This window comes from Syngnathus typhle, linkage group LG1 (genome assembly GCF_033458585.1).
Source record: "Syngnathus typhle isolate RoL2023-S1 ecotype Sweden linkage group LG1, RoL_Styp_1.0, whole genome shotgun sequence".
NCBI lineage: Eukaryota > Metazoa > Chordata > Actinopteri > Syngnathiformes > Syngnathidae > Syngnathus > Syngnathus typhle.
In genome coordinates, this window is record NC_083738.1 from 8,627,501 (window position 1) to 8,734,116 (window position 106,616).

Below are 106,616 nucleotides of genomic sequence, written 5' to 3' on the forward strand. Positions count from 1 at the left end.
CGTCTTTGCAGGTTAGATGCATGTATTCATTTATGAGCCTTCTGTCCATTGTATGGTTCCTGCTCCACTTACCTTAGCTGTACAAAAGCAGGTAACATCAGGTACAATGAGGTACTGTTTCTACCTGGTCAGCCGGGTTTCAAGTATGCAGGGCTAATACCAGATTGAGCATGTAAATAACCTCTGGTTGCTCACTGGTCAAGCTGATTCTTCACCGGCATGTCATATTTCAAGGTATGCAGCTTAAAAACACCCCCAAAAAAATAAACACACATGCTGTAGTTAATTATGGTTCCAACATTCGGCTTTCTTGTCGCCTGTAGTACTAAATCCCCACCCAATTGAAACCCATCACCTTCTCAAGTGTTGTTGCGTGTTTGCATATGTTCTAATTCATTCTTTCAATGTGCTGGTGTTTTCATAGCTTTGCACAGTAGTCCTGAGTGCATCCAAACCTAGGCAATATGGAGGGACCCTACTATTAAATCATCTATGACGACTTATATCGCAATTAAAGAAAAATAATAAGAAAAGACAGATTAACAACCATATTCTAGCGATCTGGCATATCACTCAATAGCAAGTGGTGGGCCCAGTATGTGGATTGTTACACCAGGGGAAATAAGACTATTGACCTGCTGTATGTGACCGTTGAAGATGCGTACAATGCCACCCCTCTCCCTGTACTTGGGAAGGGAGGTCACAACTTGCTTCTGCTTCGGCCGCTTTACAAGATAAAACTGTTCAGACTTCCAAAGACCACTCGCCTGTTAAGGAAGTGGTCGCCTGAGGCTGAGCAGGCTCTGAGGGATTGTTTTGGGACTACCGACTAGGATGTGTTGCTGGGGCCATGCATTGAGGACGTTGAGGAGGGAGTTGACCGGACCACTCAGTACATTAGGTTCTCCATGGGTGTTGTGGTTCTAGTAAGGACAGTGCACTGCTATGCCAACAACAATCCTTGGATTACGAATAGGATCAAGGGCTTCCTGAATCGCAAGAAGCGGGCCTTCAAAGACGATGATAAGCAGGAGCTCAAGCAAGTGCAGAGGGAGCTCAGGGCCCAGCTCAAGGTGGCGAGATTACTTTATAGGAAGAAGTTGGAGGAGAAGCTGCAGTGGAACAGCATGAAGGAGGTGTGGGACGGGATGAGGTTGATCACTGGCTGCAGCCCAAAGCAAGGTGTCACCGTTAGTGGCGGTGTGGAGAGAGCTCACCAGGTGAAGGACTTTTTTAACAGGTTTGACAACACCCGCTTGCTTTCACCCTTGCTCCCACCAGCCCCTTCTGCTCCCCGATCTGCCCATGCTCCATCTCTCAGCTGCAGGCTGGTGGATGATACCCTACCACCCAGGGTGACCACAGCTCAAGTGAATAGACAGCTGAGGAGACTCAGCCCCAGTAAGGCTCCGGGTCCAGATGGGGTCTCTCCTCGTCTGCTGAAGGCCTACGCTCTGGAGCTGGGTGACCTATTACAGCGTATCTTTAACCTCAGTATGTAAAAATGGGTGGTGCCTCAGCTGTGGAAGACGTCGCGCATCGCCCCTGTCCCAAAGAAACCGCGACCTGCGGCACTAAATTACTTCAGACCAGTCGCGCTGTCTTCACATGTGTGGAAGACTCTGGAGCAATTCCTGCTTCACTACTTCAGGCCTCTGGTTCGGCATGCTCTCTACCCTCTACAATTTGCGTATCAGGAGAAGGTGGGGTGGAGGAAGCTGTTGCCTACATGCTGTATTGCTCATTCTCTCACCTGGACAACGGAAAAGAAGCTGTGAGGATTACTTTCCTGGATTTCTCTAGCACCTTTAACACCATTCAGCCTATGCTCCTGAGAGACAAAGTGTTGCTGATGGACGTGAGCTCACACCTAAGGGCGTGGATCATGAACTACCTGACGGGCAGCATGGGAGGCTATAGGTCAGGCACGGTGAGGAGCAGCGTGGGCGGTCCACAAGGAACGGTTCCGCCATATGCAAAGGTTTTTGTGGACTTGGTGTGGCTCCAAGCACCTGCACCTAAACACCGCCAAGTCCAGGGAAATGGTGGTGGACTTCAGGAGACCCAGGCCTCGTCCTGAGCCGGTGACTATGAATGGAGACTGTGTGGAGATAGTGCAGACCTGTAAATATCTTGGAGTGTTGCTGGACGACAAACTTGACTAGTCTGCTCATGTTGATGCTTTGTGGTTGGCATCCTTCAATGTCTGCAATGTGATGCTACGGCTGTTTTATCGTTCTGTTGTGGCGAGCGCCCTCTTCTTTGCGGTTTCGTGCTGGGGGGGCAGCGTTAAGAAGAGGGATGCCTCCCGCCTGGACAATTTAGTGAGGAAGGCAGGTTCTGTTGTGGGCACAGAGCTGCCTGAACTGACGTCTGTGGCAGAACAGCGGGTGTTGGCCAGGCTGCTGCCCATCATGGACAACCCCGTCTACCCACTGTACAGCACCGTCACTGGGTGGAGTAGCTTCAGTGACAGGCTGTTGACACCATCTTGCTCACGGAAAGTTAAGTTAAAAGTTAAAGTCCCAATGATCGTCACACACACATCTGGGTGTGGTGAAATTTGTCCTCTGCATTTAACCCATCCCCATGTGATTTTAATCCATCCCCTGGGGGAGAGGGGAGCAGTGAGCAGCAGATCAGTTGGTGATCTAACCCCCCAATTCCAACCCTTGGAAATGGGTCCCATTTTTATAGTCTTTGGTATGACTCGGCCGGGGTTTGAACCCACATCCTTCCAGTCTCAGGGCGGACACTCTACCACTAGGCCACTGAGCTGGAAAGGCTGAGGAGTTCATTTCTCCCCCATGCCGTGAGACTTTTTAACTTGTCGCGGGGGTTAGGGGTGCATTCACGGTCTTGATCTTGGGTTGGCAAATGAATATTGTTTGTTTTTGTTTATTTATTTATTGACACTTCCATCTGCTGTTTATTGTTTATTTGATTAATCACAGATCATTCATTCTGGTGGTAACTGAATTTCCCCCCGGGAATCAATAAAGTATCTATCTATCTATCTATCTATCTATCTATCTATCTATCTATCTATCTATCTATCTATCTATCTATCTATCTATCTATCTATCTATCTATCTATCTATCTATCTATCTATCTATCTATCTATCTATCTATCTATCTATCTATCTATCTATCTATCTATCTATCTATCTATCTATCTATCTATCTATCTATCTATCTATCTATCTATCCATCTATCCATCTATCCATCTATCCATCTATCCATCCATCCATCCATCCATCCATCCATCCAACCAACCACCCACCCACCCATCCATCCATCCATCCATCCATCCATCTATCTATCACAAAAAGAGGAACACCAGATACTTTACAGAAACTTTACAATATTGCTCCCTTTCTCCATCAATACCTTGAAGTGGGAGCTCCGGAGGTAGACTTGAAGTAGTTATTTGTTAACAAAACTCGAGCTATTTGCCGTAAGATTAGTAACCGCACCGCAAGGTTCCCACTGCAGTGAGTCCAAGTGAGCACAGTCCAAACACACGCAGAGGTGTTTACATGACTACTGTACATCTTGACACCAACGTGACACTATGAGGTGGTAGACGCGAGACTTCCTCAGGTAGCCGCTCTCAACTCAACCTCTTGACCTCATTGCTGTCAGTTAAAATGGTCAGACAGGCTCCCCTTAGGCCAAACAAAGAACTACTGAGGCTACAAACTGCTCGGAGAAAAGAAACTAAACAGAAAAAGAGGGAGAAAACTGCCAGGGAGCAGGAACAAGGGAGCTCAATAGGCCAACACAAAGCCGGTGCAGCTGAGCAAACAAGGCCAAGGGAGTAGTCCTCCTGTTTGGGATGTTGTGGCAGAGATTTGAGTTTTCTGAGCAGGGAGCGAAAGTAAGACACAGAGGTTAACACAGGAATCCTGCAGGGCCATCACTTCCAGCATGCTTGACCGTGAGAGCCTCTTGCCCTCTTTTCTGGACTTTACTGTCTCACTTTCACTTTCATCATATACAAACTGTCTCTTATCTCTTTACAAGCGGCAGAAGGTGTGGGACATTAAAGCTCTTTGTATAAACAAAGTGACAATTAAAATTAAATTCCCTTTCTTTGTCTTCCATCTAATTGGTGAATCAGCAGAAAGGGTACATAATGATTATCGGGGAGAATTTGATCATCCCGTGATGTGAGATGTGTCAAGAGTGATTTTCTTTCCAATCTGCTCGGAAAAAGGTCAGCCGAGAATCAAAATGTTTATTGTTAAACCAATGTGCATTATTTATGTGTTAGGACAACAATTGGAAGAACTGTGAATTGGAAGAATAGCCAAATGAAGTAATCTGACCTTTGCGCTTTTGCCAAACCCAAGGAGAGACAACTGGTTGAGTCGAGACAAGAAGGGTTTGCAAACTGGACATAAGTTAACAGTTATTTTTGCTCCTTCTATTTCTATTACTACTGCTACTACTCTTTCTTCTTTATATTTTCCGTGAGTCTTGATGCGCCGTGGCACCATGCTGTCTCTCACAGGTCATTCTTAGTCTGACAGTAGACATCTGTTTTGAAGGAGGAGACTTGGGATTGTCGGTGGAAAAGTGGTTCTGTGTGCAGTTTTTGTAACCTCAAGTACACCAGACATAGATTTTAAAGCAGATTTAGATTTTGCTTTAATTCTGTGACTGTCCTCAGGCTGTTTAGACCCTTATACATGTAAGCCAGAAATGTTTGCAGACCTTGGAAAGTCATTGCTCATTGGCAGACAAACAGATAGCTGCTGATAGCCTGTAATGACCTAGCAACACGTTGACCTTGCATGGCCTCTCACCCTGTTTTGCTCAAATACGAGACTGGGGGATTGGGGTTCAAAGGTCAACCTACAGAGCATAAGGCCTAATGGGCTGGTTGTCTGAGCTGTGGAGCTCCTATATGGATGAGACAGATCTGCTTTCACAAAGGCAGAGGTGCAATGACGATACAATACATACAGACAAACACGCAAACGGTAAGGTGACAGAAGCCATAACAATAAGGTGCTGAAAGGTCCGACGCGGGGCAGAGATGCCCACACAGCTTGGTTGTCAACCTCCAAACACACAGAGGATGTTCCCAAATGTGTGTAATGATTGATCTGTCCTCACTGGCTCTCAACACAGATTCCATAACTGACTGATTACCTTTGCTACACACATGCACACGCACACAAACTGTTCCCCTCCTCACCAATCAGTCCTCTTGCCCAACATTCCCCAGAACATTGCAGGCCAGGAGAGCTATTCCAGGACAGGGACAACCCCCAGTCCCCACCCTGCCCCCCGTCCCGTCACTAACAACCAAGCACATTCGTCATTCCCTGTTGTGATTTGTGCTGCAGAACTGCTAAATCGTTTGAGGCCGTACACTTTTTGTTCCTCATGAGAGGCAGCACGGTGACATATAGGCTAGTACGTCCGCCTCACAGTCAGGAGTTGAGTCTCTGTTGGAACATCTCTGTGTGAAGTTGTGTGTTGCCACTCCGACTGACTTGAATTTCTCGGCTGAAGTCAGCTGTGATAGGGTCCAATTTCATTTCCCTTCAGAAGACGAGTGATATAGAAAATCAATAGATGGATCTTCTTGAGCATTTCTTCATTAGTCACTATAAATATCGTACACAAAATATTCTATCATAATAACATTTGGACTTGTATGCTTTCATTCTTTGTTTCTGTTTTATTTTTCAATGTGGCCCTTGTCCTCCTTGATATTGTTTAACCTTTCGTTGACCTCAGAAACCTGTGTATAAATACTTCAGAAAGCGTATTTGGAACTATTAATTAATATTATATGAAATATATGTATATTAGATGTACTTCATAAAACTGATTGTCTGGAAGCTGAGAAAACCAGAGCGCAAGTTGTTTTTCTGTATTTGTTGTTAGTTTTTTTTCTGCCTGGCAGGATATGTGTTGTAACGCAACGTTCTTGGCAGGAGCCGTGTGAAACGACCTCTTATAAGTAACATGCACCAAGACGCTTGGTCGCTTTAAGTACCCAAAAGGAAAGCGTTTTTTCTAGAACAGGGGTGTTAAACTCATTTTTTTCGCGGGCCGCATTGTAGTCATAGCTTCTTTCGGAGGGCCATTATGACTGTCAACCCAAATAAATGTATGAGCATCTCATATTTGGCATGAAGGAATTGACAATAAAGCTGACTCTGACTCTGACAAATAACGAGTAAAAACTGGTCACATATTAAAAAAAAAAAGATATTATTAAAAGTGAAGACAATTTGCAATTCTAGTAATGACACGAATTTGATGCACAATTTGTCTTCGCGGGCCACATAAAATGATGTGGTGGGCCGTATCTGGCCCCCCGGGCCTTGAGTTTGTCAGCAGTGTTCTAGAAGCTCTGGAGCATTTAATAAAAACTGCAGGTTAGCAAAACGTGATGTGCAAATATAAATATAAATATAAATCAATTCCTATGTCCTGTCTGTCTTTGTGTAAAAGATAGATGAAGGTGGTGAAAGAATGTAGGGAAGAATAGAATGAGTTGTAAAACACCTTTAATAACTGTAGGTTGATACACTGGGAAACCTAAACACTGTGTCCTCTGGATGTGGGTCAAATTAACACCCGTACATGCTGCCAGTGCGGGAATGTGGCATATGAATTAGCTACAGCTGTGACCTTTGACTCTCAGCACCTGATAGGTGAGTCACACGGCGCCGCTCTTTCACAGAAGTGTTTACCACATGTTCTTTAACGCAGCCATAATGCAGGCACGGATGGTAACGCTGGTGGCTCAGACTGTATCCACTATATTTGATGTGTATTGGAATTTCAAGTTCACTATGCAGATTATGTGAGCACATGAACCTGCTTCCAAGTACAAGGTTTTCTACATATAGTGACTGCACGTAGACCACGTACCAGGAGTTAACATGAGACATTATGGACATAATATGATATATAGGAAATATATCCATCCATTTTCTGGACCGCTTTTCCTAACGCGGGTCGCGGGGACGAAGGTGGCCAGGCACATAGAGAAAAACAACCATTCACACTTGCAATCACAATCACATCAGGCAGTAGGCGGTGCACACAGAGACGAACAACCATTCGCAATCGGCCTACCAGGCATGTTTTTGGGATGTGGGAGGAAAGGAAAGACTGTAGTCTGCCTCACAGTTCAGAGGTTACGAGTTCGATTCAACCTCGGGCCCTCTCTGTGTGGAGTTTGCATGTTCCACGGGGAGAACATGTTGTGTAGGATGTTTAAAAAAAACTGTGATTCTTGAAAATGTTTCAAGTTACAGGCAATTTCTTCAAGGTCACATTTTATGTGAAAAGAGCCTTTTCAATTGTTTATACACAAAAAATTGGATCCCTGGAATATCAACTCATCCATCAAGCATGAAATTAGAAAAAAAAGTAAATATTTTGTTAACTGCGTATTGTGAAGTGATTTATGCTCCATTGTGACACAATAGTGGGCCTGATTCACAAAATACTGTCAACGCACCATCCACACATAACTCAACAGCTGCAGTAGGCTGCGCGAAGAGCCGCCACTTTGAAATGACAGCCAGATTACACTATTTGAAACAATATGTCAAAGTCAAATCTAAAGAGAGCTGCATCGAGTTTTGTTGTTTTACATAGGATGCCGTTTGCTACCGTCCGTGTAAATAGCCTTGGCTTGTTGCAATGTGGCTCTCTTGTTCTTAGTGAATCAAGTGTGTACCCAGCTACAATATGTGGGAGTGAGTAGTGCTTTGAAAATGAGATGGGAGAAAAGTGAGGAAAACAGAGGGAGGAAGTCACCCTCTTATTGGACCCTTACTGGTCTTCTGCTATGCCGCCTTGTCAACTCATTCCAGGAATAAAATCCTTCAAGATTATTCAAAGACCGGAAGAGGAGCCCTGGTTTTAAATTCTGTTGAAACAAGCAGAAATCTAATTGGATTCTCATCATTTTTATGAAGGGGGCCCGGCCCACCAGCACTTGATTCATTTTCGAGGCTTTATGCATTTTTCTGTTTGTGTGTGCGCCTTTTGGAAAAGCGTTTGTTTGCTCAAGAGCTTTATTTACATTCACAGGCACTTTTGGACGCACTAAATTGATTCCAGGCCCGTTCCTGGGTTGTGTCCATCAGCTCCGCCACAGTCCACAAACACTCTGCACACAGTGGGTCCATTCTCGAGCCTCACTGCTCCCTTGCTTGCTGCCACATTTACACACTGCAGCCATTTTGTGGGAATCTCCGAAAGAACCTTTTGAAGGCTGGAGTGATTTACATGTCACATGTTAACCCTCAACTCTCACACGCGGCTCCCAAATTCTCCCTGTACGTATGTAGTCGTGTCTCCTTCCAAGCGGCCTTCGTTTATGATTATGCAGCTCATTCCTGAATGTAATTCAACAATGCAGTGAGCATTTCTGGAATCTTGCTGTCGATAGACTGTGAGCTGCTGCATGAAACCACAGGCTGACCACTGGAACCGGCTCCAAATATGTAGTCAGTGAAATGACTCAAACGGAGCTCAGTGTGTACTGCCAAATTGTCCCTCATCGTGGTAATTCTAGTCTGCCTTTCACCAGGCATGAATGCAAAGAGAGCCCAGCGTGTTTGTTGGCAGGCATAAAGCATATGTCCCAAAATGCCAGCTCCGGTTCTCTCTTTGGACGACTGTCAGTGGAAATATGTAAATACCTCTGTGGGATGATAGCCTTCCTCATTATTGGATGATAAAGATAGCAGAATATGTTCTTCAGAGGCTCTTTGGCCAGCAGTTCCTTCAGGCAAAAGCTGACAGACTCATCCTCATGACTGCTTATTGCACAGCCACTGCACTTTGTTTCTATTTGTCCGTATCACACTCAACCTGATTAAAAAATGAGTTGTCTCAGGCTTTAGGGGGAAAAAACATGTGTTCCAGTCAGCCTCGGACATATCTGACACTTCCAAACTGTGAGTTGTGTAAGGTTACTGGCCTTTTCTGTGAGTGGAGGAGCTCTCCACCCCGAATGAGCCCCTTCCCATGCCTTCAGCATAGAATCGAGTCTTTGTATGCTTGAGTTGTTATAGTTTTTACCTCACTCACTCACACACTTTCCCTCCTTACCGCTTGACACGGAAATTTTTGATATGTATGCCTCTGTTTCCAGTTTGTATTTCTCTTCCACCCCCTCACTTGCATTAACCCTGATATCCATCCATCCTACAATCCATCAATTTTCTGAACAGCTTCTACTCACAAGGGTCGTGGGCGTGCTGGAGCCTATACCAACAGTCTTTAGGCGGTAGGCGGGGGACACCCTGAACTGGTTGCCAGCCAATCGCAGGACACACATAAACAAACGACCAGTCATGCTCAAATTCACATCTACGGGCAATTTGGAGTGCTCAATCGGCCTACCATGCATGATTTTTGTTTTGGGAAGTAGGAGGAAACCCACGCTGGCACGGAGAGAACACGCAAACTCCACACAGGGAAGGGCCGGAGCCCGAATCGAACCCAGCACGTCTGAACTGTGAGGTGGACATGCTAACCAGTGCCACATCATCTCACCCTGATATATACAAAGTCTAAAAAATTCAGAGCTCAAAAAATTAAACAAGATATTGCAAAATGCTACGAGGGGCTAATTTTGTAACAAAATGGCTCAACTTCTCACCCCCAAACAAGAATTTTCTCTGGTACATTACTAAGCTCCATTGGTTATGTCATCAGCATTTACAGTACTTCTCTTATTCTTCTTATTCTGTCACATAACGCAGAGTATTTTGGAGGTCGCAAGGCCAGAGCCACTCAAAGAGTAGTGTTGTCCCATCGGCCCCAAGGCACTGCCTCCGCGGTTTGTCTCGTTTGTATTGGCCCAACATTCCCAGTCCCTCCGATCACCCCTGTGGTCAGCCTGTGGGTGTGGAGGCAGACGGTCACATTCCACGGACACAAGCATCCTGCACGGCTCCCTCAGTTGCTTCTCAGTCCAAAATGTCATGGGACAAATTACTCTGGTCAAGAGAAGCAATATAATTTGACGAGAGCGTTGCACAACAACACCGCTTTACACATAAACACAACCACTATCAGATGACACAAAAACAATCCCTTTAGTCGTCTTTCTGCGGGAGTATTGTGCTCTCGTTGTGTTTGCAATTACGTACACTGGCCAAGTATCCCACATACAGAGAGCGAGAGTCAGACAAGAGAGACTCCAAATTTGCTGAGTGTAACATTCACTTTGCTGTGTTTATATGAGGTAAATGAGCAAATATTTGCTTTACCTTAGACTCTTTAATATCTTCTAAGATGATAATTCTTGTTGAGAACCGAGATCAAATTTGACCCGCTTTGCCGTGTTATGTGCACACAGCGTCTGCCAATGTAACAGCAATCTAAACCATCTCTCCAATTTCATAAGAAGCACCTGTGTTTGGAGACTTAACATTCCACATACTTATCTAACCCAAAAAAGCCTTTGTGCATAGCGCACATGTACTGAATAAACTGTACTGGACCATGAAGGTACACATTCACTCGAAGGGTTATAACAATCATGTCATCTGGCAATGTTCACCTTCAGTGAAAAGAATTAAGCTCCATTTTAAAACAAGTATTTATAATATATATGATATCATCACCGTGAATCATGTGAAGATAAATAACCGAAATCCTAAAATTGGGAATTTCAGCAATATTTTCTAAAAAAATAAAAAATAAATCTAGAATGTTGCACACATTGGTCACATGACATACCAGCAGACATCAGAACACCTCATACCGTAAGAACTCAGTTTTAGTAATTGTCAAACGGTAAACTAATTGAGGCGTGTACAACTCCCCGGGCCTACTGTTCTGCCTGTTTTCCAACACCGTTGATTCACATCCTCAGCTCTTCAGTAAGCTCAGAAGAAGCGTGGTAATGATCCTGATCATTTTATTCACTTCAACGTATATCTCAAGGCACTACATAAATTCATGAAATTCCACCAGTGTGCTCTACCTTGAAATCGTTGATAACCTAAGTAGGATTTTGTATCAAATTTGGAGTATGCCAACATAAAATCCGGCCCGACGGTGGATCAGTTGGCCGACCAGGAACACCGCACAACATACTCCGCAGCACTCACCAAAGCCCGGTCAGTACACAACTCCACCAGAATAATTAACAAAACAGCCAAAATAAGTAAAAAAAAGCAATTCTCCACAATAAATAATAGCACAGCAGGAGGTCGAGAAGATCATCAATAAATCCCAACCATCCATTTGCCCATTCGACCCCCTCCCATCACCTCTGCTCAAAACTCATTGCTTCTCTATCAATCCCCTCATCACAAAAAATATCAATACCTCTCTAGAAACAGGTCATGTCCCCAACACCTGTAAAATTAAATCCCTCCTCGAGAAACCCACCCTCGACTCCAAACCTGTCAAACCACAGAGCAATATCAAACCTCTAATTTCTTGCAAACATACTACAAGAAGCTGTCTCGTCCCAGCTCAACCATCACCTCAAATCCAACAATCTTGATGAAAAATTCCAATGTGGTTTCCACCCCTCCCACAGTATACAAACAGCCCTCATCAGAGTCACCAATGACCTGATAAGGGTTTCTGATAAGGACTCTGGTTCAACATCCCTCCTCATTCTTCTAAACTGCTCACACCACACACCTCCACAAGGACCCGGTCAGGCCACCAGCACCGTCTAGTCGTGCCAGTGCGATTTAAGTCAAATTGAGGTTGATTAATCAATAATCTGGATATTCTTCAGCACTGTACAGCAGTCACCAACCTTTTCACATGAAGACATTGTCAACCAACACACCCAGAAATAAAATATAATAAATGAAAATAAATTTGAAAAATTGTTAAATTTATAACTTACCATTACGATAACTGTAGTTATTGTAATTAATCGGGGCCTGCGTATTTTTCGCAACAAACTGGCATGTCTCATTTTGTGTTCTATAGAAAATACTTTTGACTCACATATCTGCTGCTGTCGCCAGACAATAATGAAGTGAAAATGGCTGGCCAACAAGGCGACACAATCTTCATGTGTGCATATGCGGGAATCAGGGAGTTTAAAGATAAACTGGTTGAAGTGAGAATAGCGGTAAGCCTTGCTATCTTAAGTGATTCTTATCTAGTCTAGTCTTGCAAATTGTTTTAAAAGTATTCACACCAGCGGAGATGAGAAAGGAAGCAGTGGGATATGCTCCAGTACCCCCGCGCAACCCTGATAGATGGATGGAAACCACTAGCAAGTCTCTCCTTGAAAAAAATAATCGACCTATGATAAAAAAACGTGATTGTGTTTGACTCAATTGTCAGCAAAATGTGGATTCTCACTACATCTAGCCGTTTAGGATACATAGCTTGCTTGTCGCCACAAGAAAAACCCTCTAGCACAGTGGTCCCCAACCTTTTTTGCGCCACGGACCGGTTACATGTCAGAAATATTTTCGCGGACCGGCATTTATATAAATAAATAATACATTTATATATAGAAAATTCCCCTCTCACCCTCCGCGGGTGGTCTCCCACTCCAAGCTCGGGTCCTCTACCAGAGGCCTGGGAGCTTGAGGGTTCTGCGCAGTATTTTGGCTGTTCCTAGCACTGCACTCTTCTGGACTGAGATGTCTGATGTTGTTCCTGGAATCTGCTGTAGCCACTCCTCCAGTTTGGGGGTCACTGCCCCAAGTGCCCCAATGACCATGGGCACCACCGAGGCCTTCATATATATATATATATATATATATATATATATATATATATATATATATATATATATATAAATAAATAAATAACACATTTATAATAAATATATAAATACGATGAAATAAAATGATACGACTGACATAAAAACAAGTACAAATGACAAAAATAAAACTCACCAATACGTTGAATTAGTGGGAGCACTGAGTTTGTTTCTCAGAAACGAGCCGGTCCCATCTAGACGTAATCGGAGACAATGACACCCGGAGTGATTAAGGTTTGTCTTTTATTGCAGGATGCTTGGTCTCCATGTGTTGAAGCAGTTTTGAATGCTTCATTGCCTGGTTAGTTACCCTGTCGCTACATATTAGCTTTGCGGGCTCGACTGGGGAAACATGTCACGTGACCGGGACGAGTGTCTTGACCTGAATTAATTGATCGTCGATAAAACTTTTTTTTTCTGTGCGGCTTGGCGGCCCGGTACCAAGTGACCCACGGACCGGTACCAGTCCGCGGCCCGGTGGTTGGGGACCACTGCTCTAGCACTGTCAAGAAAAGTCCAGACTCCCACCCCCTTTAGCCCCATTTCCTTTTGCACAGACGGACCACCACATGAATCCACATGCATACATGCATGTATATACAGACACTCCGCCACTCTTTGACCCACTCTGGGGATCCAAACAAACTTCCGCTCACCCCTAAAGACCGCAATTCCCCGACCTGTCCTGCTCCTGGGGACTTGTGGCTAAAAACAACATAAAGTTGGAGCTTAAATCCATCAGCGGCTGTTGACTTGCATGTGAAGTGTCTGCCTCCTTCCCAGACGTGCACAACCAGAGCATTACCAATCAATGGGTACACTGCTGACCTCTTGACTGGCTTGTAACTTGAGCTCAAATGGCCACAATAAAACTAGCAGGGGTACACTAGCATGGCGGTGCCCTTGGTATGATCGTCTCAAAATGGAGGTTTTGGATGGTTGGGAATACGGCTCTGCTCAAGGGCCTCAAGGGCCCACATTGGTCACATTAATCACACACGGGATTATATGTATCCATCGGATTGTCACTGCATGTCCTCTGTTCCGGCTTCTGCCTTGAAGGATTCACCAGGTGAAAGACGCAAAACTCTTTTCAATGCATACAGAATCTGTCGTCCCCTCTGTCGCTCTCTCTCTCTGTCGCTCTCTCTCTCTGTCGCTCTCTCTCTCTCTCTCTCTCTCTCTCTCTCTCTCTCTCTCTCTCTCCCTCTCTCTCTCTCCTCTCTCTCTCTCTCTCTCTCTCTCTCTCTCTCTCTCTCTCTCTCTCTCTCGTGCTCTAATTTTTTACACACAGACACCGATGTTGATCATTAATTATACTAGGATATCATTAGGTCCAACCCTCCGATCGACTGTTAGGGAATTTAAGTTTGCATAATGATCTGTCCCTCTGGAGTTGTTTTTAAAGCTTGCAGAACAAGGACCCTCTATGTTCCTGCTCATGAAGTTAAACTAACAAAAAATGGGTCTTTTTTTTCACATTGCACACAACTGTTAGGCACACAAAATAATGCTTTCTCACTTACTGCTTTTTCCTAGAAGCACTCACAAATAGCCAAATGCCAACAAACACACTTGCTCCTGCCCTCCTTCTTATCCACATAGTATACAAGCCATATTGAATTGCACCTTCAGCTTAATTGGCTCGGCATTAGGGTGCCCTGCTGTTGGCAGTGACAAATTGTTCATTCAGAGCCTCACAAAATGTCTGCTCGCCCAATTCCATGACATGAGTCAGCGGGGAAAAGCACACCAGAAGAGAAAAAAAGTTAATTGTCGCTCTGGCTCAAGTTGAAATGTCGTAACTGCAAAGAAATTCAGACGAGGTGCCGTTTCAAACTTTTATTTATTTGGCCGCAAACGACCTAAGCACCAAGGGCTCCCGCAGGAACGTCCCACTCGTGTTTAAGGAGGGCATTTTGAATTTGTTGACTCTCGAACTGCTTCCTCCCATTGCACGGTGGTTAGGCGACACCCCTGTGTTACACACAGATCAGATTAGGCAGTCAAGTCAATTTGGAACTTATGAGCACAGATGTGCCGGTATGTGTGCACGTCCATCTGGAACTAGCTCATTCTTGGCATATCAAAGTACAAGCACGCCTTATTACTGATATCCTACCGCCGTCTCTCATAACTCAGCCTCGTTATTACAGTCTCCCTCACAGACAAAGCATAGCTGTCTCACTCCCACACTCTCACACACACACATGCGCACGAGAGGGGAGGCTTCTGCTCAGTGCAAGTAGGAGCACAGATGTAGATGCGAAGCGAAGAGGCAGCTGTGAGTAAGAGCTCAGCAGCAGGTGACTAAATCCTTTGCAGCATGCACAACAGATGGACAAGGAGAACCGTGGCGTAATGGCTGATTCGGGCAAATATCAATCATATTTTAAATACAGCTTTTCGTTACTCTAACACCTGGAAGTTTTAGCACTTGTTACATTGGCAGAATTATCTGAATGCTGAGTTGTGCCGGCCGGATCCTTTTCATATAAGAAGTTGGGATCGTTATTCAAAACAAAAACCAGTTACTAGTTCTTACACATACCTTGAAAATACGAAACATTTCAGATGTCCATTTTCTCTATTTGGGTCAAAAAGGGTTTCCCTTAAAAATATGAGGTGACTGGATTAGGTGTACCATTAAATGACATTTGAATAGAAATGCAAATGGCTTTCTTTCACATTTTTTTCTTGTACAAATGTTGTCAAAGTAGTTGCTGTCAACGTGGATGTGACAAAATGACTAAAAATACTGTCATAATCCTGGTAGGCCAAAACGTAAAGACTCCAAAGCACGATAAGAACACTGTTTGAAACAGACTGATGTAAACTTTTGTTAGAAGTGGTGTTTGCTTTCTCTCAATTATTTTATTTATTTCGCATACTGATATATGAAATTAATGAAGATTTGCAACTGTTGGCTCCGTTGCATTTTACCCAGAAAGTTCTGCAAATGATAAAGACAGTCCAATTTAATCGAAGCTTGGTACGTGGCAATCGTCGAAGGTTTGTGTCATCTTACCTCTTTATTTCACACTTTGGTGAAACAGGTTTTTGTGTCGACGATCACACATCTGGTTCTACAGTGTGCTTAGGATTTTGTCATCCTCCCAGTGTAACATTGTTGTTACAGCTGTGCAAGACATCATACAGAAGGAGGACAGACATACCACACATGTTTTTCAGCTTTGTGACAATGAGGGGTCTATATGTCTCCGTCCTTCCTGTCCTTTCCTGCTTCTCACATATTTTTCATTCTTTCATCCCCCACCCATCTCCTCTCTCTCTATTTTCATCTTTCTACCTTTCAGACCTTGCTGATAACCTGGCTATGGATGACTTCACCTTCCAGGAGCAGCTTTTGACCCCTCGGTTGGCCACAGCTGGAGTTGGAGATGTCTCTTCACCTGGGACTGCACTGCAGAGCGTCTACCTAGTCTTGATGGTGGTGGTCAGTCTGTGTTTCTTTCTTCTGTCTCAGCACTGAGCGTCTGCCCTGCGAGCTCACTTGCACGCATTGCAAACTCTATAGAACAAGAGAAACTTATTGTTCCAGAGGCACGGTTCCGATAAGATTTAAGCATCAGACAAGGCTCCATTCTCTTGAACTTTGGATTGTTTTTTTAAAGCACAACTGATGAACTCAGTATGGTATGTAAATAAGAAGTTCATTCTCTGCCTCTCCCACGATTACCAAATGAGAGTCCAGCAGCATCCCCACTCTAATTCTGATGTCTCCACTCTGATTCTGATGTTCAAGTCTTCTCTTTTTACTGAACATTGTCATTGACTGGCAAGTGAAGATAGGAGTTCTGTAGTTGGACTTTTCTTTTAATGCTCCCTGTCCTTGTCTGCACTGAATTACCTCCCGCCTTACCCCCCCACAAGATGTCACCCACAGAAGTTATGTCCTCGAGGGAGCCAAATAATTTTAGACTGGTTGCTCTTACCGGCTCGTCACAAAAGGAGTTGAGGCCTGAGAGTATATGTACAAACTGTAAATTTGTCTTTGTTGGTTCCATGTTTTCAAAATACGTTCATTTGCAATATTAACATGCTGTATTTCATAAGCCACGGAGTGGACATTAAAAAAATGCTGAAAAGTATTTCACATGCTGTTAAACTGGAATTGTGTGTAAATATTTAGACGTGTGAACATTACCTCCACCAAACACAAGCGCAAGGGAGGAGGCAATTTAAAAAAAAAAAGGGTTTTCATTCATCTACTTTGATGTTCGATGATGCGTAGATGTTCTTGATAGCATGTTGTGGAAGACACATTGACAACATTGTAAATAATTACGACCAGTTCAAATACTCCTATTGTTTATAAAAGACAAAACTTTCAAACCACATTCAAATTTGGTCACATTTGAAAAAGCCATGTATATGGCATGGCGCGTTGGCCCTTTAAGAGATTCATGTGTTTAACTATGACACTGGCATCCATAGATAGTGCCTTGAGCACTGAATCACACCAAACCAACATTTCTTACATTATTTTTCTATTGTTTGTACGAGTGTTTCCAGTTAAATATCTAAGTAACACACTGTTACTATGATGGTAAATATATACATTTAGTTTTCCTGGGTGTCTTTAGGTATAGATGTGATGTGTATGTTTTCTGAATAACTGACTTTGAGCTTTTTTTTTTTTTTCGGTGGTTTATCTCAATTTGTCATGAGCAATGAAAAGCGCAAATTTCTTATTCATGAGTCTACAAATTCAGTTCGCCAAATAAAATTGCAATGGGCCGGTTAGATAGAATCAAAGAAATTGTTCAGTCTTAGTTGTGGTGTAGACAGTAAAATGGTGAGTCCATCTCCAAGCTGCACAAGGATGAAGATTTTTTCATCCTCCACTTGCTCCGTTTTTCCGATTATTTCATCGTTGCCGTATGATTCAGCTATCAATGTGATGTCAATGGGTTCTATTTTCATAGACAACACACCTGCACCTGGGTATATAAACAAACTGTAATGCTGGCGCAAGCTTAGTTTAGCATGTTTGAAAATTTGTCTGACCATACTGGCCATACTGGGCTTTTCGGCAGATTGAGGGCATTTTTTTTTTTTTTTTACACGGCCTCGGCGCACCTGACAATTTGCTGGCTTAAAGTAGACTAAACTTTAGACCAGCTGGAAGCAGATCACATACAGACACGGATTGAAAGTCTGTCTCAAGTGCCCACTTAGCGGTGATCTGTGATCACCCTGGCCAGCTTTACATCATCCACCCGTGGAGGTCTGCTCGCAGTTTCTTGTAAACATTCTTTGCCTGCTTCAATCTTCTGTATGGACTCCAACGAGTCTATTTCTTCCGCAATGTCAAAGACTGCGTTTAAAGGGAGTAGTCACCGTGAAACCCAAGTCAGCTGTGTTCACGCCCACGATGGCGCTCACGCCCGCTTCTAACTGTGCTCATCTGCGAAAAGAAAAAAAGCAAACAATTAGATCGTGCTTTGCTGGGCATGAAAATAGAACCCTGTGTGTATAGTATGATTATGGGAAAGGGGGGTGAACATCAATGATGTCATAGTCATCAGGACTACTGTAGTGGAGTATCCTGTCAATGTCAAGTCACAAAATTATTCAATTAATTTCCATTTCCAGCAGCTGTTATATACACTTTCTGATCCTATGTTGCGTTTATTTATTTATTTATTTATTTATTTATTTATTTATTTATTTATTTATTTATTTATTTATTTATTTATTTATTTATTTATTTATTTATTTATTTATTTATTTATTTATTTATTTATTTATTTATGCTCATTGTAAGTTTGGCTTGAGGTTATCAATTATGAATGCAGCTGTCTCCAACTGATTTTCAAAAGTGTGAAGACTTGCACTATAAAGTTGCTGCCGCCAAAATGGCATTACTTGTTGATTTGAATGACAACACTTAAAGAAAGTGGCTCTGTGTTGCCACAGAATAGGTTAGTAGGATCTGATTGAATGTTGCATCAGTATTTTGTATTTGTCATGACAAAATGTGTCCAATCAAATGGTTTCCAAATTGCTGTGCTGAACCGTATTTTAAAATGCAGATTGGGAAAAGTGGCATTTAATTTCAATGAATGTATTTAAATTGAAATGAATTATTTAACATTTATATAAATGTACGTATGTGTAATGTGAGTAATTACCCATTGATCATTCTATTTATTTGAAATACATGTTCATGATATGCCATTTTACATCATCATTAAAAGGAAGACATGGCCAAAGTCAGTTTGTCTACTTTTAAGAAAGGTGCATGTTTCACATCTGCTAAACTGCATGTCATGTCAGGTGTTAAACATCCAAGTCAATCTTTTGTCATTTCTTAAAATGCCTTGGCATTATTTGGGTCACAAGTAAGCCAAAGATACTGGTTCCGGGCAACAGTTGATAACCAGCGGCATCCATTACAGACTAAGAAAAGGAGCTGCCAATCTCATATACGTAAGTGAGCAGTAATTCTTTGTGTATTTTGATCAAAGACTGTCCAATACCTTTTATTGAGACACTTTTACAATGTGGGGAAACAAATGTATAGAATGTGGCTCTGTTCACATCATATGAGTTAGTGTGTGTAATATGGAAAAACGTGTCTATATGCAGTCATAAATACATTTCTGCGAAGCAAAAGGGCAAGCATACTACTGAATACAATGCTGTCTCGTTTTCTTCTACTTATCTTGTTAAGGGTCATAGACTCGTGGAACTTATTCCATCTGACACGCGAGCCTTGGTCAGTCAGTAGAACACATAATACAAACAAGCATTCAGCCTTTCAATGTAATCACTTAAATCCAACAAAGACTGATTTTAAAACGATTTAGAATAGTATCAAGACCACTGGTGACTCATTTCTAAGAGAGGGGGCCTGAGCCATCATGTGAGTCAATGTGACTCATTTTCATATGATGACTAAGTGAATATTGCAAATGTGAGCATCAAGGGTGGTTGGCTTTTAATTAAAACAACAAAATGTTCTGAATAGATCACACATTGGTTTTAGGCTGTTATGTGCTTATGTATTTTGTCCGAGCCGCATGAGAATCACATTGTTTGCACAATTCTGTATTCTATTCCCAATCCTTGAAGAGACACTTTAATAGTGTCATTTGTCACTTATTTATTTCTATTTCTCAATCTCATCATATTATTTGTCCTCATTTCTCCTGTGAACAGGTGACAAATGCTGCCAACACCCAGCGATGATAAAGGTTCATTAGACTTGATTGTTTGTCTTTCACCTATAAACCTATTCACTTACCTAACAAGGCCATCACTGTAAACACATTTGAAGATCTCTTTTCTCTGTCTGGGTGCCTGACTGTAACTTTTCCCACCTTTGGGCCCTCCTCGCAGCAGCTTCAGATGAAAACTGCATTGCGCTCCAGCTGTGCTATTCTCTCATGAACTGTATTGCAGCTTTTTACATGGAAAACAGAGGCTGATTAGGAGGAGGTGAGTAAACTCTGGCTGCCTATCCGAGGTGCGCTGGAGGGGGTGGTATATTCTGAATGCTAATGCATAGCTGGGGAGAGGGCAAACTGGCCTATTGAAATGCAGAGTTCATGTGTTTTCTTAAGGTAATAACGAAGCAATGTCGAAACAGCACACAACACCAGATTGAAAGGTCAAATTGATGTAAACCACCAGGAACACAGAAGAGCTGACTGGCTGCATTGGTTGCATTTTCTTGCCTCTCCATGAATATGTATTTCACGCTTTGGCTACCTGACTGACCATCAAACCTTGCATAGAATTAAGGTAACATTATAATTCAGGTGTTTCCATGTGTATAAGAGCCCCAGTCCGTTCCAATTTGAACCAAGCTGGATGCTTAAATTCCTCTGTCAGATGGAATGCACAAGACATGTCAGGTCGCTCAAAGCTCATTCATGTCTAATTGCCATGGCACTGGAGCATTTTCGGACCTTTTGTTAGCCTATTAAGAAGAGCACCGGGCCCACGCTCTCCCAAGCACACAACTCCAGCATCCTCCTCCTGCTCCTCGGCAACCCCTGGCTTCTTCCCCTGCAGCCGCCACAGTCACACGGAATGAATGCAGCCGCCTGAGGAATGTGGACACAAAAGGAGGAATGCCATTTTGCTGAGTGCTACCCCCTATAACAAAGCATGTGCACACACACTCGCACACGCGCACACACACACACAACCCATACGTCAGGCTTGTTGAAACATGTTTAAAAGCAGTCATATAACTTTCTAATATGCATGTGTTCATTTAATGAAGGGACGTTTTTGGAAGATAAAAAACGCAAGCTGCAATTTATCCCCAAAGCCAACACTTAAGACCAAGATCATGGTCGGAGGGTATAAGTGAAGTGGCTGAAGAATGTGGGGAATTTTAATTTGAATAAAATGTCTTTCAGAGAGTTGCGTGAGTTTGAACCTTCTGAATCTGTTTGCTTACCAAAAGTAACAAGATGGAATGAGAGAGTTGAACCTGGAGGCATCACAGCAGAAGAATCAAATGTCTTCCACTGGAGCAAAATGGTAGAAATAAACATGTGAATATATGTCATCAATAAAAAGAAAATACTAATCAGCCCTTGAAAACTTGAGTTTCGCTGCTATTTCTGTATTATTACAAATAGTATTGCAGTCATTTGCTTTTTTCTACATCTTGTTTGAAGCCATCTGCCTGGTGGTTCCTTTCAGGCTGAGTCAGTATATTGAGTTATTTTGACCAATAAGCAACTAAATATCAAATGTATACCTTTTGTCAGCTTCATCTGTGTTTGTGTAAAGTAGAGTTGGACAGTTTTGTCTCCACGGTTACTGTAACTCTAGCCGGATTTTCAATAAACCGAGACGTACTGAATAATAAAAAGCTTAACTGAAACAACACCTCCAGACAAGCACGACCTTCAGTTTCATGTGATTAAATCTCCTCTAAGAAATGGATAAATGTATGCATGTTTTAAAGCGTTACAACGAAAGCACGTGTTTGTTTTCATGAGGTCTACCCACAATGGCTCCGATAGATGCCTCTGAAAGGTCCACTGAATAAGAAAAGTCTTGTTTTCATGTTTATTACATTTCTTAACTCGTTAATCGGGTTACGTTTATATGATATTTGTTCCCTGTAAGCGTCTTTGGGTTTTTGAAAAGCGCTATACAAATTTAATGAATTATTGTTATTATTATTATGACAAAACACTGAAAAATGGAATGCTCCCTTCTTAACCTTTTTCCACCAAACAATTCCCCCCCCTCCAAAAAAAATCATTGTAACCTAAAGAAATTACTACATTGCTGTTTCACCATTATTGTTTTAACTGAAAATTTTATTTGTATTCATGAAAAAAAACTTGTAAACAAAATACAATTCCCACCAATGACTTAATTTTAAAGGTTGTTATACAAAATAATCTGATTCTTATGATGAGGTCATAATACTGTCTAATTTTGACTGACATGGAATTTATGAGGAGAAGAAAGACTTTCCAACTACGATAGGAATCACGAATGTTTTAATCACAAAAGTATAGCCTTGAGAGTATACTAGGACTGTAACCAAAGTCAGTTTTAGGGTTTTCCTTTAGGTCAAGTCAGGTGGTTGCCACCTCTGCCTTCATTCTTGGGCCACCTTTAGCTCTAAAGTTTCTGACTCTGACATTATCAAAACTGTTGTTATCTGTGTTGCATTAGTTGTTGCATATTGGAAGTAGTAGTTGGATGTAGAGTTGACAATATCCAATAATTGGCCACAAATCGAGTCTGAAATAAATAGGTAATAATTGTAATAATTGAATAATTCTTGAGCGCCATTGTTTAATTTGAAATAGTCCAAATTGGCCGATATCAGCCCCTCAACAGTGCTTATTCTCTCATTTCTGTTGTCCTTCATGAAAACGGACTGATTTATCTTTTGTGTAAAATCAGAATAAGACATTTCAAACATTTGCTTTTGCTGAGGAAAACAATGACCAAACCAATAACTGAATCAGATTCAAAAGGGTTGAAAAATGCAATGTCAAACCCACCGGCATGAAGTTTTTTTTTAATGACTAAACAATTGTAAATAAATACCAATAATTGATTAATAAACAGTACTTGGAATAATGACTTTATCATACAGCACTCATAGATTTTTTTTATTTTTTATTTTATCTGACGAATCATTTAATGGATGGAATAATTGATTCTACAAATATTCAATAGTGACAGCCGGAATTGGAAGTCACTCCCAAAACCGTTGACAGATTTTTTTTCCCTGCCCGGACTGTATTGGAATATTTTGTTAATTTTCAAACAGTACCCTGCGATTTGCTGGCGACCAGTTCTGGGTGTACCCCCGCCGGCACACCTGTGACCCTCGTGAGGACAAGCGGCCCGGAAGACGAATGAATGAATGAATGAATGAATGAATGAATGAATGAATGAATGAATGAATGAATGAATTTTCAAACAAGTGTATCTTGTTTCTTTCATAATCAGGCACAACTGATTTTGCTGGGGAAAGGGACTTGTTTGAGGAAGGCATAGGCACCCTTGCGAATTATCATTAAGGCACCATCGCTTCCTCAATTTGACCCTGCTCCAATGGTTACAATGGTCATCTGTATTCCGGAGTATTATTCCCATCAATGTGGATGACCAGATAAGAAATAAGAAAGGTCCAGTCAAATGAGAGTTCTCAGTGATAAAAAAATGTGGTTCAGAATTTTTGGTTCTCTGATGTTTTTCCCTGTGTGAGGTTTTTGTTACATTTGTCGACAGGATGATTCTTTTTTGAATGTGTTGTGTCGACTGAAGTAAAGAAATCCAGGCACTCCTGCTCCTGACTCCACCCCTGGTGTTCCTGCTTTCCACCCTCTTTGTCCCCGGAACTTCTCTTCTCTCCTGGGTGTCTATCAGCGCCTTCAGCCTGCATCTGGATCGCAGTAGGACGACTTTATAGTCCAGTGTCCCGACCCGCAGAAATCAAGGCCTCCTTGCGTGTGGACACAAGGCGAGAAAAGAAACAAAACAAGACCCCTTTGTCGTCTTTCCCCCGCATGTGGTTATTACTGTCGTCGAAAGTGAGGAGCCAGCTTTTGGGATTTTTGTCTGGAGTCTAAAAAGTTTTTTATACTCTTCCAAGACATTTGTTTGGGCTCGTCTTTCTGTTTTTATGAGACTCTGAAAGTGGACATTTTCGTTTAACACTCTCTGTTTAAGGGAATAAGTTAGCGTGTGTGTTTTCCAGCAGTTTTCGGTGATTTGGATTTTTGCTCCCTTTCTGTTGAGTGAATGAAGCGTCTGTTGAGCTGAAGGAAACCAACGCGTCTAGATCCATGAGGAATATTAGCGTAGCTCAAACTTAGATAACCGCTGGACACCTTTTGCACTCACCGATCTGGTTACTTCTTTTATTTTATTTATTATTTTTTTGTCTCTCTGAAACGGACAAAACATGAAGACGCTGCTGGTGTTGTGTGTGCTTAGCACGCTGGTCGTGTTTTGCGTTTCGGCCACGGCGGAGCAAAAGTCGAAAAACTGCAACGATGTTCGAGTTGCTTACAGTTCCAAAGGTTTCAACGTCAACGATGTTCCCAACAAAGGCGTTAACGGTAAATTCAAAATGTTATTTCATTTTCTCTATGAATGGTTTAAAAACTGGTCTGAATGAATGGTGCTCAACATGGGGATCGGGGTCCGCTATAGGCCCCAGAAGTCTTCTGGTGGTCCAACGGTCTCATAGTAATTAGCAAAATCAATTTAACAATGTAACATCATCCTTGTTTGCTTTTGTCTATCATTTAAACTGGAGGAAAAAAAATCATCGTTAAACATTTTTTAATGATTGCTTGGTTCCAGAGCAGTTACAATAGTAGTTCGTTAGTTCATAGTATTTCAAAATACATAAGATGCTTTGCTGCCTTTTGTGAACTTTTTCCTCGTGAGTGTCTGGCAACACTTCACTGCTTCAGCCAGTAAATATAACATTCATTTAGGAAATACTTGAAGGCAATTCATAACAATGGAGAGGTATAATCAACACACACAGTGTGTTCCCCACTGAAAGAAGCCAGCTTGTGTTTACTTTCAAGCTTCCGCAGTAAAACCTCCATGCTGGCAGGGAATTTGTTGAGTGTTTGGAAGTAGTAAAAACATGTTTTCTGATTTGTTTTGTTTCCTCTCCAAAATGATCTCCTTTTCAGCAATGCATTGATAAAGTCAAAGCACGGGTTTAAGCAATGTTAGAAACCATGCAAATTAATCTTTGCTATTGCAATATGTCAAAATAAACAGTCTTCCAAATTACATGTCAAGTTTGACAAAAGTTATTTTTTTGTAAGGACATTCTGATGAATTGTGTTATAAGACATACTATTCTATCCCAACAAAAACACATCCCTTTTGTTAAACCCAAGTAATGGAAACAAATGGTGGTGACTTTTACATTGAGGGTTGGAGTGGGGGAGCAAAGTTGGGGTTTGAAATTCCACTGTGCCCGGCATACTTCAAATCCCTCCCTTCTCTCATTTCCTTTTTATGGTGGGTAAATGAATATGCTCACTTACCCGGACTGTTGCTTTAATTTCATTTCAGTTTGATTTCCACTTTTTCTTTGCTCTCTGCTTAACAATGCACATTTCAGATGTTGGTTTGCCAAGCATTCCTGTGTCGATTTGGTGTCAACAATTTATTTGCCAGTGGCTTTCATTAGCTGGACCACTTCTTCACATTAAACAAAGGGTGATGACATTTGCTTTAATTAAAAATAAAGTGTTGTCAACAGTATTAATAATGAAAGATGTGATCTGAGGATTTTGCGGAATTGTTGCCCATTAACATGATTTATTCGGGTGTACCTGTCAAAAGAGTAGAGCATGTCTTGCATTTCATACAAGTAGTCCTCTGTCCCACTAAGTGGTGAACAAGTGCAAGTGTTTTTCTATAGCGGCGAACAAGTGCGAGTGTTTTCGAATGTTGGGCTCTCGTCGGTGTACGTTAAAAGTCGCAAATGTTCGCCAAACGGTCGCCAGATGTTATCTTCTACTTTTATTGACGCCAGGGAATTTTTTTATCACATTCAAAATTTCCTGGCGACAAGAAAAAAGTCCCATTGTTTGTGGTGTTTGTTTGTTTGTTTGTCTGTTTGTTTGTCATTGTGATTCTAAAAAGCCATTGAGAATACCACAACATGTCCACATTGGTCACGTTTAATATTGTGCTGCATTTGGGGGGATTTGAAAGAAGGTCAAGCGAGATTTATTTATGTTAATGACCTCCACGCATAGTTTTTCCTCACAATAACCTTTTGGTGTATGTATGTCTGGGCGTTAAGCACAAAGTCTCAATGAGTTCCCTTTGTCATAAATGGAAACCAAGATAATGAATCCATAGAGCGCTACAAGTCTCAAGGTTCATTCTTGTTACTGTTGGTAAGGAGTGTCCGCAAACCGTTTCTGCTCTTGAACTGTTGTACTATGTACTGTAAGTGCATAGCAACAGCTCCAGGTTAACGGTACTGTAATGGCCATATGCCACTGAGGTTGACTGTTGGTGAAGGTATCAAAATTTGCGTTATTGTCAGAGTTTTGTTCAAGGTCGCAAATGATCGCAAAACATTCACCAGGCGTTCACCAGCAGTTTTAGTGATTTTCCTTGTCGCAAGGAAAGTACAGGCAAAACCTTTGCAACCTTGAACCAACCCCGATGAGAACGCAACATAGCTTGAGCCCTTATTCCGGAATAACCTTAGTTTTTTTTTTATTATTTGGAGAGAGAAAACGTGTACCAGGTGGTGAATAAGTACTTCTTGAAATATTTATTGGCACTCTTACATTGATAGTAAATCAGACTGGTGGAATATGACTCCTATAGGATACACAAGATTGAAAAACCTACTTTTTACAACCATGGACATCTTGTGTTATTGTTGGCACAGTGCAGCAGGAGGGATGTTTGTTACCGTTAATGTTACTATGGGGGGCTTTGTTGAAGCCGGACAAGAGTTACAATAAACATGTTGTAATGCAGTAAATGTGAAATGGAAACCCCAATTGCCTCAGCGTAGACTAAATTAAGTGATGGACAGTAACAGGAGGCTCAGATTGTGAATTCCTTGTTGCTCACATGGGATCAGTCTTATTCCACAATCTACATCCAAGGCTCAATTTCTTATCTATTACAGAATATGATGATTCCTTCAAGCTAGTTCTGTTCAGTGGAAATTTTGTAAGCCTCGTGTCATGATTTCTTTTTTAATCTTATCAGTAGGGCGGTGCATGAATGAAAAATGATCAGTGAATCCGAATTTTCAAAGTCGAATCAGAATGAATCACAATTGTTGGATTGTTGTGGCATATCAGGCCTTTTATCACCGAGAGATGCTCTTCAGGGGCAGTTTGAACTACAATTTGAACTCCAGTGTAAATTAACTATGAAACAACCAGTCAAATGTCTTGTCTGTTTCCTCAAGGTCAATCCCATAAAACTCAAAAGGCGCCCTTTGTTTTATGTGAAGCGCCCTGCATGTTTTTTTATTGACACAATTTCTATTTGGCAAGTTTCCTTTCCTTTCCAGGTGTGCCATTTCACTCCCACTCATTTTGAATTAGTTGCCAAGATTGAGCTTTCTCTCAAACCACTTTTTAAGGGTCTCGGTCTCGTCTCAGGGTCGAAGGCATATTTACTCTGTCTTGCCATAGCCTCGGGCAGGGCAGACATGGGATTTTTGCTGTGTATTTGTACATAGAGAACCATCTCAGACTGCCATCTTTTCAACAATCAGTTGCCTCAATCCAGTACTAAACTGATTCAGGTTCTGCAGTGGTTCATGGCTTCTTTAAAAGTGGTTTAGATCTTTGTTGCTGTCTAAAAGATGGTGTAAATGTAAAGGATTTCGATCTTACAGGTAACAGTGTCCTAGAGTTGCTGACAGGCATATTAGTAAATAGACTGTGATTTCTAGCTTGAAGAACCCCTCTGGATTGTTATCCCATTCAAAAGTAGTTGTCACTTCCTGACCCTGTATATGCAACATCTCCTCAGTAACTATTTGGTGAGTCCTCCGGATAATTGAGTTTAGATATCATGAGGCAGAGGTTTTGTGAACCCCAGGCGTGAGGGGAACCTGGCTTTGACTTGGGGTGGGAGTCCTGCTGCATGTACCTGTCAGCTCAGCGCTGCCTCTCCCCTCTTATCAGCTTCCTGTGAACACAGCAGGGCAGTGCAGACATCAGTGGCCCTCCGGATTCCAGCAACGACTTATCATCAGTCCAGAGCAATGCAGCCAATCAGTGTTCAGAAAAAGTCTTCCATGCAATTAATCTTTTTAAGTCTAAAAATGTCAGGCTTCCATGGCATTGGTTTTCCAAGTTTTGGAAAGCCCCATTTCTTAACCAGTTGAACTTGGAATGTTAAGTTTCCCCCTCTTAAACCTTTTTTATATGCTCTGTGCTGAGCATTAGTTGAAGAGCCGTGTATCCACTAAGAGCTAGCAATTCCATCTCTGCATCTTTTGCTTCGGCCAGAACGTCTACAAATGGCCAAGTGAGCGAGAGATCAGTGGGGGGTGGATGCTGTGTGAGGGAACAATTGAGTAGCTCCTTATATGCTCGCCTGCTTACACCCCCCTCACCACATTCCACACCGGACCACCAAGACCCACACACTGGGAACCCCAGAGCTGGGAGCACTCGGCAACAAAGTGCTCTGGAGGGATTGACCGAGGCATACAGAGAAAAAAGTGGAGTATGTGAGTGACAAGAAAGAGTTTGGACCAAGGCAAGTTGACCTGAATGCCCTGGAGGCAAGGGGGAATAGACGGGATCCAAAGAGCACAAATGCACAATGCACTGTATGTTTGTGTGGAGCACACTGCAACACATGAACTGTGTCTCACCCGACTTGGATCATACAGGCAGGTTCCTGCCTATTGCACCCACTTCGAATTTACTTAGAATTTGCTTATCAGTGGTTTACTTGATTGGCTGCAGTGTCATCCTGTATTACCTTTCGGATATGAGTTAGTTTCTAGCCTGGTTTACTCAGAGCCTTGTATTCCCATTAGAATGAAACCAAACACAATGAAGAAGCTCCATACAATCACCTCAATTGGAATAAACACACCAAATCAGAATGGAACTTGATTCAGATTCACAGCGGTGGTATACTCTTTCTGTCAAGCTGATGTCATATAAACACTTAAATCGGAATGCGTGGCAATGCTGCGTCTGGTCTACGCTCGGTCTGTCTTGACATAAATTCGTGGTGGCATCGTTTACACAATTGAAAATGGCAGCAGATCCAAAACTTCAATGATGGCCTTGATCATTAATTACGTATGTGTTTTTGTTGGAGTAAGGGAAGGAAGGAGTGGTACACCTCTTATGCTGTGACATAAACCATCTATCCACTATTTGTTTACTGTTGATGTTGAAGTCCTTTTCTACATAAACTGCTTGGAGTAGAAACGTTCCTCAGCTATTGATCCTCCTGAACATCTCCCCTGTGTCGATCCTTTTACGACTTGTGTTGAGAAAAGGAGAGAAGAGCCACATTCTTGTCGGGGTGTTTGGATTGAATATTGGTTCCAAGCCAAACGAGTTGTAATCCATGCTAATTGCTCCCAAATCCTACGACACATCACCCTCCGACAAGGCCCTCGCTCACACTTAGCTCACTTTCAAAACTAAATAGGTTTCCCAATATTCATCTATTCCCTCCATGACCTGCTTGTGCTCAGATTTATTTCACTCTACAGTTCTACTATTTGACAACGGAACAGGAGGTTTTCATTCGTTTTATTTAGTGAAAAAAAAACATCCCACAAAAAAACCTTAGGGCGGTGTCTTGGCTGCCAAACATTTTTGAGTCTGACTTATGAACCAATGCCATGTTTCAAGCAAAACCGAAATGTAAAACATGATGAAAACAATGGCAAGCTTCCTGCTGGCTAGAGGCAAAAGAATCTCACACATCAAAGAAGATTTTGTTTAATGATGGTTCTGAAGTTTCAAATCATTCGGTCGGTATGTTTTCAGGGTGGTGTGTTTGCAGACAAATGTGTTCAATAGGAACCCTAGTGGTCCCGCCAGGCCTTAAATTATGGGTGAACGAGCCAAATGGCAAGCGGACGAGATACACAGGGGCAACATTCTGAACATGCTGCACCATTCACCGCTAAGGTCCATCAAATCATTGTGCTGTTAGGTTTAGACTTTCTTGTGCCTTTGATTGTCTCCGATGAGTGGCTTTCTTCCCATCAACTCAACTGGTGTCCAGTGTCGTAAGGCCTAACAGGTATATCGGACTCTTTGTTGCTTCTTTGTAGCGCCGAGCCTCCAGAAACCTAATCTTGTACCTGACCTCATTCCGCCTGAGGCACTTTGCCTGGACATGTCCTGTTTTTTGATCTAGTGGTCTTACGCTGCTTTAAGATGTTACGTATTATCTTTAATGGGATTTTAAAAACATAACTCAATGTATTTTGTCTTAATTATTTTCAAACCTTTCTGGTGTTTCACCAAATCAGGACGAGGGCCCTCATTTCGACTTGGTGTAGATTACCAACGCACACATAGGGCTGTATATTTGTGCAAAGCATGGTTTGATTGTGCGCAGGTTAGTTTTGCTTCTAGTATTTTGCAGAGGAGCACAGTTTGAAACAGGCGTTTGCGCCATTGTGGGTGTGAACACAGCCGACTTGTTTCCTGGCCAATGAAAATGACTCCTCTCATTCTTTAGTCCAACATAGCATGAGCAAAGTGCGTTTATAACGACCTGCAAGCAGATGATGTCAAGTTGGACAGTGCAATCACAAACCACTGCTGTGATGTGGCCACTTTGAGACCATTCTAACCGCATCCATGTGTGTTTGCGTCCATGTGTGTGTCTAATTCTTTGTGCATTTTTTTTTAAATTCCAATTTCCACTCATTCTGTTTAGCATTAGGGTGTTTTTCCCGCTCCTCATCTCTCTGAAGCTGTATTATTGCTTGTTGTGTATGAAACCACAACCTGCTTCTGCAATTTTTTTTAACATAATCCTGCCTCACCCTTTCCCTATAATATTTTTTTATCTCTCACACACACGATTGGAGTGGGTAAAGCTGGCATACAGTGTAGCAGAAGCACGAGATCAAATGTGCAAAATGCTTTCTGCTCTTCAAAAGGCACATGCAACATGAGGAAAATCTGGACTATAAAGCCAGTTGATACAATGAATTATTGCCGATACCTCCCTGAAGCATGTGTTGATTCCCAGTAGTGAGGCTAAATTGCGTGATTTACTCGCATTATTTTTTTTGCATTTAATATAACCGACATAATTGCTAGACAGAATAACTTTTGTTGAATGTTAGTGTGCACTGTCAATTGCATTTATAATTGTACTTGCAGTTCCTTTGTATACAAGTCTAGCATGTTCTCAATAGGTCAGACATGTTGAGTATTAGTGAATGTGCCATGCTTTGTTTTTTTCTGAGGGGAGTATTTGTCAAGTCACTGGCTGAGAGGATGACCTCAAAGTCATTGCCTTCTTCTAATCATTAACGCATTTGCCACAGTTTAGAACTGCCACTTTTCAGCCTAGATACAGAACAAATGCATGTTTAATTTGGAAACCTATCTGTACTGTCACGTCGTCCATTCAAATCTAGTTTTAAGAGTTATGTTAATTCATTCACGCAAAATACACATTAGCACTGTGGTGCTACATTTGTTTCATGCTGCTTTGCACGTAAAGGTCAGACATTGTCTGAAGATCATTTCAATGCTTAACTGTGGGACATTTTGAGAGGGGCAACAAAACAGTGGTGGTTCCTGTTTTTTGATTTGTAAATGCTCTCAGGGAAATGTAGGAGCAAGTTGAAACCCTGACACAGGGGTGACCTGGGAAGTGGTGTAGGCAGGGGAGCTTTTGTGCCTGAACACAAAGCTGGAGATGCCGGCTCAGGACGCGAGAGGGAAACGGAGTGAGAGGCTGCTGCGATATTGTGGAATCTCCCCAGGCGCTTCTGGGTAAATGTTCATGGATGACAGCCTTTTGGAACACTCACAAGTGGAGAATTTTAATTGGCCAGAGAACTCAACTGATTTAGTAATTGGTAACGGAACTCTGGTAATGACGAATGAGAGATCGTTTATCTATCCGTACACTTACAGACAGTCTCGGGGAAAAAAAATTGCAATGAATAAACTATTTTGATTAAATGCACACACATTGAATCACACATTGCGTTAAAAGTAGAAAGTTACACATACCAGTCATTTCTGTCCAGCTTATTCCTGAGGGCAGTCCTGTCAGAACAAATATGGGAGGTACTGAGTGGCGAGGAAAACGTTTTGCTCATAAAAATCAAAATGTCAAAGCTGATCATTCTAATATTTGCCGCGGGTGTTTGAAGTTGACGTAAGTAGTGATGTTCACGTGAACTTTGAAGAATGATTGCAGTTTGATGACATCGTGCAACATGGACCTTGTTTACATGAAGCGTCCCGGTCATGTGGTTAGCATGCAGTGGGAACTGTCGTAGAAAATGGTGTTATAAATGCTGTTATACAAACAGTTCCTATTGAAAAATAGAGCTGGTTTCACCATACAACCCACATTTTATGCTAAGGATCATGGGACCTAGGAATACGGTGGATAAATAAATTTTTATAAATTTTGTCAGCTTAGTGTTTTGAAGATGTTTGTGGAAGAGTGTGAATCCGCAATTTAGTTAAGGAAACAATTTACACTGTCATCACCCAAAACCATGCCTTTGGCTCCAAATCAGAATATATTAAATCCAGACACGTCCGCTTAACTGCTTCTTCCTGTCTTTTTAAATGGATTGTTGCTTTACAGGGCTTTTCTATTGGCAGTTATGTCTATTCCCACTTCTCAATGTAGGTTTTTATTCGGGGTACAACAATACATGCATATCTATCAAACCATTCGATACATTGGTATCGTTTCGGTATGCGCAATATGTATATATATATATATATATATATATACACACACATAAAGTGTATCACAATAACCAGTATCAGATATATTAAAAATAACAGATTAGCTTTACACTTAAATAAAGTCAGTTGAGAAATCTGTGGGTTTACCACTTCAACTATTCAGGTTTCATCAATGTGGAAACATGTTGACTTCACTTCTTAAGCACTAAACATTTTTAAACATTCCATAAATAAAACAATATACCCATAAAACATATAAAAAAAATGGAGCTCTAAAAGTCTGCAAGTTGGAAAAGCATGAATGGTTCTCTTTTTTTATGTTGAAAATTATCAGAGACACTAAAGTACTGTACCAAACTGTAAATTTGATTATCAGTTTCGACGGGACATATGGGTCAGTAATCGTTTATGTCTTCAGGGTGTCATGGGTGTTTTTTTTTTTTTTAAGATGTTCCTGATCATATCATCAAGAACTTAAGGCTGTTATCGCATCCCCTTTATATTTTCTCACTTATCATGTGAGAATTACTGCTTCTCTCCAACTTACTCTGCGTCAGGCACAAGGACGAAACTCACTGCTGCGGCTCAGTCAGTCAGACTATCAAGTCAACAATTTAGTGAGTGATGGTTAATGTGTTGCTATGTTGTGTAGCTGCATGTAATAAACAAGCAGTCATTAAAACTCTTTCCAGTCAGTAGTTAGAATGAATCTGCTGTCGAATTATAAATTAGTGCATCAAAGTAACCTCAAGTAAAAGCATAAACAAATGACTCACATTTTATTGGAAGAATAAAGATGTTGAAAATATGTGTGCAAAAGGTTTTAAAGTTCCACCCATGTTTCATCAGTGACACACTTTGACTAGTAATGAATAGAGTCATGGGACAGCTGTATCGGTGCTGTAAAATTAGTTTCCCAGTCAGGTCAAGTCAGCAGCATTTCTATGGAATTTCTTGTTCTGTGCAAGTCATCCAGATGAACACAGCAAGATGATCTGATGCCAATTTGAGATCATTTCCTTCAGATAAATACCGGCCATGGTTTAGGCATAAAGCAACTATTGCAATAGCTGATCTAGCTGCTTGGTGAATATTAGTCAGCTAGTAGGTACTCGGCACTTGAAATAAAGCAAAGTATTAAGACAGACAAAACTAAAATATTTTTCCCCATGCTTCACATAATCGGTGAAAGATTGTGAAGTGTCCAACGCCTCAATTCAATTGGTCAGACTTAAACGGACATTGAACTGGACTGAACATCGCCACTTATATAATAGGGCTATATGTAGAAACGATTTCACTGAAGTTCACGCCACGAAAACAATCTGTAATGATTGAAGGGCTTTTGGGGGATGAGCGCGACGACAAATTGTCCCACCCACTTTTAGAGCTCTCTTCCTGGTTTCTCATCTCAGACAGCCGGTCTACATCACCGGAGGCAGGCAGCATTGCAATGCGTATTGTTTCCAGGCTTGGTTTGTCACATTCTGATGTCACTTGGTGCCTGAATTGGTAATTTATTGCCACCAATGAGTGTATGCACAGTCCTACTCTTGTTCACTTTAACCTGTGAACACATAAAAGACCAGATTGGCAGAACAATTTTGAAATATATTTATTTGTAAGTTAATTTTATTCAGATTGTATTAAAGTCTATTTCTGGATATCTTTGTCATGCATTCGTGACATTAAAAAATATTCATCTTATTCAACTCAGCCACAAACAAATACCACAAATAGGAATTGTAAAGGCAATCATGTCAGCCGTCTCAGTGGTCCCTGAATTATTTTTCAGGGAGTTGTCAACCCTAGAATTAACCCAAGAACCCATGCCCAAGAAGAAAAAGAAAGTTACATTTCATAGACAATTCCAGAAGACCCACTTTATGGATTTACAGCGACAGGTGATTCTCACTCATAAAGCCCAATAGGCGACGATGAGTCAATGCTGCCTTCAACAAATGAAAGTGCTTTCAGAACATCATTCTTTGTGGTTAACCACATTGCAAAGGCTCAAAAGTCATTCAGCATTGAGGAAACAAAAAATACCCCAGTGGATTCATATTTGACGTCACTGCATTCCTTTCATCGAAATGCAGAATATTTGGGAATGTTAGTCAAACCTAAAAATCGGAAAACAAGTACAGTATGTTAGTGTACAAAGTGAAATGTGAGGGTTACTTTAGGATAGCACTGACATTGAGGGGAGGTATGTAAATGTGAATTTTATGTAAATGTGAATTTGCGCAAGACACACTTCACCTTTCTTTAAATATGACTCACTGGCACGGTGCCCTCGAGCAATCTGTGGTTGGACCAAACGGCTACTTGATGTGAATACGTGCCTTTCTGTAACATCCCCTCCACCAGGCGCATTATTCAAAAACACTGAATTAAAATATAAAGCTGACTCATTACAGCAATTCAAAATTCAGCAATCTCCTGCATTAGTTGCACCCCTGCTTCACAGCCTGTTGCCGCCGTGTTTCTCTGAATTTGATCTTTTTTAATTTTGTTTTTTTCCTCTTCCAGTAGAAAACATTTTGTTTACTATGGACAATACAAGCAACCTTAATACTATTATACTGTAGTTCCAGATTGAAAATACAAGCATCTCTTTAGTCACGTTAGTCGGTATTAAGGTGTGTGTTGTTTTTTTCATCTCATTATCTTTGTTAGAAACAAATTGTCGTGTGAAACTTGCACCATAGCTTGTTAGTGACGGCCAAAATAGGTATTGTATATAGCTGTTAATAAGGTGTTAATATTTGTATCAATGTCTTGAGTCCAGGATGGTTCCGAAATAGCCCTCAAGGGGCTTTGATGACTTCAGATGGAGTGAATTGACCACTGGCCTTCCTATTGAGAGTTTTTGCTTGTGTTTGTGACTTTTACGACTCCTAATTGCCACTGTGTCTGTGGGGGATGTGAGTTAGTGGTGTTATTATTGGATGAGTGAGGTTTGGATGGTGGGTTACTGTGTGTGGTGGATGTGCCCGGTTGATGGACAAGGGGGTGGTCAGAGGACAGGACCTCTCTCAGAGGAGTGGCTGTTAACCCTTGACCTCGCTGGTTGAGCCTGCAGGGTGGTGGCGGTTAAGGCGGAGGGCGTGTAGGCGTTGGGTGGGGCCTGCACTCCGATGTCTGCGTGGTTCAGGGGCACATGGTGGCAGGCAGAGAGAGGGCGGCAAGGTGTCTAATCTGTTTTTTTTGTCTGTGAGGCGTTTTCACCTCCCCCGCCATCCTTCTTCTGAGAGAAGCATTTGAGAGGCAGGGCAATGTCAAAGGGAAGTGTCTTATTTTTATGAGCCATTTAAAGGGGATGGTGGTCTCCCCACAAAGGAAAGCCGGAGAAGTAGTGCAACGCTGATGAATGCCACAGCACACAGTCATGTTTATTTACAAGGTGCCGTTCCCTTGTTTTGACCACCATAAATAGCTGTTTTCCTCTTCAGAGTGACACGCCAACAATGTTTTTTCTCAGAGTCTTGTTACAACTTTGAGCACTTAAAAAGCCGCTCACCCAAAACAAAGATTATTCGTGTCGGTGACTAAAGGAAAATGATTGGCAAAGGTTGCTGTAAATAAGTAACGATAGTCCCGGATCACTCGCACTCAGTGTCTTGTGCCTAAGGCTTCTTTTTTGGTTTACCAGCAAGGCAAGAAATTTACTTCTAAAGTCTGCATAAGCTAAGGACCTGAGTTTTTAGAGACTTGAGTCTTTGAGCTAACAATACAACATTTGTATGGACATTCCTGTGAAATATCGACAATCTCACTTTTATTTGTGTACTTTGGTAACTAGGGCTATTTTCCATGTGGATATAGTCCTTCTGAGTGCTGTGCGGTGTGGCCCCTGCCGAAGGGAGGGGTGCGACTTGGATGTCTGTTGGACCTAAATGTTCAGTATGTGTGTGAGTGTACGTGTCCGTGTGTGCGTACCCTGTGCTCCAAGTGACTCCAATCATGCCTGTACAAAGAGCCATGTGTTGAGCAGTGATGTGATGTGTGAATATGTTTTAAGTTTGGGCTGCCAGCGTGCGTACATGTGAGCGCGCACGTGTACATGAACGAAGCCTGCTGGGCGGCTTGGAGAGTGGGGTTGGAGAGAGATGAGTTTGGGGAAAGGACTGTGAAGTCTCGAGAGGATTATCTGGACTTGATCCCAGACAGAAGGGTCCACTTTATGGCGCCAGGGTGCATCCCTATTTGGATCCCTTTTAAACAACTATGGCTGTGAATCACTCCTGCGCCTATCGATTGAAAAACTATTTGTTTTCTGTTTGAATATTTTTTTTATGGTTTTGGCAACCAAAACCTCAACAAGGTGACATTTTTCTACATAGATTTAGCAGTGTTTACTGCTGGCTTTCCTTCTTTTGCCTCCAGCTAACATTGTGGCGTAATCGTGACGTGGCCGTAAAGGGGTTTTATATAATCAACCTTTTTAATCAGTAGGCTGATTATTTGGTCTACTATTCATTACTTAATGCTTGCAGTAGATGTGTTTGATAAATATATTGAAAAGATTATTGGAGTAAATTGTCATTTGTTTCATGTAAATTTAAGGGAAACTTTTTATCACTATTGGGTTGGAAAAATACCTATTGTATATCTTAATATGAAATTTTGTCCATATTGTACAGCAATATATGCATTACTGAGAAGTAACATTTTACAAGGGGTGGAATACGCCTAAAAATAGTGGAGTTGCAAAACTAAAGTTATTTATTAAAGGCCAGGTCAAAGCTCTTCCCTGCGTAAGTTGCAAAAACCTTTGCAGGCACCTCCACTTGGGGAAAACTAAACACCACCATACAAGGTCTGAAAGGATCCCTGTGTTCTCTTTTTTTTTTTTTTTTTTTTAAAATGTCATTCCTGCCACTGCTTTACATTTATCCTTCATGTCCAAATGTATCTTTGACATGCTGGACAGTTACTGATGTGTCAAAGACAATAACTTTTAAGAAATGTCTTATTGCTAGATTGTCAACCGGTGGTCCGTGCTCCTCTAGTGGTCAGTGGCGGTATTGCAGGTGGTCCTCAAAATTGGATATGGAAAATGATTCTAACATTTTTAAAAACAAAATTGATTCATTATTTAAACTTGATTTATTTTCCAGCTAATTCTGTGTATCCTCTACCCATCCACGTGTCAAATGTATTCCCAAAAGAGACCTACAGATGTAAATAAATAGCCTGGATGGGTCTAGCCTCCTTCGGTGCAAAATAAAACAATATTCCGCCAAGGCCGTGTTGCTTCTTGGTTATAATGGTGGTTCCTTTGACAAAACCAGTTGAAAACCCCTGTCTTATTGGACCAAGCTCCTAATAGTTTTAATGAATTGACCATGATAATTCTGACACGAAAATTCCTTATTTGGATCAGTTTGAAATTGATTCTGTTCTGTTCTTAATGCTGCAACTTGCATTGCCAAAAGATGTTTTGTTGTATCACTTTTTAAAATGGGGATCCTAAGTGGGGGGGTGGGGGGGGATCATTTGAGAGTAATCCGCATCAACCTGCCTTTTTCTGAATTACATACCTGTTGAGTGATGAAGCGGTAATCTGAAGACGACAACAATGAATTGACTGTGCAGCGCAATGATGATGACTGCAATGTGTTGTGGGTACTGCATCAATGATCTTATTGTAAAATAATATTCAAGAAAAACAAGACGCGTTTAGAGCCTAATGCTGACTCGTGCCTAGTCATGTGTTTTTGGCTTGAGGATGCAGCATGCTTGTAGGAACAGATGTGTGCACTGAATGAAATTAGCTCATCACCGTCACTGATTTCACTTTTCTTTTTCTGTGTCCGCAGTTTCGGTAAGTTCAGAGATGATGTCATGAGGCAGCAAACTTTTGTGTTCCGCTGTTCACCTGACCTGAGTTGAATTAAAGGCATTTTTTCCCTCCTGAAAGTTTCTCCATTGTGGACCCAATAAAGGTTCAATAGTGTCGTGACACATGATCTCACAGTATTTTTTACATTGTTGCTTTTTGTTTTTCCTCTTCCAGGAGCATCACTGAAAGTGTGTCCACAGGGTTTCTCCTGCTGCACGGTGGAGATGGAGGAGAAGCTAAGCCAGCAGAGTCACTATGATATCAAAGCCCCTGTCTCCAGGCTTAGCACCAATCTCGTGTCCACCTTTCGACAGAGGCATCAACACTTTGACCGTGAGCAAGCACTCAAACACAAACCTTCCATGTCACAGTGCCACAAAGTGTTCCCTTACTACTAGCGCTAGCCAGCATGCATGCTGCATGATTTTTGACGGACGCTCCCACCTGCTGAGCGGAGACAGTCGGTCTGTGTCCACTAGGTCGTCCACCTGTCTCTCAACATCTCGGTGCCCTCCCTCAGCAGCCCCGTCTGCCGGTTTTCCTTCTCCAGAGAGACGCACACGCACACTCTCAGACGGACCACACACATTCAGATGTGTGCTTCCTTTTCCTCCCAGCGTACGCACCCGTGTAGCCTGTAAATAGTCAGATCATCAGATTTCGCTCGTGGAGGGCGGAAGCACTTGGGAACATGCAAGACTGCAGAACAGCAGAGGAAGTGGCATTGTTTGTGTTCGTAGCTAGCCACTGCCGCTGTTCCTTGTGATAAGATGAAGGGATGGAAAGAATGACGAAATGGACATCTTGAGAGTTTAGTTGGTTTATGTATGCGAGTTGTGCGTGCCGTATGTACACGCCTGTGCATCCGTGGGTCACAGACCTTTACATCTTGCGGGTCTGTGAAAGAGAGCAAAAGATTGTCAGCAAGCGGGTGCGTGTGTATTGCAGCCAGATGTGAACTGGAATGTGACGTGTCGGTATGCAGTGGCAGCTCTTGCTCCATCCCGCCCCTCGCTTTCTCCTTTCGCTGCCCTCTGTCCCCATCTTGTGCCTCTCCACTGGCCATTTTTGTCCTCCTTTTTGTTAGTTTGAAAGCATCAAAAGGTTGATATTCTAGCATATCTTTTTGATTATGTACGTACTTGAATTTCTGATATCAATTGAACTCGCACCTACAGCTCAGCATAGTTTATTTTTTAATTTGAACAGACATTTTGTTATCTCATGGCTGTATTTTATTCAAATTAATACCCATGGTTGGTTAATGGTTTATTAAATCAAAATTAAGTGAAAATGTTGTTTTCTGTGGGGGTAAAACAAAATAAACGCAATATATAAATGTTACAAGTTCACCGGTTTATATTTGCAAATGTATTGCGAAAATGAAGAGTGGATCATCTTAATGATCTTAATGATGAAACATGGTTGCTGACAGTGAAATTATAACCTCCTTTTGGTTTACCTTTTGTGCGCCACCGTGACTGCAGGAAGCTTGCGGCTCTTTCCAGACTGTCAGATGTGGGATCTCTTTACAAAGACCTGCTGCGCTTTCTTCCACTTGGACCATTTGATACCTCTCACCGCTTATGACATGTTCAGATTGCTGTCCTGTCCTGTCCTATTAATTACTTGCTCTACTCCAGGACACCCCAGAGTTGACGCACAAAGTGCTTCTCCTTGTATTGACTGTTCATGAACACGACATGAGCAGTCCTGTGCCGAAACGCAGCTCGAGTTATGGATGAAAACAGACATGCATTTACACACTAGCAAATAGGGGTGTAAATCGCGGGTTTTGTCACGATACGATATCATATCGATACAAAGAACTACGATACGATATTTGCCGATATCTTAAAGCCTGCTGTGATTCATCCACGATACATCACGATATAGTGCTCTACGATCGATATAGAACAATATCCTGATTTATGACAATTCGTACGCAAAATCAACAAGGTACTGCAAACTCTTTATTTAGGAAATTACAAGAGTATTGTAGTATACAAAGTGCTTATTTTAACACTGAACTTTATCAAATTCCTATATTTTTTCTCATATAAGTAAGTAAAGAAAAATGAATATTCTTCCAAACGAATTACTTGAAGCCTAAAGAGGAGCGAATTTCCTCGTCTTCTTGGACACTAGCCAAAGCACCAGCCCAGGAGCCACGTAGTTGTCGGCTCCCCTTTCACCTGCCTGCTCTGCTCACAACACAACACGCCGCGCACTGCTCCCGGAAAGAGGAAGCAAGCAATAATGAACTGGATTTCAAAATAAAGTCGCGTCTAATGTCCGAGGTCAAAAACGGACGATATATATTGATGTTTACGTTTAGCATCGATGCCAACAAATCGTAGAGCATTATATCGATTAATCGATGTGTATCGATGAATTGTTACACCCCTACTAGCAAACCCAGGAAGTGGTGTATGTGATTAGACACGCTCTCACCCTGCGTCTGGAGCTGGCAATCATGGCCAATTAGGAGACCGAAATAGTTCTCCCCGCTTTGCCATGATCTCAGCCTGTCTGTCGGCCTTATTGCTCTGACCCTGTCCAGCGGGGCAGGCTTATGTGTGGAATTTAAGAACGTGGATTAAGGCTCCTAACAAGAGACACCCATCGCCAGCAGGAGGACTGACAGAATCACATCCCATGAGAAAAGAGTGACGAGCAAGTACTAATTGGCACAAATAGGGGTGCAATTGGGTTGGAATTGGGAGGAGCAGAAGTTTAAAGGAACACAGGTGTGGGGGGGGGGGGTTAAAATGCCCGCTACTCCTGTAATGGATTAAGATCATGGCCCACAACATGATGACAGAATGGTTGGGGGACGGACCGCAGAGGATAGATGTGACCATTTGTATCCTTCTACATTTAACAAGCCACGTGTAGCCTTTCTCTTCTCGTAAACTTTGCAAGATGCATGTGCAATGGTGTTCATCCTCTTGGCACGGTCTTGCCCCTTTCCCTCATCGTCCTCCTCTTCATGTCCGACATTCAACTTTTGGGCTGGTGGCCCTGAAGATTATTTATATTATGTATACTAGGATAGTCTTGATACCTTATCATTGAAGAGGGTTTTACTTCAGCGTAGTTACCTTTTTTGAAGTATGAAATCTAACTGAATATTTGACATTTTCCAAGCATTACGAGAAAAAAAAAAAGTCATTCTTACGGAATGATTTAGCGTGATGCACGAAATAATTTTAGTGGACAGATGAATGATTATCAATTCACAATGAATGGATAGATATTTACTATTAAATGGCAGGTTGATTTATATTTATTCAGGAAATGTCCACTCTCCCAGTCAAGTCAGCGTCAGAGATCTTTGGGTTGCATCGTGAATGTGGAACCCTGACCTCTTCGTTTTCCCGACGTTACACTTGTTGCTACTATCAAATTCCACGGTTACGAGTGAACCTCTTGATGTAATCTCAGTCAGTGAAGAGTACAACTTGGTTTCTTGTCATCTGCTGTGTGTGCCTGTGCATGTGATTTGGGGGCTGCGGTGTTTCCGGTATCCTTGGCAACACAGTGGGGCTTTGGAGTTAAAAAAGCCCTCAACTTAACCCACCCCACGCTACCCTCAATCCTCCCCTTCCCCATTTTTTTCTTTTTAGTGTGTCAGTCTGGAGTGGAAGTGACAGCATTACAAGGGGACTGTGTGCGTGCGTGCGTGCGCGTGCACGCGCATGTGTGGCTAAGGAACGTTTAGTGTCTCCCTCTGTGAGAGCATGGGAACTTTACATTTCAAAGGCGACCATAGGGCACCCAGAGAACTGCTGTGGGGCAGAAGTTTTGTCTGCACGCAGCAGCGAGGGGGAGAAGAGCAAGAGTGGATAGAAAGGAGATGAGTGAAAGGGGGGCTGCGAGCGTTCGCTTGCATGCATGCACGACTGAAGGCGACGCATTTTTCAGTGACTCTGTGGAATTCTCATTTTGTTCAGATTAAGAGAGTCGGGGGCTGAGGGGGACTGGATTATTGAGGGTAGGTGGAGAAGGGGGGTGATGGACATTCCTCAGGATGAAGTAGGTCATTGTTCCTTGTCTACTGAAGAGAGATGGCTGAAGGAACTGATGAAGTGAAAGCAGTATAGGGAGGGAGATGTTGGGATGGGTAAAAGGCATACAGGTCCATATGTAGGAGGAAAAACAGTTCTCATTATTCAGTAATCCTATTGAAAAATGCCTCTGAAGGACTGTCCAAGAGAAACAGGGAGAAAGGAAAGCCAATGGAATGTGACAACAGAAAAAAATGCCATTGATGAAGGTCAGTTTGATGTAAGGAGATGTCTGCGCTGAATGCATTACTGAGCCAGACGTTTTCCAACAGCCTGCATTGTAGCCTGCACGTTTTGATCCTTTGGTTTAGGGCTTCAGTAAAGTAGATTATTTCAACATTGGTACTTTACATTTCTTTTTCTTTCGTAGTTTGTGTGGAATTTGATTTGGCAAAAAGGCCACTATTGAAATGATACGGCCCTCCACATCATTATATATGACCCGCAAAGACAAATTGTGCATCAACTGTGTCTCAATACTAAAATGACAAATTATCTTCACTTTTGCTGGCATTTCTTTTTGTACCATTCCTCTTTTTGAAACGTCTGACGGGTTTACTAGTCTTTGATTTCAAAGCTAGTTCTTCATTAGTTTTTGTGTAGCCTATACTGTATATAATGCGTATAAGGCATTAACAGCTATATATAACGGCCCCCCGAAAGAAACTACGACTACGATGTGGCCTGTGACAAAAATGAGTTTGACACCCCTGTAAAGTATCTGAAGCCAGATAGTGCACTGTATTTTTTCCTCAATTGCTTTCTGGCGCAATTAATAAATATTGCATGCACAATGGTCAGAAATGGTCAGGTTGTTTGTTTCGGAATGACACAAATCTCCCCTTGTCTCCCCTTTCCTACAGAGTTCTTCCGAGAACTTTTGAAAAATGCAGAGGAGTCACTGCACAACATGTTTGTACGAACGTACGGGATGATGTACGTGCAGAATGCCGAGCTCTTCAAGAACTTCTTCCAGTCCCTGACGCGCTACTACGTGTCCGGCAGCTCGGCCGTAAACCTGGACTCCATGCTGTCGGACTTTTGGGCCGACCTCCTGGAGAGGATGTTCCGGCTGGTCAACGTGCAATATGAATTCAGCGACGCCTACATGGAGTGCGTCAGCCGGCATACGGAGCAGTTGCAACCTTTTGGGGACGTGCCCCGCAAGCTCCGCATCCAGTTGACGCGTGCTTTTGTTGCCGCGCGTACATTTGTGCGTGGCCTAAACCTTATGCCACAGGTGATCAACAAAGTCTCGACGGTAAGAATGGAAGAGGCGCGCTTTTGCTAGCGAAATGAACCTTTCTCACGGAATGCAGCGCTGTGTTTCCTGAACGCATATCATTCTTGGCTGCAGTTCCCTTCCAGGCTGATAACATAAACCACTTTGTTTTTTCTGCTATGACATGTTTTTCCACAGCACGGAGTGATTAATTGATGATTAGATTATACTGTTTTGTGAAATACTAAATAGTCAGTGTCCAAATATGTTATTGAGTCAATGTTTGTCTTCCAACTGACCTGCAGGTCAACGCGTCTCCCAGCTGTGTGCAAGCGGCCATGAAAATGTTGTACTGTCCCTACTGCTCGGGCCAAGTGGCGCTGAAGCCCTGCCAGAATTATTGTCTGAATGTGATGCGGGGCTGTTTGGCTAACCAGGCAGACCTGGACACAGAATGGAACAACTTTCTTGGTGAGTGACTCCAGATTCACTTGTGTGGACTCTCCCTGTCCTTACACTGATTAGCAAGAAGTACGTAATCATCTTTAGTGTCTACATTTTGTGACATTACAAATGGAAGTTTTGTAGCTTTTCTAGCATACTGATGATTGAAATATAAATGCAACAAAAATGTTTCAAAGCACACCTTAGTGGCTTGTGTTTCAAATGGACCATTTTGTTCAACTTTGTTGTGTGGAGCCAGCCACCTGGGACTTAGAGCCACAGCACTATGCAGTAGCTTTTGAGTCGTTGCTTCCCCCTACTGGACATTAATCGCTATAGCAACCGTTTGAGGTGATGAGAGGTACTTTGGCATGAATGATTTCTAACGCGGTAGTTTGTCCAATTGTTGTAGATGCCATGCTTGGTTTGGCTGAGAGGCTGGAGGGTCCATTCAATTTCGAATCCGTCATGGATCCCATTGATGTGAAGCTTTCCGATGCCATCATGAACATGCAAGAGAACAGCATGCAAGTTTCACAGAAGGTCGGTATTTTCCCATCTCTTTGACGGATGCGAGAAATACACAAACTTAATAGCAGTTAACCCTTCTCTCCTCTGACAGGTATTCCATGGATGTGGCCAGCCTAAACTTAGCCGCGCCAAGCGTTCTGCCAAAGAAACCGTTTTCACTGGCCGCTTCCGCCCCTACAGCCCTGACGCAAGACCTACCACTGCTGCTGGAACAAGCTTAGATAGACTGGTAAAGTGTTCTATACGAAGCACTGGATGTCTTTGTGTAGGGCGGAGCTTGACTTGTGTGTTTTCAACAACAGACGAGTGATGTAAAGAAAAAGTTGAAACACGTCAAGAAGTTCTGGTCCACACTGCCAGACACTCATTGTGTTGGTGAGAGCATTGCACCTGGTGATGACTGCTGGAATGGAACAGCCAAAAGCAGGTAAACTATTTCAGACACCACATGCGTTTATGGAGTATTTTGAAAAGTATAGGGTTGAGTGTTCAAATATTTTTTCAAGTCCACCACTCATATTGATGAGTTTGTCTCCTAGGTATGAGGCAGTAGTCATTGGCAATGGGCTGGCCAATCAGGTGTCCAACCCCGACGTGGACGTGGACATCACGAAGCCAGACATTGTGATTCGAAGCCAGATTGCGGTTCTGAAGGAAATGACGAGTTGGCTGAAAGCTGCATACAACGGCAACGATATCTCAATTGAGAACGGTGAGAATGTGAATCTTCTAATTGCTTGTGACCCAATGTACATCACTTTCCGCCTCTCTCTGCATACTCAGACGAGGAAGCCAGCGGAGGAGAGGAGAGCGGCAGCGGCTGCGATTCTCCATCCTGTGACACAGATCGGGACATCTACTTCTCCACTCCTCCCAATCCCGTGGATCCTCGAGTTAATCTGGTGCAGGGGGACAAATCAGATGGTGTAACCCTGCAGGGAAGCATGGCACTAGCACTCTGCGGGCTGGCCCTGCTTGCCGCCCACTTGAGATAAAAGTATTTGGGCTGTGAGACAAAGAGAATGACTGAGAAGGATGGAGGGAAGAGGAAAACCGTCAGAAAGACTTTAACAAGACTGCCTTCAGGCCCTCGGACAGTCCACCATTTGTGGAAGGGGGGGAGGGGGGCTCTTCTTAATATTACAATAATTTCACTTTTAATTATTTTGTTTGCATCTTTTGAGGACAACAGTGTACAACAATCTCATTCTCATGCCAAGAAAGCCACCTTTCTCACTAGGTAAAATCTTGACTCCCTGTTGGAGCTACACGATGGGCGTGCCTGCAGCATTAGAAAAGCTATAACGTGTCTTATTAGGCAGTTGAATCTAATACTTGAGTGTGTGCCTTCTTCAATGATTGCCATCTACAATATATACCCAGCACCCGGTACCTATGATGGAACATAGCTTCCTCATCAGTGCTGTCCTTCCATCCTACAGAGATCTGCAACATAACATAGATGGCAGTCGTTATGTTTGAGCAGTGATGATGAGTGTTTATTTCTGACAGTCATATATCACTCTGTGTGCAAACTGTGAATCTCTGCGTTTATGCATATGCCTACAAACAGCCAGTACGAAATTCTGGGATTAGAGATTCTTGACTGGTTTCTCTCAACGTAACTGAAGGCTCTGCGTTTGCCTTGGAAAGATAGATTGTCTTGTCAGGGCTGCTGCCTTACTTCATCCTAACAAAATACAAAGAAAGATGTTACACCCCTTTTCAGGGGGGTGGAATTGTTTTTACAACAGCTTTGAGGGGCTCCCTTTGAGTCCAAACCTGCACAGACTATATTGGTCGGGTATGAGCATAATCACAGCCTCACTTAAATGTTTTGCTGTTCAGTAGTAAGGTCATACCTCATACATGTTCTCTATGTTAGTGCAATCTAGTGATTATGGAGTTGAAAGCGTCTGTCGAATGGCGTTATCTGTGGCTGGCGCCCCTGTGAATTGACATCGGGCCTGAGAAGGAGCGTGACTGCTGGTGTTACCCCAGAAAACGACAAAGCCGACAAGTCCCAAATGCCCCCCAAATGCTTTTGTACTATATGTAAACTCAGTTCACGATGGAAGACCTGAATTTGTACAGTCTTACACGCTTGAAGGTTTCACACATTTGTCTAGACAAGAGAACCAAAAGAGAGTGCTTCGATCAAAAGGAAAGATTATTTTAACACAGGGTTTTTTTATGTGGAAGAGGTGCTGTATTTTTTAATAGCTATTTTTGGTATGAAGATTTATATTAGGTACTACAGTGGGTTTTGAATGCTACCTTAAGGTGGTTGAACTGGTTCCTGTGCGTCTTGGTTGCATATTTGTACCTCATGCATGGCCTTTTCCACTCAAATTGGACTCCTCATGAACCCTAATTTATCCATCCTCACCTTCTATCTCATCATTTCAACTAATGGTTGATGTAGTTTTGTCACAACCAAAATGAATGCAATCGATGTTTTTTTGGGTTGTTTTTTTTCCCCAATCAGTCATATATACAGTAATTGGCAACTTCCAATGGTAAAATGATTTCAGATGAAAGTGAATTGTATCCATTCCGCCATGTGCAGAAATTCCCTGTGCGCAACACTTTTCCATGTCAGCTCTAAAATTGAGATGACTTAAACATCACAAAGTCTTTCAAGTTATTATTTTTAAGTGTCTTTTCCATGTACCACGACGGACCTTAAACAACCAGCCATGGTAAAGATGGGCAGAAAATACCGTGCACCAGGTTTTTGCCTCTCTTTGGGCTTTGTAATTGACATGTTGATTGTAAGCTCTCATTAAAATGGCTTCAAAATAAGTGAGCAGTCCAGTAATAGACTGAATCAGTGAGGACACCACTGTTAAAAATCTCACTTTTAACCAACCCCTATGCAATCAGTTTAAAATCTTGAAGCCTTAATTTAACATAATGAAGCCTGAGCTTCAGCAATTGGATTGGCATTACTCTACTTCAATTTAACCCATATTACTAACATTTCTATGACTGCTTATGCAATCTTGATGACTTATAGATGACTGAAGAACCCCCCACCCCCCCGTCCCCATAAGACAAACTTTCAGATTTAGCGTTTTGGGAAATGATGGTAAATGTGCGTGCTTGCGGGCCACAGCAACGTTTTCAGGCAGGAGTTGGTCCTGCTGCAGGATGCTGTGTTTTTTAACCACAGAGGAACTTTAGTCTTGGGACTAAATTGAGTTGGACAGGAGTGGGTAATCCTCTATCTGTATTTGGCCTACAAGGAAACTGAATGGACTCTATCATCTCTGAGGAGAGAGTGTGTGTACAACTGAAAAGAATAAGAGAAGTGTAAATAAAGAGCAGCCGTTTTAGATGTCTCTAAAAGAGGCCGTAACATTACAACAGATTTTTACATGTCAGAGTATCTCCTAAATGTTATGGAAAAGCAAGATGAGATAGATGTTGAATTGTAAGGAAAAAAATGTATATTAAACAACATTTCTTAGTCTTGTTGAAATAAAGACTGCCAATATTTAACTGATTGTGAACATTTTTGTTTCGTCGTCTTTGCACTTTTCACTCCGCTCGTAGATCGTAGATATCGTTGTAGCTAACAACAATGTATAAAGTAGGAAACAGATTGGATGCATTACTGTGCTGAGGTTTGCAGAAAAAAAATCAAAACTTCACTACAGTCACTTACCATTCTGCAGAAAAGAGCATAAGGACGATTCATAAGGTCAACTACGTGGAACACACAAATCCACTTTTTATACAATCAAAACTATTGAAATGTCCTTTTATACTGTTTTTATATTTTGTGTATGCTATTTTATGTCTGTACAGCGACCTTGAGTGCCTTGAAAGGCACCCTACAAATAAAATGTATTATTTTATTATTATTATTAAATTCACTGACTTGGTATCTTACCAAACAGTAATCGTGTATAACGCAAAAAACAGGCAATTACCAGAAAATATCTATGAATTAAATACATTAAATTATGTATATTCCTCCAAAATATAACTCCTCAACTGCATCAGAATAAAATATCAACTTGGCTGAAGGGGACAGTACCCTAAATAAAATAGGGTCTAAAAAGATATGATAATATGGTCTAGATTTAGACGTCTAAACCTGGTCGAAATAAAAAACACACTGTACACTGATCAATGATTGTTTAAAACATAGTAATACAACATTTCTCCATCATTTACACAACTTACAGCTATTTTAGTTTTTAATATATAATATATAATGGATTTAATTTCGTCGTCAAGATTCAGACTACACTAATTATAGACATCTAAATTCGGTCTAAATTTAGACTAGACGCCTAATAGACGTTCATTGGGATTATAATGATGATGATGATTATTTTTATCATTATAAAAAGACCCCGCCATGAGCCATTGCTCGTATACGTAACCTTGTCCGCCATATTAAATGTCAGGTCTGCCGTAAACTAACATGGACTCAATTTAAAAAGTGTGTTTCCACAAAGTTCACTAAATTCCTCTCATTCACCCAGTTACTCACAATATTATAGCTGGAAAACACAGAGGCACCAAACACAACTAATTTTTTTTTCAGTCTGAGTGTAAAATAATTGGTGCATGATGCATCTCGTCGCATCAAATAAACGAGTGTCAATCATGTCACTTCGTCACATTCAATAAACCAGGGACTTTTACGTACGATTGATTCCTCGATACCCTGTAGGTACTCGGGCCCTGTCCAAGTATTCGCACTATAGCCTATGTAGGCTAGAATACAGGAATTTGGACTAGGCCATATTCGCTCAACCCATTCGTGTATCTTTTAAATTCGTCCGGCGGAAGTTGGGACCTTGGCCTTGTTATCACTAAAAAAATGGCGAGCGGGATAGGCAGTGAGTGTTTTCCCCCCCTCTTCCACCGAGAGGGCTTTCTTTGAAGTTTAGGATGCAAACCTATGGAAATGTACTCCAAACGTTGTTTTTTAGCTTAGTTTAGTTGAAAATGAGAGTTTTATTATCTTAAACAAACGCAATGTCGCGTAGCTGTTTGTGTTTCACCATAGAGTTCCCCCGTAATAACAGTGCTAAGCTAATGTAGATTGTATACTAGCTATTTGTTAAAGTACTCCTACCCTGCATGACTGTTGTTTCTGCCAGCACTCTTGCCTCGCATGACTGTCGTTTCTGCCGTTTCTCTTTTCAGTCACTTAAACTGTAACTACCATATTCCGTTACATGCAATACATTTTAATTTAAACGTGACGTACTCTAGTATCAATTAGGCTATCAACCTACAATAAATTTATTTGGAAAAGAATACAACAACTCACCCAATTTATGTACTTTTTACTTTTGGATTGTCCTGTATTACATGCTCAATGTTCTATTGTAAAGTCTGCTACTGTATTTTAACGTAAATAAACCGAAGAACTTTACGTAAATGGCAAGGAGTAGCATAAAATAATGATAACAAATAATATTATTAATAATAATGATTACATGTGATTGACTCCTCACAATATTTTAAATCAAGATGCGTGTATTCTTCATTAGTATTTCTAAAGTATAGCCATAGTATTAAAATCACATTTCTTTAAGGACAATAAGTTAATTAAACAATGACTTTTAACTGCATACGTATAATGTTTTCATTTCTAACATACATGCTAATATTTAGAGACTTGTAAATTAATTGGGTAATGTTTGATATTTGTTACTTCGGATTCAACAGATCAGCAAATGTTTAAAAAGAAATCCACCAATTCATTGTTTGGGAAAATACCACTTATTTAGTATAGCATACCAAAGTCATCAACAGTCGCCATATGGTATATACTTATTCTTCTAATAGTGTGTCTTAGTTTTGGTCTCATACATTTATGGTTCCTTGACATCATTCTGATATCACATTTTCTTTATTCACTGATATCCAAATGCCCCTCCATAATTTTGAGAATTTAAATGTATTGACTTATTGTTTTATTTTTACTTGTGATCATTTTATTGGTGTTCAACCGTGTCTCTGCTTTGTTCCAGAGCATAAAATTCTGAATGTTGGCCCAACAGAGCCATGGTCAGTCAGGGAGAAACTGTGCCTGGCCTCTTCTGTTATGAGGAGTGGTGACCAAAACTGGTAAACAGGCAACTTAATATCGCTTTTGTACATTCTATGTACAATATTTCTAATTTTTAAAGTAATATTACTTTGTATGAATTTCCTAACTTGAAGTGAATATTACTCTTTCGATACTTTTAGGGTATCTGTAAGTAGAGCCATCAAGCCTTTTTCTGAGCCCGGTCGACCACCTGACTGGTTCTCACAGAAGGTAAGAGATCCCAGCTATTGTCTGTTGAGGAAGCAGTATTGGATTTAATCGATGTTCCCAATATTTGGGATTATTCATTTATCTCTTAATGTTTCAGCACTGTGCCTCACAGTATTCTGAGCTGCTGGAAGCCACAGAAGCCCCTAAGTCAGTACTGAAAATCACAAATACATAGTCAGACCAAAACAGCTTATGCCACGTTTGTAATTTTGAGTTAAATGCAACTTTTGTTTTAGACGTAAGCGTGGTGAGAAGGGCGAGGTGGTTGAGACCATTGAGGATGTAATTGTTCGTAGACTGACTACTGAGAGGATAGAGGAGCTGAAAAAACTACTACGAGACACACAGGAACAGTACAGGTAGCTACGACCTTGAAAAGAAGTTTTCAAAATTTCTTATGCAACATTTACACCCTTCGCCCAATCTGTGATTTCTCCCTGTGCAGAAAGTTGAAAAAGGAAGTGGACCTGATACAGACAGGTCACATGGACCCCCAGCTGAAAGAACTGTGGGCAGAGATAACATTGTAAGATTTGTTCAATCAGTTTTCATTTCTTTCATTTGTTAAACCATCCATGTTGTCAAAATGTCACTTTTCCTTCCATTTCTTTCAATTCTCTGTGGCAGAAAAAAGAAGCAAGAGGAGGAGGAGGCAGAGCAGAAGAGGAAAGCAACAGAAATGGCATATCAAGGTGAAGAATGTCAAAGAATATGCATTTCAGAATTTAGCTTTTGAAAATTCCTAAATTGTACTGAAGGCAAATCCACAAAACCAAAATGACGTTACATAATAATTTTCTCCCTGCACACTTGTTTGACACGGTAGCCAGGTCAGGAATCACTCCTTTTTTGTACGTATCGCGCTATAGTCAGGCTGGAATCTATGTCCTAATTTAGTATTTTTTCATAAATTCTTATTATTATAAGAATACTTATTGTGTTATTTATACAGATTATTAACCTGTGTAAAGATAATTGAGAGCAAATTTCTGTTGAACACTTGAACTGTCTGAAAAGTGTCGTAAATCCATTTTTCCATGACTGTGCGGTAACATTGTCTCCTCAAAATTTAAAGTCTGTTTTGTTAGACAATAATGAGGAAAAACTGGGTAGTTACGTATGAGTAATTTGTCGGGGGAAAAAAACAATAGCTGTAATAACTTTGGTTAACTGTTAAAGCTTTTTCCCCTCAAGAAATATGCCACTGTTTGATTTCCTTAAAAGTTGTGGTTTTAGAGATGTGAGGATTCCATTAGAAAGTGATGATCATGCATATGTCAGGAGTTCAGTAGATGCATATATTATTCTCTGACTCTCATTTGTCTTCCAGCTCGTCAGGCAATTAAAAACACTCCCAAGCGTCTGCCCAGTGTCACTGTTCGGTCTCCTTTGGGGGCCAGTCCTACGAGCCTGGACTCTCAGACGGACACATCAGCCCCCACACCACCCAAAGAACCTGCGGCCATCGTCTCAGATGACACCAGTACCCACTCTGTACGTACATCCTTGCCTAGGTGTTAACATCCTGGTTGAACGCAATCCGTTTCCTGGGATACTCCAATTTGAATTGCGTTACCTCGAATATTTGCTACTCCACAAGTAACCTATTTTTCAAGTAGTCCTGCTTCATTGGTCTATGGCACGAGTAGGGAACCCTGGTCACCATATCCTGCCTGTTTTCCATCTCTCCCTGAAAATTTCAACTGAACTTTGTTGACCACTAATTTCATTTTCTTCTGCCGCTCCAGGTCCAAGGTATAGGTATTTTTCTCCCAGTGTCAGAAGCTCCAAGCCAAGGGCATAAAGATGGAGGAGGCCTTGCAACTCTTGCAGAGGATAATTCACAGAAGAGGCTGCTTCCTCAGAAAGCGACACCGCCTCCCTCTCCTCTGCTGTCGGAACTGCTGAAAAAAGGCAACCACATCTCGGCCAGCCCCCGCCTTGTGAGAGCCAGCATAGCCTGAATTTGATAGTTCAAGAAACTATTAGATCACATGATTCATTCATTCATTTATTTATTTCATTCATTTTATTGTTATTGGTGCATATGATGAATGTGACATTGCAGTCAGATTACATTATATGCAGCAAGTTCTTAAACTAATGTTTTTTGTCAGGATAGTGTATTTGTTAACCTGTGATAGATATTATCGTACAATAAAGTTAGACCGCAACTACAATGCCAGAGCTGTCTGATTGTCTGTTGAAAAAAGAGACAAATGCAGCATGCCTTGTCAGCGTTTATTTCAGTCGAGGATGAAAGTCCTATTTTTGAAAATGAGGCCCTAATTACCCTCCACATTTAAGCCTGCTTTTAAAGTTCTCAATAGAGCTTAAACCCATTCGACAACTGTGCCAAACCATTTGTCATATTGCAACATATTATCGAGCCCATGTGGCCCACTCGCATTAGGTGCAAAATTGTTACAAACCTGTAAATGCCCTGTGTTGTTAAGGTGCCCTTGTTTAGTACAACCAACATTTATTACAAGAACAACAAACAATTGTGCTCTTGCAGGTTACTGATGGAGACACCTCTGGAAGTCTTAGCAATGGAATACAAACTGCTGCTGTTGTCGCCGCCCCATTACCACCTGGCCATGACGTCATGACAGGTAAATGTTCTCAATGTAACAAAGTAAATTTTGGCTGGCTTATGCTCATGTTTGGTCTTATTCAACCATTTGATGGAAAAAAACAACAATGCTTGAATCTTAGATTTGGCATATAAAAATGTTGCTTGAGATAAAACTTACTTTGGCAGAAATGTACAGCATGTTTTGAGTTTTTTGCCTTTTGTAGGGTTGCCAGCAGCTACCAGTAACTTTGCAATTGCTAAGCTAACAGGCAAGACTCTACATAATGTTCTGAATTGGAGAAGGCCTACCATGTACAGCAACCGTTTTAATGTGTCCTCTTTTTTTTTTTTTTTTTTGTAGTGGGGGAAGTTGAAGCTGCAGTGAAGGCAGAGCTTGGTGAAGACACAGGATTAGTAGAAGAGGACCTTGTCGCTGTCTCTTACATGGGAGATGAGCTAGATCTGGAAACTGTAGGTGACATCATTGCCATCATTGAGGAAAAGGTACACACTTAAAAGTCTTACTGTTAGTATAATCTTTGATGTAAATATGCTGGTCTTCAGTTCTGTCACGTCCCCCAAAAAGGCTGTTTGCAGCAAATGTGAATCTCTGGTAGCTTGCAACGGTCAATTATATTTGAATGACATTTACGTCTGAAAGACAATTTTCATTTGAGCTTCATTAGAACAGCAGGTGGCAGTAGTGTACAATACAGGCAGAACTCAATTCACTGCCACAGAAGTCACAGATAGAGGCTAGATTTAACGTTTATGGTCAACAACAACAAAAAGTTAAAAACATCACGTCATCCAGTTTATATTGCACTTGTTCATATTAGCTTAATGGTGAGCTGGAGCCCATCCCAGTTTAATATGGCCAAGAGGGTGGTGTCCAACCTTGACTTGTTGCCAGACAACCAGATATGTAGCAGAGCTAATAAAAATGAGTAATTTATATTTCAATTACCATTCACTTTATTGGCAAAAGTTGCTTCGGTTATCTAAAATTTTAGTTTGTGAACAGTATGAGAAAAAAAAATAAGGTTGTGAACCAAGGTTCCACGATGTTGGGACTTTAGGCTTATCCTATCAGGGGGTCACTATGGCGAGTCACTAGCATAATTTGTATGGCACAGGTCTTTTTTTTTTCGTGGAATCACCTTTCTGATGCAACACACCATTTTTTTTTTTTTTTAAACTTGGGCTTGGGTCTGTCAGTAGCTGGGTATTGAGAAGTCGCCTATTGAGAAGTCATGCTTGCTGTGCTTTCGAGGTGGATGATTCAGTGGAGGCTTTGGATGCAGCAGCAGTGGAAGCAGCACTGTCTCTGTGTGAAGAGGCCGTCTCAGAAGGACACACCCTGCCAGGCCCCTGGGAAACCCAGGAAATAAAGGATTCAGATCCAGCATCCACTGTCCAAGACTCAGAGCACATACAGGAGGCTTGTGATGCGCCGACACTCTCTGTTCCCACCCCTGTCAGCCCAGATGCCCCAAATCAACCAGAAACTACAAGCACAGAGGAACGGGTCAAGGGAAACTGTGAATCAGCTGTGATTGAAAGTGACATCGCTTTGTGTGACAACTCGGAAGATGTCACTGCTGGAGGTGATGATACAGAAGAGGGCAATGAAGAAAAAGGTGACACAAATGCGGTAGTGAAGACTGAAGTAGAGGAGTGGAATCAGCCCGAAGCGAACCCACCATGCCTAGGTGACCTGACAAACACACAGAACGTGATGCCCCAGTTTTAAAAAAATGACTAACAATCATTGTATGTCCCACAGATTCTGAGGACAGTTCTGTATCTGGCAGAGAGTCCAAGGTAATAGACAAGCATTATTGTATAATTGTAAAGCTGTTCTTACTATGCTGCCATTGACCAAAGTGCTACTTAAAATCAGGAGGTAAAAGAGGAGGAAGAAGCAGGGAGCGAGTGCGATCCCGAAGAAGGAATGGAGCTGAAAGAGGAGTGCGGAGAGGGGGAGGGTGCCTATTTGTCAGAAGTGGAGCGAGCTGCCAGTGAGAGTGAAGATGGTTACGGGCCGCCCTCTCAACGCTACACAGCTGATTCACTGGCCAGCAGCCCCGCCTCGTCTTCCCAGCTGTGAGTATCTTTGCAGACAATGTTTTGTCATTTGGGTACCAATCCCCATTCTCTGTTCATACCAGATCTACATGTGGCGAGGATCAAGAGGCTGTGCAGGCTCAGAAAATTTGGAAGAAAGCCATAATGCTGGTGTGGAGAGCTGCAGCTAACCACAGGTGGTGCTCTCTAGCCTTGCCTCAACCCACAAAACAAATCAATATTGTCCGCTGTAATCATGCTCATTTTGCGCAGTGCCACCTCCAGAACTCTATTTCTTCATCTCGTTTCTCTCAGGTATGCCAGCGTCTTCTTGCAGCCTGTATCAGACGACATCGCCCCTGGTTACCACAGCATTGTACACAGGTGAGATCACAGTGTTCCTGCAATCCATGACTTTAATGACTGGGCAAGCCACATATTCACAAATGACAGTATTTTTTGATTAAATTGGTTTAGGTAATGGATGGATGGATGGATGGATTTTCCATCTGTTGGACTTTTTTTTTCTTTCTTAACGGATTGGCGGATTTAGCAGACTTGTGGATTGGTGGGAAGCAATGATGGTAGCGCAATTAAATTAGAATGATGGACTGACAGACTGATTAACAGTTGGACTGACAATAATGAACGGGTGCCCAGGCCACTGACAAATGAAGTGTTTTTTCATCTTACCTTTGCTTGATCAACATTTTTACTTTGCTCGGTCAGCCTCAATTTGAGTTCCGAGTTAATTTTTTTAAAACGCACAATGGGGCTTCTCAATTAATCGAACTTTAATCATGGTTACTATTTTGGCTCCAGACGAAATTCATTTTTCTAAGACATGTTCAATAAATACTTTTCCAAACATGTTCAAGAAATAGCCTTCCAATTTAAAACGCATAATTGTGTAAATAATCGTGATTTCAATATTGAACAAAATAATCGTAATTATGATTTTATCCATAATTGAGCAGATGTAACGTACAAGGAACAATCTTCTCCCTTGCCTTAACTCATCCTGTTACAGACCGATGGACCTATCTGCAATCAAGAAGAACATTGAATCCGGCGTGATCCGTACAACAGCAGAATTCCAGCGAGACATCATGCTGATGTTTCAGAATGCTGTCATGTACAACTCGTCAGACCACGACGTCTATCACATGGCCCTGGAAATGCAGCGTGACGTCCTGGAGCACGTTCAGCAGTTCCTGGCCACGCAGCTCATTATGCAAACCTCAGAGAGTGCCATCTCCGCCAAGAGCCTCCGTGGCAGGGAGGGAAATCGCAAACCAGGCGAACCAGCTGAGAAGGTGTGTTGAGAAACTTAAATAAGGAGAAAGTGACATACGTGTTCTAGTTCCTCAAATGTGTGTAGGTTTGTTTGTCTGAAATTGGGACAGTACATTGGCTACCAAGAATCAGATTGAGCAAATAACCAGCAAGTATGCTTTGACACAACTTTATGAGGTTTCAATGTGACTTAGAGTAAAACTCCCTCCATCGTGGGTTTCGGGATGGCGGTAAAATATTTTCGATTTGTGATTTGATTTTTGTGTGCGCGTGTGCGTTCGTTTCTGATCCCATGCATCACGATAAAATACCGTAGCTCCGGTTGTTGCAAACTGTCAGCCACTGATTGGCGTTTGCCTTTTGTCAGTAGACGCACAGCCCCCACTTGCTGATCATTTCTACGTTTCCCATGCTGTACGCAATACTTTTGTTTAACGTTAGCGGAGTGACATCCTGACATTGGTCTGCACCACAGTACCAAAACAGCATTGGCGGAGTCAAAAGGAGAAAGACAGCAGGCCAGATGCCCATAGGCATGTTTTCAATGGTCGTGAGAGGTTTATTTAGTATTTTTTTGTTAAAACAAGAAGTCACTGGCGTTGGAACAAGAATGCATTGTATTAGAGCAGCTTCATCACCACCGTTGTCGTCCTTGCTGACGTGACTACACATATTGTACATTTGTGTGTGATTCATTGATCTTACTCTCTCTTCATATACTATTTATTGTTTTGAATTTATATTTGCATCTACACAGCTGAAACAGCACAATCAAATGCAGAGATATTTTGTTTTGTCGCTAAGTCATAAAGGTGCCATTACGGTGATCACCTATTGAAACTCGAGTACGCAAATGCAGGCTAGCAGTAGCACGCCTAGGGTGTATATCACTTATTGAAGGGGTGTACTGGAACGCAACCCCGGGATGGAGGGGAATTCACTGTAGTTTACTCTGAGCATTGATGTGTAACTTATTGGAGCACTTCCTTGAGCTGACATGCCCAAAGTCTTGTAAACTGGATATATGACTGGAATTATGTCAGATTATGGCATTAGGCTTAGGGACATGTGCAAGTGTACTGCTTAAATGTGTCTATCATCTAGCTGAATTCAAATCTCAAGTGTCTCAATTTATAAATTTGAACTTTTCTTCTGGTGAGAATGTGCCTTCAACTACATATGTGCCTTGCATTGCGCAACTATTATTTCGACGATTGTCAACATCTTTTGCAGTTTAGTTGGCAGTGACCAGAGTATTCTCATTTTCCAACACATGCATGGGATCACATTAATCAGTATATAATGAAAAAAAAAAAAAGGAATGATATACCCTGGCAAGTCATTGTGGCGTGTGATTATTATATCTATTGTCTATGACTATTGAGTTGAACATTGGTATAAAGATGTACACACATGCTTAAGAGCACACTGATGACACACACGAGAAACCTCAGCCAGTGCGGTGGTGTGATCATTTTTGGTAAAAGCCTTTCCTGCATGAAGCTTCATTTGTCGCAAATGTCTGTCTCTCCGTGTGTGCTTGTGTGCGTTTGTATGTTTGCCAGCCACTTGGCTAAGCTGTTTTGCCACTTGCTGCTGTTATGTGAATTTCCAATGACTTCACTGCTGGCTAGTGAAACTGTGCTTGAGCATAGTTGTTATTAGCCAGTAAAGTAGGACCAGTAAATGTTGACAATGTGCTTGAGCAGAGTTCTTATTAGCCAGTAAAGTAGGACCAGTGAATGTTTACAATGTGGTCTTTTTCCCAAAGGTGTCCACAGTTATTAATGAATTTATGTTCAGTTACATTTGTCACTTTTTTTTAAAACCGCATTTTGCAAAAAGTAAAAACATTGGTATTGGATAGAGCGTTTCTTTGTTGTAACTATTCTTTTTAGCAATAATATACCTTGGAAAGTCTGGTGCCACCTTTGTCATGGACACAATTTTGTGCGATAAACAGAGGGAATGGAATGCGTGAGTTGCGCCGATGAAAAATGTTGCAAATATTTTCCACCCTCGCCTATTTTGTTGCGACCATTTCCTCGTCTTTGGTGGAGTGGTAAATTGAAGTTTGAGGAAAGAAGACATATTGGCAAGTTTACAATGTAGTATTTGTGTAACAATCGGTAGTGTGAATGTAGCATATACAGCCACAATGGCCTGACACCTCCTTATGGTGTGCACCAGTTTGGTCACACACTGGCCAAGCATCTGTCTTCAACCAGCATTTGTTAGATGTCAAACAGACTGATCAGTGTGTTGCATAGCTTGAAAAAAAATCTGTCATAATTGTGTAGGTTCAACTAGAACAAAGCAAATATACTGTATTGAATAGCAAAATGCTGTACGAGTACTTGTTTATGAGTGTGTGTATGGTTTTGGTAGTTGTTTTTTTTTTCCCGGACGCTCGTCTATCCATTTGATGGACACTTTAATGACGCTTTCTCACACGTTTGTGTGTGTGTACGCGCATGTGCCTGTGTGTGTTCTCTCCTCCTCACTCCAATATGTGTCCTTCTGCAGGACATGGTCCCAATGGCCTCTCCTGCTTTCCTTCTCTCTCTCTTTGTAAGTATGCAGGTTATTGATCAGATCTCACCAGAAGCAGGCCACCGTCCGCACACGCTTCTTGTCATCGCAACCACCTCATCAGTTCACTTTTCAGTTTGACATTTGTGGCATGATAAGAAGTGTTTAAGGCCATAGTAATACAAGATATTAAAGGTTGGGGGTAATATCAGTTACGCAATAAGTAAACAATTGCTGTTTTGAATAGTCCTGCAAGCGGTCGATTTTGGGTTTGTAAGCCATAAAGCGGAGAGCGGCAGCACACGATCATTGAATAAAAAATTAAAAAATCAAGAAATGTGTACATTTGCATCAGGCAATGATGCTGAGCAGAATTTGAGTTTCATACTATATGTGAATGTAAATGGCAGCAATGGTATGTGGCGACTATACGCGGATCAACACTACTTGAGATTGAAACGGGCAATAATAACTATCTGCAACTACGCGAGGATAATTGATATAGAAGTGGTCATTTAAATTGCATTGTCGCTTACTCTAAAAGATTTCAGCTCAATCTGAGCACCACACTGTTTGGGAAAGCTATCTCCCACGTGCTGCCCTTTGACCTTGTTGCAACTCAAATACTCGCACCACTTATCAGTGTTTGCTTCGTGAGGTCGACGCTTGGGTCACTTTTGTTAAATCAGATAAACTTCTATTACTCCTGCACAGGCTGATAAATGCGATTATTGACTGATCCCGTGTCGAAAATGTTGAATTGCAGCAACTCTCCCTGATTGGCCACCAGCCAATCGCACGACACAAGACAAATTACATGTCACTCACATTCACACTGTAAGACAAATTCAAGAAGTGCCTTAAAATATTACATGCAAGATTAGGGAAAACATGCAAACTCCACACAGGAAGGCCTGGGTTTGATCCCCCAGCCTCAGAACTGTCAGGTGGAAGTTTTCATTTACTTCATCGGTGTCAAACTCAAGACCCGGGGGTCAGATATGGCCTGCCACATAATTTTATGTGGCCCACACAAACAAATTGTGGATCAATCAACTTGTGCCAATATTTCACTTTAAAAAAATACAAATAAAGATATTGCTGACAATTTTTATTGCCATTCATCAGTTTAAAATATTTGAGCCGTTTTTACTAGTCTCTGATTTCAAAACTAGTTATTCATCAATTTGTTGTGTAGCATATACAGTAATATAATGTATTGACAATCATTATGGCCCTCCAAAAGATTCTATGACTACGATGCGGCCCGCGACAAAAATGAGTTTGATACTGATTTACCTCATCAAAATCTACGTGTTCCCCTTTAAAGCAGAAACAATTGATGGGGGGGATTATGCAAGCGTGGAGTTAAAAAAAAAAAAAAAAAAAAATCTGACTGTCAAATATAATTGAACATACTCGCAAATATTTACAAATGTCAACCCGGCCAACAATTGTTTTTTTCCCCCCCTCAGTCCCATGAAACATGCTAGCTTCATCTTTGAGCACCCATTTGAACTGTGTTGAATCGCACCGTTCAACTGTTTCCAGTCAATCTCGGCGCGCTGACACATGCCCCTTTCACGTGAACTTTTTCTGTCTGCATGATGTAATTTGTTTTCCTTCTCTTAAATTGGATTTTTATTTGATCACCATTTTTTTCTGTTCTCCATCCGAGGAGGAACCCACCTACCCCTACCCCATACCCCCAGAGGTGGACCTTCTATGTGCTGTGTGTGTGTGTGTGTGGGGGGGGGGGGATGGTTCTGTCAGCTACATTCTCAACCTCTCCATTAATCCCTTTTCTTTCTCTTTTCCCCTACTTCTTTCTGGTTGCTTCCTGCTCCCCTCTTTCTCCACTACAGGACGGCGGCACCAGGGGTCGCCGTAGTGCAATGGAGGCTGACCTGAAAATGAAGAAATAGACTTGAGCAGGACCCACAGAGGCAAAGGAGATGGAAATGAGTGGTCTAGTAGTTCAGTAGAGCGAGCTGTTCAGTGTCTGGACCTTGTGTATTAGCACCTGTGCTAGTGCATTTGTTCTTTTCTAGAGCTGAGCATATGGTACGTGCTGGGGTGTTAATGTGTCCCCATGGAGCGACATCTCGTTTTCTTCTTCAGTTAGCTCCTTGGACCATATTCAAACATTTTGTTGGGTGGTGCATTCAAAGACATGCAACATTATGCAACAAAGATGTTGGAAAGATAATATTTGAAGACTTCCTGTTGTCGAATCAGTTTGCTTTGTTTTTCCACCCACTGATCTGAATGTCAATTTTGAAGCAAATGTGTTGTTGACCTTTTCCTCCATGTTCTCTCATTTTTAAGGTTAATTGTAAGGTGAAATTTAAATATAGTTTGGATAATTGTGTCAGTGTCATTGAATGCACCGCCTTCACCATTATTCCACATACGGATGAACAGCTCATGTCCAAAAGAAAGGCTTGCGTTCCAGGCGCTTGATTAATCATGAGCTGTGAAATCGGGCTGAACAATTTTGAAAAAAGTCAAGTAATTGCAATTTTTGGGATTTAATATGCAATTATTTTTTAAAACTCCACGTGTCCTGTGTATTTTGTTTTTGTAATGAATACAAGCAATACATTTGTGTATTTACAATCAATTACCAAATTTACAATACATAAATAGTTTGGTCTTATAGGTCTGGCATACCTTTTACGGTATGTAAACCTATGACTGTATCCATATCACGACGATATTAAAATCAACACATGAAAAAAATAAAGTCCACTGACTGAAATTGAAGCAGCCCCCTCCCCACAAGTTGAGTTGCGGCCTTTGCAATATGAAAATTATGTTCTACTACATTTTAATGCCTAATGACACCAAGGCGTTACTTCTGTGTAAAGTAACGAGAGTTTCTTCCTGGACACATTCAAGAAATTAGTCAAACCTGGGTGTGGGAGCGGTTGAAAGGAGTCCAAATGTGTCGAGTCCGTTTTGCTGAATTAGTATTGATGTTTCCACTATCCAGTTATCGATTTGGGTGTTGCCAGAATTTGTGGCGTGATCAGAGACAGCTTGTGTAATGTGTTCTAGAAGAAAGTTAAGAAAAAAAGTTTTGTGCCCACGTTATGGACCATTTAGAGTTTGTGTTTGGATAGCAGATACACGTATCCTATGTTTAGTTGTACATTTGTTAAATAAAAGATTTGTTTTAAACTATGGTGCTGTCATATTTGCTGCACATTTCAGAAAATATAAATTAGGCAAGTAGATGTTTTCTCTTAAAATAGAGTGAATTCTCCCTCTATTTGATACTATAAAACATCACTACTCTAAACTTTAAAGTCCACATTGTACATTAACAATTTTTAAATCTCTTTAGTACAACTTATATTTCCACTTGTATGACTGTTTAAATCTATCCATTTTTGAGAGTTTGTTTTCAGGGTTCACCTTGGATTGGTCACCACCACTAGCTGAAATGAACTAGAAAAACAATTGTGAACAAATTGTTTTATTATCAAAAATACAAAGGCAGCACACATAAGAAATGAGCCCTGCCCCTTCCAGAGGGGGTGCATCCAGTGTATACTTGGAACGTTCAACTATCTGTGCAAATTAACAAGTTAGCAGGCAACAATTAACAGTTTGACCCTTTGCTTAAAACAAATGAAAATGTTCAACTCCTCACGTGTGTGTTAAACTCATGGATCACGGGGCTGGCAGAAGAGTAGAGCTTCCTCTTTACCAGCTTGTACTCTGGTCTAAGCTTTAACACTTTACTGCTCTCAAAGATGTGCTTGAATGGCGGCCAGCCGTCATTCATGTCCGCCTTAAACACGACAGACAGTTCAAATGTCGGGTTGACACTTGAGTCCGGGAAAACACACCCCAAAGACTTGAGGCCATTCTTGGTCTCCACGTAGACCCTGATGGAAGCACCCCGCAGCCCGCACGGCTCATCTGTGGAAGAGCGAAGCACATCGCGACCGACCCTGGTGGTCATCTGGCGGGGGAGAAGCAGCATCTTGCACTGGAGCACCGAAACCTTGGCCTCGGTCAGGCAGAGCTCGATGCGCCTCGTCAAATCTTGTTGAAGGACTCGCTCCTCGTGCTCCAAACCAGCATCCATGTTGGTAACTGTGAAGGATAACATAGGTTTTGAACACTGAGTTGATATTTAAGATATTTAATGCTTCTTTACATGAGATACTGCTTTATGTGCATGAAAGTAGTAGCTGTTTGAAGCTCCATCACTCTCATTAATATTTTATCTTATTTCTGTTAGCCCCACGAAGGTGCTGCGTATTGTTAAAATTGAGGACTTTTGTTCAAATATTAAGTTTTAGAAGTCAGTTATACAGTAAACCTTAACTGAGAATGACCAACGGGTTCACTGTACATACATAGTTTGATTCTATTGAAAATGTGTTCCTCATCGTTAGTCAGCAAAAGAGAGCAACTGAGCTCAGCATGACATCACCTGATTCAAGAACCGCATTTCTTGCATCAGACAGCTCCTTCCGCTACACTGTATAAACTAGTTCCCCAACCCAGGTAAATCCCAGGATAGAAGAGGTCGCCCATAGCCGCGTTGCATTCGAAGTTATTTTGTATACTTACAATGTAAAGTGCTGTCGGTCTCGTCGCCACTGTCTACGCTTCCCCGTCGGAGCAAAGTGCCTTTTTCCTCTTCTTGACGCAGGGATGCGAGCCTGAAAATGTATGTTCCTATAATGTCCGTGACACTTTCTTCCTCTCCCAAGACGGGCACGTGTTTTCCAAATAAAAGTGCCGCGGTATCGACCATCGTGATTCCCGTTTGTACAATTCCGGTAGCTCGTCCGGACGTTTGCTTAAAGTTTTCTCCATGTATTATTTGAGCGGCGTCAAGACGGCATTACTGCACTGCTGATGTGAGCTGGCGAGCTGTTCTCGCGGAGGGCTTAGCTGCATCAGCTGAGCTCGCGACTGTGGGCGGGGCTTTGGTTCTCTCGAACGTTCCCGAAGCGTCTCACGCAATTTGGAAGGACCTTACAGCAAGGTGTCAAATCGCAGGTAACAATGTTCCCAACCGCTCGGCCATCGGTGCTTTGAAATGTCATCTAATATGTATCAAGCATACGAGCTGGTGTTTTAGAACAGCCTGGACAAGTAAATAACAAAAAAGAAACAAAAAAAAAAACTTGCTACACTTCTAAAAAGTTACTGCCTTATTTTTCCCCCCTGTTGAGAGAAGCGCGCAATGCAATGCGGATAGTGACGCGGGGAGAAGTTGAATAAAAGGTTGGAAAAAAAAATCCGTTATGCCGACATTTGTTATTTTGGGGGACACCAACTCATATAACAACGTAAAACACATATTGTCATATAAACCAAATGTCTGATTTTTGTTTTAATTGGCGAATATTAAAACAAGGAATAAAACACCAGACAAATGTTTATTTAAAAATAATAATAATAATAATATTAAAAGTAAATTTCAAACCAGCAATCTAATGTGAAATTGCAGTATATATATTGGATAACAATACTTAGGCGTATATATGCGTACACGTTATTTAAAAACTACTATAAGTGTTATAAAATCAAGATTACCTAAAAAGAATAATCTCCTCAATGCACATTACCGACACCTGCTGGTTTAAGTCATATGAACTGAAAAAAGAATTAATCACTTTAGGAAGTGATTCGTTCACTGGAAAGAAAAAAAAACCGTTCTTTTGAACGAATCGTTCACTCACGAGCCAACACTAACAGAAACTACAGTAATTCAGCAACAGGGAACCTGAAGTACACAAATACAATGTGTCTACTGTAAAAACGTTGATAACCACTTATCTAACGAATTGTCAAGAGACTTTGTGGACGCCCTGAGAAAATATTGTGATGCAACAATGCATACATAGGGCAACAACTACTCTCACTTTTTGTCACAAGTTCACGTTTTGGGGATGGAGGGACTTAAAATGTCCTCCAATTTTATATCAAGCATATCACTGTACATCCAAAATAATCAATGTTCAGGAGATACTAAATAGCAGCATGTTTATCCAACTGTAAACATTACATCTTCAAAGTGAGCAAGCCACTTTCTACACTTTGGAATGGTCAATAAATTGTAGAGAGAAAAAAGAAAACAAGACAAAAACAATTGAGGACTGACTAATCGTATAGATTTCTGAAAAAATATCAAATTAACCAAGTCTTGACAACGGAGGATTCGGCCTGAGTTCGGTGATACTATTTAACAATGAATAGTTCAACAGTACAAAAGTGATTGTAACGGATCTTCTTTGTTTATCCAGGAGTCACCACAGCAATTAATCCTCTTCCATCTCTCCCTGTTTTCTGCATCTTCAGCTCCAACTCTAGCTCTGCAAATCTCGCCTCTCCACATCCCAAAATCTCCTGTTTGGTTATCCTATTTTTTCCTCCGACCTGTTAACTACATTTCCAACATCCTTCTAGCAACTGCTAAAAAAGCGGCTTCCTGGCTTGTTCAAAATAGTAATAATGCCTATGATTCAGTACTTTGAAGATAAAGGCTTTTGTTTAAACAACAATGATACAATTTACAAACAGCTGTTTAAAGACTTTTTTTTTAAATGAACAACTTTGATAATATTGCCATTGTACTTTGCAATCATCTCCGCGCAAAACGGCGATGAGACTGCAATCGTATGACCCCAGCAGGTCCAGACTTATGATGTGAGCTTTGCCTTACTCACAGTTGACTAACTCATGAATTATATTCATTAACTCCTTACAGTGTGTTTTATGGTACTTTACTTTAACTCTAAAAATGTTTGACTCATACAAAATTGTCTTTAAGGCAATTCCCAACTAACTGCCAGTGTCACTTTTGCATCATGGCAGCTTTGGTGAGGAAATTATTACTTACCTAACATTTCTATACAATCGGGAAGTTCATAAAAGGAAATTTTATGGGACACTATGGAAAGCACCAGACTGCTGAGTCACCGGTTGTGAAAATTTTCCCTCTTTGACGTCACTTGCGCTCATCTACGATGAAGTGGAAAAGTTGTTTTTCTCAGAGAATTACAGGGAAATTTACCAAATACAAAGATACGTACAATAAAGAGTGGTGGTTGAGACATAATGTTTTTTGTTTTTTTTACAATTATAAATGTAAAAATCCTCACCAAACAATCAAGTTTTATTTTGCACTTCATACAAACATTTAAAGCACAAAGTGAACGGCAGGGTAAGAAGACACGCGCCCACTCGAACAACAAATTATTTATTCAGAAATGTCTAGAATGGCAAAAACAAGAGCCTGCTGTAGCTGCCAGAAATAAACAGTCATGAAACATGTTCATCAAGGCGTGCATGAAACGTCTAGAGTTTGCTTTTCAAAATATGACTAGTACAGTATAAGCTGCCCCTATGTCATCAGGGAGGCTTTTTCCATGGGCGTGGATCATAATTAATGTTTTTAAAAACCCTATTCCAAAACAAAATCTCAACACTACAGTCATGCCATATCACAAAGAGAATGACTAAACCAACTTGTTTAGTTCATTCCCAAACACTGACACTCATTGTTAGAACAGCGCCAGCATGTCAGCTGATGCCAGCCGCTTACAATGTAATGATTGGTCAAGTCTGACCTGTCTCAGTAGTCATCCCTAAGCGAACTCGTGCATCTGCAGCTCAGCGTTTGTTGGGGTCCTGATTGTTATTTGTGCCTGTGCACCAAACAACAGTTCAGGGTAGCCAAGCTTTTTGGATTCCTTGGAGGGGCTGCTCATAACAAACACTATCTTCAAACGGGTCCCCATATTTGGCACTGTAACTTCCTTAGCTAGTTGATGAACAAGCATAGCGCCAAATGAGGTCCAAATGTATTCATTTATGTTATATTACATTGATATTATATTGCATAAAATTGGGCCCTCAAGCATGTCTAATGCAACCTTACAGAAGAGTTGCAGTCTGACAAACAGGTGTGGTGTCATGTGCCTTCTGAGGTGACTTCTATTTTGATTTTATTTCTGGACTTATTAAAATACACGGTTGTGCTTTTCATCTTTTTATCAGTCTCTCAACAATGTTTGCTATGTATATCCTGAAAAAAGAGGACGCGAACAGTCATGTTGGTCTGTTTGACACCTTGTCATAAAACCTTCCCTATTGTGGAAACTGCCGTGTACAAGTTGTGTACTTTACAAACTTGCATTGTAGTGGCACATGCTGTTTGCCCCTTTGTATAAATGGCATGGCTTTAATTCTTGCCCAATACCCACCCAAGATTGGATTTTAAAAAATGGGTGGGTGCTAGCCGCTAGATTAAGAAGTGCCTCTCGTGCAAAAACGGTGCAAACCAGATTTATGTTGGCTAATCGCTCTGGCGACCCCCAATGCACAAGCCAACAACAACAATTTGTCCCAGGAATGGTGATTATTGACATAAATGAACAATGTCAAGTCAGTGTATTTGAATTCAAGGTAAGTGTATGTGTGTATAAGTGTGTGTGTGTTTCCTTTGTTGCCTTGAAGAAATAAAGGTTCAATATCAATGCCAAAGGTTCATGCATATTTTATTCAAGAGTAAAAAAAATGGATCGTCCCATTGGGCATGCTTATAGTGTTAGTGACTGGGAAATTGAAACCAAAAGCGTGAGCGAGAAAGATGGAGAGAGAGAAAGAGCGAGAGAGAGGTTTAAATATTAAGAGTAATGTTCATCATAAATATAATAATCATCGAACCATCAATATCAAATAACAAGAGGAATCACGATGTATGAGAGTACATTATTCTCCTTTAAATTGTCACAGCAACATTATTGGCTTATTCTGTTCAAATATGTCTAGCTGCTTTTGACTTTGAACTGCACAATCCCCCCGCCCCCCCGTTTTATTTTTTTAACCATGCAATCATGCTTTTGGCTGGCCGAATGCCTTTGCCTTTGTGTATAGAGTGGCTATTCAATACTAATTTGTATTTGATTAAAAACAATTCCTGTACATTGACAAAGAACAGAGTATTGGATGTGGATTCCACACCTTTGATTCAAAGTGTACAGTCATTCTGTACAGCGCCGAAAGAAAAGGACAGGAGGTGATGAAAAGTACCGGGAAGGAAAGTAATCATAATATAACACAAAGTGATACAAAAAAGCAAATTCACATTATGTGCAAAATAATTGTTTCATTAATCCTCTTATTGACCAGAAAAAAACAGAAGAAAAGAATTCCCACTATTGTGAAACACAGAGCACAAATATAATTCACATTATTCTCAAATAACTTAACTGTGCATGCACTGATGCAATAATAGAAATGCTTTACAAAGATATTTTCCTCTGACGTCTCATCTTGACAGCTGAAGAGTACGTTTCTTCTGCAAAACAGAATTTCCTACTTCAGAGATGGTTGGCCGTCACTGCCATTTGGTAGCAAGAGGCTTGTGGACGATGAATTGGATCACAATGACTTCACATTTCAACCACTGCCCCCTCTCGCATTCTATTTCTGCTATGCGGCCAATATAAACGTTCCAAGTATGCTGTTTACTTACCAAAACTCAAGAGAGGTTTTTTTTTTCCCTCGAGAGCTAGTTAGCCTGAGACCAGAAGGGGTGTGTGGGCCTCCACTCTAACTGGGTGGAGGTGTTGTGCTACAAAAGCAAATGGGAATCTCCTCCGCACACTAACAGAAGAGGACGACTGCATCTGCGATTATCTTTGCGCATCTCCGTCGTTCTCCATCTTGGTGAAGACACATTTGTCAAATATAACTACATGGACACTGTTAAAGCATATCAGCAATCCCCTAAAAACATAGTAACTATGGTTCCACTTCTCGCTTTTGGATCCACACAGGAACACGACTAGACGCCGTGGTCGCACCTCGAACCCACTTGCTCTTCGTCAACACGGCCGCATGACGCCGTCCACCTGCTGGCAATCGCCGACATGCACTCCCGTTCTGCACGTTCCACTGTCCTTGTTGTCGTGCAGGTACAAGGGAGTTGGACTTCTCTTGATAGATAAGACTTTGTCAAGTCCGGCTCACACTTAAGCCTTTACATACAGCAAAGAGAAGGGATAGATAATCACGTGAGTTTGTATGTGTATTTGAAATACTGCATCTGAGTGTTTTGCGTATTGAGTATGTCTATGTACAGATATCTGTCAGGGTGGCGCTATAAGGGTGTCGTAACTGCAGCAAGTGTTCCTGGCCGTGTGACAGTACGCATCCGTCACTGTATATTGCTGTTGCTATCCGTCCCATTGGGCTCTCCCATATTCATGCGGCCCATTGACAGGCCCACACTGTTGATGGCGTCACGTCGCGGCGGCATTCTCTCGTTGATTCGGTCCAGACCTTTGGCCTCCTCAAAACTGCTGATCCGATGCTGCGGGGAGAAGCCTCGGATGGCTGCAGAGACAAGCAGCCACACAGAGCAACGTGCATGCAGTTATTATTTAGACCAGAAAGGCATGCCAAACTCATGTCCAAACTCTTGAAAGAAACCTATTGACTGAAAGTCAGTCGAGCTTAAGTCTCAGTCTAATCAAATTCAACTTTTGTTCAAGCCAAGCAGATCATTTCTATCTCCCCGAAGCTTTGGCTTTGGAAAAACAGAATTTGTTCATATAGCAGTATCTACACACATCAGGCAGCGTTTATCTGTTGTTCTCTATGCTGAGCCAGGATTAGCTGGACGACCTACCTACTGATCTTAGATCAGCAAAGCCCTTAAGAGGGTCCATGGGTGGAACAAATCACAGCTGTACTGGAGCTGTCATTCATTTCATCGCTCAGATGTAGCTGTCATGTTTTCATTTATTTCACAATTTAAAATTTAACAGGGCTGGCCTCACTAAAACAGTTGTAGCTCCATTCCGAGTCTGTACCCTCATGAATATAATTAGTTGGAAGAACAATTGAGGCTGTGTGTGTGTGTGTCTGTGTGTGTGTAATAAAAAGCGAGCAGACCAGATGACGGTTTCGTCTTCCATCTATAACAGTATTTGCCATCAAAAGACAACATTGACACAGAAACGTGACGACAGATCCCACCGAAAAGCAACACTTTTAAGACTGTTACTGCCTTATACGAACATGCAGCCACTTTCAAATATTTTGCTTTATACACTAGTGTACATCAAACATGGGCTAAAAGCTCTATTTACATCACAGGGTACAACAAAAATCACAATACAAGAAATAGCCATAATTTATTCGCTTGAAGAAATTATGGATTGAAGTTCAGATAAGCCACAGACAAGACTAAATATCCAGTACAAATCCAAATTCCAAAGAGGCTGTGTGAGCAAGGATTTTCTAATGCATTCAACGTGTGCTCAATTATAGAGCACATTGCACAAATCTACAAAGGGAATTCAATGTCCGCAACACGTTCTATGAAGTTGGTAGATTCATGTTTTTTTTGTGGTGCAACTGATGATATGGTCAAGTACTTTGTTTTGAACATCAATGAAAAAATAAGAACTGCATGAGCTGATGTGACAGTGAGCGCCATCAAAATATATAACCGTCTCATCGGTGAAATAGAAAGGGAAGCATAAAAAGACAAAGCTTTCTCGTCGGTGCAAGAGGGCATATACTATGAATACTCTTAATTACGTGAGTTCTTTATACTCGGCCGATTTGTTGAAATCCGGGTTTGCGGACGAGCACTAAAGCTCAACATTGCCACCATTTTCCAGTCTTTGATGACTGGATAGTGTTCCAGGCCTTCATCATTGCTATGCAAACCATTGCTTTCCACACCTCAGTGATTTTGGAACAACAAACTGAAACATTGCAGTTCATCAAAGCGTGCATTTAATCACCAAGCCTCTGTACTCAGACTCATTAAATACGAGTACCATGACAATCTGTTTGGTCGATTTTGATTTTTCACTTTTTTGAAGCGTCACTTTTTATACTTGCCATTTTTTTATCATTTGAATTTGCCATGGGTGATGTGTAAAATTTATAAGTGACGGACTGCTGATTTGGCAGTAAATTGTCATACTATTGCTAAATATAAGAAATATTTTTTACCGTAATTTCTAGACTATAAGCCGCTACTTTTTCCTCAAGTTTTGAACCCTGTGGCTTATCGTCCGGTGTGGCCTATCTATGGCTTTTTCGGGATTTTGTGAGGATTAATACACTTATACGCTCATAAAAAGGCTGTGGACCGCTGTTGTGCTTTGCTGGGCGGAGGGATATGTGACACAGACGCTGGGGAGAAGACTGGTGTATTGATCGCATGTCCATCTGTCAGGCAAATAGTGGCGTATAGTTGACATAAAGGAGAGGCAGAACGAGATCCAGACGGACATTACTGAAAAAAGGAAGGTTTTATACACAAACCCTCATTATGGGGGACAAAAGAAATGCATATGATGCCGCTTTTTAACTAAAGGCAGTTGATTTGGCTCTTAACTAAGGAAGTAGAGCCGCTCATGCACTGTTGCAGTTTCTTCTGGTCACTAAGGGGCACTGGGCTATTGTTGATGACATCTTGTTGTGTCACCCTTTCCTTTATTTCCCGGTTACGTCCACTCTGGAGCCATACGTGTAGCGCGCTAGTTTCATGTAACTTAGCGCTTTGTGCATGAATAAAATGAGCATGAACAGATCCTCATCATGGAAAATGCTAGAAGAAATGCATAAAAGCGACAACAAAAGAGAGACTGAGAAAGTGTGTGGCAAAGTATATTTGACCCTGTTCCAATCCAACACTGAGGAGGAAGACTTCAATTGTTTCAGTGCACAAGAGGCTAATAGTCAGGTGCGTCTTATAGTCCAGAAATTACGGTCATCTTTTTGCTGTAATTCTACATGATTTCAAAAATCTACATTAAGCAGACATGAAAGCTTGTCATAAGACTTTGCGCTTTAAAATAGTGACCTTTTGGGCCACAATTTAATCTTGGGAGGAGAATGTAACTTATCTAGTTTCATTTCCGTCAACAAAGCTGTCTCACAAACAGATTGATTGCATGATCACCTTCTACAGCTAACATGTTTAATATAAAAAAGAATAGCAGACAATAAGAGGTCATATCCCCCCTAATCAATGCTCACCCCCACCCTGATGTATGTGTGTGTCCTGTTGCCATTTGAATGTGAACACTGAGAGAGAAAGTGCTCTAGTAGCTGCTTGTGTAACCCCAAAAAGGAAATCAAGAGGATGTATGTTTGAATATGAATATGCGGTGACTTCAGTGAGTCGTGGTTATCGCCTTTGTTGTGAGAGCGGATGCAGTTAGAAAAGCGCTGTGCATCATGGGGAAGGAAAATTTATGATCTAATGAGCATGGGTGGCAAAGAGCGCAGCCATGCTTCTCGCTCACACGCACGCACGGTGACATGAGTGGCTTTACCTTCAGCATCCTTAACTGTCTCGATGGCTTCTATGGCCTCAATGGTAGCTGAATGATGGTCAGACAGATAAGAAGAGAAAGAGGGGACAGGAAGAAAGATGACAGGATTCAAGAGAGAAGCGGAAGGAGGAAAAAAAAAACGAGTGAAGGCTGAAACATGCTTCTGCGCAAACGCACGTCTCGAGATATGACAGCGGCTCATGGAGGCTTACTGAAAACGTGTCGTATACATGTGCGACCTTGCACATTGCTTACTCAAAAGCATGTTTCGGGCTAAATCCATGCGAGGCCCGCAGAGCAACACTGAGGCCAAGGCAGGTTCGAGGGCACCTGAGGTTAGCGGTAGCTTTGGCTCACTCACACTACTTTACGCTGCCCCCACCACCTCTGTCTTACAACCCACACACACACGTACAACCAGCAGGCTGTTAGTATCCTCAGCACCAGTGAAGTGAAGTGAAGTGGAGAGAGGGAATGAGTCCACAGGGCAGAGGTGGACAGGAGATAATTAGCAGTTTAAGAGAAGAGGAAAGAAGTCAACAAAAGACCCCAAAGCACATGCTTCAAGTAGATTTGTATGTCTACTTTTAGTTTTGGTACTGTTGGGTGTCTGGAGAAGAGCTGTGTGTCAAGTGTGTGTATGTATCTTTGTGTGCAATTGCATAAAACACTCACCGCTCTGCAGAGTCTGTTTGCCCCCTGACAACACTCCACTTGGCAGCATACCTGTGGGGGTCAGTCCCTTCAGGGTCAACACGTTCTCACTTTCCTCTCTGAGAATCAGTGTTTGAGGGAGAGCAAGAGAGAGAGGGGGGAGGGAGATAATATGAAGATAATCAGTTGAAAAACGTGCAAAAGAAGGACGCTAAGCTTGACGTGTAGTTTGCTCAGTAGAATTCAAAACAATTACAAAAAGAGCCCATTTTATATGACCAATGGAATTGTCACACTAGATGAGCTTTTGGGTGTCTTCTGGTTGTGACAGAGAAATAATTATAGATGGCCATTACAGCATTGCCAAATCCCCCAAAAAGACAATACACTTCCATAGTATGTCAACTCACCGTAAAACTGAAAACATTTTCGCCATCTTGCCAATCGCACGGATTTTGTTCTTAATCACCTCCTTCCTGGCTGCAGCCGCACTGGCTAGAATGGAGACAAAGTGCATTGTTATTACATGTTACAAAGAAAACTCATGCATTCTGTGCCATGTGTAAAGTATTTGGAAATGTCAAGTGGAATAATATAACCTTGTTGAGTGTTCTCACCATCATAGATCTCATCGCCATCATTCATGAGTTCGTCGTCAGAGCAGATACTCAGGACATTTACCAGCATCTCTGTCACTATAAATAGAAATACGAGCGAGCCTCACTACAAAATGACCACATGGCAATGGTTTTGTTACATATCTGATATTGGGCTGGAAAAGTGCAGAACCTTTTGGATCAAGTGATTTTCTTGGGTGGAAATATTCATCTCAGCACATTCAACCCTTTTATATCGTATATTGGTACTTCTTTTGTTATTAAGTTACAAGCTAAAGAAACCAAATCAATAGTGACTCATGTTCACTTTCAACAAAAATAGAAAACATCTGCATGATACAGATAGAGAGCCTTTGCAATTTCAGTTTAGCTATGAAGTTAGCGCTAACAAAACGCAAGAGGTTACCCAGCTGGTTCACAAATATTACAGACCAACCAAGAGGGTGATCTAGTGTAACCATGGCTATGGCCGAGACACTATTCTTCTTTTTACATGCTGATACTCCATCCAAATAATATGGGCATTTGTGAAGCAAAAGCTAAAGCGGAATAGTGTTGCTCTTTGTGTTTTTTTGCCACAACGTAAAAGGATTTAAGTTTGTCATACATCATAGAAACATCATTTTTCTAGATTTTTACATTAAAAGACTCCAAGCAAGGAAAATAAACCCGTAACTAAGCACCTTGTGAAGGACAAATCTGCCTGAGCTCTGTACACCCACCAGTCTTTAATCCTCTAAGTCGAGGCTAGCCACTTTTTAAGCTGAGATAATAGCTATGTGTTATGAAGTGAATTCAGAACAATGCAATGGAACGGATGTTCGCTTTTTAGTTAGCCATTCGTTGTATATAGGACGATACCAAAGATAAATTCATCAGCACCACCCATCCAGTGTCCAAACCGCTTATACTGAACGTTAAGAGCAATAACTAAACTACAATAGCTAAATCTCCCCAAATGTGGAGTGCTGTATTTGTTTTTGTCCATATGTCTGGTCTGTGGAAGCCTACTTCTTGGTTGTGAAACAGATGTGCTTTTCTATTACGATTCTGGGTGCTTTGGTGACATCAGGCAATCCAACATTGAGAATACTACATTAGTTTATCTGCATCTTTATCCGAATCCGCACTAAATTTTCACATGTTCCTGCTCTGCCCACGCGTCACCTCTGCTTCATTTCTGTTACGTAATCCTGCACACTGTATCTGTCCTACTGTTTCGTGCTTCAATATGTCAAAATAACAGCATTTACTACCCTGGTTGAGTAATTACAGTAAGTTATCTCATTGAAAAGGGTGCTCGATAGATCTGCAAATTATAATGTATGCATGGATACCTTTTTCCCCCACAAAAGGCAGAGACCAGGTGAAGACGTCCATGAAGTTAGGCAGCCAGTACGGATGAGGAGAACAGTTGAACTGGCGGATGTTCATGACGTTGTTCTCATATTTCAGCACCGCCGCTGGAAAGACACGTATACAAAGTTACTCACGATTTATTATTTGAATGTGTATTTGTATTTATGTGGAATTTACCTTTATTATTATAGACATCCAAGTAGTTTGGAGCAGAGAAGATGGTGATGAGTGAAGGAAAACCTGTTGTCTGACTCTTTCGGTACATACGGTATCTAAAAGGATGATGTCAGAGTTAAAAATGGCCGTATAATTGCAGAAGTATTTAGACTCGCGGACTACGACCCAACTGGACAGTTGATGGCAGCTAAAATGATACTAATGGGTGCACAGAGTACAGCAGCAACGACAAGTGGAATAGTGCTGCCTTAATGGTTGCATTACATTGAGAGGATTTTTGCCTCAGCTAACAGATGCTGGAGGGGGAGGATTTATGGGTCAGAGAGAATGTTTTGACCCTACCCTATTTTCTCAATGTAGGGTACAAACTCCACATGACTATGGATGTTCCCGCTTCATATCAGGATAGCCGGTCAATCCGTAATAAATAAATCTTCACTTGTGAATAAGTTAACGCTAAATACAGTGAAATCTCTGGGCGAATGCCTATGAGGTTGTACATTTGAGAGTTCTATCTATCTATAATATCTGACGACATCTATGCAGATCTTATGAGACGTCAGTCTACGTTGTGGGGGATCTAAAACAGATACACGCATTTTCTTATCAGGTGCCATTGAAAGTCTTGTGAGGATCATATTAAATTAATTGAGAAAAAAGAAGCAACTGTTAAATAAGTTATATTTATTACAATAGTTTTTGGGCTTGACTTTTTGTTTTGAGAATTGTATGATGGATGCTCTTGAGCACACGTAAAGTGATCCCTCGCTACTTGGCGTTTCGTTTATCGCGGCTTCACTACATCGCGGATTTTTTTTCCCCAAATTAAAAAACCATTTAAAAGTCAAAATAAAATTTCTAAATTGAGGAAACGTGGAGACAATGCAGTATTGCTCCAAATGTTCATTTAAATTTTCGTGTTAGCATCTTCCCGCGAACTCGTTAGCCTGCCCAGTACTGGTTGTTGGTGACCGTACTTTGCGGATTTCACTTATCGCGGGTAGTTTTTGGAATCAATTATCCGCGATAAACGAGGGGATTGCTGTATATGACTCAGCCTGTAGGTTCCTCACGCCTGCTTTTAGGAATTAACGCCACATCCATGAACAATGGTGGCCTAGGAATTTTACACTTTACTGCATTTGACTGATTGTCCCAAAAAGAAAACATACCGGAGCATCCATCTTTTCTACTGAAAAACGAATGCTTACCCAGCATCCTGTGCTTCATGTGCTCTGATGATGGAAAGCAAGTTGTTGGTCTGTAAAAACTCACACACTGCCGGGTAACTGGAATAGGAAAAGGAAAGGAGGAAAAATAAGTTACCGTTTTTTTCCATGTATAATGCACCCCCATGTATAATACGCACCCTAAAAATGACATGTCGATGCTGGAAAAAAGCCTGTACCCATGTATAATACGCACCCAAATTTTGACTCCTACTTAAGTCCGTAAACGTAAAATTATTTCAGAAAAAATATCATCTTTGGGAACAACCGCATGTTATTCTGCCGGTCAGTATCACTGCGCATGCGCTAGCAAACTCGATAGCGAAGGAATGTCTGGATTTGTGTAGGGTACATTGTGACAGCAAACGAGCAGGTGATCGAGCAAGCGTCTGATACGAGAGCATTGTGTTCATATGGAGCGTGTTTGAAGTGAACAGCAGAGAAGAAAGCGCATCTGTAATGGCGGGCTCCGTATCATATCCGGATTTTAAAAAAAAATCTAAAAAAAAAAAAAAATATATATATATATATATATATATATATATTTTTTTTTTGTACCCATGTATAATGCGCACCCCAGATTTTAGGACAATAAATTAGTTAAATTTTGTGCATTCTACATAAAAAACCCGGTAGTAAATCATCATAAAACAATGTAGGATGAACGTTTTCAAGATCCGTGGTACAGATAAATAGAAATTTGTCAAAGCTGGATGAGGCTCAAAGCAGTTTTAAAGTTACTGGAGGCATGGATACTTTGCCAATATGTTCAATAAAATGACTTATTCTAAACAGAGGTGAGCATTCCGTCATATATTATAAATAACGGGTTGAACACTGTCGGAAGTGGATTCTCAGTCCGCCATTGACGGACCGCGCCTGTCACTCTGTCTGTTGAATAATGTGTGCTTGAGTAGACTGCATTGACAGTATATGTACAGTAGATGGCAGCATGCACCAGAGAATCATCAGTTTCAATCATCAACTACACAAACAACTTAGTTAAGAGGTCGGACACTATCTTCTAATACTAGGGAAGTTCTTGTAAGGTCATATTTTAAATTTCTCTTTTTATTTTCAGAAAGAGCATACAGAAGAAGAAAGTGAAGAGGACAAAGATGAAGAACAGAAAGAAGACCTAAAAGCAGAAGAAAAACGTGAAGAAGAAAAAAAGACAAAAATAAAGACGACAAAATATGGATTGAGGCAACTTTTAGGATTTTAGGTTTTAGGATGCTCTTTAATTCATTACGATTGCACCTTTGGGAACATGCAATAAGGGGTTTGGGTTAAAGTAAATAAATTAAAGAGTGGGAGTTAAAAAGTAGCCATCAGGAGTTAAAATTAAGGCAGGTATATGAGGGGCCGTTAGGGACATAATTCAAAATTACCATTCACACACACACAAAACAAAACCCATTCACGCACCATAGTAAAAAAAAAACTCACATACTTACAAGTGAAATGCTTTTATACACACAATTGAAATGTGTTCTCAAACACACAATTGAAATGCTTTCACACGCACAAGTGAAATGCTTTCACACACACAACTAAAATGCTTTCACGCACACTCGTGAAATGTCGTGTTCTCACACACACCCCAGTAACACACACAACACGACCAAAACCCTCATAAATCCTAGAGATTACAGTTGACTAGGAAGGTGTTTCAGTGTAACTATTTTTAATAGAGAACAAAGTTTGTAAATTGTAATCTAAATATATGTCTTTTTTAAATGGATAATTTTAGTAATGTAGGAAATATCAAATAAACAAAACAACCTACACACCAAAACACAAGGCGGGAAACAAAATAGACATCATTCTATTGTGGGCCTTTGATTTTTTGGGGGGTGACTGACGTTTGATGTGATGACATCAGAAGTGATGACAGAAGCGCCTAAAATCGTAATGGCGGAGTGAGTTACATTTTTTTGGGCTTGAAAAAAAACGATGGACTGACGATGACGGACGGGTGTCCAGGGCACTGACAAATGTTAATGACGGGTCAGCAAACTTTAGTAAAATGCCTATCTCTGCATCTAGACTTTAAGAAAATCACTGTGTCTGTGCTGGGAAAATAAAACTGCCGTATGAACAAGACCAGGAACACCACAACAAACAGAAAGGGCGTTTCATCCTTCTTTAAAGTGCAGCTTGTCTCGATACGTTTGTCAATTTTGAGTTTTAAATGCATCTTTTATCTCCTCGTCACCACAACACCATCATGCACTTCCCCCTTCTCTCACTGTATCACTATCACTATGAATCTGACAGTGGTAGCCAGTTGTCATAGCAACAGAACCGTGTGGTTTCCCTTGGGATTGTGGGATATCGTTTCATGCTGAAACGGAACTGCGTGAATGTGTTTGCAAGCGTGCTGTATTTATGTGTTAAATCTCATAACGTTGTGTCTTTGTGTGTCAATGTGTGCATGAATTGGCCAAGATTTGTGTTTCCAGTGCCAATCCAAGTGATGGTTATTGGATCATTGGAGGAATCGCTGTCGTCTCTTCACTACAGTGTCCCAAACCAGCTCACGTAAAACATGGGCAATATTTGATTTTTAAATTAAAGTCATAATAATTATGCCAGCCTGTAGGATTGCATCATCCACTTCCTGTGTACTTTGAAGACTGCGGGGTACAGGGTTCATTTGGTTTTACCTATAGAAATAGGAGCAGCCTCTGACTGTGTTGTGTCCAAAGTACTCTTGGGTCTTCTCATTGCCAAAATCTTCAAGTGGGTCTGCCCACAACAAGTCACACATGGGCCCAAAAGCCGGAGGCTCCTTGAATCGATCCAACTAGGACACACAATTGACACACAAAAACACATCGACATAAGTCTTGTCCATGAATACTGTGAGAAAAACACATTTCTTTCATAAAAACAGATACCTCAAAACATGGCATGTAAATCACAGGAAAGAAAAGCAAACAGATCACGCAACCCCCCACCGCACAGGAGGTAGAGGATGTCACACCAGAAAATTCACCATGGAAACACTGCCATTAGATGAGGAAGCTTGTGTTCTCTCTACCTCCACGCTCATGTGTGGAGTTTGGTATGTATTTTTTTCACCTTGTAATGCTCTATATAAACATCAAAAGATGTGAAAAAAAAGAGAAAATACGGAAATGTGGCTTTCTTCTTAACATGAATAGGAGCGAGCGATAACATGGTTATCTTCATGTTAACTAGTAACTAGAATGACAGGGCTATTTTTATTTTATTTATTATTTTTTTATTCTGGTGCTTAGACAGGAGGAATCAGCAGAGCTACTTCCGAGATGCGTGATTGGAGGAAAACACTAATTTGGGGGTGTATTGGGTGAGGAACAGGCATTTTAACAAAAGTTAGGTTGGAAAAATTATTCGCTGGCACTTTTTGATCAATAAATATGATATTGTCAATGTTTGGTCATTGGCATACTGTAGTACAGACTCATTATGGCTGTTGGATAGATGGTGAGCATAAATGTGACGGTTGTGCACCCCCTCTCAGTACCCTCTCATTACCAGCCATCAGCAGCTAAAATGACACAAAGGGCTCTATTTTCTAGTATGTGTATGTACGTGTGCATGCAGGGGGTTTGTCACGCACAAACATATGATCAAGGTTGGCAGGCGTCCTCTAAGTGCCCACTTTAGAGTGTGCAACAGGTGGAGACATCTTTGCTGTTTCTTATGAAGGTCATTTGCGCGTCAAATCTGTTATGCTCCTGCCCTGTAGATCGGACGCCTCATCTGCGCTGAATTTAAAGGGAATCAGAAGAGGTGCTTCAATTGGTCGATAATAATGTTTACTATGTTTACTTCCACAACAGCGCAAACGGCCATTTCAAAGTGCGCCCTTCTACAAAAATACTAAAAGAAAAATAAACTCCACCTGTGTGCACAGTTTGACCACACGTAGAACTGGGCACAAAAATAAGGCCCAATATGATGTTTCAACTTCACAAGGAGTTGAACTTACTACAGCCAGTCCGGAAAGTACGATCGACACACTTAAGTTGATGGAAGTCAAGCAAGAGTGCCTGACTGAAGCGGATGAGAGAATATGCCCTTATTCACTCATCCTTAATTATATTCTTTCTTGAAATTTTTGAAAATGGCAACATCCTATGCAGTAGATGCAAACAAAGAAGTGTGCAATGAGGTCATTGATGCCTGTACCTTTTTGATGTCGTCCAGTGTGTGGATCTCTGGTGAAAGACCCCCATGCACGCAGAGGAACTGCTGGTTCATCAGGGCTGCTAGGGGCAGGCAATCAAACGCCTCCATGCAGGAGTCATACACCTGCTCCGAATACTTAATCTTACCTGCGGGAGGGACATTTGGGGACACAAATTGAGAGAAGCTCCAAATGTGTTTGAGGCTTTGAACGGCTAGTTTGTCACGCAGTACGCTTCTTATTGGACTCGGAGAAAAAAGTAAGAGCGATCAAAGCTGGTAGTTGGTTAGCTTAGTAGGTCATTCATGCAACACATAGCAGGATGGCATAGGTGCAATAGACGCGTTCAATGCCTTCAAAACTTGACTTCTCTTTTCAGGAAGTAAAAATCTGACCCAAATATGAGAATGAAGCAGCACTCACACACACACACACACACACACACACACACACACACACACACACACACACACACACACACACGCACACGCACACGCACGCGCACACACTGCGAGGCAGATTGCTTTGTTCTAAAAACAAATACTCCTTTGATTTGGCAACAATATCACTTACGTACATTTCACACACAGTGCATCCTAACATAGAAGCAATATCACTGGATTGAAATAGAAGAAAAGTGGGGCAGATTTTGGATGCAAGAATAAAGGGATAATAATTTAATGAAGAAAGAAGGAGGACATTTGGAAATGATACAAGAGAGAAGAAAGGTTAGGGGCGACATTTGTCTAGAGTAGGAGGAAAGAAGAGCGATTGAGAGAAGGAGATCCCACTCCAATCAACGTTAATAGTAAGTAGTGTGTGTGTGTCTGCGTGTATGTGTGCAAGGAATGTCATTGTCATCCTCTCTCTCTCTCGCTCTCTCTCTCTCTCTCTCTCTCTCTCTCTAACAGACACACACACACACACATATTTCCGAAGATACTACAAAACCACACACACGCATGTAACCGCATGTAGCAGATGGTAATTGAGGGCGACCACCATTCGCCAAGAGCACCAAGGGAAATTATCTTCCTCATCCCTTGGCCAATCAGACACAGAGGAGGAAGTCCCTGAGCCAATCATTGTAGGCCAAAAGAATTTGCCGCTAATCATTCCACTCTTGGACAGGACTCACAGGCAGAATGGAATCAGAGAGTAGGCACAGAAGCTATAGGGTAAAGGACTGGAAGAATGAAATTAAAGAAAGATGGAGAAGACTGCATTGTGGGAAATGAAGGCTGACGGACTCAGCTAGGAACATGGACGAGGGATGCGGAACACACTTAATCCAATAACAAACACTTCTACACTGCTAAATCTTTGGAGTACTTATCCTTAAATGTGTGTTTTGGGAGGGTGAAGAGATGGATGAAAACAAAATTTTAGATTTGAATTCAGAACCTCTGGATTATGAAGCACAATCAGTAAGCGCAATAAAACGCATGACTGCAGATAGATGTAGTATGTGTTGCTTCATTGAATAACTTTTAACTCAGACTGCAAAGCGGTGATGAACATTTCGAGGAAACAAATGAGTTACTCACATTCTTGTTTGAAGGTGAAATATTCCGTCAGATGTCTACATTCATGGTTTCCCCGCAGAAGAAAGAGTGTCTTTGGGTAGAGGATTTTCAGTGACCACAAGTACAGCACGCACTAAATGTTCACCGGAGAAAAGAAAGAATTAGGAGATGGGCGATATGTACTAGATAGTACTAAGGAGTTTAGACTGAGGTATAGATACGTAAATAGACTCTTGTTTAATTGAACAAAGGTTTGTCTTCAATAATCCATAAATATGTTTCACTATATAGTGGGCAATATGTCAAAATAAAAGATTACTAGAAATTAAATACATGCATTTGTGAACTTAATGTATTAAATAAACTGTAGAGAAATACTTTCATGTCAATAGATCGGAACTGCGCATGCAAAGATGACAGTGGAGGTAATTTCACTACATTCACCAAAAGCAACATTTTCAAAATTCCAGTCATTGTTTTGTGCTAATTGTCTGTTTTCTTATTCTTATCCCAAGTATTTGTTGCATGATGCAACTTTCTGTTTATCCACCTCCATACAAAACCTCTGTGACTTGGACATCATACAGCAACTGAACTTCAAATGTAACTGGAATAAATTGAATCCAAAATGATACTGTCCCAGCTGATATGCTCAAAGTAAGTGCTCTACATTAGATCGAGCTGCCCTTGACGAGTGTAACAAAGGTGGACTAAATATTACTCACTTCCCTCCAAACTGTCAGTGACATAACACTCACAGTTCCTCACGGTTCACTTCAGCCAGACAATGTGATCACAGAAATGCCTTCATTCACTTGCAGCTATTGTCCAGAGATAAATCCAATCGTTTCCTATCCTTTTTGGCGCAAAATCTCAATGAGCATGCCAGACGTGTAAATTCAGCATTAATCTCAGGTTCTTTATTTCTGATGATGATACACAGTAATCTATATTAGAAGGCAGAAAACTGGAATTTGTGGTAGGCTACACAATGTGATGAAAAAAGACTGGAACGTGTTCATTGGTTGGTGGCTTTATAAGTGAGTTGAGTTTGTGCAGATGGGTTTCCATTGCCCTCAGAAATGTTCAAAATGCAAATTGTGCAATAGCAAACCAGTAATGGAAAGAGACATTTCGAAAAACTTCGCCAATATCGCAAAAACGTTTGCATGCTTTCATGAGGTGTTTTTTGAGCCAAGTTGATCAACAAGTTCCGTATTTTCCAGACTATAAGACGCACCTTCAACGAATGGCCTATTTTAAATATTTGTCCTTATATAAAGCGCACCGGACTATAAGGCGCACCATTAATGCATCATGTCAGATTTTTAATCCAAATCAAATCATTCTCCATTTTATCTTTTTTAGTTGCTGTCAGCTTTTGAGAAAATTTGAGGTTTTTAGGTGCGCCTTATAGTCCGGAAAATACGGTACGTATATTGCTATCATCATAGTTTGTGTTATATTTAAAGTTGAAACTATACTATATATATATATACATATATATATATATATACAATTAGAATCACTTTAAGGGGAGCGTTCGTTTTTCACTATTTGCTGTCGGGCTCGGTCATTCTTACCTCAATACTGAAATAGCCTCTGTCCACATAGTCCCCCAGGAAGAGGTAGCGCGTGCTGGCTGGTGAACCTCCCACTTCAAACAACTTCATCAGGTCAAAAAACTGGCCATGGATGTCACCACACACTGTGACAATGAGTACATAGTGTCATGGTGGTTGTATGTAAATTTTCATGAAACAACGCTTTACAATATGTTGTATAAGAGATTCGTGTTAAAAGTGACCCTTGATGTGACATTGATATTGTCAGTCAGTACACCCGTTTCCTTTTTCTCAAATATGGATTTTCCATTTCATATTCATGTGTAGTGTACCACCTCAAATGAGCCTTCTTGTTTGAAGCTGTCACATTATCAAAGACTTGAGGACCTTATGATCTGCCGGCATGCAACTTCCCATCCGCCTCTCTCACGATCTGTTTTCACTTTGCGAAGTCCCTCACTGCAGCTGCTTTACTCTCGATCTGCTGCATCTGTCTAACTGCTGATATTTGTCTGCCCCTTTATCTAGTCACAATCTTTTCGTCTCTGTCATTTTTGTATCCTGTTTTCAATTAAGCAGGAAATTGAAAATAACATGAGTCAAATAGGACCGGACATTTGCATCGTACAAAACGCCAGTCTAAACAAGCCCAAGGAAAATCTCACAGCACAACACCAAACAGAAATGTCACCCCAAAAAACTTGTTACTGAAATAATGGCGATCTTCTCTCATCTCAATGTACACACACAGATTGAGTGTAACTTCTGCCATTTAATGGAAGAGCATTTACTGCCATTGCTCGTTACTATACATCACTCACATCGATGAACACAGTGAAGACATTTTGGTAATGATTGAATAATAGTGTGTGAGTGTCATCATGGGTGGAAGTCTATCAGTGTGCCACATCTTGCATTAGACGTATATTTTTCCTTGCTCACGCATTGCAAATCTCCTTCGCGCGTCCCCCCCCACACACACACACACATTGCTTTTACTGTGGGAACAGGCCCTGATTGGGCCATTCTATTTTTTTCTTCTTGCAAATCCATTCTTTTGTTGATTAGATGTATCATTTAGATGAAAATCTTCTTCATCTTCAGTTTTCTTGCAGGCTTATTATACTGCGCCATAATTGGAACTGGGAATTATTCAGAATTCTCTCTAATTTACAAGACCCAAGTTGGGCTTCAAAGAATACAAGCCCAAAATGTTTCTTGTATTTGGGACTATATGCAGGTGGTCTTTGCCGAACACCCTTTTTTCTAGCAGTTTTATATATTTTTGCTATTCTCCTTGAGAGCGTTTCTGAAATCACATTATTTTCATGTGTGTAAACCAGAACAAAGTTGTCTTAGCTTTTTCTGTAAATTACCCATCACTTTCTCTGGCTCAGACAAATGTCTTTTGAGGAATGTTCTTCTGAGTCAGATTGCTTAGCTGTAGAAGAACATTAAATAGCAGATCACTATTTCTATGCCTGAAGCATCAGGTTTAAAAACATCTGCACTAAACACCTTCTATTCAACCATCTCTGCATCTGCCTATCTTTCGTTGTCCCCCGAGGGTGTACCTGTGAAAGCCGAGCCGTGTTCCTGCACTCGAACATCCCACACAGATCTGTCTCATAATTTCAATTTGCATAAACACATGCACACACACACACACACACACTGTTGTCAATCGTTTGGATGGGTTTGAGTATGATTGTCTCGTCTCAGAAACCTGTTTTACATTTTGCTCTCCATCAATCTCAATTTATCCACCTCCTTGCTTTGTACTGTTTCCCAGTTAAGGAAATACATGCAGACATTGTGAGGCGTATAATACACCAATTGTGTCTCTCATCCATGTGCAAACGAACAAGCAGATACACATGGCAGATTAAGGAATCAATCAATGCTATCCTGGTTATTACATCATTGGGGGGATTTCTACCCTATGCGCTACGGTTTTGTGTTTCTAACTGTTCTTTGCTGTCTGGGTCCTCACTCAGAAAAATGGATGGGAACTGCTAAATAACATTTTGGGATTGGAAGATAATGGTGTTTTTAAAATTTAGAAATGAGAATGACTCCAAGATTACTGTTGGTTTCCTCATGCTATTACTCTGTAGATTTTAATATGTTCCAGTGAACATCTGACGTATTAATACATACAGGAGCTTGTAAATATATATTAACCTATTGTGACTTTCAGCTCAAAGGAAGTCACTTGCATTTGTTTGGTATAGTAAGATATTTTTGGAGAAATAAAACAGAGAAGCCATATATTTTGAGAGATTTAGCTCTGCAAATGTAATTGGGAATTACTAGCCAATGGAGCCTATCCTAGTTGACTTCGGGCTTTAGGCGGTAAGAGATCAAGTTACCGTACTGTACATCAATCCAAATACCTGTTACCGGTGCCTCAATGTCCAACATGGTGCGCTCCTGGCGCAGGATGGCGGCACCCTCGTCGATGATGCGCAGGGCCACCGCCTCCTCCAGCCGGCCCTCCTTGGTGAGGTGAGCTTTGAGCAGGTCCACCCTCGGTCGGCCCTCAGCGTCGAACACTTCTTTCATGGTCAGCCGATGGGCCAGAGGGAAGGGGACCGCTGAGAAGAGGGATAATATGAATAGAGGTGTGTGGCTAAAAATAAAGGGCTTTAACATGTGAAAAGCGAGCTGGCGTGCATAGATAGGGAGGGGAGAAGAGCACGGTTAATCGATTTTTCCTTCAAAAAAACTCCCCTTCTAACATTGTAAGTCCTCTGTGCTCTCCATTATGGAGCTGCATGCTTTGACTCTGCCTGGGTTATGAAGGCTAAGGCGTACGATAATGAAGCAGTGGCTGCCACAGTTATCAGGGTTGCCTGCTTCCGTTCCGCAGTAATGTCTCCCGCCTCTTTTCTGCAGCAATGTCTTTCTTACATAATGAAGGCCCTCAGGCCGCTGCTCGAGCATGGGGGTGTGTGTGTGGGGGGTGGGGGGTGACTGACAATGGGGGTGATACAGCGAGAGTGCACAGCTGCACGTGAGGAGTCACATACACAAAAACAAGGCACGTTGAAAACATCGTAATCACACACTAGAGTGCACAAACCCAGTGATGAGGAACAAAAGGCAGAGGTGTATTGGGTGCAGCCGTTCAACATGTACGGAACGGCGAGGTTTTCGTGACTGGCTGATTATTGTAAGGGACATATGAACACACATGAGATCATATGGAATAAAATAATCCACTGAGCCTGTTCGAGGCCCACCAGTGCTAACACAGATAATGGCCTAGATCACATGCTAAAAGTAGGCCTTTCGCGCCACACACACACATACACACATTACACACTCTGCCACTTTGTCTCTGTTTTGCACTACTCTTGCCCCGTCTGTTTATTCCTCCCTCTTCTCGATTGCCGTGCCTCTCTCTCATTTTGGCGCGGTGAACAATCAACAATCTCCTCTGCAGTGTTGTACCTGAACGCGTTCAGTGAATGAAAGTTCATGAACCCGTTCATATTTTTGGTGATGAACGTAGCACATTTTTACTTTGTGAACGTTTTTGTGAACACGCTCACTCTGGGGCCAATGAGCGGTTTGAAGGGCAGTAGATTTTCGTTCAAGGATGCCAGGTGTCACGACTCGTCCCCGGTCACGTCCATGTTGACATTGTATTGGCCGTCTGTCAGTGTGCCCATGATCAGTGCGATCATTCTCACCTGCCTCTTGTTACCTGTCTTGTATATTAAGTCCTGTTTGTGTGTCACTCCCTGTTGAATCATTGTTGTCGTCAGGTCCTGTTGTTTTCTTGTCTCACGTCCTGGTCAGTCTAGCTATTGTTCTGTTAACGTCACAATGTCTTTTTTTTTCACGTCTTTTTCGGTCAGTCTTGTTGTTAGGTTTGTTAGTGAGTTATGCCGAGTCTTTTTGAGTTTGTTTCAATAAACCCTGGTCCAAGCTGCACTTGGTCGCCCTGCTCCATTCCTCCACTCCGAAGCCTGACAGCCAGGTTTCTCTTCTTAGACTTGAAAATAAACCCGCGTTAAACACACTGTAAACAAGGATAGATTAGGCGGGGAAAGACGATTTGGCAACTCTACCACAAAAAATCGTCCAGTGCTGTTCTTTGAAAAACATACAAACCATTTATCGCAAGTTACATGAAAAAGTTGAGCTGCTGTACAGCGCTTGCTAATGGCACTAATGGTTAGAATGTCCCCATTTCTATTGTGCAGTACCTACCTACAACAAATTGTTCTCTTTGATTTGGAGGTAGACTGAGAAACCATGGCTAATTGAACACATCAATCACAATAACAACTTTTAATGTACTACTCAATAGTCGAACAGTTTGAGGAGACAAGACGGACACATATCCAGGATGTTTTTTTTGCTCTCCTGCAGATACAGGGGGCTTTATTGAAACATAGGGTGATGAGAATATAAATCATAAATATATTTTAGAAAATCAAATACAATGCTCGAGGGCTTAACTGGGGCTACACACCTTTGACGGGGCTATAAAAAACATATATCAACAATGTAAAATGAAATATATTTGGTTGTATTTATGAATTAGGGTTTGATTCAGCAACGGTGGATTTTATTTTCTGAAACGTCTTGCTCTAATTTACAAGTACTGGTAAAATGTACATTGCGCAAGCTTTTCATAATTGGCCAAATTTAAAAACACAAAAAATGAAAATATCTCTAAAACTCGATGTGGTTAAAAATAGAAAAGGCATTTTTAAATCACGGACAAAATACGTTTTGGAACACATACCACTTTGAAATAAAATTTGCTGTTGATTTGTTTAATTGGTCTTGCCCTAGGTTTGACGGTGGAAATAAGATGAGTTGTAGTCATGTGGGTACTCTGCAATAGGACACATTCGCTCGCACTTAATTCCACTTCAAGTCTCAATTAGTAGTCCATTACGTCACCTTTAAGAGTGACAACAACACACGAACACACCAAAGTGCCCTGACACAACCCAGGACACCAGCGGCTTCCAAACTGCAGCGTCTGCTTTCTGTCACTTCACACCAAGTGCTAAAACCATCTTTTCCTTTCAGGTTGTGAATGATTAATATTCAAATAAACAAAACTTTGCCCACACCACGCTTTTAGAGAAAACACAAAAGTATAAGTTACTCATCCGTGTGACTTCAGAGTTAGTTCTGAAAAACAAGAGAACAAGCTGTGGTCAGTGTGTGACTCAGCTTCATAGCCCAGTAATGTACTGTTGGTGTACTGTTCAAGTACAATCAGGGAACACAAGCTAGTACATATACTACTGGACAGTACTTGAACTCAACACGTGCATGTTCCTGAGTTAAGGCAAAACTAAGGCTTGTGTGCGTGCGTGTGTGTGTGTATGTGTTTGTTAAGTTAAAAGTTAAGTTAAAGTCCCAATGATCGTCACACACACATCTGGGTGTGGTGAAGTGTGTCCTCTGCATTTAACCCATTCCTATTTGATCCATCCCCTGGAGAGAGGTGAGGAGCAGCGGTGCCGCGCTCAGGAATCATTTGGTGATCTAACCCCCCATTTCCAACCCTTAATGGTGAGTGCCAAGCTGGGAGTCAATGGATCCCGTTTTTATAGTCTTTGGTATGACCCGACCGGGGAATGAACCCACAACCTTCCAGTCTCAGGGCGGACACTCTACCACTAGACCACTGAGCTGGTTTGTGAGTATGTGCATGCGTGTGTGTGTGTGTGTGTGTGTGTGTGTGTGTGCGTGTGTGTGTGCGTGTGTGTGTGTGTGTGTGTGTGTGTGTGCGTGTGTGTGTGTGTGTGTGTGTGTGTGTGTGTGTGCGTGTGTGTGTGTGTGCATGCGTGCAAGTCATAAATGTAGAGCCCTTTGAGAAAATGGGGCAGGGATGAGAGTGTCAAGAGCAGCAGAGACACCGCTCTGGAAGAGAAACAATACTTGGAAAAACCATTGGCAGAAAAAACAACTCAGGACCATCCATCCATCCATTTTCTGTACCGCTTAGTCCCCACTGGGGTCGCGGGCGTGCTGGAGCCTATCCCAGCCGTCATCGGGCAGTAGGCGGGGGACATTCTGAACCGGTTGCCAGCCAATGTAGCTTTAATGTCCTTTTCGACCAACAGCCGACCTTTTCAAAGTCCTTTTTATTTCAGTTCAAAAAGACAATAGAATTTGAAGCTCAAAGTTGTTCCTCTTGCCAAACCACACAGATACAATGCATATTTGGCAAGCAGGAAATGAGTTAAGCACAGTGTGCAGGGACAACTAGAGCAATTGTATGGTGATGACATTTGGTCAAATGGAAAGTGGACACCTTAATCTAAATGAACCCCAAATGAATTGATTCATAATCAGATGGGGCCGAATTCACCAAAGGATTTTGTCGCTCTTGCGTGGCACTAATCGGTAAAAATGATGCAAAAAGATAGCATCTAATTTACAAACACGAACGCCAGGCAGAATGCGTCTCGGTGCACTGGTGGTTTACGTGTATTTAAATGAGGTACAGTAATTGGCGGGGAGATTGCCCACTTATATGCAAATGAGCCTCATTGATAAAAGTTTAATTTACGGATACAGCACTAATAGCCACACGGTTTTGGGGGCGCAAAAGAGCTTTATAGAAAACTGCTCTGTGCCTCTTTTAGCAACGAAGCCTAATGTATTTTATTAGAAGGTGCCTTTCTTGGCACTCAACACAATGTGACATCACATTGATGAGGATTAAAAAAATGGAATGAGAAAAAGAAACTCAAATTGAAAAAAAAAAGACAATGGCATGAAGAAGGGCTAGTTTGTCTTACATGTCCTTGAGGCAGGCAGCCTAACTATACTTTATTCACAGATTTAAAATCAATATTTAATGCTTGAAACGAACCCTAATACAGGTCCCTGTCTTCAGGGTGCGGCAACAGATTGTGTTGGCAAAACATATAAACTCTGTGAAAGACTGGAGGTGCTGCAGTTAAAATACTTGACAGGAATTATAGCAGAAATATTTTTTAGAAGGCGTAGCACGATGCACTAGTGGTTACCTGGTCTGCCGAGTGGTGAGTGCGTCGCCTCAAAAATCAAGGTTCAAAGGTCTATGCCTTCCTTTGTGGAGTTTGGTTATCCTTGCGCTTGAGTGAGTTTTCTCCAGTGGCTTCCCATATTTCCAAAACAAGTATGTTAGTATTGCAACCCTGAAATGAGTGACTCGACTTGCTCTCATCTTCGTTTTGGGCTACCTTTATTACAGTCCTTGGGTGTCAAGCCAATTTTGATTGTTTTGATGGATAGGGGGCTACATTAGGTCAAGTGAGGACTGTAAATTGTGAAGGAGGGATATTTTGCTGAAGATAGAAAAGCTATTTACATTGCTTCTAAAACCATCTCTGAGAATACTGATAGTTATTTTGATCATTGTCCATACAAAATGGCAAATTATATTCCCATTAGAATGATGTTGAAGGCCCGTTGACACATATAATGATACACAACAAAACCTTCATTTATCCAACTCCTGTATGGGATTTGAAGTCCCAATGAGTGTTAAAATATTTTTCAATTTTACAAACAAAGATTATTTGCCTGCCAAATGGGGATATTTGTCTCCTACTCTTACAGATTGACAAATTAGATGACTTGGAGCTACTTCTTGAGTCTACTTGAGTGTGAATATTCTCATTCATACATCCATACGTCCGACTGTGTTCTGTATGTCCTCCGATTCGCTCTCCACAGCTGAACTGTGTGGAATCTTCTGAGTGACAAAGCTGCCAGCTCAGCCAAAAATCTAAACAGCACAGAGCAGCGAGGACGAGTCCATGACACGGCTTTCAACCAAAGCCCCTAAATTTGTTTGAGCTGGTCAAATACCCTAACTGGAGCAGAATTTGATCAGAATCCACTTTCCGACTATTTATAATGGCTCAAATCAATTAGAGGGATGTTTCATTAGTTCCAACGTCACAGAGCACTATGGGCAAGTAGCAGTGCTGCTGCAGCAGGAAGAGACATCAAGTGAGAACAGAAACTGTCTCGTCATCTGTTCTAAGTTCTAGATTTTGTGTTTGGCAAATGGAAGAGAGGTATAAAATCAAGTGGTTGTTATAATTGTGCAACATTGTGCCCTAATGTGGGTGGCACGGTGAAGAACTGGTTAGCACGTCCGCCTCACAGTTAGGAGGGTGCGGGTTCGATTCCACCTCCGGCCCTCCCAGTGTGGAGTTTGCATGTTCATCTCGTGCCTGCGTGGGTTTTCTCCGGCTCCTCCAGTGTCCTCCAGTGTCCTCCCACATCCCAAAAACATGCTTGGTAGGCCAAATTGCCCATAGGTGTGAGTGGGAGTGCGGATGGTTGTTGGTCTCTGTGTGGGACGGACGAATGGACACATCGACTAGAATGAAAAGTGAGCGTCAGAATGTAAGACGTTACATGTAAGTTGCCTTCATCTCAGATATACACCCAAACACACACCTTCCAATATCCTATATTCTGTTCCTCTGCATGAAAAATTCAAATGGTAAGAAGTGGCAGATGAAAGCATGAGACTAAGCCATTACAAATGGGAGTGGAGCAAAAGCTGGAGTGTATGAAAACTGAAGGGGGAACTATGTGACTCTTAATAGTGTGCTTGTGTGAGTGTATGCATCCGTGTGTGTGCGCGCATGTGTGTATTTATTCAACATCTTTGGCCCAGGTCAGGTGACAGGACCATGGGTATTTGAAGGTGATGATTGTGGTAGGAAAACAAGCAAAGTTACGTTTGTCATTCAGCACTCTACACACGTTGAGAGCCATCTGTGTATCCTCACGCACACATTCAAACATGCACATACGCGCACACGCACACAAAAACAACAGTTCATCCCATAACAGCCTGCCCTCATTAGACGACACCTCCCTCACTCTCTGCTTCCCTCTCTCTCTTTCTCTGTGGAGTGCCTTCCCTATAAATAGACATTGCCCTGCCACCCTCTCCACGAGGCACACACATACCTGTCAAGGTGTGACCCCTACTTCACATGACAACATGCAAACCTAACAGATTTATGCTCCTAAATGCAGTTCACACAAGGCCTTGGGGCGACCATGAGGGAATAGGGCAGCATGTTGCACTAAAAGGAAATATGGCCAGAGTGCCCCAAGCCATGCCAGAAGTGGTGGTTTGCGCATGCATGAATGCATGCATGCATGTGTGCAATTATGAGCAAGCTTTGATCAACTGATACGTACATTGCAATGTACTAGTATAAACTTTAATGAAATGAACAATTTTTTGAAAGTCTCAAATTAAATGCATTCAAAGAACTGTGCAGTACTCTTAGGCTTTTCTTATTCGAGCTGAGCCGTAAGTTATGATTGAGCCCTTTGAATGCTCCCAATAGGAACAAGTGGCCAGGCAATTGGGTGGCATGGCTAAGAAATGAAATTAAAAGAATCACATTTCAGTAAAAAAGTCTACACACGCCTCTTAAAATGGTCATTTTTTGTGACGGAAGAAACATGACACCTTTGCAAAACGTTTACCACCATAAATGTGGCCAGTACAACTCAATTGAATTTTGTTCAAATTGTTTTGAGAGAGAAATTAGAAATAAAAAGCTGAGATAGTGTGGTTGCACATGTGTCCGCGCTCCCATATAACTTGAATATGTTCAGAATTAACCAAACAAACCCCAAATAATGTTCATATGTTCCTGAAGGCGTTTCCTGACACAATTTTTGCTTTGTCACGTAAGCTTGAAACATTTTTGCCAAGACCGACTGCTCTTCCAAACTGTTCACAGAATTTCCTAATTTCAGCTGTACTGAAATGTGTGCTCATTTATATTTATTTTTTTGTTCATAATTTCTCGATTATCAGTGAAGATCACCAATGTGCCACGCTAAGCCAGATCCTTGAGTCAGACTGCGACTCTTGTACAGCGAAATGAAATGCAGCTATGACTCACACTGCCAACTACAGTTGTGCTTACAAACCAAAATGTGCACTGTAACAAAAGTCTTTTGGAGGGCATTCCAGTGAAATGTAGCTTTGCCACAGACAACGAATAGCCTATGCTCATGGAGGCATAAAACATTTCCATTTGATTTTCTCTCCCATCCTTGCGCTTTCTTATCCCTCTTGTAAGCATCGCATCAACAGAGCCCGGTGTGACCACACTTATTTGAATGCGATGCCATAAAACAGCTTGTTTTATGCTAAGTATTCTGTTTACACTGATAAGAAATGGATACAATACAGGTGGGTCCCCGCATTTATCGAGCAATATTCATAAAATGACACAACTGAATTATGCTATTATTTGATAAAGCTTGCTCAGGTTGAGTTTCAACACCAATGCCCACATTTTATGAATGCATCATCAGTCTTTGCAGCTTTGAGCAGGATCCTTTTGGCAACTAAAGACATAATGGAGAAGGACAGATTTGTTTTTCAATCAACAGGTTTCATCAGCGCTGAGTTGTTTCGCCTTGCTTGCTACCAGCCACCATGTATGGCGTATTAGCCCATACTATGAGCCGGTGTCCAAGGATGCTTGCACAGTAGGTGCCATGTTGCTGATTCAGTTTTGTTTACACACAACCATAAATGAACTGACTCAGTGCAGTTGCGATGTGGTCTCCTTTTATTCTGTTATTCTATAGCAATATTAGAAGTGTCACAATTTGGTATTAACTAAGTCAAATAACTAAATGTGCAAATGAAATTGTCTAAATAATTACATTGCTTTGTTTTCTTTTGTATTTACTAAACCTCCAGCCAGACATTTCCATGTCATTTGGAGATTTTTATGATATGATGTGGTCTTATTAATTTTATATAGCAGGGGCTTTCAACTGGTTTTGTTCAAGGGGCCACCATTATAATCAAGAAGCAACTTGGGGACCGCTGGTTTGGCGGAATATTAATCCATTTTGCACCAAAGAAGGATAGACCTACCTATACAGGATATTTATATTATTATCGGGACATCATTTGGATGGGTAAATGATTCACAAAACTAGCTGGAAAATAAATCAGATCTAAATAATGAATCCATTTTTTAAGTGTTACAATTATTTTCCATTTCCAATTTCTCGGACGACCTGCAATACCGCCACAGATCACTAGAGGATCGCGGACCACCTACCCCTGTTATATTGCCCTGATTAGGGTTGCGGGTGAGTTCCAGCGTATCCCAGTTGAATTTGGGAGTGAAGTGGGGTAAACACTGGACTAGTGGTGAGTCAATTGCAGGGCATTCATGCACACTCACAGCTCCAAAGAGGAGGACTGGAACTGAGATTGAACATTGAACTGTGAGGCAAAACATGGTGCTTATATACGAACCAACTTTACGAACCACTTAGCATTTGATTCTGCAATAGTATTTCTCGGTACTCACAATCAGAGAAAATTGTCATTTTTATGGTGCGTGATTCAGAAAGACGCGAGTGATCAATCCTTTTGCCGTGCTTTGCTCCAGCAAGACTCCTGTGTGGCCTTTTCACGCAGTCTCCTCTCTCTCACACTCTCACCTCGCCCCCACACTTTCTGTCCATTCCTGCGGGTATGTTTTGTCCTTTGGCTCAATCTCCACGCACTTCTATCTGACAAACAGCGCTAAAATCCATAATATGGGAACTACCCGGCTCAGTCTAACCGACAGGGCTGTCTGTGTGACTGATGTTGCCATCCCCATTCAGCACAAACACATTAAATCATTCTCACCAGGTGTGATGAATAACTTTGTGGAGTCCTGTGTGTGTGTGTGTGTGTGTGTGTGTGTGTGTGTCTGCGTGCGTGTGTGCATTATTACGACTAATGCATGAGTGTATATGCTGCACAATTGCTCTGATGTGGAGGCAGCTGAGCTCTGGTGGCCCAGATGTTTACAACACAGAGGGAGAGTTATGATGGTATGTGGGAAGGGGACTCAGTTAAGGAGAGGAGGAAACAAACAACCATCCATCTATCCGTCCGTCCATTTTCGATACCACACTAGATGCCTGTTGAGCTCAGGGTACACCCTGAACTGACACATATTTTTAAGTAAATTATGTACAGACAAGAACTTTACTTTATGTCCTGTTTTCACACATTCCTGAGTTCCGTGATGCGTGGTAGACCCCAAACTGGTAGCCAGCCAAGCACAAGGCACAAATCGACAAACCACTATTCATACTCACATGCACACCTATATTTCTTGATCTTCAGTTATCATGTTTGGCAGAAAACAGAATACTTGGACAAAACCCACATGCAGAACATGCAAACTCCACACAAGAAGACAAAATCCCGGATTCAAACCTACAACCTCGGATCTGTGAGGCGGATGTGCTAACCAGTTGCCTACCATGTTTGCCCGAAGTGATCATTCACATGCTCTGTTTAAGCAATGTTCAATAATTTCTCTGTGTGGAAGTGCCATGTTCTCCCTGTGCTTGCATGGATTTTCTCTGGTATTATTTTGCGCAGCTCCGCTGATATGTATTAACAACACTCAGATACATCAACAGCTTGTCTACACTCAAGCTCATCTGAAATGGACTGATGCAAAGTAGAAAAGTGTGCTATGATTTGATGAGTCCGTATTTCAAATTGCTTTTGGAAGTCATGGATACGGTGTCCTCCGGGCCAACAGGAGCAGACTCACAACGTTTCCATTGGGTGGCCATTATTTCAGAAGTTGCGGAGGACAAATTGTCAAAACTGGATATCAAGTCCACACATTGCAGTTCAAATGTCATGTTTTGGGGATATAAAAAAATAAGACAAATGTAAATAATTTCCAAATATTTACATGACCTATATAACCTTTATAGCTGGGAGAATTGTTTGAAGAAGTCAGAATAAAGGAAAAGAACTGAGATCATTTAATTTTTTCATCCACTAATACTAAGATTCCACTTTCATTTGAACCCCCCCCCCCACACCCCCCCACCCCCATAGCCGCAAAGTATGATTCTAGAGTACAAATTCAGTGCATGCATGGTTTTTGCGAGACCGACCGGTCATCTGCCCCTGACTGTTCATGATGCTTTCACTGCAGCTCGGAAAGACAACTAGGGGATGGGATTGTTATAACGTCTACAAAATGCGAGGAATGAGGTAGAAAGGGCATATTCGGAAAAGCCCACCCAGCTCCTACCCTCAACTACGCCCCTGCCAAAACCTCTCTTTCTGTGAGGCAACCACTCATCCACACTGTTCCTAAAGGGCGGGGGGACCATTCAATATTATCACCTAGTTCAGGAAACCCAGACTACTAGCATATTTTGCCGCATGAAATATTTGTACTGCAATGAATTTACTGTGCAGTATTTATTGCAAATCAAATTAAAGTGTGTGCAACTGACTGTTCCACCCGCTTAATGAAAAAGACAGAATAACAGCTTTCTGTGAGGCAATCACTCATCCACAGTGCTGCTGGCGGGGACATTCAATATTATCAACGATTTCAAGGAATCCATGCTATACCAGCAAAGCCCGTGCACATGCGCAAATGTTCCGTGTAGAAATTCACGCACACGGTGAGGAAGTGCATGCTCATATAGTCCAAAAGTCTACGTGCAAAGAATGCAAGCCTTTCCCCCTCGCCGCCCCCCTCCTTCTGAGTACGACGCACGCACGGAATACCGGGGCATGCCCGAGCGACGCGTTCAGCTGTCAGATCAGCTTCTTCCGGCACCGAGACCTTCTGACTTTATTACGAGTGGGTCGACCAAGCATCGTCGCATGAGACAGAGAGGCTGCGTGCGTGCGTGCGTGGGTGCGTGCGTGTGTAACATGTCAGCCGTAGTGGTGGTTACATGCGCGCACGACAATCCGTGCAAAGCCCTCCTTCCTATATCCAGCCACGCGTAAAGCACAAACACACCCTCTCCGGTCATCAACACATTAAATATTCCATAATCCAATGATGCAATAACACAATTAGTGCGGCACGAATCGCCGTCGTCATCTTGGCGGCGGGCGACGGGCTCTCATCTGCAGCCCAGCACATCCTCTCACTCCATTTTGTCTCTCATTTGACCGTCAGGGAAACATGAGGGGAGCTAAGGAAGAGGCTGGAGCCGCGGTAACAAACGCAACCACTCTCGAACGCGCAGGCCTCGAGGAAAAGAGGACAGTGGGGAGATTTAAAGGGCCACGCTGGGGATGTCGAGCTTATAGGCGCAAAAACACGAAAGGATGCTGCACACTTGAGCTGGAAAACTTTTTACTGTAGGTAACCTAGCGTTTCTAAGCAATCGATCATCTGACTGTGTCTAAAAATAAAACTAGAACGCCAATGTAGGCCATGCCTTTGGAATAAACAGACTCGCGCACACGCATAAACAAGACGTGCACATTAGAAATACAGTATATAATCAGCAGAAATGTTGTAAAATGCCCCCCGTAGCAGCATCATTTCCTCCCTCTCTCTTCTCGTCGTAACATCATCCCCGTGGCCACATTTAACACACGCGAGGACAGTCTTTGCTTTTACCTTTATGTCTGCCTTTCGCTGTCATCGTCACACTGCTTTTCGGTTCATTGAAACAGGACGCTCATCTCTCTCTCCCACTCGCTGCCTTGTGCCTCCCTCTATCACTCCGTGGGTGACTCTGGAGAGTATTATTCAGTAACAGCCAACCACCGCTAGGAGTGGTGCGCGTACACGGAGCCCGTGCATTGGAAAACCACCCGCCCCTCCTCCCCCTTTGGAAAATGGGGTATTGCCTCGCTCAGGAGTGAATTCTAATAGAATAACGAGGGGAAGACCCTGATGGTGTCGTATGGAGCCGGATACCCCCCCCCCCCCTCTCTCCAACTCCCCACCCACCACTTCTCATCTCCCGCCCTCCCCAAAAAGGTTGAGAGGCAGGCACATGCACGGTGACTTTATTGAGTGATAGGTGCTAAGATAACAAGCAGAGATGAACACGAGACAGACATATGAGAAAGAAACGGTGAGGGGGGTGATCAGCGTTGAATCGGTGTGCACACAATGGACATTTGCCGTCACTGGCCGTGCATCATTGCCTACATTTGATCAGTCGCTCCGCGAGACTTGCGTTGCTGCCGGACATCCTGGGGGTCGGAAGCGAGGGGGGACTATGTGTGCAGGGGGTGCGGGGGCGGGTCTCTGATCTTCTGTCACACACTGTGGTCTTGTCTGGTCTTTCTGCTGCAGGTGTCGACGATACGCGCGGATGCGGGCTGTCGCAGTGGCAGAATCTCGGCGGAATCTCCGTCTTCTGTCGGTCGGGGGAGATCAGCTGACATTCGGGGGCCGGGGAGACGGAGGCATGCTTGAATCCCCGACTTGTTTTGGCGAAGATGAGAGATGGGTGAGAGTGGAGTTGACTGCAGGTTCTCGCCAATAATAAGAAACCCCGGCTCGACCGCTCAATGACGCCCCCGCAAAGCAAATGTTGAGCAGCTGGTCCGAATGCAGAGAGAAGGAACTCCCACGCATATTCACGCTCAAGCCGGAGTACGTGCATAGACACACCCGCACTCGGTCAATTACTGCCATCCTGTGGAGGTTTACACTACAGTACAGGGTTTCCCCTCACAAAGGTCGGACGACTGTGTTTTAATAATTTGAAGAGTTCATGACAGGTTTCCAAGTTTTTTTGGAATATAGTATATATGTATATATTTATATATATTTTTTTGTTCCCTTGTTATATTATATATTATATTATATATATTATACGTAGTATATTATATATATATATATATATATATATATATATATATATATATATATAATATTCAATTTGTTATATACAGGGTGACCCAAAAAGATGCGTACACATGAAAATTTCAATTGTGAGTTTGATTAAAAAGCTATTTACTTCAAATTACAACCACACATTATTCAGTTTATGGAAGACCATTCACCAGAATGTCAGCTATTTCTGTCAATTTTTAGTCGATTTATGGCTTTCCCAAGATGTGTTCCAAATGTCCACCATTCCGTTGCAAGCAAACCTGTTTTCGTCATTTTCAAGCACATTACAGAACCATTCACACATTTTTACTCGCTTTTCCTTGTCAGCATCAGTTAGTTTTTGCTTTATTTGGATCTTGTATGGGTATAGGTGCAGATCTGACGTAAGAACACGCCGCAGTGACTCCCTTGTCATTCCGAGTTCTTGGCTGCGTCTACGCACTGATTTCCTAGGGCTGGGTTCTATTGAGTCCCTCACTGCAGCAATGTTTTCTTCTGTCCTTGCAGTCTTTTTCCTGCCTGAATAAGTTCCCCCTGTGGCTTTAGAACATAAGTTCACTACAGTCCCATGCTCTCTGAACTTCGTAACCCAACTAACAATCGTTGATTTTGGTGGAAAGTTGCGACAATGGAAACGTTTTCGAAACTGAATCTGTACACTCTGGTATGATTTTGTTGCAAAATAGATCTCCAGGGAGAATATCTTCTGCTGATTTGTCCAAGACATTTTTGGGGCAACTATAGCTAAAAACGATCATCCATAGGTTCACCTTTCACGTCCTGCAACAGAAAAGACATCCGTTAATAAATGGATTTTTTATTGAATAAAACATGGGTACGCATCTTTTTGGGGTCACCCTGTATATAATGATGTTGCACCGCAATGCATTTACTAGACACTAGACAGTATTTATTGCACATCAAATGAATGTGTGCCAATGACTGTTCCACCATCTTCCTGAAAAATAATAAATAACATGGTGTATGAATATACACTTCAATGTAGATCTGGAGCACCACCAGGACGGCGCTGCCGGGTTTCCATAGCAACAAGGGGCGGCATTGATTTTTCCGAAAGTCTGCAGGTCACCATAGTCCATTACACTTTTAAAAAATCATAGAGCATTGCATAATATCTTTAAAATTTTGACATGGCTGCGTCTGAGGGTGTGTTCTCAGACAGTGCGTCCGAGCGAGCAGTCTGGTCTCTCCTCTCGACGATGAGGAGTCGTGTTGCGTCATCTTCCCCACAACGGAAACTGAAAGCGCTATATAAAATGTATTGTGTTGCATTGAAAAAAATCTGCGGATTAGAGGGCATAGTGATTGATCGGGAGTAACGCGCAAAATAATGTTAAATTCAGGAATCTTTCGCCTGAATAGGGAGGGTAGGCCAAAAGAGCACACTTGTAAAAAAAAAAAAAAAAAAAGAGGAAGTAGGAATGTTGATTCAATTTCTGTTATCTAGGTAAGGCTTTGATGGCAAAGTTGCACATTGAAACGGTATAGGATACAGCGACACAAACGTGCAAAATAACTAAATAAATACAATGCTGGTGAAATGTCTTTGCTCGAAAGCTTCAAACGTCACTTCCGTGTTTGGCGAACCTACAGCCAATCCGCAACGCGCTCCGAGCACCGAGCATCGCGGTGACATATGAAAGCCACTTCCGATACCGAGCAAAGCGGTGTCATATGAGAGAGGCTGGCATAGCATACGGATGCGCTTGCCTCATTTTGACTGGTGCCGATCCTCATTTTGACTGGTGCCGATCTTCACCTTCGAAGCCATGAACTCTGTTTGTTCGAGAGCCAACAACTGTTTCGACTTCTCGACCAACGTCATGATGACCTTAGCCTTCGGCTGTTATATCACCACCGTGTTGATCGACACAAGCGTTCCCGTGGACATCCATGTCACCAAAGTCATGCTGAGAAATGTCTACAACGTGACCGGATTCGGGGAGCCCTGTGATATGGTTTACATCACCTTTGACCTCTCGGCCAATTTGCAGCCGGCATTCAACTGGAATGTCCTCCAGCTCTATATCTTTGTGTTTGCCGAGTACGCGACACCAAAAAATGCTTTGAACCAGGTGATGCTTTGGGACAAGACTGTCTATCGAGGAAAAGACACGCTGTACCTCAGAGACCAAAAATCCAAATAGTTCTTCTGCGATGACGGAAACGGACTGAGGGCCCACGAGGACATCACCCTGACGCTGTCATGGAACATCATTCCCGTCGCTGGAAGTCTGGCCATTGTACTCGGGAATGGATACACCAGTCTGCCTTTTCCCAAAACATATGAGACTCCCACCAGCTATTTGTGAGACACAAAGTTGAAGCTCCACGTTTATAGACCATTCTTGATTTGCGGGCTTTGTACAATCATAACGTATGGCTGTGGAATAAAGGAGACTGCTGAAAGGAACATTTTGCACCCTCTTGTGTATATTCTTTGCCAGTTTACAACATCAAGGCTTCTTGGAGAGGGCTTTGCTTTGACATTGCACCTCTTTGTAGCTCGAAGTTTACAGACCATTCTTAATTTGCGGGCTTTGTACAATCATAACGTATGGCTGTGGAGTAAAGGAGACTGCTGAAAGGAACATTTTGCACCCTCTTGTGTATATTCTTTGCTAGTTTACAACATCAAGGGTCCTTGAAAACGTGGCATTGGCATGCGAAGCGGAATACGTACACTTACTTCCGTTCAATTAAATGGACGTGTTCACATCCAGTCAGCGCACGGGAGCTCAAACCACAAGCCGATAGATGAAATACATGAACCATTCTTTAGTAGGGGTGTAAATCGCGGGTTTTGTCACGATACGATATCATATCGATACAAAGAACCACGATACGATATTTGCCGATATCTTAAAGCCTGCTGAGATTCATTCACGATACATTGCGATATAGTGCTCTACGATCGATATATATATTTTTTTAAATAAAAAATATAGAACAATATCCTGATTTATAACAATTCATACGCAAAATCAACAAGGTACTGCAAACTCTTTATTTAGGAAATTACAAGAGTATTGTAGTATACAAAGTGCTTATATTAACACTGAACTTTGATGTCGTGTTTTTTCTTTAAATGTGCGGCGAGATTTGTGCTCCCTGAATATTTGATCACCGCATGGCAGGATTTACAAACTGCACGTGTCTTGTCCGTTGATCCATCTTTTCTTTGGAATCCAAAGTGCTTCCAAACGAATGACTTGAAGCCTAAAGGGGAGCAAATTTCCTCGTCTTTTTGGACACTAGCCATAGCACCAGCCCAGGAGCCGCGTACTAGTTGTCGGCTCCCCTTTCACGTGCCTGCTCTGCTCACAGCACAACACGCCGCTCACTGCTCCCGGAAAAAGGAAGCAAGCAACAATGAACTGGATTTCAAAATAAAGTCGCGTCTAATGTCCGAGGTCAAACACGGCGATATAAATCGATGTTTACGTTTAGCATCGATGCCAATAAATCGTAGAGCATTATATCGATTAATCGATGTGTATCGATGAATCCTTACACCCCTATTCTTTAGCCTCTTGTGTGAACTCAATGCCATTTATAAGTAAAAATGAAAGAAGTGTTCCCGGTAGTAATGGTAGAATTAGCCGGTTTATTGTATTACATTGCTTTGAGTACCGTTTTTTTTCCATGTATAATGCGCAAAATTTAACTAATTTATTGTCCTAAAATCTGGGGTGCGCATTATACATGGGTACAATTTAAATTTTATTTATTTTTTTACATTTATTTATTTATTTATTTGAAGAAAATCATGGTACAACAATTTTGAAGAAAATCTTGTCACGGATGGAGTGTGGAAAGGAGCAGGGCGACCAAGTGCAGCTTGGACCAGGGTTCATTGGAGGAACTCAAAACACAGACATGGTAAACTAACATAACTCTCTAACAAAACCAACAACAGGACTGACCGACAAAGACGTGGAACAAAAAGACAGGGTGACATTACCAAAGACAGGAACAGAAACCTGTGTTATTGTTTGTTTTTTAATCTCCATCGCGGACTGGACGTCATACGGAGGCAGTATCACTGCGCATGCGCACTATGGATCCGATGCAAATAGTCCTCTTCTCTTCTTGACTGACAATGAATGTGATAGTTTAATACAATCGGCAAATAACAAAATGCGTATTAGTCAAAGTCTGCTTTATTGTCAATTTCTTCTCATGCCAAGACACTCAAAGAAATCGAAATAACGTTCCCAGTATCCCACGGTGACAAGACATTGTACATAATATACATACAACACAAAAAAATAAAAACAAGAAGGCACAAACAATGAATCAATAAGAGTGATCAATAAATAATAAATAAACAAATAACACAATGAATAAGAGGAGCAAAAATGGAGCAAGTGTGCATACAGCAGACAGTCAGAATATAGCGCAAAAGTACAGGACGCTACGCAGAAGGGGGATGAGAGTTCAGGATCCTAATAGCCTGGAGAATGAAGCTGTTGGTGAGTCTGGTGGTGCGGGAGTGCAGGCTCCTGTACCTCTTCCCAGAGGGCAGAAGATCGAACAAAGAGTGAGCGGGGTGACTCACATCACTCACAATCGTGGTCGCCTTGCGGGTGAGATGGGAGGTGTAAATGTCCTTCAGGGAGGGGAGTGAAGCACCAATAATCTTACCAGACGTGTTCACTATGCGCTGCAGGGCCTTCATGTTGTTCAAGGTTAAGAACCACTGGTTTGGAGTGTCACAACAATACTATGTTTGTCTGGGAAAGCCAGTTTAAAAACGATGCTCTGTGGTCACAGATTTTCTTTCTGCTTGTTACTAACACCAACAGTGCAACAAGCTCCCACAGCGTGTAAGAATTTTTGTCAATATTATTAGGGTTGATGATTGCTTAGAAAAGGAGGTGTAGAAAAACCCTTTGTATCTTACAAATAAAGGAATATCCTATTTTATTTGACTACAAGGCAAAATAGGCATGTTCCAGCTGGACCCTAATATACCACTCAGTGAAGTAAAAACACCAAATCAAAAATACCCCTGGTCTGCATCTCTTTAAGGAAACCTTCAATGTATCAACCTTCAGTACATGGGGTGCAATATGATTCAAGGATGGTTTATTTTAAAGTCTATTGTGCACAGACTTGTCTATTGGCACAAAATTGACAAGATAAGACACATTGAGCAGTACTTTCGGATCAGCAAGTCTTCCTGTTGATGTCCAAACGCAATTTACCACGACTCGTCTGCCTATCTGAAGTCTGACTGCACAGTGAGTGGAAAAATACGTATTTCTCCATCACTACAAATGATCAAAGGGCACTTCAAACTTCTAGTCGTGTAAAAAATAATAAAGTGACACTCACTCGTATTTGCAAAGAAAAAGCGAGGCTGACTACCGTGACTACTAAATGTGCCAAACAAGTCAAACAAGTGACACGAGAGACCAATGTATTATTGTGAAGGGGCGCGGGCGGATGTTCTGCCGTTGTTCCTGTTGTGTGGGCACAGGCCCGCTGTGATTTGGTAGCTGCTGCAGTAGGAGGAAGGACCGCGGGTCTGCTCCTGCTATCGTTTATTTTCGACTCGGAATTCTGTAGGCAGCTGGTTGGAGTAGCGATCTACGATCGTCTAAGTATACTCTAGTCGTGGTCTATGATATTTACGTCGGTGTATTATCAACGGACTGATATCAATCGCCATTTTAACCGCACGTTTTGCCTGGCAGAAGCGCTAGCACAACAATGGCTCTGAAAAGAATCCACAAGGTAAGGAAGTGAGCGCAGAGGCCCTGGATTTCGCAGTTATGTTGGGGATTTTACTCCGATCCTGTCCGTTAGCTGTCCGTCATTTCAGATGTATTACGCTGTGCACAATATCTCTCGTATTATCACAATATCTCGCGACTGGCCTTTACTTGGCAGATAACTACGTCCAACCAGTCAGCCAGCCAGCGAGCGACGACAGTTTGCGGCTGGAGCAATGCGCCCCTTGTCTGTGTCTCTAACGGGCCACATCGCTTTAACTCAAGTCGCCGTTTCCCGTGGATGGTTATGTTTCATGGGCATCATTCAAACGCGTTTGATGCCCATATGTCAGGCTGTTTTAAGACGTATTGGTGTTTCGGTGTGAACAACACTCGGTCTGCATTCCCCCTTCTCATCGTAAGCGACCCGGTGCTTGGCTAACGATGATGTTAGACTAATGCTTGCTCTGATGAAGCTAAGCTAACAAATTATCGCGAAGGTGAAACTTGATTGTACTCGATAATAATGGTGCTCGTTGTTAATAGTAGCCCTTTGATAAATCTCGAATCCGATGCTAGCTATCTTTATTTTAATTTTTATTGTTAATCGGAGTGACTCCACTCGCCGCTACATCTGACAGTTGTTCACCTAGCTGCTATGCTAAAGTGAGCTAAATTAACAATGACCCCCTTCCGCTTGGTTTGATGTTGTCATAATCGGACATTTTGATCGTTTAGTAAATAACTCGATTGTAATGTCAAATAAGAATGTATCGTTTTCGTTTGCTACCATGACAGTCCGGACGCGAGGACGGATGTCAGCTCAAATAGCTGCTGCTTATGCTGTTGTCATCGCATTAATATGACAATGCGCAACCTTGAATGGTATTTTACGTGGTCGTGTCGGGACTCGGGTGGGGGCTGATTGTAGTTTTGTTTGTTTTGCCTTCGACACAGAAGTCGACCCTGGGAAAGCTGGAAATGATGTTAGCAGGCCCCACG

The 106,616-nt window shown here is 41.7% G+C and overlaps 6 protein-coding genes and 1 pseudogene across 9 annotated transcripts in view; 5 read left to right on the top strand and 2 right to left on the bottom strand.

The window, feature by feature from the left end:
- gpc3 (glypican 3) overlaps positions 1-18,976 on the top strand; it is a 110,338-nt gene extending 91,362 nt beyond the window's left edge. The window contains exons 7-8 of the mRNA XM_061287653.1: positions 1-11; positions 16,065-18,976. The exon at positions 1-11 is cut by the window's left edge and continues 176 nt beyond it. Of these exons, the coding sequence (XP_061143637.1) occupies positions 1-11; positions 16,065-16,240 (187 nt within the window). The 3' untranslated portion in view covers positions 16,241-18,976. The remainder of the gene's footprint in view (positions 12-16,064) is intronic.
- A 4,623-nt stretch (positions 18,977-23,599) lies between these two features.
- gpc4 (glypican 4) lies at positions 23,600-48,291 on the top strand. The gene is made up of 9 exons (XM_061280548.1): positions 23,600-24,332; positions 38,695-38,853; positions 43,454-43,851; positions 44,118-44,283; positions 44,669-44,799; positions 44,879-45,016; positions 45,090-45,214; positions 45,327-45,499; positions 45,571-48,291. Exons 1-9 carry the CDS (start codon positions 24,176-24,178, stop codon positions 45,780-45,782), a joined length of 1,659 nt encoding a protein of 552 aa, XP_061136532.1. The 5' UTR covers positions 23,600-24,175; the 3' UTR covers positions 45,783-48,291.
- Positions 48,292-49,596: 1,305 nt separating this feature from the next.
- Positions 49,597-62,735, top strand: brd8b (bromodomain containing 8b). Of its 3 annotated transcripts, none has more exons than XM_061279940.1 (19): positions 49,597-49,646; positions 50,790-50,886; positions 51,010-51,079; positions 51,177-51,226; positions 51,316-51,438; positions 51,525-51,605; positions 51,707-51,771; positions 52,410-52,573; positions 52,828-53,022; positions 53,598-53,694; positions 54,019-54,161; positions 54,931-55,369; positions 55,444-55,481; positions 55,561-55,763; positions 55,829-55,921; positions 56,040-56,108; positions 56,755-57,040; positions 59,547-59,591; positions 61,418-62,735. In XM_061279940.1, exons 1-19 carry the CDS (start codon positions 49,628-49,630, stop codon positions 61,475-61,477), a joined length of 2,337 nt encoding a protein of 778 aa, XP_061135924.1. In that variant the 5' UTR covers positions 49,597-49,627; the 3' UTR covers positions 61,478-62,735. The 3 variants fall into 3 exon arrangements, with proteins under 3 accessions (XP_061135924.1, XP_061135925.1, XP_061135926.1); XM_061279942.1 differs by lacking the exon at positions 49,597-49,646 and adding an exon at positions 49,663-49,716; XM_061279941.1 differs by lacking the exon at positions 59,547-59,591.
- Positions 62,736-63,017: 282 nt separating this feature from the next.
- Positions 63,018-64,494, bottom strand: si:ch211-39i2.2 (DNA damage-inducible transcript 4-like protein-like). The gene is made up of 2 exons (XM_061290720.1): positions 64,143-64,494; positions 63,018-63,659 (listed from the first exon to the last, which is right to left on the bottom strand). The coding sequence occupies exons 1-2, from the start codon at positions 64,327-64,329 to the stop codon at positions 63,199-63,201; spliced, it is 648 nt and encodes a 215-aa protein (XP_061146704.1). The 5' UTR covers positions 64,330-64,494; the 3' UTR covers positions 63,018-63,198.
- Positions 64,495-67,936: 3,442 nt separating this feature from the next.
- Positions 67,937-98,861, bottom strand: LOC133161862 (protein phosphatase 3 catalytic subunit alpha-like). 2 transcript variants are annotated; one of them, XM_061290558.1, is made up of 14 exons: positions 98,641-98,861; positions 86,596-86,796; positions 84,218-84,342; positions 82,656-82,767; positions 81,111-81,256; positions 79,598-79,737; positions 76,911-76,988; positions 75,700-75,794; positions 75,501-75,626; positions 74,164-74,241; positions 73,957-74,041; positions 73,568-73,665; positions 72,893-72,940; positions 67,937-69,926 (listed from the first exon to the last, which is right to left on the bottom strand). In XM_061290558.1, exons 1-14 carry the CDS (start codon positions 98,663-98,665, stop codon positions 69,748-69,750), a joined length of 1,536 nt encoding a protein of 511 aa, XP_061146542.1. In that variant the 5' UTR covers positions 98,666-98,861; the 3' UTR covers positions 67,937-69,747. The 2 variants fall into 2 exon arrangements, with proteins under 2 accessions (XP_061146542.1, XP_061146551.1); XM_061290567.1 differs by lacking the exon at positions 72,893-72,940.
- A 2,802-nt stretch (positions 98,862-101,663) lies between these two features.
- On the top strand, positions 101,664-102,206 carry LOC133165487 (signal peptidase complex subunit 3-like; annotated as a pseudogene).
- A 3,165-nt stretch (positions 102,207-105,371) lies between these two features.
- The window catches only part of ube2d2 (ubiquitin-conjugating enzyme E2D 2 (UBC4/5 homolog, yeast)), a 12,010-nt gene continuing 10,765 nt past the window's right edge, over positions 105,372-106,616 (top strand). Inside the window, exon 1 of the mRNA XM_061282185.1 lies at positions 105,372-105,636. Coding sequence (XP_061138169.1) covers positions 105,613-105,636 — 24 coding nt within the window. The 5' untranslated portion in view covers positions 105,372-105,612. The remainder of the gene's footprint in view (positions 105,637-106,616) is intronic.

Excerpts from the sequence above, each read along its gene's own strand:
- brd8b (XM_061279940.1), top strand. Across the intron at positions 51,772-52,409 it reads AACAGAAATGGCATATCAAG|CTCGTCAGGCAATTAAAAAC; the intron begins GTGAAGAATGTC and ends TTTGTCTTCCAG. Across the intron at positions 54,162-54,930 it reads TTGCCATCATTGAGGAAAAG|GTGGATGATTCAGTGGAGGC; the intron begins GTACACACTTAA and ends TGTGCTTTCGAG.
- si:ch211-39i2.2 (XM_061290720.1), bottom strand. The coding sequence starts at position 64,329 with ATGGTCGATACCGCGGCACTTTTATTTGGAAAACACGTGCCCGTCTTG. Across the intron at positions 63,660-64,142 it reads GACCGACAGCACTTTACATT|TTACCAACATGGATGCTGGT; the intron begins GTAAGTATACAA and ends TATCCTTCACAG.
- gpc4 (XM_061280548.1), top strand. The coding sequence starts at position 24,176 with ATGAAGACGCTGCTGGTGTTGTGTGTGCTTAGCACGCTGGTCGTGTTT. Across the intron at positions 43,852-44,117 it reads TGATCAACAAAGTCTCGACG|GTCAACGCGTCTCCCAGCTG; the intron begins GTAAGAATGGAA and ends ACTGACCTGCAG. Across the intron at positions 45,017-45,089 it reads GAACAAGCTTAGATAGACTG|ACGAGTGATGTAAAGAAAAA; the intron begins GTAAAGTGTTCT and ends TTTCAACAACAG.
- LOC133161862 (XM_061290558.1), bottom strand. The coding sequence starts at position 98,665 with ATGACAGCGAAAGGCAGACATAAAG. Across the intron at positions 75,795-76,910 it reads CATGAAGCACAGGATGCTGG|ATACCGTATGTACCGAAAGA; the intron begins GTAAGCATTCGT and ends TCATCCTTTTAG. Across the intron at positions 69,927-72,892 it reads GACAGTTAAGGATGCTGAAG|CCATCCGAGGCTTCTCCCCG; the intron begins GTAAAGCCACTC and ends TTGTCTCTGCAG.